General features: G+C 38.4%; 1 protein-coding gene and 1 pseudogene across 1 annotated transcript; one reads left to right on the forward strand and one right to left on the reverse strand.

The window, feature by feature from the left end:
- Positions 1-4,033: 4,033 nt before the first annotated feature.
- On the reverse strand, positions 4,034-46,441 carry LOC139724480 (uncharacterized; annotated as a pseudogene).
- A 5,949-nt stretch (positions 46,442-52,390) lies between these two features.
- Positions 52,391-107,757, forward strand: LOC139724482 (myotubularin-related protein 13-like). The gene is made up of 6 exons (XM_071635615.1): positions 52,391-52,534; positions 91,270-91,364; positions 104,816-105,073; positions 106,628-106,741; positions 107,419-107,524; positions 107,753-107,757. Exons 1-6 carry the CDS (start codon positions 52,474-52,476, stop codon positions 107,755-107,757), a joined length of 639 nt encoding a protein of 212 aa, XP_071491716.1. The 5' UTR covers positions 52,391-52,473.
- The last annotated feature ends 36,422 nt before the right edge of the window (positions 107,758-144,179 follow it).

Here is a 144,179-nt window from a genome sequence, read left to right on the forward strand (position 1 = left end):
CCATTCATACATTCATGCATTGAGTAATTTTCATGGTACCGGTATGGAGAAAAAGTGCAATTTCTGTACTGAATAGTAAATTGTTACCATGTTCATCTGGCCTTTGACCCTAAAATTCATAAGATAATCACTTTCAGGTAGAGCATGCATAAATATACAGTAAGTTTCACGATAAATTGAGACACTTCCAAGATATGGAGGAAAAAGTTAGTGCAGCACTTTCACTTGATCTTTGACCTTTTGACCTTTGAGGAAAAAAAAAGAAAAAGAAAAAAAACTCTCCAGAGAATTTCTATTAGGTTACACATGCATACACCAGGTGTAAAAAAAAATAATAATCCTGCTGGCATTGCATGAACATGAGGGAAATAGTAAAATTTTGAAGTGTTGCACTTGACCTTTGACCCCGGACCTTTGACCCCATGACCCTACATTCTCTAGATAATCATTGCCAGTCAGTACATGTATATATTATGTTCCATGAAGATACCTTGAACAATTTTCCAATTTACAGAGAAAAAAAAGAAGTTTGAATACTTTTACTCGACCTTTTGACCTTTGACCTTTGACCTCATGACCAAAACTTTCACCAGAGAGTCTAAATTGGGTAATACATGTATACACTAAGTTTCAAGAAAATATCTTCAGGCATTGCATAGATATGGTGGAAATAGTGAAATTTTGTGTATTTGACCTTGACCTTTTGACCTTTGACCTTGAGCACGTGCACCCAACAGTTGATAGGCACAACTTCACCCCCTAATACACATACATGCCAAGTTTCATTAGGATACCTCAACAGGTTTTGATAGTTACCTTGTCCACAAAATTCATTACGGACGGACGGAAAGACGGACGGACGGACGGACGGACAACCCGAAAACATAATGCCTCCGGCACCACTTCGTGGCGGAGGCATAACAAACAAACAAACAGAAGAATTTAAAGCATCTAAAATCTGCATTTTATAGAAACTCATTTACATGCCCTTTAAGTACATAATATTCATTGATTTGGCTCTGCAATTTTGAGTAGGTTCTACTTACTTGATTTCCACTTTCCACATATGGGTAGTATACAGTGATGTACTATCCCCAGTTGATTTACTCTGCTGACTGCACCATGCCTCGTTCTCTGCCAGCAGAGGTAATGTCTTGCAGAATTTATACAGTCGTCAGGACATCATCGTCACCCACTTTGGTGCCATCGGCATCCCTTTCCAAGACATCCTAATGGGCTTTACATTCAATTTTCACCACCTGTTGAGTTACGAAGAATTTACAGGGAATAAAACTGAATTTCACCCAAAATATAGTCACTAACCCATCGTCATTCACATGAAAGATACTTCATAACTTCGTAAAATTAACGATACAGTGAGTTTACCCGCTAGGCCGAGTTTACCCATAACTACGGTACCGGTAATCTGTAGTGTAGGAATATTGTAACGTTAGCAACACTAACACGTTACAGTTGGAGCGTTCCCCGTTCTAACGTTAGATTTAGAAATAGAAAACTAAAACAAACGAGCAAAATCTTTCAGGGCGTAGCCTATTTCTACACCTACCACAGTTTTACATTAAACGAGGGCAATTTTGCAATAAATCTTGTTATTCACCGACTTAGAAGACTTAGCAGACTTACCGCTTTCATGCAGGCCGGCCAGGCTAGAACTTTATCGCTTCGACGCCATCTTAGCTCGATCCGCTCCTTTAGCTTTATGCAGTACGACAGTACAGTGTACAGTCAGTGCAGTCGATCGAGTCATAAGGAAGTGTAGTGGACGATGTACCAACAAGCCGGCCTCGAACGAATGCGCACGTACTGTAGGCCGGCCTACGCACATCACGCTGCTAGGGCAGCGCCAGCCAGCCAATCAGACAGATCCATCCGTACAGGACGTACGCGCACATCTCCTTTCCCGCCAATTGTGCATTGATTATGGTCATAATTATGCACAGCACGAGTGTGCGCTAGAAGCGCACGCACAGGGCTCCACTGCGTGCATTGTGGCCGCGGCCGTCATGTCATGCGCTGCTGACTTGTAGAGTCCGAGTAGCACAGTGTTTATGTTAAACATGTGCGGTGTTTAGAACGTGTTTACGAGGCGTTCTAAATGTAAACGCGTCTGTTTACCCTGACAGTAGAAGTGTTTAGGCCTAACCAACAAACATTTGGGTAATGCCCTAAACCATGAACGAAATCATTAACAAAGGCAACTCCCATTTTTTTCTAGCAGTTAAGATATAGAACTGTACATGCGAAACCAAAATATAAATTTATTACACTTGTATTACATATTTTTAGGTTATTCTTTTTCCTTATTGATTAGGCATTTCCATGAAAGGCCTAAAAATGAATTATTTCATAGTGCATCTTGATGTCGTAACAGTTTCCACTTTCTCGTGATAAAAGGAAACTAGAAATTGCAATTTACACACCATTTCCAACACTTCTCCATATATATATGGACATAGCCAGAATAAACACTCCAACTAAACATTCCAAGCTAAACACTTTAACTCTCAATACTTTACACGCGCTAAACACACCGGGTGTTTAGATGTTAAACAAAGTGTTTAGATTTTTAACACTGTGTTTAGTTCATAAACATGTCGCATGTCGTATTTTTTACAGTGTATATTCTATCCATAATACGTTCATTCAATATCCATGACTCAAGTATTGCACAAGGAAATTCGAACAATTATAATATATACCAAGGACTACAATTATCAAAGATTGCATTCTTTGGAATACACGTATATCCACTGTTATACATGCCATACGGAAGAAAACACTACCAACTATCGTCTTAATATTGCATATTGAGCATAACAATACCCCTCAGTGCAATGCTCTCGCTGGCACAATATCCATTGTATTAAGGACCGTTCATTTCAATCGTGAAGGTCAATGAACCTGTACAGTCACTACGGTGATCGATGAATTTTAGGGTTCTCCACAGGGACATGATGAATTTGAAAATTGTTTTCGATGATTTCAAGCACACACCTACCACGGAAGCGATTGTTACATCCAATACCGAGTTGTAGAATGTGAAGAAAAGAGTAGGAAAATATTAACATACGATGTACTTCTGATATGAAAACTGGAATAATAATAGAAATATGGTACGTCCAAACATTACGTAATGATGTCAACAAAAGATACAATATCAAAAGTTACCGTTGAGGTGATTAAAATCGATGTATTAAAAAGATGATTGCATACTCGCGATATATCAAAATCAATGAATCGCAAACTATGGAGTTGAGTGGTAGCTGAACATGACAATGGCAATACAGTGTATTCGCAATTTTCCATCAGTAATCTGATTTGCTATGTACGTAAAAGTTTAGCATAAGATTTTCCAAAGCACACAGCGCACGTAACATGACGATTATCTGCCTTTGCGTCAAATAGATTTGACTGAGTTGATTTTTTTATGTCAAAATGTTGCCAATATGTACAAGCAATGTCTTGTATGACATTTTGTAACCTAATGGGGTGTAACCTCAAATACTTAACATACCGGTGGAAATACTTTCCAACACTATATTTACTGGCATACTATGTACTTTACTCTATATACATGTACTTCTGGAACGCATGTACTATACTAGACTCTACTGTGTATAAGGTGAGCTACTCTCCGTAAAAGACTGTCATATATATGTTTCATCAAGAAATATTTGGAAACGTTGGATATTACATTCATTCATATTTAGTGACTGTGAAGTAATGCAGGTGTACACTATATACTTCTGTAAGTAAAACTACATTGTACATGTATTTTTATGACAACATTCTGTTGTTATAACAAAGACGCTATAACAAGGACCTGAAAATCATGCCAATTACCTTGCTACATCAGGTTTTAAACCATATCAGAGCCATAAAAAAAAAGAAATATAACGAGTTGGGACATGCAAAATCACCTGGTTATTGGGGTGTTTGTTATACATGTATGCGACTTCATTATAACGAGGTTCCACTTTACCATTCGATCGTGTCTCAGGACCTTGGTGGGCTACACCCGAGGTGAAAGGTCATCGAGCTGCATAGCGCCGATGTTCAGCGCGGTGGTCGGCGACGTCGCTCCGAGCGAGACCAGTTCGACCTCGGGACTTGAGAAGACAGGACTCTGGTGGAGATCAACGACCTGGGGAAAGACGGCAAGAAATGAAAGGAATCCCTGAAGGGCACATACGGTATACAGGGAGCCTTCGTTATAACGAGGACCAACCATGACAATTAAAGTGTTGCATCAGGTATCTCACTATAATTATCAGGGTTAAAAAAAAAAAATAATGAAGAAATATCAAGAGTTGGGACCTGGGCCCCGTTTCATACAACTTGTTATCAGTGACAAGTTGTGATAGCTGTTACAAGCTACTGAAATCCCTGCATCTGATTGGCTGAGAGCGAATTTGTCATAGAAATGTGGCAGTTGTCACTGATATCAAGTTTTATGAAACAGGACCCTGCTCAATCACCTTGTTATAGCAGGGTTTGGCCACATCCTTCTTCTCCATAACAAGGACCCCAAAATGACAATTGCCTTATCAGGCTTCTCACTATATCGAGGTACAATAGTGAAAAATTATCAAGATTTGGGACACTGCAAAATCGCCTTGTTAAAGAGGGTTTCTGTTATATCCCACCTCTTTATAACGAGGTTCCGCTAAACTTGGTAAGATGCACTAAAACCAACATTGTATGCATCGGTCAACATTTTGTTGCAAATACAGTGGACTCCCGTGATAACGAAGTCCTCGGGACCAGCAGATTTCTTTCGTTATATCGAATTTTCGCTTTAACCCAAGAAATGAACAGTAAAAGAACATAGATTCGATAATTTTGCGACCCGGATTTTTATTTCGTTGTAAACGGAATTTCGTTGTAACCGTGTTCGTTATAACAGGAGTGCACTGTAGTTATGACACTGATGCAGATGGCGATGATTAGTCACTCCCCTCCCTCCCGGTCAATATACATGGAGAAGGCTCGTTGAATAAACACTCACACACACACACACACACACACACACACACACACACACACAGGAAGATAGTTTCAAAATGAAGCTATTCATGTTTACGTCATAGCGGAGCAGTCATCATTTAAGCCTCTCAGGTCCAGTACATTGAAATATCATTGGCCCATCATGTGACGTACAGTCGCCCGTGGTAGGAAGGGAGTACACAGACCTCGCTAACAAAAAGCACGAGGAACCTTAAACGTCAATGTACAGTGTTGTCATTGTTGTTGTAGAACCATCGCTATTTTAATGTCCAAAGTTTCCCTCTACCTATCGATATTATCTTCACGAAAGAGTCATTAAGAAAACAAACACGGTGCATGCATGTGGAGGCGAGGGTTTAAGGGTACTGTATTCGAGTTCAAATTTTAACGTTATCAATATCTGATTATTATGTACAAAACTTAGAAAATGAAATTCCCATTACCAAGGTTCGCTATTCATTGTCGGAGCTCTACAAATGTCCTCAAGCACGAATTCGTTCAGATCCGCACAATCTCTTCGCCACACAAGAGACCTTTAGCCATACAAAGAGGTTCACAGAAAGGTAGGTGATTGACTAGGTGAACCACAGAGTATAACCCCTCGAGAGAGAGTCTGCATTTCATTGGTACTTTACAGAAAGACGCCATCAGTTTAGATCATTTATCGTGTGGCCAGTAATCCCCCAAATCTCTTTTCCCTATCAGAGCAAACCCACGATTGTATGGAGCTCTAAACATTAACATCAGCTTTAAGATCTACGGGTTAAATGGGGAGGGAACCTTCCTCACCTTTCTACTGTAATTACTGCCCCCTCTTTGATAATCTAATCAACTGGTGATTCAAAACGCTTTCTGCGGATTTCGAAGTGAGCTGTTGGTGAAGAAAATGGCACCAGAAAATTATGAAAATACCGCCTCTCACTGGATTTATCAACAGCAATTTATCTTTCTTGCAGCAGGTCTTAAGCAGTTAAGGAAGAAATATTACCACACCACACGCTACGACTGATACGAATTGTATCTGAAGCGCTAAATCTCTTTACATCATCCAGTGGATTAACATTAAAGCTTTAGTAATCACGGGCGATGCATTTGCAAAGAGAAAGATCGATATCGAAACCGTTCCTGTAATTGCATACTTACAAATGGATTTCACTCACATTATTCATCCAGAAAGATCACGCCGTGTGAACGATTCTAAGCATAATACCAGTTACTCAAAACGCTTAAAAAAGTCTTCGGTCGAAAAGACAACGAACTCTGTCAAGGACAGACATACATGGCAAGTCAACAGAAAATTGTCACTGGTCTGTGTCCATGCCTTTAAATACAGATTAACTTTATCGCGACCACTGCCACTTAATCTATTTCCAAAATCATTTAAAGGACAAGTTCACCATCAAAGACATATGGGTTGAGTAAATGCAGCAATATTAGTGGAACACATCAGTGAGAGTTTGAGGAAAATCGGACAATCCGTTCAAAAGTTATGAATTTTTGAAGTTTCTGCTAAGTCATGGTTGGATGAGAAGACTACTATAGCTTGTGATGTCACATGTGTACACTGTACAACGATGTAAAGAAAGAATAAAGAAAATTCAACATATTTTCACTTTTCTCGCATAACAGAAGAACATTCGACTTCTCTCTTTCAGAAGGCAGGGGGAATAATATTACCCTTAACATACGTCAGTAACAAGTCGAAGAAATGTGCACTTTATTCAAAAACTAAAATCTTGTGAAATTCTCCTTTTATTTTCCTTATATCGTTGTACGTATGTGACATCATACACTGTAGTAGTCTTCTTATCCAGCAGTGACTGCGCAGATACTTTAAAAGTCCATAACTTTTGAACGGATTGTCGGATTTTCGCCAAACTCTCACTAATGTGTTCTACTAGTATTGATGCATTCACTCAACCCACATGTATATGAAAGATGGACTTGTCCTTTAATGATGTCAAGAAACTGAGAGGGTTAATAGCGAGTGTGCATCGGTTTCTCTCTTTCTGTGCTAGTGTGTCGAATAAGCACACATGCATATACTATGGACCATATAGGAAATAAACGTGGCACACTGATGACTAACAATATTAAAAACGTCAAGGGGAACAGAAAGTCAAGGACACCTACACAATGTTGTTCATTTAACAGGCGATAACTGATCGTTGAGGGCATCTGTTTTTTTGATGGAAATCATAACCCCGATATAGATCGTAATGATTTCGTGATTCCGCTCCCCCCCCCCCCCAAAAAAAGAGAAAAATAATAATAATAGTGACAGGACAAAATACAAAATAAACAGAAGTGGCTTGTCCACGACGGTGATTCTTAAAATTAAGTAAATGCCGAACTCTCCCTCCAGTTCAACAACACTCTCTTGTGAAAGGTTGAATCTGGGCCCTTCCCAAAATACGGGAGGTACGTGTATCGCCTGCAGGTCTCTAATGACTAACGCTATTCCGATCAAACGTTAAGCTTCCAGTCGGCTGGCTGTACTCTCTTTGTATTGCTCATATGCACACAATTAAATCTATTCATCAACAAAAATAAAATCTAGTTTTTTTGTTCATGAATATAAGATTCAAAGTTTGATAGAGCTTGTGCAAATACATAATGGGCAGTTCCGGCGTTGCGACCATTATTATTTCAGATATTTTTTTTTTCAACTTCAAAACCTCCTTATGATAACACAACTTCATCTTTTTTATTCTGATTTTATAAAATGGAATCACAAACAAATGACCCTAACCCACAGACTTTGAAAGTTTCAACACACTTCAGCGCATTATGTTGTAAATTACTGCATAATTTACTGCATACTTTAATTTACTAAATACTGAAAATATTATCAGGTAAGATGTTTTGTGATACAACAGACAAACACATATGCATCAATGTGATATCTTGATTTTTTTTTTTAAATCACTTCTCCCAAAGGTAAACAGGACCTTTAACTAAGCGAAAATCTAGTTACACTGTAAAAATATCGGTGTTAGATTTAACACCATGGGTGTTAAATCTAACACCGATCAAGTTTCAATAGAGTACCACACCCACAGGTGTAGAAAATGTATTGTGATGGTGTTAAAAAGTGTTCACCTGGCACTTCGTGGTGTTAATTTTACACTGTGGCTGGTGATATTTTTGACACTGCGCTAGAGTTATTTCAATAATGACACCGCATGGTGTTGATTTGATATTGGTGGTGTTAATTTCAACGGTATAACACCCGTCCAGCTTCAATAGGAGGCCACACCAACTGGTGTTACTGTGGTGTAAATGTGTTTACACATTTTTTTTTTCAAAAATCAAGTACTTTATCGGAAAATTCTTTATTGTCTTGTTGAAGTTCAAAAGAAGTGCAGTAACTAAGACACTATTCAAAAAACAATTTTATATTTTGAAATGACACCCGGAGGTGTAAATCTAACACCATAAATGAGCACCGGAAATTTTTCACCAGCTCGGTGTTTCATATTTAACACCGGACTTTTTGCAGTGTAGATGTTTAACCAATTAAACACTTTCCTTGTGAAAGTGTTGAAAGTTAAGTCTTCTACAAGTGTTGCAAAAAGGATTTTACAGAGCTCTATAAAAACATTTTTTTTTTAAAGAATAGGCCTGAAAAAAAAAAAAAAAGATAAGACGACGTTTGCAATGACTAGACACCACAAATTTCCTGCTTCGAAGAGCAGCTATTTACCACAGATTTGACTTATCCCGCCTAAAGTCTTAGCGCTATATAACGAAAGCGATGAAAACACCTGCGCTTTTGATTTATCCCCGGCAGCTTGTCATATTTTCATTCCATTACACAAAATAGTTCGGGGCTATTGCTATTTTACTGTGCGATTTGCCGCTATAAGAGAGAACAATATTTTGCATGCCCTCAATTTGTTTTTGTTTCTGTTGGGTGATATTTTCATTTACTTCGCCGTATCATTCCAGTGGATGCTACTGTAACTTGCAGAGTGTATAATGTGAAAGTTTTAGACCCATAGCTTGGTTTGTAACGTCATACTTTCGTGTAATTGTTCCAAACCTTCCCACCACACACACACACACACACACTGCTATTTCCCTTATGAAAAGATACTGAAAACGACAGGTTCTCCATACTTAATAATGGTACAACGCACAGAACAAATTGCGTTGGTTTCTATATACACGTCTTCCATCATGTCCATACTACAACACGCCACTGACTTGTGAAACACACACATACACACACACATACACACAAATCTTATGTTACATTAGCTTGTATATTCTGGTGTCACGTACAGTCCATAAGTTCATAATTATGAACTATTAAACAATATTTTCTTACAGCATATCAGAGAATACTTCTAATACGAATACTAATACTAATACTAATAGTACTAATATTAATAATTCTAATACTTTTAATACTTCGCATTAGTGTTCCTCTTTATGTATTCGTTGGCTTATCTGTTTATAATCTGTACGCAAGTTTGTTTTATTTTCTTTTATCAACTTGAGTGTCCGCCAATCCAACATGCAGTCCTCTATATCTCTCCTTCTTTCTCCCCCCCCCTCTCTCTCTACACACACACATACATACGCATCCAGACAAATAGATAGATAAATATATAGATACTGTAGATGGATATATAGATAGATAGATAGAGAGATGCTGTAGATATATAGATAGATAGATAGATAGATAGATAGATAGATAGATAGATATATAGATAGATACTGTACATATATATATATATATATATATAGAGTACATATATATATATATAGAGAGAGAGAGAGAGAGAGAGAGATACTGCAGATAGATAGATAGATAGATAAATAGATTGATTGATTGATAGATAGATAGATAGATAGATAGATAGATAGAAAGACAGATAGATAGAGAGAGAGAAAAACAAGAAAGATATATTACTGTTAAAACTTGGTTCTCTTTGCCTTGCGTTTCCCAACTAAGTTGCCCCCTTTCAGTCCCACCTTCCCTTCCCGTCCAACCTCACAGAGTTCGTACCCTCCTCGTATTTACAATAACATTAGGCAAACTTCCACCTGTTGAAAAGAATGCCATTACTTCGGCACACATTACTCAGGACTCTAGAGCTCTTTTCCACCAATGTATCAATTTCTTCCGACTTTTCTTTCCCATACATTCTGTCCCTTCCCCCTCCGCCCCCCCCCCCCCGGACGTTTTATTTGTGATCAATCTGCTGCTATTGACACAGAACCGACTGCGTTTTGTTGGGAAGTGATAACGCATATATTTGCCAGAACCCTTTCTCGAGGACTGAAGTCGGACAAGCAGTTTTACCGCACAACCGACACCCGATGGCAGAGACGCCCTGGGTCACCCGCAAAGTGCAGGTGACCCACTTCTCACCGCTGGCAATCTTCTTCTTGACCTTTGACCCCAAAGGAAGAGGACAGCTTAACCGATAGGGGGAGGAGGCTTCGGAGCCCCTTTTCTCCCGCTCGCATTGAGGAGCGCATGATGGCACAAAAGCGACATTAAATAGTAGCTGCATTCTTTTGCGAAGCTACTTGGGGTTCTGAAACAGCCATACGAACGTTTTACTTAAAGGGGATGACTAGTAACCGATCAGTGGGAATCAGTGGGAATGCTGAGGGATGATTGTTCCAATCCTTGTGGGATTCATTTAAGAGTACATTATATATCTACTGTTGTGTGAAAATTATTTGCTTCAGAACGGTCTCATATTCAAGTAATGTGCAGATTAATGCCCCGTCACTGACCAGGCACGCTAACCTGGAAACATTAAACTGCACATTACTTGAATATGAGACCATTCTGAAGCAAATAATTTTCACACAACAATAGATATATAATGTACTCTTAAATGAATCCCACAAGGATTGGAACAACCATCCTCCAGCATTCCCACTGATTCCCACTGATCGGTTACTAGCCATCCCCTTTAACCCTTCCGGGGCTGCATACATGACTACCACGTGCAACAGTGATACAATTTGAGACTTTCAGCCGCGAAAGGGTTAGCCGAGGTATTTAGCGGACACATGCTTAATTATAGGGTAGATGACCGAAGTTTCCTTCTTCTCCTCCTCCTTCTCCATAATGTTCTCCTTCTTTGTCTTTCTTTCGCTGAAAAAAAAAACAATTGCATCAAACGCTCAAGAAAAATAGAGAGAAAATCAAGAAACGATTTTTTTTCTCTCCCTCCGACAGACTACGACTTCGATGTGACATCGAAAAACATTCTTCAGTACACAAGTAGACTTTCGTCGGAAAGAAAACAGACTCTCCTCCGTAACAAAGTTACACTCTTGACACAAAAAGCGCATTTTGTGTTCTTGCATTGTTGCTGGGTGTGTTTGTTTGTTTGTTTGTTTGTTCGTTTGTTTGTTTTTCAAACTGTTAACTAGTGATTCCACTGGTCCCAAGGAATTTGTTATAAGGAGGGCCTATTGCAATAATTATTTTGCTATCAGCACATTTCTATTGATTTTGAAGGCTTGTCACATGGAAATAGTATTAGAAAGACCATTTTCATTATCATCCGCAATTTTGTGTCTTCACTGTGACAACTGTGAAAACTGTCGTCCAAATTTTCTCCGAAGAAATTGTCGCTATGGCGACTGGTATGCCTCCGCCATAAATCATGATTCTCCTAATAGATCTATAGTGTATCTTGACAATGTGTGATGATAGTTTCACATTATTGGCAAAATATGAGAATGACTTGTTTGTCACAAATGTGTTGAATGTTCACTTTCCTTGAACTAGGTTTAACTGGATGAATAGCTAGATTTCTAAGAGACCATGTATTTAGAGATTTGAGGACTTTCACTTGACTTTTGACCCTTTTATAAGTTTATGCATTAAGTAATTGTCGAGGTATGGAGAAAAAAGTGTAATTTCTGAATCTCTATTGGGTAATGCATGTATACACCAACTTTCAAAAAAAAAAATCCTGCGGGCATTGCATAAATATGAGGAAAAAGGTGAATCTTTGAAGAGTTGACCTCGATCTTTTACCCCTGACCTTTGACCCCTTGGCCCCGAAATTCCCTATATAATCACTGCCAGTCATTACATGCCTATGTAGTATGTTCCATGAAGATACCTTCGATTTCCGAGATATGGAGGAAAAAGAGAAATTTTAACATTTTCACTTGACCTTTGACCCCTTGACCCAAAACTCTAACAGAGAATCTTTATTTGGTACAACATGTACAGTATACACTAAGTTTCAAAAAATACCTTAAGTCATCACATAGATATGGGGGAATAGTGAAATTTTGAGCATTTGACCTTGACCTTTGACCTTGAGCATCTGCACCCAAAAGTTGATAGGCACAACTTCACCCCCTTATACATATACATGCCAAGTTTTATTAGGATACCTCAAACGGTTTATTAGTTACACTGTCCACAAAATTGATTACGGACGGACGGACGGAGGACGGACAACCCGAAAACACAATGCCTCCGGCACCACTTCGTGCCGGAGGAATAAAAAAGCATTAAAAGAGCCATTTAAAGCCTTACAATTGTGGCGAGTGGTTTGTGCGGCACGGAGACGAACGCAACACGCTGCCTCTCCCCATTCTGTATCAAATGTGACACCGAATGAGAACAGCGCTGGCTCAATGGGTCAGCGAACACACACTGGTCTAGTCTAAATATCACCTTACCCAAAATGGCTGTCCGAGCCACGCGAGCTTCCGAAGGGATCCGAATGGACGCACACTCACAGTGCGCATGCGCATGAAGAGAGGCCAAAAGAGTCAAGCGTCTTCTGGCCTCTCTCCTCCAATCACCGCAGCTCGCGGGCACAATGTTTGTGTATGATGCGTACACACACACACACACGTGTCTCAATGGCAGCATTGTCCCACACGTTTATGGATAGCACTGCAGATTTCGTTCGTTCGGAGGAGTTACGCAATAACATACCATAGGAGTGACGATCGTCCGACTCGCAAGAAATGACCAAGGTCGAAATTGGTGCGTAGCACTGTTTTGATATTTAAAAAAAGAAAAAGCGAGGATTTGAATAATTGTTATACAACAGTTTCGTCTATCATGATTGTGATAACTCAAGAAAAGCAATGTTTTTACGTTTTACCCTGGGAAATTCCAAACAATATTGTAGATTGAATTGACGGCATGAAGACTTATGTTTAACTCACAGCTTTAGTCTAGGACTTCTTCAAAAGTAGGACATGATGCTTAATCCACAGCTTAGTCTAGGACTTCATCAAGGCTAGTACATGTTAAATCCTGAACATGTCTATAGAACTTTTTAAAAAGTAGGACACGATGTTTAACTTACAGCTTAGTCTAGGACTTCTTCAAGACTAGGACATGTTTAATCCAGAACTTAGTCTAGAACTTCTTCAAAATTAGGACATGATGTTTAACTCACAGTTTAGTCTAGGACTTCTTCAAGACTAGGACATGTTTAATCCAGAACTTAGTCTAGAACTTCTTCAAAAGTTGGACATGATGTTTAAGTCACAGTTTAGTCTAGAACTTCTTCAAGACTAGGACATGTTTAATCCAGAATTTAGTCTAGAACTTCTTCAAAATTAGGACATGATGCTAACTCACAATTTAGTCTAGGACTTCTTCAAGACTAGGACATGTCGAATCCAGAACTTAGTCTGGAACTTCTTCAAAGGCAGGAGATAATGTTTAATCCACAGCTTAGTCTAGAACTTCTTCAAGACTTCTTTGAGACTTCTTTAAGAATCAATAAAAAGAGGGCCAACGAGATTTCACATTGCTCTTTTCTAAATCAGAAGTGACGATTTCTAATATTTCGTTTAGTCCGCTTTTGTTGTCAATGCAAATTCTTTTACCATTCACCACTCCAATAACATTTCCCATTTTATGTCGTCGTGGGGGGCGATATTGGTTCAACTTGTGTATTATGTATTACTATAGGCATTCTTTTTTTAACACATCATTGTGAGCAATTGGGTAATTTGCTAGTTATTGTTTTGATCAAGACTTTGAACTTTTGAGGAGGAATACTGAACAATATGAATTCGAGTCACTGACACCGTCAGTTGTAGTTTTATAAAAAACTAGATATATCGCTACGGCGACTGATATGCCTCCGCCATAATGCATGGTTCTCCTAAACTGATGATTTTTTACTTGACTTTTGACCCTTTTATAAGTTTATGCATTGAGTAATTTTCAAGGTATTGAGAAAAAGTATAATTTCAGTATCAAATGGGAAAATAGCATTATCTAAAAATGGCCTTTGACCTTTGACCTCACAGTTCCAAAGAGAATCACTGTTAGGTTGAACATGCATAAATATGTAAGTTTCATGATGATACCTTGAGTTACTTTTGAGATATGGAGGAAAAAGTGCAATTCAGCACTTTCATTTGACCTTTGACCTTTGACCTTTTGGCAAGAAACTTCCCACAGAATATATATTGGGTAATACATGTATACATCAAGTTAAAAAAAAAAAAAAAACCTTCAGGCATTGCATAAATATAAGGAAAGTAGTGATATTTTGAGGAGTTGACCTTGACCTTTGATCCCTGACCTTTGAACCATGACCCCCAACTTCCCTAGATAATCACTGCCCATTAGAACAAGCATATATACTAAGTTCCATGAAGATACCTTGAACCATTTGCGAGATATGGAGAAAAACATGAATTTTCAACCTTTTTCACAAAATAACCTGTGACCTTTGACCTTTGACCCCGTGACCCTAAAATCCAAACAAAGTATTTTCCCCCAGGATATACCCTCATACCAAGTTTGATGTAAAACCACCACACGGTTCTTGAGATATTGACAAAAACAAAACGGGACGGAAGTACGTACGGACGGACAGACGGACGGACGGACGGACGGACGGACGGACGGACGGACGTACGTACGGACGACCCGAAAACATAATGCCTCCGGCCACTTCGTTGGCGGAGGCATAAAAAATAATCAAAGAAAGTGTGAGCAACACGCGCGCGCGTGTGCGTTTGTACAAATTCAGTTGTGGGGATATGCAACTTCTTATCATTTACTTTGTGAAAGATAGAAACAGACGACAAAACAAACATTTTGTTTGTTTTGTCTTCATGATGGGAGTCTGCAGGTATATGACCAACTGTTGGAAGATGCAAGCACGGTAGCAGATGGAATAGAATGACTTTATTGTGGCTTTTTAAAATCTGAATACTACAAAAACTTATCATTATTCTTTTTCTTTTGCCATAAGAACCAAAAATATCTGCGTCTGCTTTTGTCCCTTTCCCACAGGAAAAAATATCCAACATTTAACAGGTGTCTCGATCGAACTAGTATACCACATTATCTTTTCCAAACGGAAGTGTGCTAGGAATCGAACTTTTCGTTTTAATTTGCCGTGTCATTTCCACAGGCAAGTGATCTCGGCAACACGTCAGCGGTTCTTAGAGACATTGGGACCGACAGAGTAACGTGTCGGAAAGCTGAAGATGCACTGAGGGCATCTTTTGTGTTTACTTTGGTAAGGTAATGTTACCACCAATATATGCTTGAAACATTCGCTGTGGTTATCATACCGCATGCCGCCTATAGATAATGATCAACGTGTATTCCAAGACGCAGCTCCTTTTGAAAAATATTGAGTGCAGTGGATTTTCGAAAACGGTCCCGCACTCTTGGCGAAAAAAAAAACTAAACAAAACAAAAACAAAACAAACAAGCACACACACACAAAAAAAAAAACACACATGCACACACACAAGTTCTCTCTCTCCATCTCTTTCTCTGTCTTTCTGCTCATGCGTAGATTGTTATTTTGAACCGGCTTCGATCAGCCGTGGGGCACTAACCATGCAGGAAATGAAGACCTCTTTCACTGCGTGGATCCCCTCCCCCCCCCCCCCCCATATTGCTTTGTGGCACAGCAAAGAGAGAAGGGCTAATGTAGGTATGGGGGCATGTGGCAACTTTTCGCCTCAACCTGCCGAAATCATGATAACATTATAGAGCGGATAATAGGATTAAATGAAATGAAAAAAGGATTTGCCATATTGCCAATTTCTCACTGCAAACACAGAAAAAGCCCACGAGGAGTTTCCCTTTTTTCCCCTTTTCACTTAACCCTTCCAAGTCTTACCGACACCACACTCACGCCAAAGTTCTAAAAGAAACGCTTTAGCAAAATTATATAGACTTCACAGACTTAACCAACGTGCAGGAGTTGTGGTTTAGTGACTTCCGACAGATTTGACGCGGCTTCAACTCAGATCTCTGCATCATATAGCAAGGCCTCAATTCGTGGCAGAGTTTTCTCCAAAAAGTTGAGAAAGGGCATCGCCGCTTGACGCAGATGATTAATAATTATTCAATAATTTGTACCTAACAATGATTTTAGGTTGTTTTCCGTTGTCTGTTTGTTTGTTTGTTTATCTGGTTGGTTGGTTGGCTGTTTTTGTTGTTTATTTTTGTTTTGTTTTGTTTTGTTTTGGGGTTTTTTTGGGGGGGAGGGGGCGGCACTGCAATAAGTTGTCACTTATAGACTTAAAGAGGATGGCTAGTAACTGATCAGTGGGAATCAGTGGGAATGCTGGGGGATGATTGTTCCAATCCTTGTGGGATTCATTTAAGAGTCCATTATCTATTGTTGTGTGAAAAATTATTTGCTTCAGAACGGCCTCATATTCAAATAAGTTCAATGCCCCGTCACTGTACAGGCATGCTAACCCGGAAACATTAAACTGCACATTACTTGAATATGAGACCATTCTGAAGCAAATAATATTCACACAACAATAGATATATAATGTACTCTTAAATGAATCCCACAAGGATTGGAACAATTATCCCCAGCATTCCCACTGATTCCCACTGATCAGTTACTAGCCATCCCCTTTAAACGACAGATGCGCTCGCTCGAATGGCGCGTATATGAAGTGCAATTCCACGTCGTGTTAAAGTTGGCCTTCAATTATAAAAAGAAAATAGCATAAAAACCGGAGACAGAGAGTTATAGAAGTTCTATCAAATCTACGCTAAAATAATGGAGAGTCACATTTTTTTTTTCAACGCAACAGTGATATCAATGGCAACTGCATAATATGCGAATTCGGTGAAGTGATGATGTAATCACCTCGCGTGTCTCCCTCTGACCTAGACGAAATCTTCGCGGGAGTTCAATTTCGCCAAAGCCGACCTCGCAAAAGTCGGTGAATTTGGTAAGTGGAAGAAAATTCTACCCCGCGATGAATGTAAACATGTGTTTATCCTATAGTGTATAAGTCCAAGTTTCACATTTTAAATCGAAAGTGTTAATCAGGTCCATTTGGATGCGACTTTAATAGACAAGGTTGACTCCATGAAACATGACGTCACTAAGAAAAACTTAGTGATAACCTTGTTATAATAAACTTGTAATAAAATAACGTTAATGTTTTTTGTTTTGTTTGTGTGTTTGTTATTTTTCTTTTGTTATTGTTGGGTTTATTTTTTTTTGATAGGGCTGTAACTTCTGTGTTATCAACTAAAACCACGACTTTTATGATATCGAGTGCGTAAAGCCTTCAGAGTTTTGCAAGTGGATGACATTATTACCTCATTAAGTCTGCAGACTTGGCCGCGACCAAGATTACTATTCGGTGGCATCATCTAAAATTGAATAAGTCTATAACTTTCTTATTTTTCAAATTGATAAAATCCTTTCATCGAGTTGTTTTTATTGCAACTGATTGACAAATTGTCCTACATTCATCGACGAAAATAAGTACTGAATTGATCAGTGTCGTATAGTAGTATTTATTTACGTCGATGTTATAGGGCAATTTGTCAATCGGTTGCAATAAAAGTACAAGCACTACATTGATCAGTGTTTTAGCAATGCTCGTTACGTCGATGTAGGGCAATTTATCAGTTTCTTATTTTCAGACCATTTTTGTACCCGATACAATCATGTATAATTTGCAAAATTACGCCAACTTATTTCGGGACAATAATAATAACACATTACATTTGTAATGCGCTTAATACAATGTTTCTAAGCGCAAGGGGAATTAATGAAATTTAGACATTTATCATGTTTATATTTCGATCTTGGTCTTTCATCTCCAAACTTGTAGAAATGTTTTTCCTATACATAATCTGAGACTTTCTTTTCATTCATAGTATTGTCTAAAGTTTGATAAAATTGAGATCACCACATCCTTGCGCCTTTTGAATAGTGACAGTTTTGCGCTTATGTACCACTACACAATACTTTTTGCACGAACACCAGAACTACAACAGTCAACCTCAGCTGTGGTCTTTGATCTTCGATGATCACTTTTCTTACAAATTCAACTAATTCATTAACAAGTCATTAATTTTGGTTCCCGTGTGGTACGTTTTATCAGATTGTCTATTTGATAGAAATCTTTAGGTTAATGGAATACACAGTGAAACCCGCAGACACGCGCATACAGACCGCCAAAACGATTTGCCAAAAATATAATTTCTAAAGTCATTACCATTCTGTTAATACAGCTACATACATGCCACCACTGATCAGGTAAGAGAGAGGGTGATATTGACCGAAACAGTCAAGTTCCTGTCTTTGACCTCAAGCTTTGAACATTGGTCTCCAATAGACTTTAAAAGAAAAATGAATTTATGCATTGAGTTGTTCCTGTTTATACTGATAAACTTCAAGGTAAGAAGAAATTACGCAGACAATTTCTGGAGACGGCCACAATTACATTAAAGCAAGTTAGCCGATTGCAAACGCAGTGTAACACTTTTATGTTAGAAACTGGGGCAAATCTTTCCTTATTTTTTTGACGGGAAGCAAACATTAAAAACTTTGGGCGATATGAGAGGAAAATTACACATGGCGGTATCAGGTGACCCTTTCTTAGCCAATCAGAATCTGATTAGGATACATGTCCCATTTCAAATAATCAACAAAGTGGGACAAGCATTTGTACCCTTGATATTCAATCCCTTCACGAACAGGACAAATAGGAAATAATTCTTGAAGGAAATGTTGAGAAACGGGATCCTTGCTTTCTATCCCTTGCGCAGATCAGTTACACCAAAAATGCCTAACACGATTATTCATGATATTCCCTCACTGTATACATTTCATGAAACTTTAAAGCGCAAATCCACTTCATTCAAGTTGGCGATCGCAACTAGAATAACATAAAATGAACGCAAATCCGGCAAATACTTGCATAAATCATTGGGAGAGGTTAAGTGATTTCAAAATTAACATGTCAAAGAACAATGCTAATGTGTCGCAGTCATGTAATAATTCCAATCGAGTGAGGCAATGGCATGATAATTTCAAAACAATCTAAAAGTGTTCAAACGTGAGCTTATGAAGACATACGCGTCAACAGATTTGCTCGACAATTCGGTAGCAACAACCCCTGCCATCTTCACTAGTTAACGTTGTACGGATTAAGTTATAGCGAAGGAAACAGAATATTCATATTAATTTAATTCTAAAAAGAGGAGATTACATGCCTTTTAAGTGAAGGTCAAAGGATGCAACAAATATTACTGTTTCCTTAAAAACAAAAAACATGTGCAACTTCAAATCTGATGGGACATCAAAATTCCGACGACTTTCTCATTTTATGTCTGACAGTAACGAAACTTCTTTAATTCTTTGTTTGACTTTAGTTAAAGGGATCGTACAGTTTTGGTTGAGACCTAATTTCAGGTTTCTAACATTTTTTTGGTGAGATAATCAGAAACCTCTTATGAAATATGAAAGAACATGTAATTCCATGAGGAATTCAACGTTTATTTGATGAAAATTGGTTTTGAAATGTCTGAGATATCAAAAAAGAGCAATTCTACTAAAGTGTGGGACCCACACTTTATCACGATTGCTTTGTTTTACTTTGTTTTTGGATGTTTCAGTCATTCCAAACCCGATTTTCATCAAATAAACTTTGAATTCCTCTTAAAATGGTATGCTCTGTACTATATAATAAGTGTTTTCTTGGTATCTCGCAAAAATTTAAAAGCCCAATTCTCATCTCCACCAATACTGTACTATCCCTTTAACTCTTATCTAAAATCAGCCGGAGCATGGCGTGACGTTGCTCTTCAAACCAGAGAACGAATTCTATCCTTTTTCCTTACCTCCTTAACAGTCTAAAACATGTCTGTCAAAATGCCTTGAAATAATCATAAATGTTCATAGCTATCTTCAGCTATAAATCTCTACTTATATCCGCACATTCTGAAGCAATTACGTCAAAAGTGATTTGCAAACGAAAAAACAAACAAACAAACAAACAAAACTCCGACATTTGATTGTTGGTGGTCCTATGTAAATTCCCAGAGATGTTCAAAATAAAGCTTTCTCCCCCTCCCCCCCCCCCCCCCAATTGGCTTAAGTTGTCAAAATAAAGTGCACTAAGTGTGGGATGTATATCCGCTGCATCATATCGATATCCTTAGCTATGAAACGCACATCGATTCAAGACTCTAAGATTTTCACTCCCACCACCTGGCGATTTTCACGGAGAAGGAGGGATATAACTTCCATCAACCGACTTACCTGTGATTTCCGCAGCGGGGTCGGCGTATGGAAGGACTTGAAAGAATGCTCGGCTCTCGCAGATCTACACGAGCGGGGAAAAGAAATAGAAAAGAAAACGATGCAACTTAAAGTTTGGCCCATTTGCACATTGAGGTGTTAACCTCATTGCAAGGCAGTAGACGGTGCCCCTTTCACACGAAAATCGATAACATACCACACAGAATGTGGACAACAACATACACAAAAAATGACGTGTATAAAGAATGAAAATTTGTTTAATTGCAGTCAAGCTTGCTCCTATCGATCGGAAATATACATTGACATGTAGGAAGACAAAAGATGATTCATTTATTGTTTACTCTTTCATCCCCCCCCCCCCCTTGTGCTTTTTGATGTGCTTACTGTTCCCAACATCGTTGGCTCGCACGTGCCATTAATTTCCGCTTATCGCATCCAATTACACTTGCCCCTCCCAACTTGTTTAACTCCATTGTATGCAATGCTCCCCCATCCCCCAAGTGGGATTTCCCCTTTTGTCCTTGGTTTCACCCCACCACTGGTCCCTTTAGAGATGCCGACATCCTTTTCCTAGAATGTTCTTCGGCGTATCACTCGGAAATGAACAAATTGCAGCTTAAAAGAGGCATCCCAATTCCCATACTATGTTAAAGACAGTGAGAGTTACAGATAGCAAAAGTTTTTAAAGTTCACGAAAGTCGGACAAAAGCAAGAAAGTTGTGGAGTTACATTGTATAAGGTTCACATGTTGTCATGAAGCGACTATGTTGGTCACAATTTCATAGGATGCAAATCAGAGCTGATACCACATCTTTTCTATTCACGTGTCAATTAAAATATAATATCAAAATGTTTGTAAACAATTGGGAAGGTTCAGCAACTTTTAGATTATCACAGCTCTAGAACAGATTGAAGCGCGGGGTATTTGTTTTCCTTTCAAGAGAAGGAAAATAAACAGCAAGCATTATGAGCATACACATGATGTCACAAAATTCCATGTTCTCATGTGTACATTCCTTCGACTTGCTACCAACATATGTTCAGAGTAATATTATTCCCCTATCTTCTTAAGAAGGAAAGTCAAGTGCTTTTTCATCACGCAAGAAAAATCAAACAAATGTGGAATTATCTTAAAGTTTTCTTCATATCATTATACTATAACATCACAAAGTATTGTCGTCCTATCCGGTGATGACGGCACATTAATTTAACAACTTTTATAACTGATATAACTTTTGAAAATATCGTCCGCTTTCTCCTAAACTTCAATAACGCGTGTCTTCTACTATTTCTGCATTCACTAAATCCATTCATACGTATATATAAAAGAATATCTGGGGAATATTTTTCTTCAAACAGGAATTCCAGTGACGTTTTGAGAGCATTCCAATGGGAGCCTTGCAACGCCATTATATCATCATCTCTTTCATGTACATATCCAGCGATTCTTTAACCATCACATCACCGTGATTTGCACGATATCGTGTGTTACTTTATTCCGATTTAATGAGCTTTCACTATTCACTTTATTACTGTATGAAACAGAAATAACAATAAACAAAATGATTGTCGTTCAATTTATGTGATAAACTTCGAACTTGGGCGACTTAAGGTAACGAGCAAGTGTTCATAAAGCGTTTCAACTACAGAAAGTCATGAAATCTTCTAATGGTATGCGTTGTTGAACACCTGTGACGAGGGCAAAATTCGTAGTATTCTGGCGTAGCTCACCATGCAGATGCCATGTGACATTATCCGTTATCGTTTCGAAGTAATCAGCTCTTAAAAGATCGAAGCAGTTAGCACCATTCAAATGACAAGATGAGTGATTGTCAAACTGAAGTGTGATCCGTTGTGACTTACGTTGTTGCTAACATTATCAAAGAAGTATGTGATGACGCAATAATGATGTAAGCAGAACGCAATGACACATCGATCGATCAGTTATGAGTATTCACGACATCAAGCTCTCAGAATTTCGTAGGCGATTTCACTCTTTTGGGAACAGCATCTAAAATTGCACTTGATATTACATGAAACCGGGCTACAAATGTAAAAAAACAAAAACAAAAACAAAACAGATCTGAATGCATTAACTTTCTCCCTCTCTCTTCCTTTCTCTCTCTGTCTATCTCTCTCTCTCCAATGCGATCTCTCCTAAAGTCAAAAGAACTGGATGACTGGCACGTTTCAAACTCTCTCAGGAAACTTCGGAACACACGCCAAAAATCGTAAATAATCAAATTTCTTGATAAAAGCTCTGGAAAATTTGACAGTGGATAATATGTTGCACACTGTACTCTCATGCCATCCGAAATCTTTTAGTGCACAGTCACACTATCACGACTATGTTCAATTAACTTCCGCGTATAAAAGTAAAATCAAGCACACAGTCTTATCTACATTTGACACGAGATGAAAAATTAATACATTGTAAAATGTTCCATTTGTTAATGTTGTGTGGGTTTCTTTTTTCGGGAGGGGGGTACTAAATAGTGAATTCATGTAGTTGTCTCATAGCACTGGTTCTAGTCTTATCATTTCACCTATTAAAAACTTCTCACGCCGTAGGAGTAGCTATGTCGCTAGATTGAACTCATCATTACTGATACCACTGTGTATATTGTGTATACCACTGGCAATAAACCGCATTCCCGCATGTGATCACAGATATAGAGTGACGTTGGTTTAAAGTCCATTTTCCTCAAACAAGTCAGACTTTCTTGACAAATTCTCGAACTCTCCCAAAATCCAACACTTGTGGAGATTGGAAGACGTAACTCAGAATCCTACTAGGAACACCATTGTAGATATTATACCGTCTACAACATTTTATACTTTGTCAACAGACCTTCAATTGAATAAATATTAAAAAAAAAAAAAAAAAAGAAGCGAAAGGTAAATCCGGCCTGTACAAATCCTCGGTGTGCATCGGGAGTTTTAAACAGCAAACTATCGCTTAAGACACTCTGAGAACATCGGAAGGGATCTAGCCCTTGACAACTTTGAATAATTCAAGATACATCGTGAATCGGTTTCCTCAATTTACAGAGAATTCCAGTCCTTGGTGAGCAATTGTAACTGTTGCAATCTTTCACGGAACCGTTTTTATTTCATTTTCCTTGTTATCTTTCTATCTCTTCTCTTTTATTAGGGTTAAACTAACATCAGCCTTGGTCTGTAGACCTCGTGAAAAGCCCACATGATTTTTCAGTGATTATCCAGTATGAATCTACAATAATGAAGACCTATTCAAGCTCTTCACTTCCCCTGGACCCCCCTCCGACAAGCTCTGTGTGTGTAGCCTGTTTTTGCGGGCGAGTTTTCTGTAGAGGGTCCCCGCCTCTGGGTATGAATTGGCACCCCGGGGTTCCTTTCCCCCCACAGTCTAAACCCTGACACCCTATTAATCTCCAGTGTACCCCAGCACAATGGCGACATAAAAGAAAAAGGGGCTGGGATTTTTTAAGATAACATTAGCATAGAAAAGAGCAACATGAGGTCTTGAAAACAGAACGAGAGAAAGACAGACAGACAGACAAACAGAGGTAGAAGAAAAGCAGAGGAAACTTCCTGGCTCCGTTTGCAACATGTGTAAGGGGTAGCAAGAGTGATGAAGCAGGACCAACAGTCCCAAATTACTGACTGGTGGGGAGGGTCAACTACAGGACGTTCAGGCCGATCCGGATGGTTTAAAAATACTATTTAAGAAGGTTATAAAGTCGCAAAGCGTAGCAGCCGGATCTCTATCTTCCCAACATAGCAATGCAATCCCTGAAGGTTATTTACTCCTCCCCCCCCCCCCCCCATTTGTCAACAACTATGGGTATTTCGAAGTACTGTATCACCATCGTTATTTTATTCGTAGTGCCTATACTTTAGCATAATATGATTATATAACAAATATGTGTGCACATTGTCAGCTTTTCTTGGAAACAATTTTCGCCAAGAAGACCAAAACGCAGCTTGTGCCACTCCTGCGTGCGATGCACAATGGTATTACCCGCTAATTCAATAAATCACAATTCTGTATACCAAGTACTGAGTATCCGTCGACAACTGGTCGCAAAGTTTTCTCGATTTTTCTCGGGTTTCGTTTTGTTGTTTGTTTGTTTTTTTAACCATTGCATACAATGCTAGTACAAAAATGCAATTGCGCTAAAACTAAGTATTATTTTTATTGTTTTGTATTGTTTGTCATTATTGACATGACAACTGTTCAATGAGACAACAATAAACAGAGTGAGACAATTCTTTCAATTTCGGTAAATCATCTAACAATGAGGGAAATGAGCAGTTCAGAATAATAATTTTTTTGACATAATTTGTGACGACAAGCGGAGAAAGTACTGGAATTTTAATCAGCATTCCAGAATGTTCTTCTCCTTCTGAGCCCTTCAACTGTGATGGAATCACGAAGGAGGTCAGTGAGTAGCGAGTCTTAGATCTGCGACGCGAACGCTTAAGACGACGCTATAAGGCTTAAAGTGGTATTATGCACATGCGCGATACAGCTGTTTCCATTGTCCAACCTTGGAGGCTGAGACGTCGTCTTTAATAGCGTTCGCGTCGCAGATCAAAAGCTCGCAACTGTGTAAATGAAACTGAACAAAGAAAAAAGAAACTGCATGTATCTAATATAACCATATTGAAGTCCCTTTATTCTTTGGTTATCTTCAGTGAGATTTTCAATGATCTTCATGTTGCTTTCATCCACACGAGTATTTTTTTATTGTTTTTTTTTTCACCTGCTGTATGTGTGGAGCGTTTATCCTTCAAACAAACTAACCCACAAACTTACCCAAGTCAGTACCAACACCATTATTTTCGTTTCATGAAATATAAATGCATTTATGATAATCATCAAAGTAGTAATATTATCGAATCACACCCAATATCCGTTCTTCTTACTTGATGAATTATCAATGGATCAGTGTAAGGGAATCTTCAAAGTAAATTGGAAAATACTCGTGCAGTAAATTAGCAGTGCCTTATGTATTAATCAAACAGTCCCTTGAAATATAACACAACATGGTTTAACGTATCTTGCATGAGCATATAATACATCTCGCTTATCCAGCCATATCACTTATCTGAATGGACGCCGGTCCCGACATGGCCGGATAAATGAGGACGGACAGTCTCAAAGCTTGCTATTAAAGGAAAATATCGTGCAGTTCAGACATAAGTGTTTGTTTGTGTATAAGAAAACCTTTGATTTCTGGTAAAAAAAGAAAAAGAAACTGGAGTTTCTTGAGTATATTGAAAGCATCTTCTATTAATCCATCTTCAGAAATGAGATGATCTATTTGTTTGCTTACTTCAAAGAGATTCGCATCACCTTTAGCCTCCGCTGTCAGGCTTCATGCATTCATCACGTATCCAAATGGCAGACCGAGTTGTCTTCCTTTTTTCTAGCTGTCTGTCTGTCTGTCGGTCTGTCTTTTTCATGCTGAGAAGTGGGGGCTGCTAAAGTGCATTTCTCCTTTTATTTGGCTTTGTAAACTGACACCAAAAGTTTGGTTTCCCAAGGTTCCATCAATTACAGACGTGTAAAGGTTCATTCACATTGTAGAGTGTCTACTGCACCAAAGCACTCTTGGGTAAATATTGCCTCAATGTTTGCACACACACACACACACACACACACACACACACACACATATATATATATATATATATATATGTATATATATATTTTTTATTTATTTTTTTAATATCTGAAACTTTAATCAATACTTCATATATATTTGTATACAAGTACTTGTATATGACAATATGAAGATAAGGAAATAATTCAAAATAAAACATGTTTGGGTCTTTTTAATGTCGAACTGTATTAATGACATAAAGTCACATCACTTAAGAGCCACTTCCACAGACAGGTTAATCACTTTTCAATGTGCCTACTATTCTGTTAAAATATGGATGCATCGCTTAACTAGATATATCGCTACGGCTACTCATATGCCTCCGCCATAATGCATGGTTCTCCTAATAGGTCTATAGTACAATGTCTTGACAATGTGTGATGACAGTTTCACACAAGTGGCAAAATATTAAAATGACAGGTTTGACACAAATGTGCTGAATGTTCACTTTCCTAGAACTTGGTTCAATTGGATGAATGATTAAAATGTCAGAGTGCAGGTATTTGGGGAACTGATGATTTTTACTTGACTTTTGACCCTTTTATAACTTTATGCATTGAGTAATTTTCAAGGTATTTAGAAAAAGTTAATTTCAGTATCAAATGGGAAAATAGCATTATCTAAACCTGGCCTTTGACCTTTGACCTCACAGTTCCAAAGAGAATCACTGTTAGGTTGAACATGCATAAATATGTAAGTTTCATGATGATACCTTGAGTTACTTTCGAGATATGGAGGAAAAAGTGCAATTTAGCACTTTCACTTGACCTTTTACCTTTTGACCTTTGACCTTTTGGCTTCCCCAAAAATATATATTGGGTAATACATGCCATACATCAAGTTAAAAAAAAAACCTTCAGGCATATTGCATTTTAAGGAAAGTAGTGATATTTTGAGGAGTTGACCTTGACCTTTGACCCCCCCCCCCCCCGACCTTTGACCCATGACCAACAACTTCCCTAGATAATCACTGCCCATCGGTACAAGCATATATACTAAGTTCCATGAAGATACCTTGAACCATTTGCGAGATATGGAGAAAAACATGAAATTTCAATTTTTTTTCACAAAATAACCTGTGACCTTTGACCCAGTGACCCTAAAATCCACACAAAGTATTATCCCCCAAGGATATACCCTCATACCAAGTTTGATGTAAAACCACCACACGGTTCTTGAGATATCGACAAAAACAAAACGGGACGGACGGACGGACGGACAGACGGACGGACGGACGGACGGACGACCCGAAAACATAATGCCTCCGGCCACTTCGTTGCGGAGGCATAAAAATAAGAAGAGAATAAAACTACACTTACTCATTTACACAATTGTCATACTCTAACTTCCTTGAACTACTCAGAATCAGATGCTGTCTGTTCTGTCTGCCTGTCTGTCTGTCTGTCTGTTTCTTTCTTTCCACCTTTCTCTGGTTACCTTTCAGATTTAACCAGCCCTTTCTATATACAGTGCACTCCCATTATAACGAACACAAGGTTATAATGAACTTCTCCCTACAACGAAGTAAAAATTTACGTCCCAAAATGATCATTTATGTATCTTTAAATACTTAATTGTTCAACTACAGTGTATGACAAAATGTTCTTCTCTCAATGTCTAAATATCCATCAGGTTTAGAACTTTTCAGTCGACCAAGGTCGACTTAGGCCAGAATGACAGTACATTGTGTCAATGTTCTTGCCTAGTTATGACGAATTTAATAAATTTCCAATTTCCTTTTGCAATCATCCACGTGTAACGCTTTCTACTTTCTCTCCAATAACCTTTCAGCCAACAAGATCTTTAGTGTAAGTATGGATTCTTTCCTGAAAGTCTGGCATCTCTCCGTAAATATTCCTGCAGCAAATGAAATGACTAATTTGTAAGTGACATTTCACTTCCTCTAAATGCTCCCCAAAACGGTTTCCAACCAACCACTTTTCTCCCTATCAAACCTGGCGGACAATTTTTCTCCTTTTCATAAATTTCTCTCATATGGCCACATACCACAAATTTGCTCCCATAATTTCACTCCACACACTTCCACTCCCATAACAGCCTTATGATTTTCAAATACAAGAAAAAGAGAGAGAAAGAAAGAAAGAGAGAAGAAGAGAGGCAAAAAAAAAAAGAACAGTCCCCAGTTTTGCCTAAGGGGGTAGAGTCCCCAAGAGTGTGCAACCAGTGCCCCGTACAATAACAAAGCGCCCTGCGAAGGGGAAGGCATATTCTTTGGAAGCAATGACCCTTTTAAGTGTGGGATTAGCGCCCACAAAAAGGCTACAGTGCGCCGCTAAGTGTGGGCTTTTCTGCCACAAAGCCACTGCTCTATTAACTCCGAGAGTATGCAAGTTTAATTCCTTGTTTCTCTCTCCCTCTATGAACCCCCTCTATGAGCCCCTGATTCCCCCTCCCCCCCCCCCCCCCCCCCCATCAAATTGACAATAGTCTGGTATTGGTGAACTAAAGGGAGGTCACGGTAAGGCTGTCACAATAGCAAACTCCGTCTTTCCACAATAGAGCTCGCCGAATAATTGGGGTTATGCTCAGACTACATTAATGAATACCACTGAAGGAAAAGGGGGGTTATAACCCCTGCGCAGCGAAAAAGAAACAGAAATATATTAACAATAACACATGACATAATATATATCTGGAACAACCTGTCAGAACTCCTCAAGATCAGCATGCATCATTTTGTAATTGATTTATGGAGTTTCTTGCACTCGCACTGTGTAAAGAATACAGCAGGAATATCAAAGCTGTTAAACGCTCAACATGGACACCCATAAAGGGAAGTACCATGCGATGTTGAGTAAAAGACTCTTCTCACATTCCGTTGCTTTCAGTGCCGGTTTCCCACTCGTCTGCAGTTGGAAAAATACCATTCCTTCAATCTGTTACAAGTTAAGAGGTGTATGAATGCAATGACATGGATTTTTACGTCTACAAAGCCATGATCAGGGTTGCCAACATCCAACCCATTTCTAATCATGGAGACTGCAAAGAGCAATCGGGAAGATACTCGATCGTTACCTCTGCCAATGGAGGAGGTTTGTTTTAATCGGCGTTGGTTGTTTGTTAGTTTGTTTGTCTGTGTGCAAAACAACTCATAAAAAGTTGTGAATGGATTTGGATGAAACTTAAAGGAAAAATCAATAATGACACAAGGAACAGATGATTAAATGTTGGTAGCGATCCAGGAATTCTTATGGATTTTTAAAGGATTTTTAAGCCTTTGGCAGATAGGATCAACGAACTTGGGAGTCCAATCTGTGCGTATTTGAGGCGTGCATGGGCACACTAAAGCGCGATCTCTGCTCAGGCGAGGCGATGCATAGCTGGAAGCGGACATAACAAAAGGCTTTTATATTGGGGAATTGGGCAATTTTCAGCATGCATGTATGAGTGGAAATCACTGATATCTATGGAAGAATAAGATCAAGTGGTGGAAATCAGCTGCTTGGAGGAGGTCTGCGCTCTTAGAGTGCTTTTCTAGTTAAATAAGCACCTCAAAGGACCAGATCAGGAAGGCAATAAAAAAGTAAAATTTTTGCATTTTCACTAGACCTTTGACAACATGGCCCAAAACTTTCCCTAGAGAATCTTCATCTGGTAATGCATGTATACACTCAGACTCAAGAAAATACCTTCATGCATTGCATAGCTATGGGGAGATAGTGAAATTTTAAGAATTTGACTTTGACCTTTGACCTACAGCAAGAGAACGGAACAGTTGAAAAGCACAACTTCCTCTCCTCACACATGTACATATATATGTCCAGTTTCATTGGGATACCTCCAAAGGCTTTTAACAAAATTGTCCACATAATTGACTACGGACGGAAAGACGGAAGGTACAGCTGTAGGACGGACAGACAGACAACAACCCCAAAGTATAATGCCTATGGCAACACTTCGTGGCGGAAGCATTGAAAAAAAAAAATGTTGCCTTGTCTAGTGTCAGAAGTTCAACTTGATGAAAAAAAAAAAACCTCCAGCATAAGAGTTTGAGAATTATGCAGTCACCACCGTCAAGATACCTGTGAAGAAATATTACCATTCTTGCCAACATTTGGAAATCAGAAATCGGAACAAAAGGATGCTAACAAACTATTTCAGAATTGTTACAAATTTACATCACTATTTAGGAGAAAACTCTGTTAATGGTGTCGACAGTCCCTTGAAACAGATATTTTACTTTCATGAAGCAAACATTACAGGTAATATTCAACAACAATTTCAGTTTCATGTTAACACAATACCAGAGATAACAGAAGTACAACTCTATGTGCTGAGGAAATTTAGACATCTTGCCTCCTCCTTCCTTTTCCCTTCATTATTTTCTATACCTTTACCCTTGATTTTAAATCTTTCTCAACACATTTAAGAAAGGATTATTTGTTAATTTTGTCTACTGTAGGTCGCACTTACCTACAGACCAGTTTCCTACTGGATGGGACATTGAGGGGATTCTGCCAGGACACGTGGGGGCGCCCTTCCGTTCTGGGTGTGCCGGGGAGGTTGAACCTGCCCGGGGTGCGTTCCCGGGGCCGGAGATTCATTGGGTGGTGGGAGGGTGTCTTGAAGATGATCTCTCCATTCTTCCCTCTCGGAGTCTTTGTTTGATGGAGATTCCCCTTCACACCAGACCTGGGAAAAAACAAGAAAGAAAACAGTATGTTTGGTTGGAAAATCAATTATTTGGTTTTTGGGGGTATTAACAATTCGGCATTGAATTGTATTACTACTATGCTTGTGAGATATGAAATTTATGTTTGTAAAAAATAAAGAATACGTGTAATACCTCGTTTTGATTTATGTAAAGATAGTATAAGGGAATATTATGATAAGGAAAAATTTATTGCAAGAAATAATCATAAGTTGCAAGTGTTTCAGAAGACACCTGTTCTCTTGATATGTATTATATGATGGTCTGAGTCACAATATTTTATTGGTTGTTTTTCATTTGAAATATTATGATGCATTATGTGTTCAGATGAATGTATGTTTGATGTAGAATAATAAATATACCAGTGGGGGGGGGGTATTTTTTTTTTTTGTTTCTTTGTTTGTTAGTTTGTTTGTTTTCAACAGACATGATCTGACACAATGTACTTTGCATTTTGGTGGGTGGATTACAAAGTACTCAGTAAGTTGATAGATTTATGGAGTCGTGGTTGAACTGTACACATCATCATCAATCATTGTTATTATCATATCATAACCATAATAAAAAGATATTAAAATTACCAGTAAGAGGTAATCATAATACAAAGATTTTGAAATAAGAAATATGTCTAATATATAAAACTTGTTTTGTCCTACAAAATATATTCAACTGTATGTCACAGACTTGTTTGTTTAAATTCAAATTCGTTATAATACTTTCATCATCACCATCACTGTCACTGGAAAAGTGACAGTTTATAAACAGAACATGCTTTTAAAGCTTGCTACATTTGTATGTACAGGTGTACACGTTGACTGTACTCTACCATTATCTTAAGTCACAGCAACGGGATGGAATTCATGACATCCAGAACTGAAATAGCCATTATTCTTCAACTGACGGTCTATTTCCTGTAACTTTCCCAAATTGATGTTATGTTAGGCATTCCTGTAACTCAAACAGATGGTACTGTCCACCTGCAGGACAGGTTCAACAATTTCCATAATATACTGACATGGTGTGCACTGACCGACTTCCTATTTGTAGCTTACCTCACTTCGCTGAGAGAAAGTGCTTGGTAGTCACCCAGAACCGACAGCACCCCGTCAGGTGTTGAGTTCAGACTTTCCATGGATGAAGCTTGGGATGATGCCGAACGCAAGATGGGCGGGGTACCTGAGGGGGACCCAAGCAGCTGACACCTGTTCTCTTTGTCAGGGGACAGCACTGGGTCTGGGCTGATGGCGTGGAAGATGTCTGGAGAGGGAGGGCAGGGTGACAGAGCAGCATCCCTGATTGCACTTCGCGGTGACCTGATGCGGTTGCCGTGACGACGAGATGGAGAGGCATTGTTGCTGTGGAGTTGTGGTGCTTTTGACTTTGCTTGCTGTGTTTGGACAAATTGCCGACAGTAAGGAGACAGCCATCCGCTCCTCCTTGCCACCATCACAGGTTTCACTGCTCCTTTCTTGGACGAACTCTGCCGGTTACGCGGACTGGACATCTTTGCCCCCGACAGACGCTTCTTGCGGACAGACCCACCAGAACTGCGCCTCCTTGGCGATGGCGTGGACTTTTCACCGACATCTTGGAGCGGATGGGAGATGGAGGTAGCTGGCATCACCTCCGCGCCAAAGATCTGGGAGTGGAGTTTTCCAAACATTTTGCTCTTTCCAGCAGATCTCGGTGTGTTTCTTCTCGAACTGTATCTCGGGTTGACAAAAGATGTTGGTCCCGCCTCATCATCACCAACTTGATGTTTTTCACCTTGGACTTTCTTCACTTTCTCTGCTTGAGTACTGGTGGTATTTTGACCAAGTACTCTGGTGTCAAACTGAAACTTTGGGCATGCAGTAGTTGCTGGCTGCTTGTGCCGCTGACTTCGTTTGTGGGTATTTCCACTCATCCCCTCTTCCAAGTTGCCAACGGACACCGCTCCCCGCTTATGCCCCTCCGTGTCCAGAGCGTTGGTGTGACATCGAGCGGGTCTTGCTGTCCCCGGTCCTCTGTTGTGGCCTGCCTGATGACGCTGTCTGGTCCTCGCTGGCCGGCCTGCACCCGGGGCAGGGCGCCCTCTGGAGGACTCTACGGAAAGAGGAGGAGGAGGATCTTCCAGACCTCGCTGGCTCCTGGGGGTGAACATGTTGACGACGCGCTGGAAGAAACCGCCATTGGCTGTCACTGTGCATTACACATGAAATTGAAAGATGTGACAGAGGAATGAAAGAATGCTATTAACTCAACTACATGTATCTCTATGACAATATGAATCACAAACATAATATTCTATGCAAGGAGGCTGCACAAATTTACTCTGGTTTAAGAATTATAAACACGATAACTGGCCCTATGAGCTCCTTTGAAGTGACATATTTGAGGACACACATCAGTGTTAATATTGTTCCTGGTTCATGAAGCATTGTTTTGAAAATATTACATTGATGGAAGCAACACAAGCACAAGAAATGTTTTCAACTTTTCAAGGTGTGTTCATAATCCACAATGAAAAAAATTTTGTTTATGGCATCATATTTATGAAATAACAATGGCATGACATAAAAAAGAAAAAGAGCCAAAAAAGAGCTGTTAAGTATACACTATTACACTAGCATTAAACAAACCTGGTTTGGGTTTCTCCTCGATTTTGATTCGTTTGTTCTGGGGGCTCATTTCTCCGAACAGCTTCTGTGCACGACGTCGTCTCTTCATACCTGAGATCCCGAAATAAGGACAGCAGTCATGAAATTTATACCTAGATAGCTTCAGCTATAATGTATGTTCTTTTTAGCAAAAAAAAAAAAAGATGTTTTCTTGATTCAAGAGCAGCAACAACAAAAAAAAGAAATAATAGTAATAACCATAAAAAGATCTTTTTTCTGTCATTGAGTTATGACAGTTCATTCATAGATCATTATTAACAATGTCGCTGTACGCATACATGTTACTCTGTCAAAGTGGGACATTTTGGGGGGAGGGGGAGGGAGGACAATGAATGGTAAACTGTAAAACTAAAAAAACATTTACATATTACAGTCAATATCAAATGCTCAAGAACTGAAATTGATAAAATTCTTGCATGAAGTTGTGCCATGCAACTGCTTGACAAATTATTTACATCGATGCGGGGAAATTTGTTCATCAATCAATTGCATTGTTTAAAATCCGTTGCACAAAAATTATGTGAATCTTGCACAAAATTCCATAACTTTCTTACCTTTACTCCAATTTTGATCAAATTTTCACTGTTTTGCTTGTCCTATTTTACTCTTTCTTTTCAGACAAACTTTTAACTGGTCTCAAATTCCCCGTCAACAAAGCCCTGTTGGTTCAGTTCAGATTGTCACCCAGCCTGTGGTCCAACTTCTGAAATCTAATGCACCAGTGACTCGTGAAATCGGTCCAGGGCAAAGATTGATATCGAGATCGGGCAATATCATCTAATAGAATATTTACCTGCTTTTTCAGGGTCCTCCTCCTCAGCGATAATAGCCTGGAGAGCCTCAATCTCCCATTTCTCCACTCCAGTCTTCCACACCACTGGCATGAGGACATCATGGTACACCCTGAGGGGGGCAACATTATACAGATATTGACGACAGTCAACCTTGCTTAAGTCGACCTGGCATAAGTCAAATTATTGCCCAAGTCAAAGGTCTTTTCAAGTGCTCTTCTCTTTATATTCTATTAATATTAACCCCTCATAAGTCAAATTTTCTCAAAGTTGAAGCTATTTCTTCAGTCCAAAGAGATTCCACTTAGGCAAAGTTGACTGCATTTAGAGGTATATGGTAACACTTGACATCCCACGTGAGTTATATTTTCCCCAAGAAATTATATTACATAACATGAAACAATTCTCTAAATATCTAAAATATTTTGTATTCAAGTAATCATACTAGATGTTAAAGATTTGTAAATACGTATAATCTTGTTGGAAACAGAAAAATATAAATTAAATTACATAAAAATGAAATATTTTCCCAAAGTATGCAGTACTGAGGGAAAAGATTGTCTCAAGGGAAAATAAATGTATGACTCCAAAGGGACTGTCAAGTGATATATTACAGCAGTTTACAAGGCAGTATAACATGTTACACTACAGTATAAGGTCTACAATAATGCATATCATTTCATTCTAGGTACAGTCTGCAGCAAGTCCAATTCTGGAATTATGTTACTTGACAGCTTGTCACTGCTCGCAACGTAAGGATTTCAATCCTTGTTGCATTTAGTCATGTGACTGCATTATGACCAATCACCATCCATCCATGTAAACCATGTGCAGTCATGTGCAGTCATCCATCCATGTAAACCATAATGCAGTCATGTGACTGCATTATGACCAATCACCATCCATCCATGTAAACCATAATGCAGTCATGTGACTGCATTATGACCAATCACCATCCATCCATGTAAACCATTTAATGCAAGTATTATAGATCATGACATCTACAGGGCTGCCAACACCTACAGTGAACAAATTAAGGGAGGTTCCAAAAAACAACCAAGGAGATGCAGATGTATGATTCACAGGCGGTGAAAAGCATTTTACACTCTGTTGTCAGGATGTGAAGAGGAGACTGCAATTTATTTTCAGGCAGGGTCTCCTGCAGAATCAGGGAGACTTGGTCAACTGCCAATCACCCTAAATTTGAAAAATTCGATTGCAGAAAGATTCAACTCCATTCTTGTTAATTTGAGATATGTGCGATTGATAAAACAAAACAAAAAAATAAAGAAAATGATGAAAAATTTGCAATATTTGTTATCATAACATCAAGAACATCCTAATATTATGTAAAAAGTGAGGTATCACGTGAAAGGTTTCGTTTTGCTTTATCTGATGATGGACTTCCGTAAAAGGTATAGAATTAAGAAATGGCGGTTAACCAGTTGTGCAACCAATTGCTGTAAATAACAATTTTCAGAAGCTCTTGCTATCAATTGAGCGTGCAAGTGGTATTAAGCAGTTTTTAGCAAAAGGTGACCAAATACTTTACACATACAATGCTCTTTATCAATCTCGCAGTTTCCCATTTGCCTTGACCCGTTGAGGACGGTTTGATTTTGCTCCAACATGCATTTTCCATAGACGCTTGCCCAAGTATACTCGGGGACTTGTCCTCAACGGGGTAAAAAAATAAAAATAAAAATAGCATCTTGTAAGCAACCCCCTCCTACAAAATCTTGCACCATGGCACAAATGACTAATCACTATTTGTATACTGTTTGCCAATCCTGATGGACTGAGGTGGAGGGTTGGTCAACTTACTTGTCTGCCTTGGGGTGCAGCAACGGGGGCAGAATCTTGGTCAGATCTGTGTTCACCAAGATGATGTCCCTGTGGACCTCAATCAGGGACAGCCCCACCCGGAAGATGGTGGTAACACCTGCCAAAAAGCAGAGACACCAAATTTAATATTTGTCGTACTTGCATAAGAAAAGGTGGATGGATGGCTGCCACTAAAGTGGACACAATGCGTTTGAAAGTGAAACATGTAAAACTAGAGAAGCACTCTGAGAGCGCAGACCTCCGCCAAGCATGCAAATCATTTTCACCACTGATCTTGTTCTTCCGTAGAGATATCAGTGATTTCCACCCATACGTACTTATATAGCATTGTGCGCTGAAAGTCACCCGATTTCCCAATAGAGAAGCCTTTGTTAAGTCATAAACCCTCAGCTGCACGGCGCACCTAACCCCAGCAGAAACTAGAGCACACACTTTAGTGCGCGCAGGCAAACCTCAAATATGCGCAGCCTGAACTCCCAAGTTCATTGACCCTACCTGCCAAAATATAAAAAATCCTTCATAAATTCCCCAAAAATTCTCGGATCAATATCAAAAGTTAATCGTTTGTTACTTGTGTCATTCTCAACCTTTCCTGCAAGTTTCATCTCAATCCGTTAACTAATTTTTGAGTTATTTTGCACACGGACAAACTAACTAACAAACTAACTAACTAACTAAAGAACGAACGTACGAACGAACACACAAACCAACGGTAACGAAAACATAACCTCCTCCCTTGGCGGAGGTAATAAAGTCATCTTGAGCATTTTGGATTCTGTATACATTGTACTTCCTTAACCAAATTCACACAGTATGTAAAAACATACACCTCAATCTTATTCAAACATTTACTAGTAATCAATTTGATAATTTTTATCAATAATTCAGAGAAAAGCGCTGATAGACATATGTTTATTATCATCATTAATTATCATTAGTATCCCAAGCTGTTTATTTCTGTAATAGGGAGATGCAAAAGCTTTCATCCTTCAATGCCTATTCAACAACTTGCAGCTGCCCCTCTCAAATATTAGGGAGCTTTAGATTTGTGGCGTGGATGTTTGAGACGACAAGTGCGTTGGACCATCTCCTCTCTCCCTGCGTCGTGATAAAAAGTAGCTTTAGATTACGCTGGGACGCAACGTATGAAAAATAAAATGACGCCCCCACATGATTGGTGCATGAAGTAGCTCTCTACTTCGTGAATTGAGCGAACATAAAAATAGCCAAGAACGCGTAGTGAAAAACTCAGGACGATGCAAGCTATAAATAGATTGACTTGACACGCGCTTCTGCGTATGCTCAGAACATGTTTTTTTCCTTTGAATATCCCCGTCGCAAAAATCCAAAGCTCCCTATTGACTGAATCGTCCACCGCAGCAACTGTGTGGCTGTATGTATACCTGTATTAGAAGCAGTGCGTCAGAATATGTGCACTTCTCTGCCTGGTTCATATCTCTCCTTCATCGCCCTACACTGTGATATAATCTCAAGGAATATATGAGATCAATTGCATAAACCCATGCACATTTTCTAAATATACCCACTCTTTCCAATGAGGTTAACAATACGAGACACCTCTAGGTGCTCTAGGTGCATGACTCACCGTCAAGTAGAATCAGGTCCCATACAGCAAGGACGGTGTCCCAGCATGGTAAGACTGTGTATAGACACATGAACCACGGGGTGACATACATCAGAGGCTGCACACCCAGCGAGTCCTGATCACATGACCAAACAAAGAAACACAGAAGTGTTAATCAAGTCATAACAATGTACAGTACTTGCACATTTACTATTGGACGAGGCTGTGCTCCCAGCAAGTCCTGGGTGGCATTTCGTAAAGCTTGTCAGTCACTGACAACCGTTTTAAGCTATTGAAATCCTTGCATCTGATTGGCAGAGAGCAAGTTTGTCAGTGAATATCAAACTTGATGAAATGCCTCACTGACTGGTCACAAGACCAGAGAAAGAAACACAGAAATGTTAATCAGGTCAAAATTATTCACTTGTAGATTCGCTATTGTCACTGAAATCCTAAAACTGTAAGCAATAGTTGAAATGTCAACACATATGGACAAGTCTAGTCCATTCTTGACAGCTATGAAATGCTTGTTTTTGTATTCAATTTTTGGTTCCACTTGAAACAGTATGAAAAATAAAAAAATATGATGTTATCATGATGAATACAGGGAATGGTCTCATCCATGGCTTTCTTTTACAGATTAACTTTGGATTTTGATCAAATGTCTTTGATTTTAAATCATCACAGCATTTTTTTTTCTCTCTCTCTCCGATGTCAGTGACATTCTGCTACATTTTTAAAGGCTGTAATTATAGTTACATAAAAAAAAAGAGTAAAATCCCGACTTACAAAATGACGAGCGACACGCGGGAATCGCTGATGCAGCAGTCTGTGAAAGAGCTGGGCGTGACTCTGTATCCTAGGGGAACAAAAGAAAAAGTTACGTACAGTAGATGAATGCTGCAACCTGGAACAAAAACTTTAGGTCCTAATTTATGGGCATATACATTTGTATTAACTCATTGAGGACGGTTTTAAGTTTGCTACAACACATATTTCCCATAGACGCTTGCCCAAGTACACTCAGGACTTGTCCTCAAAGTGTTAAAGTTAATTGCCCATTATAATCACAGGGTTGCCAACATTCATCCACAAATGGGATGGTATAGTTTTGGTTAAGATGGGGCTTCAGGTTTCCAACTTTATTATGGGATAATGAGAAACCTCTTATGAACAAGAGACCCGGGGGTCACGCGCTCACCTGAGTATTGCAAGTTCACCTTCCATGCATTCTTGCAGACTCTTACCTGAGAACATTGGAAACTTATGGTGGGGGTAGCTTTGAGAATGGGGGCATGGTGTCCATTTACATATTCCATCACACTGGTAAAAATACCTGCCAAGTACACTGTACTTTATAGAATGTTGGATTATGCAGCTTGGGAAAAAAAGACTTAAAGCCCTATCACTTTTGATTAGAACTACAAATTGTAGAGAAAAATATTATTTAATATTCATTAATTTAGGAAGTTTGGACCCCCTGGGGCCCCCAAGGAAAGCATGGTGCCCATTCAAACACTTTCAGATCTTATCCCTATGGGAATGCTACTTGACAAGTTTGGTGAAAATCCATTATGTTGTTTTCAGCAAGAAGATGAAAATTTAGGCCCGCATTTGGACACCCCCCCCCCCCCCATCCCATCCCGCTTCCTTGGGTCCCAAGGGGGTGGGGGCACCCCTGATTCTCCCATGAACAAACTTGAAACAACAGTCATCAATATACTGACTCATTGTATTAAATTAGCTCAATCACTTCCAGTTCTAGAGAAAATCTGTAAAGATTCCTTATGGGGGGGGGGGGGGGAGTGGGACCCCTTTGATGGAATTGAGATTCTATCCCCCTTGGGATGCTACCTGCCAAGTTTGGTGAAAATTAGTGATAGGGTTTTAAAGAAAAAGATGAAAATTTACAATTTCGGTCCAAATTTAGGCCCCCTGGGGCCCCCCAGGTGGGGCATGGTGCCCATTTGATGGGAATGAGATTCTTTTCCCCTAGGGATGCTACCTGCCAACTCTGGTGAAAATTCATAATGGCATTTTCAAGAAAAAGATGAAAATGTACAATTTGGGCCCCATTAGGAACCCTCCCCACCCCCCTCCCCTGGGTCCCAAGGGGGGCACCCCTGATTCCACCATGAACAAACTTGAAACTACAGTCATCAATGTACTAATTCATAGTATTAACTTAGCTCTATCACTTCTGGTTCTTGAGAAGAAGATTTTTTAAGATTCCTTCATGTTGGGGGGTTTGGGGCCCCTCTGGGGGCCCCCAGGTGGGGTATGGTGCCCACTTGAACAAATTGAGATCCTATCCCCCTAGGGATGCTACATACCTGCCAAGTTTGGTGAAAATCGGTCGAGGGGTTCTCAAGAAGAAGATGAAAATGTAAAGGTTTACGCAAGACGGACGACGCACGACGGACGCCGGACGAAGAGCGATCGCAATAGCTCACTTGAGCCTCCGCTCAGGTGAGCTAAATATGACAAAGTATACAATTCTACGAGGAATTCAAAGTTTATTTGATGAAAATTGGTTTTGAAATGGCTGAGATATCCAAAAACAAAGAGGTCTTAATAAAAGATGGTACCTATCTTTCATTAAGACCTCTTTGTTTTACTTTGCTGTTAGATATCTCAGTCATATCAACACTGATTTTCATCATATAAACTTTGAATTTGTCATAGAATTGTACACTCTTTAATATTTCAGAAGTGGTTTCTAATTATCTCACAAATAGTAAAAATCTGAATCCCCTATCCCAACCCAAACTATACCACCTCTTTGAACTTCAAAAAGTTATCCATACAAATAATGAAAATTAAAGTATGCCCATATGAAGTAGTAGTAGTAGTATTCCCACACTAGCAGATGTCTTTGAAGTTACATATATTGATGCAAGAGTTTACATGTTATTGCTTCAATTTCTGCCTTGGTTATATCCTCCTTCGTCAATCCAGCAGGATTTGAGCATGACGATACCATTACAATGCCCATACCACCTACGCTGCCCTTGCTGTATTCGATGAGAATTTCTCAGAACATTTACCTCTTTAGATTGTCATCAAAGTATCCTGCCAGGAATTTGGGCTTCTCGAAGAGCGCCACCATGGCCCAGAAGACGTCCTGCTCGTTCTTCATCACCATTAGAAGCATACCGACCAGGTAGGACATACCTGACAATGAGGGCAGGATAATGATAGTAAACAAATACTGTATACGCTGTTATTTTCGCGAGGGTTTTATTTTCGCGAATTTCGCGAGCTTTGGGCTGATTGCGAAATTAAAGACACGTACGCGAAAATATTATCCCGTCATACCTTATGTACAAATTGATGACAAAATCGAGTGCGTACGGTGCGACCGATTCTGGAAGTGCAGTACGATGATAAACATTCATAAAAATGTGCAATCTCCGTGCTACGTTACCCTACGCAAACGAACACTGGCTCGACATGGTTGTTGGGTGAGGCCTAGGGATGCATGTAAAACTTTCGCTAGCGCTATACACGCTCTAGCGCAGCTCTGAAACTTTGTAGTCTACATCTATTTGTTGCAACATTTGGTAGGTACTTGTGAATGCCGTGTGTGAGTGTCTCACTGCAAATTCCCGTAATTATTGTTTCATTTTATAAATCTTCTACTAACAGTTAGCTGTGTCTTTTCTATTGTCATGTTTGGGAAGTCACAATGCAAATGGAAAAACGTTACGAGTACGTTGGCAAGTCTTTGAAAGTGTTTCTCCGGCTTGGCAGTAGACCCTACTACTACTAGCATCAATCGCGAATTTAACAACACGCGAAAATGCCACTGATACCGTGATTCGCGAAAATATCTGTAAGCGAAAATATTGCCGTATACAGTATACCATGCACTGAGATGCTCCCATTGAACTTACAAATTCCGATTTTGAGGTGGCAGGAATACAACTTTTTTTTTTCATGGGCACGTGCAGCCCTGAAAGAAATACAAATTGTAAGAGCCATTTCTGCCACCCAGGAATATATAATTTCACTAGAAGTCAAAAAGAAAAAGTAAAATTATTAGAATAAAAATGTTTACAGTGTGCATATTGCAGACCAGATGATTAATATATATGGCAGTAGCTAACACAATTTACACAGTGATCTATGAGGCTGATGCAAATAGATGTGCCTTTCTAGTTACCTAGTATTATTTCTCATTACCTTGACAGTAACCCACTTCCGGGTTGTAAATCGCGTAGACACAGAGGAGTCTGAACAGAGACGCCCTTCCTTCCTTTGCCTCAGGCCGGGATCCCATGAAGAGACGGTGGGTGGGGAAGGTGCGTTCTGGTTGGATGGAACAATAAAACAACAGGAAATTATTTCCCTGGTCTTGCATAACAATTTGCTCTGTATTTTGAATGTGACTGCTACACAAAAACTCATCTGTGTAGCCATTTCGTTGTATACTATTTTGTTTTAAATACTTTTCCCTCGACTAAAATTGCTGTATGACCTGAAAAAGAGAAAGCACTCCCTGAACAATGCTTCTATATTAAAATGCCCAATATGTCATATCACTCTGACAGAATATCTGATATTCACTTAGTTTTTATCTTAACCCATATCAGGCTGGGGAAGGGGGGGCGGAATCCGCCCCCCTCGACGTTTCGCGCAATATCTTCGCAGCGCGATAAGCTCCCGCCGCGATGTTTCATGACTTTTTTCTTTCAAGTATCGCGCAACTTTTGAGACCAAAATTGTTGCGCCCGCGCGTACCGTTTTGAAGCGACGCCCGTTCGAAAAAAATTTGTCAACCCCAAAATTGCTCCAAAACGTGATTTTGTGTACAAATCCAATGCAAATTGTGTTTTTTCAATTAATTCACATAAAAATTCATATCTTGACTTAGAATGGACGAAATTAATTTATTTTAGCATAATAAAGCTTCGAAAAATGTCTGTGACAAATTTTGGCCAAAAAACAAACAAAAACAAAAGGTCAAAAAACAATGAAATACATAAGAAATTCAAAAAAACAATCAAATGCATAAGAAATTAATTTCGATACAGATTTTTTTTTATCCTATGTCTCAGGAGAATGATACAAGAAGCATTTTAAAAAAGAAATTAGCTTAATTAGAGCATTAATAAGTGATTTAGAGCCCAAAACTGATTTTATGCATGAATTACAATAATTAATTAATATAAAATATAAGAAAAATTTTTCAGAGAAAGCAACCATACATTTTGATAGTATACGTCGTGGGCGTTGCATGTGCTGATTTTCGCCGTGATCACGCGTTCCATAGGCGAGATCTGAAGGGGGGGGGCGTAATCCGCCCACCCCCCCCCCCCCCCCCAGATATAGCATAGCCAAAAAAGCCCAGCCTGATTAGGGTTAACCCTTTATAGCCTGGGCTTCATTAATTTTCCATGGTCATTTTCTCTAAATTATGCTAATCATGCTAATTTATGCATGACATTTTTTGTGCATCAAACTTTAGGCTCTAAATCCCTACATAAAACTTCAAATGAGCTAATTTTTTATTTGACTGTTTATTTAGCCCCCCCCCCCCAAAAAAAAAAAAAAAAAATCCAAGTTGCAAAGTACATATTCAATTACATTACATTTGTGGGGGATCAAAGACAATTGTAGAACTCAGATGGAACACTTTGGAAAAACTCACCCAAGTCCACGACGATCTGTCTCAGGATTTGGAGGGGAACGAGGTGCTTCATGCGGGTGGGGCCGGCTCTCCCCTTCCCCTCTCCCTTGGCCGATCCATCCTCGTCGTCGTCCCACACGTCAGCCTGGTTGGTTCTCAGGCAGTACTCACTGATGCCGAGTTCCACCAGCTGCGAACGCAGGGCACGTACACACTCCTACACAGATTTGACAATTTTTTTTTTGAAAATGACGAAATAGAAAGTGTACAGTCAGAACAATTTGAAACCTGGGAAATTATTTTCTTCACACATGCATTCACGAGGGAACAGGGAGAAATCAAATATAAAAGCTACTTTTCTGAAAGGAATATGTTTCCAGAGATCGTACAAAACATGTGTGTACATACATTGTAATGTTTAAACAAGAAACAAGGGTTTGAATTATTACTTTTATTCTTTACAGCAAAGGAAATATGACTCTCCTTGTGTCACATGTTAAAGGGAAAGCAAACCCAAAGAGCAATGTGGATTGAGTGAAAGCAGCAACATTAGTACAACATATCGGTGAACGTTTGAGGAAAATCGGACAATCGATGCAAAAGTTATTAATTTTTAAAATTTTGGTATTGGAACCGCTGGATGAGCAGACTACTAGAGGTTATGATGTATGAGTGGACGACAATACAAAGAAAATATAAAGAAAATTCCACAAAAATTCACTTTTCTAGCATTATGAAAGAGCACTTGACTAACCGCTTTCAGAAAACAGGGGGAATAATACTGCTTCCCAGAACATATGTCAGTATCAAGTTGATGGAATTTGTCATTTTTATGAAAAATGAATTTTTGTGGAATTTTCTTCATTATTGTTGTCCACTCATACGTCATAGCCTCTAGTAGTCTCCTCATCCAGCGGTTCCAACACCAAAAATTTAAAAATTCATAACTATTGCATCAATCGTCCGATTTTCCTCAAACTTTCACTGATGTGTTCTACTAATGTTGCTGCTTTCACTCAATCCACATTGCTCTTTGGGTTTGCATTCCCTTTAACATCACATAAAAGGACAGCCTTTTTTTTCAGCAAGCGTAACAATCTAAAGTCCTCAGAGACTCACAGAGTAGCTAAATGAAGAAGTCTCCTGCTGCTGCTCACAGCATAGCAGCTTGGCCCACAGTACTGGTCGAAGCTCACGGGGAACGCCCCTCCTCAGCAGGTAGCGCACCTTGTTGGGCGAACAAATGAAGGACTCCCCCCACGTCTCCAGATATGACTTCCACACGTCTGTTTGCTCAGGCAGAAATTTCTGAGTGCTGCATGGCAATTTTAAGGGGGAAAAAAAATGATAAAATGTCAGACATGTTTTCTTACAAGACAACAAACAAGTAACACCAACAATCCAATAATATCTGCGGTAAACTCATCTTCATTAAACCTTAGTTCTGGTGGTTTAGAGGGTCTACACTGTCATGCGATACCACAAAAAGGTGAATATTATGGAATCACCTACCTTTACAACAATAATAAATTTACTACTTTTTTACTAACGTTAATCATATTTTTGCTGCACTGCAGTCTACATGTGAAATTTGTTAATCTTGATGAGTTAATTTGACAATTTAGTTTTTCATGAGCATTAGAAATCTAGGTACAAAAAAAAAAAAAAAATGAGTTCAAGAAAAACTGTTATTAAGTGTACTGTATACTCAAATGGTTGCGGCACTGCACTGCCAGTGCCACCGGTAATCGACTCACTCACTCACTGAGAAAATTTTGCCAAACAAAATCATGTAAAATTACTAAGTCGTATAAAATTATAATTGACACGTATTTGTAGTTGTAGGTCTCTTACTTAGAATCTAGACCTCTCTAAAGGTTAGACTGCTAGAGTCAATTTAAATTTAAAGGGCAAGTTCACCTTCATAAACATAAGGATTGAGAGAATGCAACAATAATAGTAGAACACATCAGTGAAAGTTTGAGGAAAATCGGACAATCGATGCAAAAGTTATGAATTTTTAAAATTTTTGTGTTGGAACCGCCGGATGAGGAGACTACTACAGCTTGTGAGTCATATGCGTACAACAGTATAAAGAAAATGTAAAAGAAAATTCAACATATTTTCACTTTTTTCGCATAATAAAAGAGCACTTGACTTGCCTCTTTGTAAAGGCGGGGGGAATAATATTACCCATAACATTTGTCAGTAACGAGTCAGGGGAATGTGTACTTTTTTCAAAAGATGGAATTTTGTGAAATTCTCTTTATATTTTCCTTATATTGTTGTACGCATGTGACATCTAAGTTATACAAACACTGCAGTAGTCTTCTCATCCAGCGGTTACTGCACAAAAACTTCAAAAATTCATAACTTTTGAACGGATTGTCTGATTTTCCTCAAACTTTCACTGATGTGTTCTACTAATATTGCTACATTCTCTCAATCCTTATGTTTATGAAGGTGAACTTGTCCTTTAATTTAAGTTTCTAGACCTACTGTGAATTTAGAGACTTTTTTAGGCCTAAATTTTATAAATTCTACTTTTTGTCTGTCTGTCTTTGGATGATCAGCTGATGATCTAACGACAGTAACGTTAGATAGATCCTGCGTTAGAGAGTTCATGAACTAGGAAATACAATAGAAGTGAGTTTGCCACTTTCCCGAATAGAAATATCATTACAGGGATATTTTGTGAAATGTTTTAAACTTTACACATAACATAAGAAATACATATGTACATACATACATACATACATGTAACGTTACATTTACATCAATGCATCTAGCCTGACCAGACCGCTGTGCGAAGCTGCACGGGCCACAGCGGCTGCGTGTAGTTACAATGCATCATGTACATGCTACATGCACTACGCAAACTCCAATGCAAGCATGTGGGACTACAATCATTATATAACCACTCGCCTTGTGTAGCAGTGATTCCGTTCCACGTCCCCTTGATCATCAGCAAAGACGGCAAATCCAAACTCGTCGAATCGTAGAACTCCTTCTGGAGTTTTGCTCCTAATCACAAGCCGCTCATGATCCATTGTGAATAAACATTGATCAGACATCAACACAATCAAGAAATGAAAGATGAAAACATCGAATTCAAATCAACACAGTTAATACTTGTACAGTAATTTACGGCACTTCCGTAAATTCAAATAAACCGCACTTGTACTTATCTGCACGGACTGCTCTACGTTTTTATGCATGCATCACGCATGCGACCGTGCAATAGCAACGGAACAAAATGTGCAGGGACCTCCCCTTCTACACTGAGTCTAGTGCCTGCTCTAGTCTATCCCATTCAGACACATTGACATGCATGATGTTGAGACCTATAATACTTTGACATGGTTATAACATGCGTTTTGTTTTTGCTTGTGTTTTTGTGATCATTTTCTATTCTTCATCCACACAATCTAAACAGCAGAACCCGAAAGTGTGTCATTGTCAACATCGTTTGAATATCCTTAGTGCACAAGTGCGTTTTGACTCGCACTGATCATTATGAAATTGCTTTGTCTCAAAAGATGTTAATTTATTGGATGACGACTGAGTTGTCAATGATCAAGTATGGTATAAACATACGTTTCCATTCTATAAGAAAGATAGATTTTCTCACTTCAAATTACAGATGCATGTTTGCTTTAAAAATTAAAGGCAACGATAATTACTAGGGGTCTACACCCTATAATGCCAAATGTGAAAATCGTTTCCATGTGGGGTATATTTGCACTATACTGATCGGCTTGACTTTTCAGTTATAATTATGTAAAAAGTATTTGATAGATAACCTCATGAATCCCATGCATTTGATTGCCCACGGCATCCTCATTTGATTATGTAATCATTTAACTAACCAGGGTCAGTTACGCTATAGCTATTTTAGTTGATGAATTTCTCCCCATAAAGGGACTGATCTTTTAATGCGAACATGTTAGGTGGAGATCATCATTTTATCCTTTATGTTTGTTTATGTTTTGTTTGTTTGTTTGCTTTTGTTTTGTTTTGTTTTGTTTTGTTTCGTTTTGTTTTGTTTTTTGTTTTACTAATTGTGACCGATAGTGACCGATAGTTGACAGTTATGTTTTCTATTTTACCAATCTATTCCTTTTAAAATAAAAGAACATCATTCCCGAAGTAAACTAAATCTCATTTCAAGTCATAGTATAGCTTTGGTTGAGATTGGAAATTCAGATTTTAACTTTTTTTTTAAAAAAAATCAGAAACCACTTCCAGGATAACAGAGCATACAAATTATTCTAACAAGAATTCAAAGTTTATTTGATGAAAATTCAGACATTCAAAAACAAAGTAAAAACAAACTTGGTCCTAATAAAATGTGAGTCTCAAGTTTATTAGGACCTTTTGTTTTGGGGTATCTCAAAACCAATTCTTATCATGGGGTATTTCAAAACCAATTCTCATCAAATAAACTTTGAATTCTTCTTAGAATGCTCTTTCATCATTATATAAGAAGTTTTTTATTATCTCACAAAAATGAGTCGGGAACTTGAAGCCCCATCTCAAACAACACTATATTCCCTTTTATCAAAATTCATTGTAGGACAACGCGCAATTAATCCTCCATTACAGACCCGTTTCGATAATAAAATGTTTATCATGACTTTGTGACTCAAGTCTCTGTCCGTGTATACAGCCATTGTTTTAGAGTAGGCCTACATTCTTCTAGTGTTCTGTCTGCTCAAGTTAAGAGTGAAAGGCTAATGATTACACCAATTAAACAGAGAGAGAGAGAGAGAGAGAGAGAGAGAGAGCAATAAGATATATTTCATATGGCAGTATATTAATAGCCGTTAAGAAGAAAAACACCGCCAAACATGCCAAACAAGGAATAGGAAAGTGAGCACATTTCAGAAAATAACTGGAGGAAGAAAAGTAGGGAATACTAATTGCAAGCATTAATGACTAAAAGTAATGATTGATAATTACTGATAAGAACGATGAAATAAACGATGATGATGAAAAAGTAATTGTTAAGAAAAGAAGACAGAAAAAAGAAAAAAAAGGAAGGAAGAGGAGTGCGGAGGAGAGGAAGAAGAATTGGGGAAAGGAAGAAGGAAATGAAGAGAACAAGAGGAACATGTTTTTAAATTTAAAGAAAAAAAAAACAGGAGAGGGGTGGTCATGATAATGAACTGAGAGTTTAGCGTCCACCCCGGGAAAAACCACTTGTCGGCGAAAGATTTTCTGATGTGTGTCAATGCCAGAGTGCATGGTGTTACAGGAAAGATTTTGTCAATGAGTATGATGAGATCTTTGATGTAGGTGCGTTTTAAAGTTAATACCTTAATTTTCACTTTCTCCCCGTGAAAACGACAATATTTTTCATTCTTATGTACAAATAATTGAACAACACGGGGATAGAAAAACTATTAATAACCCGCCAAGTGTGGTAATGGTGTTCGCGACCTTGATGATAATTATTATTACATGTACTGTCATTATCAGTGTTATTGTTATCATCATCATCATCATCATCATCATCATCATCATCATTGATCATTGAATTGTCATTGTCAAACATTGTCTTGTGGTTCTATTTAGCGTCAACGGGATCTTCCCGACCATTATAGATGCGGGTATATATAGGATCCGTTTCATGAAAGTCTTTTTCGCTCATAAGACACACTCATGGGAAACTTCATGAAATGAATTTAAAAGCCTTTTATAGCTACACATTCATGAGCGACTTTGGCCGTTCTGAGATTTATGTAAAGACTTTTGTGATTATTTCATGAAACGGACCCAAGGTCCATCAGAATAAGAGTTTGTTTGCAAAAAACGATAAGTCCATTTCTGAAGATTTTGAAGTACGGTCTCTGTCATTAAGTACAAAATAATACCTTTTAAATAATATATTGGTTACTACATATAAAGGTATATTTTTGAAGTTATGGTCAAAAGAAGCAAAATTTTTCTTATTATTCTCTTTATTTTTCTTGACCTTTAATCGCAAATATCTCCATTTGGCAAACATGGACTTATCGGTTTTTGCGAACAAACTCATGTGGTGCCCAGTCCTGCACACATCATTAAGCGACGTACGGCTCTGGAGGGCTTCATTGAACAGCGCCATCTCTCGAGTGCATCGTTCCTCAACACAGCGGCAGCGCGACGTGTCCCGACGTCGGACTCCGCCGCCGCCGCTGTTATACAGGGCCGTGGACTTGTCGCATTGATATCGCATGCAGGAGAAAAATAGTCTTTTTTTTCCTTATTTCCTTTTTCTGACATCATCGTTATTGAATACTTTCCAACTCTCTGATAAATGTACAAGATTGAGTATGGCAGAACATTAATAATTTCTGATCATTATTCAAAGATCTCGCAGTTGGCATCTGCTTCAAGTCGACATCGACTAACAAGCAAATCATCATCAACAACAACAACAACAACAACAACAACAACAACAACAACAACAACAATAACAAGAACAACAAGAACAACAAGAACAACAACAATCTTCTTAACTGCATTTTATTTTATTTGCCACTTTTTAGCCCCCCCCCCCCCCCCCCCCCTCTCTCTCTCTTGCGCCGGGGCTGGCCCTGCTTTTAGAATGTCCTCCAGCCATTTTCAAGTTTCAAATTTTTAAATGAAACTAATTCACATATAAAGTCACTGATATACACTGTACAATATACTTTCATATACAGGAACACATCCACGCATATCACGTATTGCAACACGGGTTTCCATACGCATTAGGCTGTTGCATGTGAGGGACCTATATTATGTAAGGCACAGTACTCTCTAAATTCCGTGGATTGAATGTCAATCTAATAGATTGTAGTCAGGGACCAATCCCAAATCGAATTGAAAGTTTCAATCGAATGAGTTTGAATTTTAACTCTATTAGATTGAAAACTACAATCCAACGCTTGGATTGGTCCCTTACTACAATCTATTTCAATCTAACTATAAGGAATTTAGAGTGTATGTTGAACAAGGTCACAAAAGTATGATATAAGTAATTATGTCAGGATAACTAACTTTTCACAACGTTAGATTTCATTGTCATAATATTTGAAAAAAAAACTAACATAACAGTTTTGGTTTGTTTTGTTTTTTTCAAAGCACGGAGTTATAGACTCTTTTTTTTTTTTTTAACGGATAGTTATTGCGAAGTTGCACCGCTGCATTCTTCCCTTCCTTTCTCCTTTATCGCCACTCAGTATAGTAAGTAGTGCCTTATATGTTATATTCTTACAATGTTGTATTGTTTAGACAATCATTTCTGAGGCCAATGTCCTCGTCAAACGCTTGCTTATGATGATGGTCTCCTGAATTTCTGTACTTCAAGAATTGCCAAGTTAATTAATTTGTCTTTGAGCAAGATATATACTGTAATTTATGTTTGCATAAATGTATCTGACAAAATTATTTGTTTATTTTCATTTTGCATTGTGTCAGGTAAAAAGTTGAATATTTGAATTAATCATATATTTGTTTTAACTGTCAGATTCATAGTATACTGTGCTCAGCTTGTTTGTTTGTTCAATCGACTTTGTATTTCATTTATGTATGAAAAAGAAATTCAGAAATAAAATCAGAATCAGAATCAGAAATCAGAAGTTTATCTCAAGGCCTGACTGACAGAGACGTGTGGTGTTCCTGTGAAACAATCTTCTTTGTTTTCATAAAATGCGGTCTATTTTACAGCTACTCTCTAAAAAAATCGAGTGAAAATATTCACTCTTAAAAGAGTGAATACAAAAAAGAGTGAATTTAGAGTGAAATTGGAGTGAATTTTGAGTGAAAATGTTCATTTTCACTCATTTTGGAGTGACCTCAGGGATCACTCGAAGATTTTGGAGTGATCCCTGAGGTCACTCTAAAACGAGTGAAAATGAACGTTTTCACTCAAAGTTCACTCCAATTTCACTCTAAATTCACTCTTTTTTGTATTCACTCTTTTAGGAGTGAATATTTTCACTCGATTTTTTTTTAGAGAGTAGTTCTACTTTGATAAACGCATTTTATTTAAAACCACACTCTCAGTTGCAGGTCTCACCCCCTTCAATGGAATGTGCAGCAGCTATTATGTTTCCTTGAATGCCATGAATTTGTGTTAGCAAAGAGATTTTGAAAAAAAAGAAAGAAAAGATGATACCAGTGCATGCGTCTGGATTTTACCGTATTATTCATTGCATAGTAACATTTTCCACTGTGTTTTCAGAGGATTTGAAGTGTCAATCAATTCTTTACTGTTCATATAGTTATTGCATTATTCATGATTTGTATATATTTGAAATAAATCCATCCTTTATTTTTAATAGTAAAAATCTTTTTAAACCTACTAATTCAGCTTTGCTTCAATAATTATTGCAATGATACACCGCATTCGTCTGCAACTGGATATTCCTCGACCTTTGGAGAGGGAATCCTTTCTATGAAACCATCACTGAATGAAATGAAGAAATAGCAAGCTCTCGCAGCCCGACAGAGGTGGATGAATGGAAAGACTTTTTTTCATGTCACGTCATTTTATTTCATTTAGATACATAACTGAATGAATGTATTGAATATCTTAGTAGATATAAAATGAAGTGATATGTTTATTAGAAGGATAGCAGGATAGCACGGAAAATATTTATTTTAGGGAAAAAATAAAAAAGAGAGAAAAAAGAATATCAAAAGAAAGAAAGCGAGAATGACAATGGAAAAGGATGAATAATTGAGGGGGAAAAAAGTGAATCAGAATGAATCTCCAAATGAAAATGTTGAATGATTTCATTTGTGGGAATTTCGATGAACGAATAGATCATGGGAAGTACAGTGCAACAGAAAAAAAAAAAAAAAAAACAAAACTGTACAAGAAACACCCAAGTTCAGATCCAGCGTCTTGTCCTTGCAACTTTCGTATGATTCCATTATCACTCTTGCACAGCGCTCTCGATATTGCATTGGAAATGACCCTTCTCTGCGCAGTACGCTGCGCTCCATGCTGAAGTATGATCGGAATTTTCAATATGGCGGCTCACTGTGCTGAATGAATTGGGAAATATTATTTTGCCATGTAAGCTGGAATTTGGACCAATAATCACTGATGGACATGTCGCGACTGGCCGACTATTTTGTTGTGGTCGGCTATGACCATGATAAAGAACGTAAGTGTCCATGCTTCTTCATAACGAACGCCATTTTAACTGGGAAATGTTTTGGTTGCGAAATAAGGGTGTGTGTGTGTGTGTGTGATGTGCATACGCTCGGCGGAGCGCTGGTACGGTCGGTGCACGGATGGGCGTCAGTTACACTACAGTGTGGTAGGAAAGCCCATAATCTTTTATACGCCTGCGGCTTTTGTGGCGGTGCAAGTGTGCAGTATGTTTTCGGCCAGCTTCTTCCGCTAGGCCGAACCTGGGGCCACGCTTGTGCGCGTAACGCTATACGGTCTGGATGTCTTGATAGATGAGAGATGTAGGCCTAGTTATTGTTGTAAATGAGATGTAAAGGTCCACTCCCTGCCCTGTGGCTGTGCATTTCCACTGCACTGGTAACACCTTCCGTATCATATTTGTGCCTTTCAATGTTACTAGAACTTTGATTAATAGAACTTAGAAGTTAGACCCTGGCCATTATTACAAGGCCAAGGGCAAAGCCTCACAAGGACTGGGGATCAGTTCGGGAAACCCACTCACAAGGGGGGCCCCTCCTTATAAGTAACCTGTCCCCCTTATAAGTAACCCCGTCCCCCTTATAAGTAACCCCCGGGGCACCCCTTATAAGGAGTCTCCACGCTTTTTGCAATGCAACGCGAAAATGAAAGGACTGCGGCAATTCGCTTGATTATGTCCATAAAGCTTCACAAGTTTCCTAGTTACTCACGAAATTTGAGCAAAATCGGTTCGAGGCATCATTAAAATCATGGATTTAAATGCGATGTCAAACGACCCATGCGAATGCTGAAATGCGAGCGATTACTGGCGTGAGTGTCGCCAGGCGCGGGGGCGCGGCAATGCTTGAGTGCAGACGTGGCGACTGAGCATACTCAGTCGGGTTACTTATAAGGAGGGGCCCCCCTTGTGAGTGGGTTTCCCGAACTGGGATAGAAACCTGCAGAGCTCTCTGCAGGTTTCATACCCTACTGAATAATATCCTTTAGGCTGCCTATCCTTTAACAAACCACTACCTAAAGTTGCCAGACATTCACATCGCATGTAACACGCGCCGCGATCGGAGATCAGCTGGGATGATTTTCATTGCTCTCAAAAGACATTCCAAATTCAACTTTTTCCTCCATAAAAACACAAATAATTGTAATCCAAATGTATTTTACCATATCGCATATATGTAAGGCCAAGTAAAAAAAGAAAGTAGTTTCTCGTCCGGGTTTTTTGAGCAAGGCGATGAGGGAGGTCCTTATTATTTGATATCTTACTATTTTTTCGAGGATTGTCAAAATGAAAGTAATATGTGTTTCTCGTTCGATAATTCTGAGAAAGGTAACGGGAGAGGGCTTTACTATATTCCATATCCAATTTATGAAATGAAATATCACTCTGGTAGCTGTGTTATGAGAGACCAGGTCCCAATTAGTGTTATGTCTTGCTTGCACTCTGTGCATTTTCAAACAATTAGATATATGTACCATAGGCCTACATGAAATGAAACTTCATGCATGCAGAAATACATTTGCTTTTTCTTTCCACTACAGATGTCAAGGGAAAATGACCATCTTAATACTGGTATTTAGTGTTGTAATGGCATTTCTGATACCAGTGTACTTGCAATTCTGATGAATTGTGCTATTAATTGAAGCAGGTATAAAATATGTCTTTCAACAAATGTACGACTGAAATAGATTCCATGATATTCAAAACACTGCTTTATTTATTATTGGTGTTTGTGACTTTTTGTGTCCACACAGCTGGTATGTACATATGCATTTCTTCACAGTACAGTTGTAGCACATTCAACTGGAAACTGGCTTGTACAATTGCAGATGGATGTCAAAATGATACTGATTTATGGCATTATAGCATTAAACATTTAAAGATGTTTCTTCATGTTCTAAAAAGACATTTGACAATCTCTCATCATTTGGATGATGAATGATTGTACAGTGAGAACTCGATGTCGAACGATCATGGTCGAGACGGAATCGTTTTCCTCGTTATAGCCGATATCTCGTTATATCAGTAGGCATAAAAGAAGGCATAACATAAAGACATTAATTTGCACACGTGGGACTACCCATCATCTTTCAATCAATACTGATAACTTGGTAATGTGTGTGAGGTAATTACTCACCTTTATGGGTAAGAAGATGTTTTTTCGCCAATGAAATCCGATATCAAAAATGTTTTTCTTATATATTAATTGTAGAATAGATGTTTGAATTTGTAAATCTATACTGTATAGCTTGCGATTGTGTGAAGATCGTCTGTGGATTGGTATGTGGTTATGGTTTGGGTGTTGTGTGTGGGAAGCTTGACTAATGGTCTGCACAATGCTGTGTGTGTGTGTGACACATTCTGTATGTACATAATGACTGCATTTGTGTGTGTAGATGGGGAATTCCCTACGTAGAAAGCCAATCACAGCATCAGATTGCCTCACACTTGCTAAACGTCATGATGATGTCATGATTGTATACGGCCGTCCCACCACATTTTCTGCATGTATCAGTGCGCACACACACACACGTACAACGTACAGGCGGTGCTAGCTGTAGAGTGAACTGAAGAAAATGTGTGTGTACAAGACAGTTTTTGGCGCGTCGAGCTTTACAATCTCGGACCGTGATAGCACAGGCGAAGTAAAGCTTTACCCGAAGACATTTTGCTTTACCTCGCTATATCAGGTTTGATTGATGGCTATGTTTTTCTTTGTTTGGAAATCACAAAATTTATCTCGTTATAGCAATTATTTCGTTATAGCCGATCTCGCTATAGGAGTAGCATTTTACATAGACTTGTGTGGAAGGAAATTTGGGACCGGGAAAATTTCCCGAAAATAACCGATATCTCGTTATAGCAGTGTTCGTTTCCCCTGTATAGCACACGTGAATTTACGTTGTAAAGAAAAGTATCCCGCAGAAATACGAGACAAACTAGAATCCGTGGAAAAGTTATTTATTTTGTAGATACACCCATTTAATAATTCTACATTTGCTGGAAAAGCGCATTCATTTTCTCTTCAAAATAGAACAATACATCGCCGTCAGATACAACGTTACAAAGCAGAGTGTACGGGCCTCTACACATTCGAATGTGTTCATGCGATGCTTGCGTGCAGACAGCTGACAGACCATCATGGGCCCGTTGCATAAAACTCCAACCGGATTTTTTTCCGGTTGAAATCACAAAATTCCGGTTGGAAGCTCCCAACCAGAGTTTTTATGCAAAGGATTTTACATTCTTAGGTTAGCAACCTTAAAAAATTCAGGTTGGGCAAATCTCAACCTGAATTTTTTAAGGTTGCTAAAAAAGTTTTATGCAACGGGACCCAGGGGATGGGGACCCTGGACAGCTAGCTACAGGCAGGTACACTCACACTTTGCCAATATACGGTGCGGCACGTACACGGCCACTGCGCTGGCACCGTACCTTCCGACACTGCATACACGTACACCTGCACATAGTAACAATGACATGAACATGTATACAAACTCGATACAATCCTCACAAGCATTTGTACAGTACAATTCATCCGCTTAAAATATGAGAAACGCGGAAAAATACGAACTATGCGCGAATTATGCGTGGAATATCAGCGATTGTTTGCAAAAAAATGTTGCCGCTATAGCATTCATTAAATGACGTACCGAGTGCGCTGTACATCACAGCCCAGGCCCGCCCGCGCATACAACTACAGTTCGACTGCATGCTTTGTGGGTCATCATTCCTTCTTGCCGAGCTCGCAGTGTGAAATGCATGCGTTATTTATACGCACTACAGAAGCTACAGCTGTACTACAGCTAAGTATTTTTAGAGGACGCAAGGCGTAATTTATCAGAAATGAGACATCACGATTGGAAGGTGAATTGTCGATTTTTTTTCGGCGGCCGAAAAAAATAGTAAATATCAAAAAAGTCAATGCGGCAACTTAAAATCGATGCGGGCGGGGAGCGGGCTGGGACGAGAATTATGAATTTCTTGGTATTTTTAGCGCCATTTTGAAAATAGTAAATAGTAAAAAAATCGATGCGGCGGCCAAAATCGATGCGCGCGAGGACGAGAAACTGGTTTCTTTTTTTACTTGGCCTAATAGGTGACAAAACCATTTTTAATGCGAGAATGTTTTTGATTTCGAATGGATTTCAGGTGGCAGATTAACAAAGTTTTTGAAACGCGATGATGCACAATGCATCCTACATTGAAGTGTGTGTATGTGTATGTGGGGCGCTGTAGGCGAACTAACACAGTGCCTATTGTTACTTCGCCAACCTGGGAGTGCATAGGAAATTTATACACGAAGTGGCAACTAAAGCGGTAATTGACGTTAGAACTTCTAGAGTAGAACATAGATCTAATGTTAGGTCTATTATTAACGTCTATAGTAGGCCGCTATGTCTACTGACTATATGTTATTAAAGTCAAGACTTTGTGTCCCCACATACCCTACCACTTGCCTAAAAATGTGAGTGTGTGCATGTGTTTGCATCCATGTATCATGTGCATGCATGTGTGTGCATCCGTGCATAAAGCTAACAAGGCATACGCCATTGTAAAGTGGTGTGGCAACATAATTAATAGTGATGTTGCCTTGTAATGAAGGTGATGAAAATCTCTGGTGTGCTACTCCTGGTAGCCTCTTCAGTGTATGTTTATTCAGTGAACCCTAATACTAAGCCTTGCATTACCAGTGCCAATACAAATGCAGTGTATGATAATAAGAATATGAAATAGTGCTTTATGTACAACATGCTTCAGAGCACTTTACAATTGTCAAAACAAACAAACATAAAATCAGCTTTTGAATACAAATAATCAACTATACATAATCATCAGTTCTGTTCTAGAAATAAATGGGTTTTGAGTTTCTTTTTGAAAATGGAGGTGGATGACTGAATATGAATAGGGACGTTGTTCCAAAGAAGGGGGGCATGAACGGAGAAAGTTCGGTCACCATAACGGTTGTGGGTGTGAGGGTCAAGTGTGAGCTGAGCTGTAGGTGATGATCTGACCAGGTCAAGAAAGACATGTACAACAGTGAAGACTGTTCCAGTATTGGTGGAGTTGGGATACACACACTTTACTAGGCGGAATTCATACTCACTCTGGACTAGTGCAGTCCAGAGTCTGACACTCCTACACCTACTGTGTGCGGTGCAGTGCTATACATGAAGTCTATTACACTGGCAGAGAATGGCGAATGAAGAAGGCGAGGTGAACTTGAGGATCATTCACTCTGGCAGTGAAAGATGATGACATTAGCAAAAATTTAGACAGTTGCTAGGCAATACTGAAAAAAGAAAGTTCAGAAGAAAAAAGTAGGCATAAATCTTACCCAGAAAAAAAAAAATGCAGACCAAAGTTTGAATTGTTTCTAACTTTCTGTGTAACTTTGGTGTCATGATTTGCAGTGGAGAAGCTGACTGCACAGAGAAATTTTATTATTTTATCAAAATCACATTTATTCATCCCTCAATATCTTGATTCCTCTCTGCGGCCAAGGCTACACATGAAACATTGAAGTAGTCACTTGGTTCCAACTGCTATGTCATAGCGGTAGTTCAAATCAAGCAATCTACTGTAAAAGAGGATATTTTTGCTCAAGTAATTTCTTACTGTCACAGTACAATGTATTTCCCATAGTTGTAAAAAGTGGCCTCTTACTCATCTGAGTGGAAGCCCTTACTCGACAAGATAGACTACATTCTTTCAGTGGTACACCATACTTTTGGGAGGTTTATAGACACATACATGATGTACATTGTACATTGTACGAGGCATTTCTCATGGAGACATTTAAATTATGAATGTCGATCATTTGCGGGCAAAGAATAACAATTATGACAGGCATTTTAAAAGCCTTTGTACAATGTAGCATTGATTTTGGATTGTACGTGTTGGATAAGATCACTGAACATGCAGATCTTACAGTTATATGATTATATAATGTTCTGTTGCGTGATTACTTTTCATCAAAACTGACAAATACAACTGTATACATGTACAGCTACAGTTCCAGGGCTGCCAACTCTCACGCATTGAGCGTGAGACTCACGCAATTCAACCAATTTTGACAGTCTCACTCTGATAAACGAAATCTCCGGCTAAACCCCCAAAATGGAATGTACATGACTACAAAAATAAATATATCTCTAAATTCTCTGATATTCCAAATATATCGATATGCCCATGCCCAAAATTTCGAGATTTTCCCGCGTGGGTGTAAAGCTTAACCAATAATAATCGTTTTTGGTTCGCGCGCAAAGACGAGCTATTGGATTACGATTGGTTTCTACCTATACCACGTGAGCGTAGCTTGTACTTTTGGCAAATTACAGTACATTGAGTGTATGGCTATGACGTGTGCTTTACATCGCTTTGCATACACTGACTGTGTACGTAATACGTACGAACATACGTACGTACGGCCGCACAGCAGGCCGCCAGGCGCTAGCCAGAAGGTCGCTCCGCTCCCTCGCAGTGTCTCACGCCAAACTCTCACTCAAGGTTGGCAGCCCTGCAGTTCTGTGGATAGAGTACATAGTGTATATATGCCATCAATGTCCAGTTACTGTAGTCCCACCCATAGCAAGATAGTGACCAGTCTCTTTAATGTCAAATGTAAATGTATCTGTATGACTGAAGGACAGATTTCTGCAGTAAAATAGATATGCAGGTACCTCAAGTCTGCATAGGATGACTGCACTCTGGGTCCCATTGACATCATAGCCTGACTGATGAATCCTCTTGAGTATTGGAGGCCAAAAAACAACAACAAAAAACAAAACAAACAAACAAATTTAAAAAAAAGCCACAAAAGGAGAGCGACAGAGAGACAAAAAAGGAGCAGTTGTGTATTCCATAACATAGCATTTTTGCTGATACTGTTACTGGGACATTGTCCATTTGTCCTGTGTTGAAATGAGAAATTCTTCTAAAAATTTTCTGAGAGCATCGCATGGCATTATATTCCTCCCACTTGCCCAAATTGTATTCAGACAGGGTCATTCTACTTTCAACTAACAGACAGGTGCCCCTCTGTGAGTTTTAGTCACCCGTCATTGTGGCAAATAGATGAATTGTAGGTAAATACAAAGGTGGGTTTGTACTTTGTACTACACTGTTATAGCACCCTATTTTTCTCTTGACAATTGAATGCTACAATAGGATGAGATTCCTCAGCTATTATCAGCATACAATATGCAACTGATACACAGTATACACATGAACACTTTATGTGTGAAATGTACAATGTGCTAGCTCAAAAACCAGGGTTATACCAAGGAGCCTTGGTTATACTGGATGTACACTGTATATAATAGTGATATTGTCAGTCCTGAATGTGCTAAACATGGGTACGGTAGTCTGAGGCTGTATGCACAAAAAAAAAAAGGAAAAAAAAAAAAGTATCATGCCAGAGAACCTCTCTAAGCTTTTTTTTTTTTTTTTTTCATACATTGATAACTGTGACAAAGGTGAACCTGCGCATGCAATGTTATATATTGTAAGTGTTTAAGTTTGAGTGAAAATTGGGTAGGTTGATCAGTTCAACACCCTTGTGCAGGGTGACAGTGCACATTACAAATGTCTTTCCATTGAACCAAGCAGCAGGGTGTAATTACTTCCCAATTGCAGGGGCGACGTTTCTGGGTTTCAGTTTCCTCTCCCGTTGGAGAGGCAAACCGAGAGAATGTGACAGGGATGACAAATAATTTGATTGCTGCTCTGAACCGTGTCATGTGACCTCTGTGTCATGTGACCTCCGTGTCAGTGACATTTCCTTCAAAATGCTCTCTCTATCATGGGACCTGTGTCAATGACATGACGAGCCACCATAAACGTCGCTCAAGAGCACTACAAGTGATGAGTAGACCACTGACAGGATGAAATAAATGCCTCTACAGACATTTAGTCGAATGAAAAATGGGAGTTTTATGGCACATTGTGATAACAAAAAGCCAATTTTTGAGTGTACTAGAATAGTCATTATGTACAGCGTCCAGGAATGATCAAATCGGGAAGCATTTAAAGTTGGGATTGCTCACTGAGGGTCAATAGTACATGTACACTTTATGTTCCTTTAAACTTGTATGATAAAATCAGCCATAGTTTTTTGATTTGTTTGCAAACATTTCTTCAACAGCATGCATCTGAAAAATACCACATCAATACATTGCACATAAATACATTTGCTGTGGCTATGACATAAATTCCGAATTCCCCCACCTGGGCTATTAAAACTGATGTCATTTAAACATTCCTGCACTTGCTACCGAATTGATTTTAATCATGAAGTGGGAAGCATGTGTGTGTGTGGGGGGGGGGGGGGGGGTGGAGTTCCATCTCTTGCCATAAATGGCAATGTTTTACAGGCTATGGCTGCTGTTTCTTGTATTGGGACTGGCATGATTTTCTTGGGATCAATCATGAAGCTGGAAGAATTTTGAGGGGTTCTTTTTTCCTGAGCCCCCACCCCCCAACTGGGGATCTGAGACCCCGACTGCAATCGATCTAGCTGTCAGTTAAGTAATTACAGCCTGCGGGAGAAATGTATAACGATATCTCAACGAGCGACAACTCTGTAGGGGTTAAAGGGGAATCCAACCTTCCAAAGTGTGCTCTACATGCATTTATTTCAAGTATAACAAGTTACTGAAACAAAGCAGTTGAAAGTCACTGAAAGTCTGAGGTTGTTGAGACTTCACTAATTTTCCAAAGTTTTTTTCTGTCACTTCATTTTCATCCAGTCAGTGCTTGAATCAAAGAAGCCTCTCCCAAAGGTTTCTTTCTCTCTCTTTTAAAGCAGGTTGATCATACCAATGAAGAGACTTTTCATAATATTGTACAAAGATGTTGAATTTTGTGCTGTGATTTTTCTCAGTAGTCTCTCTGTCTCTGTACAAATGGATAGAGTTGTATAAAGGTTGCAACTGCTGGTCTACATTTTAACAAAATAACACTTGTGATCTTACAATACATTTGTACAGAGGGAGACAATTGATACTGATGATTGAGCAGAGTACGTTATCATTCCTCTGCTTTGATAATCTCTTGTTTTCATGTTGAATTTTGCCCGTACATTTTACTGCTGTGAAAAATTAAATAAAAAAAGAACTGATATTTTGATGTAACTGATGTAACTGACTTTTTTTAATGTGAAGTGAACAGCAGAAGCTTTTATACTTTGTCTGGAGTTGAAAGATTCTATGTTTAGACAAAAGCGTTAGGTATGGGTGACCATGAAAGTATCTATTTGCAGATATGTGGTTAGTTTGCAGAAAAGGACTTTGGTGTTCTGTTGTTATCGAGAGGGTCCAATGGATATTGAGAGGTAGCACAAAGCCCCTGTTTACTATGCCAAGTACAAGCAGTACATTAGTTGCCAGTGGCAGCAGCAGCTGTAGAGTATGCGCGACTCAGATATGATTAGTTAATCAAGGACATGCTCTGGTGATGGCTCTATTTGAATGCGGTTCGGGAGTGCTCCCCCCCCCCCTCCCCCCCCCCCTCCTCCCGCTTATCAGCTACACTATATAGTGCACACATCAGATGAATGTCTATAATAGAGCTCTCCAAAAAGACATTTACGAACAAGACAATGTAGCTCTGCATGTGAGGATGAATTGTCCACCAAAGAAGGATATAGCATACTGTAACATATATGTAGGGTCCTACCAGTATGAAAATTAAATGATCGCGTGTTTATTGTCGCTCTCTCATGTGACCCAGAGCTTTTCTTGAGTTTTGGGAAGCAATACAGTGTATAGGTACATTGTACATTGTATTTCCATATCAACCAGTTATTTTTCTCTCTGTTGTGTAATACAATACTTCTGCCCAAATGGCTTCCAAATCATTGATATATATTAGTTTGCTTGGTTCCCCTTTTCCTTTGTGTTTTTAATAAATGATTTGCAATGTGTAGATCACCTATCGAGTAGCCATTTCAGTTGTAGACTCACTTTGCATCAAAAGCTCAAAGGCATATCTTACGAGAGATTTTGATATTAGTAATGATATTTGGATTTCCCTGGACAGACCCATTTACTCTGTCATCGATGTCAGACATTTAGCCCTAATGAGTAACCATGTACAAAATGTACCAAACTGCGTTTTTGTTACCTTCAACATCTATAATCTGGCTGGAATAGACAGGTCTCTGTATCAAAGCTGAGTGCATAAAAAAGTATTAATCACTGGTAACCATTTGAAAAGTATAATGAAAGAACCATGTCTTTTCTCTCTGATAATTCTATTAAATGGTTGTGCACCTGTCTAAACAGTTTCCTCTACTTTAGTTGTTTGTCCATGTACAAAGTGTACAGTAGGTCAGGCCAATCTCAGACTGAGATAAGAAGCTCTGGTGTTACCCTGGATAATCCTTGTATTTTAAAGGCATTGTTTTATACCATTTGCAGATGAATAAAAAACTGAGCTTTAGTGATTCAAAATACAGAACTGTAGTTCTATGTTAGTTAGGGATAGCAACAACCAGTGTAAAAAAGTTAATCAGCCACAGTATAATCAATGTTATATATTATCAAATATCAAATATACAAAATATGAACAATAGTTATAATAAAATTGTTTCTAGACTAAACCATTTACAGTTATGGTTTAGTAAGAAAAATGGTGATATCTCCTTTATTTCAGGCTTTATTGAAAAATTGTTATATGGTAGGGTGTTTTGTGATACAATTGACCTACACATATGTACATCAGGTGTGATTACTCGAATATTTCTAAATCACTGCTCCTAATGGTAAACAGTACCTGTAAAGGGGCACAGAATATTGGTTCAAGCATGTACAACATTGGTCTATTTGGGACTGTTGGGCAACTCATTAGGCCTACACCATACAAAGTGTAAGTTGGCAGGAACTTCAAAGTCCCAGGAGGGAGAGAAAGGGCACAGGATTTGATGCATTAAAAAGTGATGATTTCTCAGGAAAACACAAGATCATGTACTTCTAATAAACAAACAGATACCACTCTTTCTGCTGAAGAGCTACAATGTTGTACAAGGCAAAAGCAATCAAGTTCCACTGGAGGTCCACAGCATTTGGTTGAGGGATGACACTCAAGTTTAACCCGTTGAGGATGGACTGATTTTGCTACAACACGCATTTCCCATAGACACCAGCCTGAGTATACTCGGGACTCGTCCTCAACGGGTTAAAGGCATTGCTGCTTGTAGCAACTATTAAATCCCATCCTGCATTGTGCAACTGCACACTTTGAAATCTGATCTATAATAAAGCTACTGGCTAGGATGTTGAAGGAAGTTGGTAGATGAATACATTCACAACAATGCCATTAGTCACTGGAGCACTTCAAAAGCCCCAGTAATAGATTACCCAGTGGTGAAGACAGTGGGTTTCATTACACCCTGTGAGCTGCTAATTGCATTAATCCCCCTTGCATTGATATACTGGCGTGGTGCTTAACACCTTTTGTGTGGGGGAGGCCCTAAGCTCTATGTTGTAATTAACTGCTCCATTGAAAGTGATCCCTGTATGAAGTGGTAATCTAGCCATGTCTGTATCAGGGACATTTGTTCCAAATAGTGTGTGCAAGTAGTGCTATTTTATGAGGGTTTTTTGTGCCATTTGGCACTCAAGCACGCAAACAGTTTATATCCTGGTGGTAAAATATTTTTCCTGGGAAGCAGAACCCACTATTCAAAAATAAGGAAGCTGATGATGTGCCTTGCCATCACACACATGTAGGCACGGCAGCGGCAATGTAGTTTGCACTGTTATGTGCGTGGTGCGCAGGACTCCATTAGCAGTGCAGTGTTTGCTTGACTGGAGAAGCTTATGTAAATCAAACTGTCAAGGCCGCAATTAAAGGCACCATCATTAGATTGGGAAATTGTATTATTACACTGCATTAAAGGAATTCATTAAACTCACTGAAACACTGTTCGATTCCAATATAAGCCAGGCATTTCAAATCCATTGATTATTTTCTAGTTCCAAACCCTGTGAGAAGCCAATGATAACATTGCATATATATTTGAAAACCATCTCTCGTGTACACTGTAGTCTTGAAAAGTCAAGAGATTGTTTAGCCTGCAGTGTTGTTGCTAGGCAACACCACCCTTTGTGCAGGAGGCATTATATCATAGTTACAGTATATACTGCTGAAAGCTGGTCAGTGAGGGGTAATCAGGATTTTGATGTGTGAAAATCTAACATGATTGACTTCGGGAGAAAAATGAGATGGTGGTTCTCTACTGGCAGGCTGATGTGCTTTATAGCTTGAAATGAATACATCTAGAGCTGTGGACTGTCACTCTTATTGCTCAGTCTGATGATCGAGAGTGTCTATGAATCTAGATACAGTGGCATACTAAAAGCAATTTGGGGGCAAATTGGGGGTTAATATAATACAGTGTACAAGCTTGCAATAATGCAGAGAGATATTTATGGGGATATTTGAACTTACATTGTAGTGTGTGATTTAAACTTCTGTGGTGGTTTCATACTTCTTGTGTACACACAATGTAGACCAGATTGCCTTGTCCGTTTTAGGCCGATTGAATGAGGAAAATACAATTTACATGTCTAGAAATGAAACTACAAATGTTGTAATGCTAGAAGGTGGCTGAACGGAGTCAAGACTGGTGCAGAGATGATTTTCGTTTTGGCCACTTGAATTGGATTGGTGAACTAGGCTTGTGCTGACTGGCTGGCTGGCTGTATCAGTGACAAGATACTCCACACACAGCTGTGGAGAAGCCTAATCAGTGTAATGGCGGACATGCTATCCCTGTGCCTCGTCCTTGTCTGCTTTTAAAGGGATGGTACAGTATTGGTAAAGATGAGAATTGGGCTTTTAACTTTTTGCAAGATACCAAAAAAAAAACACTAGTACAGAGCATACCATTCTAAGAGGAATTCAAAGTTTATTTGATAAAAATCGGGTTTGGAATGACTGAAACATCCAAAAACAAAGTAAAACAAAGCGATCGTAAAAAAGTGTGGGTCCTACACTATATATTAGAATCGCTCTGTTTTGGATATCTCAGCCGTTTCAAAACCAATTTTCATCAAATAAACGTTGAATTCCTCATGGAATTACTTGCTCTTCCATATTTCATAAGAGTTTTCTCATTATCTCCCCCCAAAATGTTAGAAACCTGAAATTAGGTCTCAACCAAAACTATACGATCCCTTTAAGGGATAGTGATACAACTCAATGTCATTTACAGTCTTTGGATCATTTTCAGAGGTGTGTTGCCATTCCAGTGGTGGTTGCTGGTGTGTGTGTGTCTGTGTCCACTGTATTATTTACAGTGTATCATCATTGAAAGACAGAGTCTTTTGTAAAGAATTTGAAACGTACGATGTAAAAAAATTGAAGTGTTGGTAGTGGTATCGTGTTTTGCTTACTACGCTGGACATTCAACCTACATGTACATTGTACAATTGGTTTACAACATACTTTCAAATAGATTAGTGATATCTGATGCTCTGGAACGCAATGTTGTACTTTCCCAATTGAGATGATTTGCCATTTTTTTATTTTTTTTTTAATTTCCTTGTAATTTTATTCAAGCAATTATTTTGGTGTGAGATCATACATTTGTATATTGCCCCCCCCCCCCCCCCCCGCACTCGCCCTGAAAAGAAATGACTTCTTCAGTGTGTGCGCGATTCTGTTGAGTTTCACATCAAAGCGCTTCTTGCAGAGCTGCGATATCATGCAAAGTGTGTCCATAACCTTTATGTTGTACACACAGCCAGTGGCTGTCAATGTACCATAGCTTGGTGCTAGTTGAATGTAATGAGAAGAATGCTGCCCTCAATACATGCTCCCCTGTCATCCGCATGCCATTGGGTGACGTTGTGAAGGCAGCGGAAAGTTCTATGCGGCCCCAGTGACCTCCAAGCAATTAATCATGTCACGGCACAGGGCCCTAATGAGCATTATTTGACATTTACTGAAATACAAAGGTTCTTTCTCGTTACAATGCCCACCGAACGATAACATGTGAGCCGAGAAGCATTTCCACCGCATGTCATCATCAAACCAGGTGAAAGGTGATAATCTTTGTGTCATGGGAGAGCTTTGTGCCTGGCATTTTTGGACAATAATACTGTAATTTGTCCGTGGGGGATGTTTATGTACACAGCCATACGCTTGTTAGCAATGTTACCAGCCACAAGTCCGGCGACAGTTTTAGTCGTTCATGGATCTGGTCCAATATCATGCGATACCATTACCCTTTCCAATTTCCTTGTTAAATATCCATGAATCTGATCCAATATCATGACCCCCTCCCCCCCCCCCCCCCCCCCAGTGTACGGTTTGTACGCTTGTGAAAATGTTGATAATTGTGAACAGCCCCTAAAGATGAGCTATAAAACTGAGGATGACAATTAGTCCAGTCAAAATACGACAAAAAGTGGGTTAACCCACAACTAATTGCAACAGAAACGACTCCACTTGCATTTGACCCGGAAGAGCTATTAAAATAACGTATTAAAAGTTCCCTAAAATTCGAGTGGTGGATCAGTGTCTAATTTGCATAAATTCAAAATGGCCGCCATACAACCTGTTTATGCCTACGTAGTATATCTCGGGATACGTAACCAATAGAAAGTAAATTCCGGTTTCTAAACCTATGTTTTTTAGGTCAAGGAATACAATTATGTTATCTGTAGCAACTTTCAAGCATCCCTTTATATAGTTTTTGCATATATTTGCATATAATTATATGCAAAATGGCCGCCATATTGCCTGTGCAAGCCCGTATCTTCGTATAACATTAATGAAGTACACTCAGGAATAAGTCGCTATATATCTGGACATAAAACCCACAAAAAATATCCGATTCTGGTGTCTAAACCTATGTTTTTTTTAGGTCAAGGAATACAATATAGCAGTAACTTTCAAGCTTCCCTTTATACATTTCTTGCCTATATTTGCATTTAGTAAATGCAAAATTGCCGCCATAATTCCTCTACAGGCTTATATCTCTATCTGTAAAAGGTACCCAGTGGTGGTGTCTATGGTCTTGATTTTACTGCTGAAAGTCACTGTTGTAGAAAACGTTCCAATCAGGAATAATTACCTATATTTCACTAAAAATTTGCATATATTTATACATAAATCTATTCAAATTAAGAGTAGCTTATATATATATATATATATATATATATATATATATATATATATATACAATGTGTAATATTTCGAAAACAAGTTAAACTGCGAAAGTAAACTTAAATCTATATGCAATCTCCAAGATATTCAACTTTGTACATTATACCTAGCTCTGTTACACTTGGTTCTACTTTTGTGTGTGTGTGTGTGCGTGTGTGTGTGTGAGGGTGTATGTGTGTGAGGGGAGTTTTTTTTATAATAGATTCCTTAATTTCGGGGTTCTGGGACCTTTTGGACATGGTGTCTATTTGAACACCTTGAAAGTCTATCATCCTTAGGATGCTACTTGCCTAGTTTATTGAAAATCTGTCATTACATGGGTTTTTTAAAGAGAACCTGGAAATGGTTTTTGAAAATGTATGCATGACCGACGACCGGACAGTAGAATATAAATGATGGCTATTTTCAATATTAGCTTGAACCTTTTTTGCTGTCTTGAACCTTTGGCTAAGATGAGTTTAAAATCTAATGAATCAAAGTCACTTGATTTCAAGAAAGCTTTCGTTTCCTGTACATTATTTTCATTTTCTAGCTTGTGATAATACAGATACTAAGGTATGTAATGTGATATCTCAAAATAGAGATCAATGATAACAGTGAAAAACGAGTATAGCTTACACTCACAGTGTTTTATGTGTTTACCACAAATTCTGGACTAGGATGGTGTGAAATTGCAGTTGATTAATTTAAAGCAAACAGGATCTCGGCTCCATTTCATACTGAAGCGTGGTAAGTCTCACGTTTGTTGCAAACTGTGTCGATGTCTTTCGAGAATGCTTCTTATTCCTATACAATTTAGTCACCAATTAGAACAGCATAATCTCACTCCTCACATATTTTAGAAATACAACATTACAAGTGTCTGATATATAACGGCCCGCATCTGACACTGGTATGGGTTGTGTGCAGTCAAATCTGCTTGCCCTGCAACTATACACTGCCAGTTGCTAACATCCTGTCTTGCAGTTGCATCAGACTTTCTTCAGGAGTTCCTTGATAGCTGTAGCTTTGTCTGTAGTAATCAGAACATATTTGATTTTTTGATTAAACATCTTCCTCAAATCGTCCCAATTCGAATGATTGTATGTCATTTCCCTTCCACTGTTTAACATGAAGAAAAGCTGCTACCGAGGTGGAGGGAAGGGACCTTTTGGAAGGGTTAGGAACAGAAAATGATGTTATGTATTTTCTTTTTTATCTGACTTAAGACTGCTTTTTCGCCAGCAAAATTGAATTCAGCCTTCATGCTGCTCGCATTTCTAAAAAAACAACAACTGTGTGTTGGTGAAAATGTTATTAGTGCGAAGCCTCAATGCAATAGGAAACATTTCTTTTAATAAAGCTGCAGATACAACACGAAAAATGGTAAAAATAAGACTTATAAGAATTTATATGTGTTGTATGAGCTTGAAGCCAATGAGAAGGATGCTGTTTGTATTGATCGACTGATGAATCCAGAGTACTAGTAATAGAAATGTTAAGCCATTTCCTTTTTTTCTTTTTCTTTGTATCTGGCTGTAAATCACAATGTTTTACATTTTCAGTGAGTCACTGGGTGAAACCGTGCAAGAATATGACAAAATCCACTTCCATACAAATTATCACGGTCATGTGTTGCTCATTGATAAACATGCCTTTACCAAAAGTTTTGCAACAAAGGACACAAGTATCAACTAAACATGGGTGTAAATCATCGCAGGTAAGAAAAAAGATGTTTGAAAAAAAAAAAAACCCTGCTGAATGATTTAAGACCAATTTTTGTGTACCGTAAGCACACTTTGAAAGCTATATGAGATATGTCCAAACTCATGAAACTTTTGTAGAGTAGCTTATGGATAATCATGAACTTGATGATATGCCCCCCCCCCCAACCTTTGGCAAAAAACAAAGAGAGAAGAAATAAAGAATTGCAACATAGACACAAGTAATAAGCAGTAAACATGAGGGCAAATTACAAAACATAATACATTAAATATCATGCAATCATGAAATATTTTAACGATTCCTACTACATAATTTCAGATTTAATATTTGTGTATACCTATTGAGCACACTTTGGAAGATAAGTTAAATTTACAGTTAAATAAAGGTATGTTCTATTCGATGCTACTTACAGTTGTTTTCTGTTTTGAGGCTGTATCTCAAGAAAATGTGAGTACAATGTAATACAATACTTTTGATAAATGCAAGAATATACACACTAGGAGTAGGATAATCATTAAGGTTTTAAATGGTATTATAACAATTTTCCCTTGATATCTTGGATGAGACATTACAGTACAATTAACGTTATGCAGCTTGTATTCGTATATCTGAAATCATATTCACGGTAGTAATTTGAATAGATTTATGTATAAATATATGCAAATTTTTAGTGAAATATAGGTAATTATTCCTGAGTGGAACGTATTCTACATCAGTGATTCTCAGCAGTAAAATTAAGACCACAGACACCATTACTAGGTACCTTTTACAGATAGAAATATAAGCCTGTAGTGGCACTACGGCGGTCATTTTGCATTTAATTGAATGCAAATATATGCAAAAACTGTATAAAGGGAAGTTTGAAAGTTACTGCTTATATCATAATTGTATTCCCTGACCTAAAAACAGCTTTAGGTTTAGACACCAGAATCTATTTTCTGCGGGTTTTATGTCCAGATATATAGCGACTTATTCCTGAGTGTACATTAAAGGGAAGGTAAACCCAAAGAGCAATGTGGATTGAGTGAAAGCAGCAACATTAGTAGAACACATCAGTGAAAGTTTGAGGAAAATCGGACAATAGATGCAAAAGTTATGAATTTTTAAAGTTTTGGTGTTGGAACCGCTGGATGAGGAGACTACTAGAGGATATGACGTATGAGTGGACAACAATACAAAGAAAATATAAAGGAAATTCAACAAAAATTCGCTTTTCTAGAATTATGAAAGAGCAATGGACCAACCGCTTTCAGAAAACAGGGGAAATAATTGCTACCCTTAACATAATGTCAATATCAAGTTGATGGAATTTGTAATTTTCATGAAAAATGGATTTTTGTAGTATTTTCTTTATATTTTCTCGGTATTGTTGTCCACTCATACGTCATAACCTCTAGTAGTCTCCTCATCCAGCTGTTCCAACACCAAAACTTTAAAAATTCATAACTTTTGCATCGATTGTCCGATTTTCTTCAAACTTTCACTGATGTGTTCTACTAATGTTGCTGCTTTCACTCAATCCACATTGCTCTTGGGGTTTATCTTCCCTTTGATGATATACGAAGATACGGGCTTGCGCAGGCAATATGGCGGCCATTTTGCATGTAATTATATGCAAATATTTGCTAAAACTATATAAAGGATGTTTGAAAGTTGTTATACATACCATAATTGTATTCCTTGACCAAAAAACATAGAATTAGACACCGGAATTTACTTTCTGTTGGGTTATATATCCCCAGATATAGGCATAAATAGGTTGTATGGCGGCCATTTTGAATTTATGCAAATTAGACACTGATCCACCACTCGAATTTTAAGGAACTTTTAATATGTTATTTTGATAGCTCTTCCGGGTCAAATGCAAGTGGAATCGTTTCTGTTGCAATTAGTTGTGGGTCATTTCATATTTTGACTGGACTAAATACACTTGTACTTTAAAAGCCAGTACAGTGTCATGCTTGACTCTTGGTGATTGATAATGTTACATTTGTTATGTGGTGCATAAAAGTATATGTACATCAAAAATGATTGATGCATAATTGAAAGAGATCTTGCATAGATACCAATTTATTAAAAGCTACACTTCATTATGATGGCTTCAAGACTTTGATCTCCCAAATAAAGTATGAAATTACATGTTGTATGAAAATAAAACAATCTGAGAAGTGGATCAGTGAATGACTGAGAAAAATTGACACAATGTACATAAATACATGTACAACTTGTGATGTAAGAGTTACAGTTGTATAACACATGTATGTGATGATTATAAAAGTTTTAAAAGAATAAGGCAAATTGGCAACTCTGGATGACATTGCTTTTGAGTGGCTCTTAATTTGTTTTGCACTCACATTTGATTAATTCCTATTTCTCTCAAATATGTGGGCTTGGTCAGATATCCACTGGGAGGAGGACAGTATTGGCAAATTTCAGTGCGCAAACCAAAAATCACAAAGATCACAGAGTTGCCAATTTGCCTGCTCTCAACTTTTACAAGCCTTGAATTTATAAAATGAATCCTGTTTTTTTTTCTTTTTCAAATGGTCACTTGTCTTCATCTCTGATATTTCTGTTCAATATCACTTATCATCCAAATCAACATGTATACATGTACAATGTACATTGTGTACAAACTAGATACAATTTTGTATCATGATCGATTTTCCCTTTAACGGCTCTCGAAGTTCTCTTCGCTCAGCTTGGCGTGGCAGCGTGCCCCTGGCTGTGGGGTTCAGTGTGGCTGGTTCCAGTCAGCTCGAGTAGAGTCAAAGCCAATCAGGCGTGACTGATATCACATGTTATTACATACATGTACTCTACATTCGGTCCCAGCCAATGCATATATTGACAATGGAGTGCCAAGACACACATGGAGGCAGACATGTACTGTACTTTAGCGGCACTATGGGGGAAGCCCTGTCTGTGCACACAAGCTATGTTTCATACTACGGCATACTTTATGTGGTGGCATAGTGGGAATTGAACTTTGTTCCCTGCACAATGTATTACGGTTTGGAAAATGACGTGAATGCCGCTATATGAATTTCTCAATGCTTTGTTGTACACTCCAACATGTGATATGCGTACATTAAATACATTGTATAGACCAATGCTTTTAACTGCTTCCTACAAACATTGTATGATTTGATGTCTTCTGACAAGACAAAAGTTTTATGTTTCTTTTTTTCCCCCCTCTCTTTTAATGGGAATTTTTAAAGGGTATTTTTGGTTGTATTTTTATTGTGAATATTCATTTTATTTTATTTTTTTAACAAAAGATTTTTACTGAGGAAAGACATTGACATTGTCATAAATAATTTGGAAATAGTTCCCCAACTTATATAGAAAAGAAAATCTGTTATTAAAGAACATTTGTAGGCCTATACTGTAATGTACAATCTGTCTTTCTCTGTGTAATATACACTGTACCATACAATGAGTAACATAAACTCCATGTAAAATTACATGTAGTGTGATAATAGCATGTACCTGCATACTACAGAATATTTCTTTAGATGCCCTTTATAGTGTACATGTATTGTGTACCCTGTTTCTGTATAGTAGTGTTCCTGCGGTACAATTTATGGGTGTGATTTCCAGTGACTGGGGGAATACCATGTTGTCAAGCCAGCCAATGTGTGTTGTGCAATACAAACTGGAAAAGTGCCAAACAAATTAACATTATACACATTATCAATATTATTATCATAATCTTGGTAATAATTTTATCATTGCATAAACCATATTTGCAGGTATGAACTGCACATGCAAAATTATATACTGAACACATTCTCTTCAAAAATAAAAAAAAAGAAACAAACTAAACAGAAGTTCATCTGTTGTCTTTTAGTGTTGCTATGGTGATGAAATAGTTTGTTGCCTTCTTCCGGGATAGATTGCATTCTTCCAACAAGGAGCTTCCTCTGTGCGTTAAAACTTGTGTAGTCCGCATAATACAATATACGCTGTATGCCATCATACACTGTATGTACACATGTGTGGTGATTATGCAATTTTGCCTCTTGATTTCTCTGAATGGTTTTCTCAAAATATTCTTGGGCTGGTGTATACTGTAAATGTAATGTGATGCATTTTGTAGTTTTGTTTAATTACGCACTTCAAAGATGCCAGCTGTTACAGCTGTACTTTTTTGCAGTATCTTGTACTTGATTATTTTTTGCTACAAATAATGCAGGTCTCACGGAAATTACTATTTTCACCCAAATTGTAATGCTAGACACATGTCTACACTACAGGAAAGGTGTAAATATTGTCTTTCCACACACACACACACACACACACACACACACGAAACAGCCCTCAGAACAATGTGAAGTACAAAGTATGATATCTTTGCCGGCTCCCGGTTTTTTTTTGAATAGGAGCCAACATTTTTTTTTTTTTTTTGCATGAAATTTTCACGAATTGCCTGTGACATTCAATGCACAAAGCATCAACAAGAACTTTTCTGTGCATGTTCAGTTTGCGAATGTTGGCTGTTGCAAAATTCGCGAAATTTTAAATGCACACAAGCATAAATATTATTTTCATTACAGTAAAGGCAGTGCTGTTTTTACACAAGGTTGGCTTCCCTGGCACTAGCCTTTTCGGATTGCTACAGCGTTCGTATTACAGCATTGGGCTATAGTCCAATCTGCATGAAAATGCAGACGATAAAGGATGTTTAAGGTCAGCATTTCTCTATCAGGCCTCGAATTAACCGACGGCCACCGACGGCCATGGCCGTCGGTGCCCCTCTCGTTGGCCGCAATGCCTTTTGTTTTTTGATCAAAGTTACGGCCAAAAAAAAATGTGCCCTTTTTCTTGGGGCCGTGGTGCCCTTTTAGAATGAAAGTTATTATTTATGACGTATGATATGCCCTTTCTCAAAGTCTCTTTAATAAGCTTGAACAACTTTCCTGATCTCAAATATCATACCTTCAGTTCACTCGCGTCCCGATATATCTGATTCAAACTCAAAGTATCTTTCCGAAGTACGAGACGGCGACGTGTACGTACATGTACGCCCGACCGGCTTTTACCGTCCCGACTGCCTCCGCCCGCAGCGCAGCGGCCGCGAGTATGTACTAGTATAGCTAGCTAGGCAGCGCATATTCAGATAGAGTAGTAAAGAATGAACACCAAGTTCACCAAGAAAAAAGAAAAATCCCACGATGCCAAGGTGTGCCAGACTGGGGAATGGGGAGGGGTGGAGAGAGAGACCAATCAACAGAAGAAACCGCGCGTACTGGCGCATTCTTGGAGGTCATGAACTGTCTAATCATTGCAATCTACACGCGCACGCAAATTCCTTTGCCTTGTGGTTTTGCCAGCCAGCTGTCGGAATGTGCTTTGAAGTTTCATGGCAGCCTGGCCTGGCTGGCCTGAAAGGGTGTCGAGTTTCAATCAATACCTACTGTTTTATTCCTGTTTTAAAAAATGTCGTTTCACCTGATAGAAACGCGGAGATCGGGAGTGTGTTACAGCTGTAGGAAAGAGGTTTTTGTTGTGTGTTGCACTTTGTGTGTGTGTGTGTGTGTGTGTGTGTGTGTGTGTGTGTTTGTTTGTTTTTCTCGGTTTGTTTTTCTTCTTTCTTTTTTCATAAACACCAAACATGCCCTTTCCAATGTGGCCTTGGTGCCCCTCTGACTGACTTAAGTGCCCTGGCCTCTTGGAAAAAGTGCCCTTTTCTAAATGGCCTTGCCCCTCCAAAATCCTATTTCGAGGCCTGCTCTATGCTGTTGTGACTACCCTTGGCAAATAATTCATGTTGTCCATTAAAAGGAGGCAAGAGTGAGTGAGAGAGAGAGAGTAACTACATTGTAGGGGCAATTTACATATTTCAGCAGGGTGCTGTAAAATACGATGTATTCGCGGCATGAAAATTTTGCGAATTGGAGCTGACGGCCTCTCTTGCAGCATGAAATTTTCGCGACTTGCCACTGGCATCCAATGCATATTGTGTAGGCAAGAACTTTCATGTGCATTTTAATTTCGCGAAATTCACAAAATTAAAATGCACACGAACATTCCTCGTTTTACAGTACATACAGTTCTATTGATACATTGGCCGACGACACTGGGATGAACCATGCGCTACTGTAAAACAAGGAATGTTTACATGCATTTTCTGTCACAAATTTCGCAAGAGCCGAGTTTCGCAAAATTAAAATGCAAGCTAAAGATCTTGTCTACACTATACGCATTGAATGTTAGAGGCAACTCGCGAAAATTTCATGCTGCGAATAGGGCAGTCGGCTCCCCTTCGTGAAGATTTCATGCCGCGAAAATATCGTGTTTCACAGTAAATTTACACCTCGTATGTATCTTAACTCTTGTATCCGTGCACTAGGAACACACAATGTTGTGCAATTGTACACTGCATGATCATGTTCTGCTGTTTTATGCTAATACATAATGTACAATGTACAACGTATCGACGCTGGGGCGACAAGACCTCGTATCTTGAAAATGTCAAATGTTCAGGAGGGTCAAAAAACATGGCAGCCAAAGCACTATAGCGAATGGGATAGTCGTTCCTTCGACATGCCGTGGTGGCTTCAATTTTGGGGTAAGACAGTTAGGATTTGGATGGGATATCACTTTACCGATTATTTGAAAAAAAAAAGTAATTTTCACCAAAATGTGAGATACAAGATCTTGTCACCCCAGCGACGGTATGTCACAATATTGATGAGCTAGATGACATGACCTATATGACATACAATAAAGTTATCAATCAAACAAGCAAAACAAAAACACACACGTACACACACACACCCACAAAACAAACCATCAGGACAAAGGCTTCTCAGACTAGCAACAATTCTAGTGAAATGATAGATTTTGAAAATGTTTTGCTGTGTAATTTGAACAGGGGAAAAGGGAAGAGGAGTGGGTGTGATGACAAGGAAACAGTATCATGCACTGCATGTTATGATATCATCACGGAATGCTCCAATATCACTGTAATTTCGAAGGTTGCCAATATGTCACATGGTACCAGCCATGACCTTTTACAAGGCTACCCACCTCCCCCTCCTTTGAAATACAAAGTGCAGACACAATTTATGAAAGTTGCTGGTTGCGATTGATACTTACATTGTAGGCCTATAACATTAATAGTGGATACAATGAGCTTGTGTATATATTGCAATATGATGTGAAAATAGAATTTAAATGTCAGTATTAGAATTTAAATGTCAATATTTCTTGCTGCATAGTATGTATGCTAAAAAAAAAAGAAGAAAAGTGACATGGAAGGTTCATTGGGTGGAGGGTTGTACATTGGCAAAAGCCCAACTGAAAAACACTTACAATGGTTTTTGGCCCACTACTTGAATACACTAGCGGAAAGCCTTCTTTAACAAGCTGGCATGTACAATATGATTGTAGCTGCTATGTCAAAAAACTGCTTTGTAACAGCATGTAAAATTTTAAAATGTCACAATTTTATCATTAGAAGGAGATTGCACAGTATGATAGAGTAACATGTACATTGACTCCCAGTAACAATTATCCCCAATGATACACATGTGCAGAGCTACTACTGTTTATAGCGAGCGTAATTTTGTGAATCGGGACTTCCTGAAAAATTCGCGAGTGCTAAAATTTGTTATTGCAGGATACAGTAATAAACGGAGAATATGTGCATGCCACATTCATATCGGGATCAGAGTCAATATTTTGGCATGTAATAGCAAATTGTACTTGACTCACGAAATTCATGAAAATAAAAAAAAAATTGCAAAATATTCGACATATTATACATGTGTACAGTATTAAGTCTTCCTGATTCTGTTAGGAACTCCCTGATTATGTTGTTGAGCCTGCATGTCCTGACAAAAAAATGAAAATAAAAATAAAAAATTAAAAGCCTCCCTGCTTTTGAGTGACAGCACATAATTTTTCTCTTCTACTAGCTGCATTTTACCAGAATGCATTGATATTCACACAAGATCGCTTGTTTGGAATCTCCATAATTTTGATATGATTGTGGGTAACCCTCAGTTGTTGTGCTGAAAATTGTCATATTAAGTAGGGTCCTCATAAAGACCCTTTTGTTTCACTGAATGGGGGACTCCCTACATCATGGAGAAATTAGAGAGAAACTTGATTCAATGGTAGAATGAACGAGAAAGTGAATGCATGAGTAATGAATGAATGAATGAATAATGGAGAAACATCCATGAAGTTGTACATTGTGCATTTCAGTTCATGATGGAACGGTCTTTGATTGGTTCAGACGTCTCCTCCTCTCCAGGTCCCTTGTGTGCAGCAGGGGCCTTCGGAATGATCTCCCCAGCTAGCGATGAGGGGATGAGACCGGCCGCGGCTTGGAGTGCAAATGGTGCATGCAATGCTAGCAAGCCATCCTTGGGAAATGACCAGAATTGTCAAAATACCGCACATAGTGCGGATAGCTGCGCATTTGCCCCAAGGTGGAGAAGCTAGCAGTAGAAGGGGGTTCATGTAGGCAGAGCACAATGCACATTGTACAGTGCATCGCATCATGGCCAATGTGTTCATGTGCTGTTTCTCGTTTGAAATGATGCCCCATGTTCAGCCATTCACCATGTGCCTTACTGGCAGTGGAATGGAAAAATGCACTACACTCTTTGTATGACCTCTCACAGTCCCCCCTTGGCAATTAAGCCACATAGGATGTCAATGGCATTTTAAGGGGATGGTACTTGTGTAGGGTACGGAATATGGGGGTAATGAAATACCAAAAAACTAATTGCCAGAGAGGTAAATTGTTGCATATCACCATTTGGCCACATGAATACAAATGTATGTAAACCTCTGGAGGGGGGGGGGGGGGGGGGGGGGGGGGGGGGTTGAAGCAAGCAAACAAGGAGCTGACAGTTTTTATATTTCTTTCATATGATAAAATCAATTTCCTATTCCCCATCAGGATTGCAAGAATTGAAACTATTGAAAGTGCAGTTGAACGCATGACAGTACAAGAAGTATAGGTAGTGAAGATTTAACGAACCTATTAACAAATCAATCAATCAATCATTCGATCAATCAGTCAGTCTGTCAACCAATCATTTTAATAGATCGCCTGTTATGTCATGTTGAGTTCCTTTTTTTCTTTATTTGTATTGAAAGTGCATGCATATATTCAAAGATGAAGTGAATGAATCTCAAGAAGGATCGTATATAAATAAACAGTAGAACTTTTCACACAGAAAAATCACAAGCCAGAGTGTGCCTTTTCACCCTTTGGGTGAAGATTCCAGACATGACTTGCAGCATGATTACTCGCTACCTTAAACTCACAAGTTTTTACATTTTGATCAAATAGGCCCTATTTATTAAAGGGATAGTACAGTATTGGTGGAGGTGAGAATTGGGCTTTCAACTTTTTGTGAGATAGGTTCCTACCAAGAAAACACTTATGATATAGTATAGAGCATACCATTTTAAGAGGAATTCAAAGTTTATTTGATGAAAATTGGGTTTGGAATGACTGAAACATCCAAAATCAAAGTAAAACAAAGCAATCGTAATAAAGTGTGGGTCCCACACTTTATTAGAATTGCTCTTTTTTTGGATATATCAGCCATTTCAAAACCAATTTTCATCAAATAAACATTGAATTCCTCATAGAATTACATGCTCTTTCATATTTTATAAGAGTTTTTTCATTATCTCACCAAAAAATGTTAGAAAAATGAAATTAGGTCATAACCAAAACTGTACGATCCCTTTAACTACTTTTTTTTTTTTGGGGGGGGGGGGGGGGGGGGAGGGGATGGGTAACTTCCACTCAATTTTTACTTGTAGATTATATTCCCACTGGCCATACACTGTATATTATCCTACATTGCAATACAGCAAGTGTATGTTGATGTAGGCCCTACAACGTGCACATGCATGTACGTACAGTACTGTAGGCGGCAAGGTTTTTGTTACATCATGGAGTTTCTACTGTTTATAGTAGCTCCATGGTTACACCAGTCACCGAGTAGATTGCTGAGGAAACCGTTCACTGACTCACATAATGTTTTGGTGACAAAGTGTCCTGTTTGGTTTTTTTTTTCACTTAATACCATAAGCATTAGGCTTTCTTTCTCTTTCAGTATGAATGAAATTGTCAAACATTGTGGTATGTTGATGTGGTCATATTTTCCAATGAGAATAGCCCGATGTGGTTCGTCATGCAATCCGATAACTGCGTCTTCATTTCCATATTAATCAGAATGGCCATAATACAGAGGCCCTGTAGTGTACATAGCAATGACATAATATCTTAAAATCATTGTGGAGGATAACCTAAAAAAAGAAGAAGAGATTAAACAAACCTTGTAGCAAGAAGTTTCACCATCATACCGTATGATAAAAACTTGAAACCACTCCCCCTTCCAATGATGTGCTGGTTATATAATGCACATAAATTTATCTATACACCCAGCGTGGCTTCCAAGAAATGCAACCAACTATGAAAGAAGAATGCAGAGCCAGAGTTGGCTTTGACATTAAAGTACATAAGGGAGGACTCCCCACCCCCTCTCTTTCATTCAGAAATTTATGGCACCCATGTGACCCACGGGGTAACAATCAAACCGCAGATTTAGGGTTTGCTGCATACCAGTTTTGATACCATCCAGCAGTAATGACTATGATGGCTTTTTAAACATTGCTGAGAATGCCATACATATGCCGTCCCTCAATATGACATGGAAATTGGAACGTATACTGTAGGAAAGAGATACGCCTATGTTTTGTTTTGATGCCAGATGTACTGTGATGTTTCTTTCTTCTTTTTTTTTCTTTTTTTTTGGGGGGGGGGGCAGTTGAATGCTAGCATACATTTTTTTTTTTTTTTTTATGTAGGCCTACATTGTAGTTCCTAGATTGTATTTATATAGATACTGTACTTTTCTTTTTACTCTGCGTGGGTATCATATTTAGAATTAACTAAATGGAAATAACACTGATATGTTTTCTTAATTTCTGGGCCTCAGTGGGCAAAGGCATTAGACCTGTGTAATCCTTACAAAAATCCTTGAAAACTTATCTTTTTTTTTCCTGAAGTACAAGTATGAGAGGGAGGTTATGTAAAGCTCATAGAAAATCTTCTAGATTATGTGCAATATTTAAAGGCAAATTATCATCAATATTATGATTTTCAGCTGTCATCCAAGAGATCAAGAAGTAGGGTGTAATGGGGTCTGAAGATTAAGACTAGGCTGTCCACCATTCCCCTGGGCTGTGTGTTTATTAATAAATAGCGCTGTTGGATGTCTTTGACTATGGTTGGTTGATGAAACTAGTCAGCTGTGAGGACACACTGCACCTCATTCCCCTAGACCTCCATGCTACAGAGGCTAGTCATTTCCATCCTATCTAAAGGTGATCATGTACACTGTACATCCCTACTACAGTATCATGTGTCTACTGTGGGATACATTGTGCTAAGTGTGTCCATGTGTACACACTGCACTTTGGTGGTAGCATTGCTGTTCAATGCATACAGAGTGTGTACAGACTGTACTGTGTGTATAAATCTACAACATGAGGCCTGTGTAACTAGCAGAGGGCCTCTACAGCAACATTGAATGCATTTGACATCTTAATGCACTTAAACTTGCCACTGGTAAGGAAAGGGTTAATTGAAACTGAGAGCTGTTGAGACATGTATGAATTCGGTGTGCACTGATGAACGCTTATCTCCTTTAACACATCAAGTACTGGAGGAATACTGATGCAGAAATTATCTTTTCTACCATCATTAAATTGGCCCTTCGAAATTCCACTGCTTATCATATTTTAGATGGAACAGAATAATTCATGATAATTGTACCTGCACAAAACAGAATTTTACAAGAAGACAGATACATTGCATTTACAACATAAGTTACAGAATTTATATACTTTTAAGTTTCTCATAAATGTTCTCGCAAAACAATGATTGATTTGTACACGCATTAGAAGTCACCATTCACACAAAGTGGTAAAGGCAATAATATTGTCACTTTACACCTGTATACATGTGAATTTCACTTTTATAATTTCCATTCTGTAAAGGAAAGATTTTTGTATATAAAAAGAATTGGGAGAGTTATCAGGTGATAATGACATTGCCTTTTGTATTTTACATTCATTTTTTTTCCTTTGTTTTTTGCTCTTCTGATATTGATATTGATACTAACAAGATAAGTATGTCAAAAATCCCTGTGGTAATGCATGAATTTTGCCATCTTCTTGTGTTTGTCTAAACATGAACTTCCACTGTTTTTCTTTGCATTAGTAATTAATACATTACTCTTAAAGTTCACAGTTATAGAGTTGATGCAAACGCACTGGATATTATACAAATTAGATGTCATATGAGCAAGGGCATCATACTTTACAGTTACATGTAAGTGTTCATTCATTTTTACTAGCCCCATAGTCACTCTTTCCTGCCCTGGGCAAGTTGCATGTTACTGGTTTGTGACAGTGAATGTTGAGTTTTCCCTTCAAAAAGTTGGTCCATCCTTGACACTAGATATTTGATGCCCCAAGCAGGTGAGCGAACATGGCTCTGTGTTTCCCTGTTGTAATCTCGTCATTCACTGAAGAGCAAATAGGTGAAGATGGGGGAGGGGGGCATTATTCTAGAGAAAGGTCCGTTAAGCCACCATTAAAATCGCACCTAGCACTCGATTTGACATTGACACTGACAAGCACAGGTTCGGGCAACTTGCGAGTCCGTGATAAGTCGGCGATAATTTCCTAGGAAGTAGTTAATCAGCGCCACTTAGGACAGAGCCCAGTGCTGGGGGAGCGGTAGGAAGTGGCCTGCATGTAGGGACATTTCCCCTCGGAGGAAAAAGGTCCTCCGCTGGGAGCCCTGTCTTATTTCGGTGCTAGAAGGGGGCTTGTGCAAACACTGTTTGTTTGAACGTGCTGAGAATATAAAAGGGCCGTGAACAGTTACATGCAGATTACCCACCATTTGGTTTTTTTTTCTCACAAAGGTTGACTTGCATTTACATCAGCAATTTGGTATTACGAAAAAAAATTTATGAAGTAATGGTCTGAAGGCATCAGAGGTTTCACATTTTTTGTTTTCTTCAAACTGTTTACTAGAAAAGTGATTGCATTCTTCATTTCAGTGAATGTTCCCGTTTCAAACAAAAATGTGAACAGCCTTTGATTTTACCCTATTTTCACCTTTCCTTGTGTATCTCATGTTCTCATCTACATGTACAACTTGGCAGATAGGCCTGTATGTTTACATTATTTTTAGACTCTTAAATAGCAAGACGTTGGTAGCTTTGAGGTCTTTTTAGCAGTCTGTTAATACTAACAAAAATTTCAGGGACTCTGTGTCAATACAGTTGTGTGGCCTACATTTTAATAATGCGAAAAGACAACACTTGTTCAATAATATTATGTACATTGCGTAAACATTATGCTGCCATAAAGTGGTATTTTGCCTGTTGAGAAACGGGGGTAGATTGGTAGTTTTACTGAGTTTGATAGAATTTATTAAGATATCAGCTGTCTGCCAAACTCTGGTAGCAGAATGTACATGTAGCATTTCTATCAAATGTGTTTTAATAGACACAAAACTTTGGATGTGTCTCGAAAGGGTCCTTGTGCAGGTTGGTGGCTTGATTTCATCTTGTGTTAATATCCTAAAAAGCTGCACGCTCTCTTCTCTAAATAGGATAGTGTATACTGGTATTATACTGCAGCGAGACTTCCTTTGTAAACTGAAACTTGTGGAATGTCGGGCTTTGAGATGAAAGGAAGATGACGATGCATCAAGTGTGCAAGACATGTCAAATTTGTCTTGTCAAGTGAGTGTAATTGTACACGTACATGTATCTCTAGACCATTCATTATTCTTCTAATACCAGTACCAAGCAACCCTGCTTCCAAGATAGCACACAGCATGTAGTGTACTAGTGATGAAGAACTTAAGCAGTCTGCTTGTGATCTATCATCGTGGTTGGATTCAAAAGAGTGTCAATGCAAAATTAATGTGGAATAATGCCACTCAAAATGATCATTCATGATCTAGAAGTATAAATTTGCCCATCTTTCATAATTAGAGTCTGAAAAGTAAAGACTAACATTGTACAAATGTACTTCACTATAGACTTGCTACCTACACCGTATACTGTCCACTGTAGGGTAGGGTGTCAAGTGCAGCCATCAAGTGTGTTAAGTGCTCAGGAAGTGTTATGACTGCAGTGTCGTAACTTGATAATTGGCTGTCAGTTTGCCTCACCCATAGTCTGTCATTACAGGCCTATTAAAAGATTTGATATCCTCTGTCTGTGGTTGATACCGTACTTGTAACCATCAATGCTATCAAAGAATGGACTGGAATTTAGTGTGTAATTTATCAAAATTTCCATATATTCATAGAATATAATAATGAGGTCTGGCACTCAACAATAATTTACAGCATACAATGTACATGTAGTCAAGGGGAACTGGCAGACCAAAATTTGGAAAATATGTATTTTTTCAGGCCTTACACATAATTTTCAAAAAAGTGACAGCACTTGAACATCATCGAATGACATTAACAAGTTCAACTGTATTTGTGTGCTGGCTTTGCTCTTTGGAAAGGTTTTTGACATCACATTCGTTACTTTTAGAACCAAGCTTGACAATAAACATTTGAATATTTTACCCACTGCATTTATAAGAATGTTTTGCCTGCACATTATGCATTTTGATAGTCCATTCATTCCATGAAATGTTGTCACATTCCTGTGTAATAGAAAAATATTCAAGTCATTTGATAGTCTTGAGAAGTTTATGTGTGTAATTATGAATCTTCAATCTTGTGGTAGTCAACTGTCCACAAAAACCTTTGCAGTGATGAGACTTTGAAAATAGGATTGAACCATCTTTCCCCTAGATAAAAGACTAACGATAAAGTACAGAAACTTGCTTGATTCAAAAGTGAAAGTTAAAAGTAGCAATATACATGTGTAGCTCTGTGTATCAGATGGCTTGGAATAAGTTCTAAGATTTATCAGTGGTAGTGCAGAATCAAAGCAGTATGGAAAATATGATTGATAGTTTTCCTCTGTAAATTACATGAAATTTGATAATGCACCACAATTTTTTTTCCAGTAAAGTTGAATAACCTACAACATGTGATTTAGTGTGATATTTCATGCGCTTTGTACAGTGACATCAAGAAAATATGTGACATTACTGGTTACGACACTCTGAAGCTAAAAAAAATATAAAAAAAAAGATTTTACAATTTTAATTGTAATGTTAATATTTTGATATTTCAATTTTACAATCAAAATATCATATCAGTTGTGACAACCTGATTTTATGCAATGTGGAAAGTCACTTACATGTATTTCCTCCCATATTTCCTTCTTATTCATGAGAAGAAAGATTATGACACTAAGTTTGAAATGATTAAAAGAAATTGAACAATTTCATTCATTTCCACACTTAATAATCTTTATGGAAAAATGGTTGTGACATAAAAAAAAATCCTCACAAATATATTTTCTGTTTCCATACCAATATACCTGATTGAAAAATACATTGTATTTGATGTATATTCAATTCACTTTAATCTTTATTTTTACCTTGTCAACAGAATGTACGAAGAAATATGACATTACTGATTTGACAGTCTGGACTTGATATTGCTATCATGTAGTTGTTTAATATTAAAAGTGGAAAAGCTATTACAGAATAGTACTGTGTAGTACATTTTTCATTTGAAAAAAAAAAATGCCTGCCATTCATATCCATTTTTGTTTTTTGTGGGGAGGGGGATTTTGTAAAAGATTGTTATCTGCTTTGTTCTTGTTTCTCATCATCTTCTTTTCTCTCCTTTCTTCTCCTTTTTTTCCTTTTCTTTCTTCTTTTCTGTCATCTTCTTTCCCATTCCTTCTGTCGTATGCAACATCCCCATATTATTGCTGTAGCGTATTACCATATTCAGAGACTCCAACCCAAAGCACCTTCTGATCTGGAGATTCTCCCGCCTGAAACCCCTAGCAAACGGGAGACTCCAAGTTGATGTGTGCGAAGCGCGAAATTCCCAGGGTTCTAGATGCTCTCTGGTGCTATCTAAGGCTTATTTTTTCAACAAACGATAGAAATAGGTAAGAAATCCTTTCCAACGGGAGACAAAGAGCCAGGGCGGGAGAAATTAAATCTCAAGCGGGAGAACGGGAGATTTTGCAAAAATGGGTTTTCGGCAGGAGATCTCCCGTCGAAAACGGGAGAGTTGGAGTCTCTGCATATTTTTGCTCTGGTGTGCTTCCCAGCATACTACACACTGAATAATACATAGCCTTGATGCTGTGAGTCACATTAAAGGAACACTCCTCCTCCCGATGAAACGTTCTGGGTTCAAGTTGGACTGACCAAATGTTGTGTTTTGTAGTATGAGCAAAGTTGGGCAAAAATAGAATTGTGAAAGGTCACACAGGGATGCGGAGGTTATGAAGTCATGCTCTCACATTTGTTTAAATATTTTGAAAAAAGAATATATAATATATTTTAATTTGTGAAATTTAATTCATTTTATTAAGATTTAATACATTTGTATATTAATTTTAATTTGTTTTATTTTCACAGGGTAACCCTTTCAGTGAGGGATCTCATTTACAAAGAGTCCCTGTATGACATGCATACAGTGAAATACAAAACTAGTACATTTATGATACAGAAATACAGTAAAGTAGTATTGCAATATACTGTAGTTACAAAATGAATAAAAATTAGAATTGATTTCGGGAGAAAAATGATTCAAACCATCAAAACTATTATTATTATTTTCTTTGTATTACAATACATTGTACAAACATATTGCTACAACTTCCCACTTATTTTCATCATTGCAATAATCATAATTATCAGATGCACAGGATATGACTTGCTCTGTTCATAATCTTGCTTTCATACTATTTCAGTAGTTTGAGCGTATAAAATGTGTAGGCACGTGAGCTAGTATTATATACCTCATAAGTGAGATTCTTATCACTGATTGGTCAAAAGTGTATCATGTGACAAGGTGTAGTTCCAGACATCTTGCCTTAGGGTTTCAGGTAAAGTGATAGAAAGCCAAAACCCTCGTGATAGTAAGGCAAAACCCTCGTGATAGAATTCATAAACCCTCCGCGACATTTGCACACATAACAAGTACACGTAGACTTCGCGCGCAGTGTCCGCACCCCCTCCAAGGACGTTCACTGTAATACGCGCATCAACATTATGCATAATCATCACACTGATAGCTAATCTAGTTAGCGCACAGCAGTCATGTTTCAACATGGCATGGCGAGTGCTTCTCCGAGCTCCGTGATTTGAAGTGAATTGAATGCGCGGAGCCAGAGGATTTGAAGCAGTTACTAGTAGACAGTCTACTTGTCTTTAGGATTCATAGGATCCCGAAGCAGAGACAACATATCATGTTGGAAATATCGAATTAAAACACGAGCGACGGGAAGCTGGATAAAACATACTGTAATCTTCTGTCAAGACTTTATGCAGGAGCTCGCAGAAGGCCGCGTGAGTACTGGGTAGTCTACGAAATGCACGAAAGCCATGCAAGCGAGCGCTGTGGCCTGTAACTAGGGCTAGGTCTAGACTCGACTACTGTACCTCGTAAAGTATTTGACTAGCCCCAGATCTTGACATAGCTAGTTACTAGTTAGACCTAGTCTTGAATGATGAGGTATATAAAACAAATATTAACTGCTCTGTATTCGGATGGTGGTGGAAATTATCACTCCCTCAGTGCTTTTCATAGTGATAGAAGGGCCAGTATGAAAATCACCTTGGGAATGATAATTTCCACCATCATCCTCATGAGCAGTCAATATTTGTATACTATCATACAATATTCTGTGGTGTGCAATGAGAAAGATTGGCAACTCTATCAGAGTACGTGTAGAACTATAAAAAGGAAGGCTGTTGGCCCTGAAAAATGTTAATATTGGATTCCTCTGCTAATATTAACCACTGTACACTTACAAGTGTATTTTTACTTGTTTTTTGTTTTGTTTTTGTTTTTGCAGGTTGTGTGTAGAGCTCACATGATATCACTGTCGTTTGGTTTCAATTACAATAAAATGCACCATTTATAGCTCAGTCTCCAGCGAGTGGATCCAATTTGTAGTTTATCATCCCTACATGCGTTTTGCATCAGAAATTCAATTTATTGGGAATGCTAGCTGTTCACGCACCAGGCAACACGTCAGAAGTGGCAGACAGTTGGCGTTGTGATTTGCGAGTCTAGCGTGACGCGGAGAATAGCAAACAACAACAACTAAAAACACTAAGCCGTTCATCCATCCGAATTTCTTTTGTATTGATGGGAAGATGAGTGACAGATAACTGCAGTAGCACAGGATCTGCTCTGTTGTACTTGAAAGCATGATTTATTGCTCTTTATATTGTATTCGATCTGTGTAGTTCCACAAGCCAGGAATGTGTTAGACTACATAATGTGATAGGTTGTAGGCCCTACGTATAACATACACAATGTGATATGAAAAACGTACAATGTATAGCCCCCCCCCCCCCCCCCCGTCAATGTTAATTGTGCATACACCATGTATTTATCTTAATATACAAGTAGAGTTAATACTGTTTTGTACTCTCGACCATGCATACTACTGTGTCCAATATACAGTCGTACACGTATGATAATGATGTACCATGCATCGTAAAATATACATGGAAAGGCATAGTACAGGTGTGAATTATTTTTGCCCCCCCCCCCCCCAAACAAACAAACAAACAAACAAAATATGAGTCTGACAACAGAAACTAAAGATGTACATCTTGTATATTCAAAAGATATCAAACTGTTTTAACTGGTCATTGTCATTTATTTCATTACTGTATCATAGTATGTATTATTATCATTTTTACAGTTATTATTATTATTATAAGTAACAACAGCATTCAGAGCATCTGAATATCTACAGTTTGTATACTATAGTACACTTGTAATGACCTATTGTTTGTGTGACCCATTGGCACACAGGTAGTTATTCTTGCCTGGTCTCATGACATTTTTATGGAACCCATCAGTCAAATATGGTGGTAATTTATCAATTGTGCTGGCATGCATACACACCCTTATTACAGCGTACTGTTTAAAGCACCAGTTAATCTTGATGGTGCAGTATATACCTTTGAGAATGAGATGCATACACGGTGTAGGATATTTTCCTCCTGAAGTGCAGAGACTCCAACTCTCCCATTTTCGACGGGAGATCTCCCGCCGAAAACCCATTTTTGCAAAATCTCCCGTTCTCCCGCTTGAGATTTAATTTCTCCCGCCCTGGCTCTGTGTCTCCCGTTGGAAAGGATTTCTTACTTATTGCTATTGTATGTTGAAAAAAATAAGCCAGAGAGCATCTAGAACCCTAGGAACTTCGCACTTCGCACACATCAACTTGGAGTCTCCCGTTTGCTAGGGGTTTCAGGTGGGAGAATCTCCAGATTGAGTTGGAGTCTCTGGAAGTGCACAGTACAAAGTGTACCAACAATCATCATGAAAAGTTATTCTAAATGATAATGTAACTGCTTACCTCAATGCTTTGACCCAGTAGTGTATTTTGATCATAAACTAAATCTTTTTAAATACTCAAAAGATTCTACGGTACGCACTTTTACCATCAACACTGTCACTCTTGTCTTGCAACTGTAGTCACAGGTCATGAATTTCAAGGGTGTATGAATTGTGAGAATAGAAACAATTATCCTCCTGTTTGATGATACTATTCTCTTATGCTGCAGCCATCTTTGGAGTGGAACTACATACAAACAGTACTAGTGCAAGGTTAATGCATCATTTAAACCAGGCAAGATTAGCAGCCTATTACACATGACCTCCGAATTTAATAGAAAACTAACATCAATTGAATCAAACTTCCAAAGGCAAAAACCCGTCAGTCTAGCTTGTATCCTCCTTTGAATCATTGACCACAGCAGAAATGATAATATGGCTACAGTTTGTAATACATACAATGTACATGTATGTACACATGTATAGCATACACTATGTTAAAAGGGGGTGCTGTTCGTTATTCCAAAGGTTCGATATTCCAAAGGATCGTTATTCCGAAGGTTCGTTAATCTGAAACACACAAATTCCCTGTACCTAGAAGTTCATTAATCCGAAAATGAAAAAGGGTTTGTTACTCCGAACATTTGTGGCGTTATTCCGAAAATTCGTTATTCCGAAGATTTGTTCATCCGAAAATGAAATTCGGAAAAACGAACCTTCGGACTGAAGAGCCTTCGGAATAACAAACCTTCGGAATAACGAGCTGTAACCATTAAAAGATGTGTGTGTGTGTGTGTGGGGGGGGGGGGGGGGTACGGTTTGTGCGTTTACAAAATGTACATTGTTATCTATCTATAACATGTACTAAAAGCCACACTTTGTAACGATGATGATGGTGTGTGGCCATAATGTATTTGAGCTCAGCTTTAATAGATTTATTAGGAAGCTCCGGTTTCAAATTGATGAAACAGAATTCCCCAATAAGGACAGACGACGGTAACACTAAAAAGCAATTGAACCCACCCATTACGATATCATGTACCAGCTAGTACCATCTTTGCATAGGAATACACTTTCAACTGCATGACATGAGGTACTACAACTGTATGTACATGACTATGTATTTGTGAGCCAAAGTTTTACTGTAATTTCCCTCATTATAGTGTGTTTACAGCTGTGCAAATTCCCCAATGCAGTTGTGGGACATTTCCAGAGAGTATTGAAAATGCTTGCTCTCTTTTTTTGAACTCGGTTGCAAATGAAAGTCTAGTGTGGTGAAGGAAATGGCATTGAAAAAAAAGATCGTAGTTTTAGTAATAGATAAACTAAAACAAGTACATAGTTATAGTGGAAATTCCTTTCTTGAAATCTGTTGCAAGAATTACTGCACAGTTTCCCTTATTTAGTTTTGAACCAGGCAGGTTTGTGAAATTTAGCACATGCCTTTCAGGCACATTTGTGAAACAGAGACTTTGTTTTAAATGTGTTTGCAAGGTGAGATTGTACTGAAAGGTACTTCTTTGAGGCAAAATTGCAAAACAGAATTTTTGATGTACTACAATTGTATCTCTCTGTTAATAGCAAAACACCCCCCCCCCCCCCAAACAACAACTTTTATAGGACACTCTGGCACACTCGTTAAAGTAGTGCAGTCTTTTGTGTTGGCCCATTTTGTAGCTTTTGTTATGACTCTGCAATTGGCTTTGTCCACACAGTCAAGGATGCTTGAAGGTTTCCTCAATTAAAGCATTAAGTGGAAAAATGGATTGGGTTTGCCGAGTACAAAAAAGAATAATTCGTATTCATTTGTGGTCAGTTTTCTTCAGTTTGCGGTTGTTACAATAAAGAATGACAGTTTACAATTTTTTCTCCCATGCTCTTCATCAAAACCTAGTTAACAAGAGGTGGAAGAATTGAATCTACAAGTGCTACTATAATAAGAAAAGCTGCTGGAATACTGTCATTTAATACTCATGTATTTCAGAATTTTGTTGAATCTGCATACATTGCTTTCAGTCTGAACTATTTCTCCGTCTTTCTCTCTTCTTGTCCCCTCCTCTTCCACTTTTAAAGGTATAACATTTACAGTTCCTTCTCTTGTTCATTTTTCCTCCTCCTGTTCCTCCTCCTTCATCACAACCTTCTCCTCCTGCTGTGATTTTTTTCCCCTCCCGTTTAAGCTCTTCACCATCTTTCCCCTCCTATTGTTCTACTTTTATTGTCTGTATTTAACCCCCTTTTATCCCTAAGAGTTCATGTTTATTGTTTGATATGCATACAGAGAATGATAGCAATTTCACTCTTATTTTTCTTCTCTGTGCAGCTACAAGAGGAGGTCAGGGAGGTACAGGCAAGATTCTACAGAGATTCCCAGAGAAAGACTGGGATGATGTCCCTTTCCACCAGGGATTGGAGCTGGTGAGTAGCAGAAGGCCGTAACACCACTCTGGCAACCGTTACCCCTCCCCTGTCCCAGCCCAATCCCCAACCCCCTATCCTATTCCCTGGAACAAAAAATAAATAGATAAAAAATGATGAAATGAAAATAACCTCCCTACTTTGGAAACATTAAAAAACATTCCTCCTTCACTCCACCTCACCCTGAAAAAAAAATAGAAAAGAAGTGTGAAAAAAACAACAACAACAAACTGCTACTAACAGAAGAACAAGGGGAAGGGAGGGGCAACATTGGCGTTGGATGTTTTTGATACCATAAAAGTAAAATGTTCTAAACTATTGTTTTGCATATAGTATGTACAAAAAATGCAGAGTTCTATTTTTAAGGGAATTTTTTGTTGTTTTTTATTTTATTGTAGATCCCCAAATTGCAACCCAAGTGCAAGCACAGTATTCTAAAAATGAAATGAATGGCAGAGACAGGGTTAAAATCTGATGTACCACTGGAAATTCTTGTCATGTCATAGGCTGCGTTTATCATCTTTCCCCTGTTTAAACGGCTTTCAAAAGCCCTCTCCAAAGCCGTTTCCAAAGCCCTTTGGAAACGGCTTCCAAAATAGTTTCGTTTATCAACTCTTCGCGAACACGATAACTGGCCTGTCACTGCACAGCTGCATTGCACAATTCGACCCCGAGGAGAAGAGGTCATAAGGCATGCATGGTTCGTAACTGCAGTACAAAGCCGTTTCAAAACACCTCGCTTCAAAAGGCTTCTAGAAACAGGTTTCTGGAAACCTGTTTAGGAAACTTGTTTCGGAAAGCACAAATTTGTGGCTTTCGAAAAGGCTTTCCGAAAAGGCTTTCAAAACAGCTTTGCTTTTATCATCTTGTAAAAATTCCCTGAAAGCCGTTTGGAAAACCTGTTTCTGCCGAGAAAAAGAGTTGTTAAACGCACCCCAAATTGTGTGAAACATTTTTATATGACTGAACACCAGATACACAATTGTACATCAGACTGCAAAGGCAGAAATATTCATGGCATGAAATTTTCGCGTATTGGAGCCGATGGCCTTTTTCACGTCATGAAAATTTCGCGAAGTGCCACTGGCTTTCAATGCATACAATACAAACTCTTTCATGTGCATTTTGATTTCACAAATCTTTGCTCTCATGAAATTTGCAAAAATTTTCATGCTCCAAAAATTTTGCTATACAGTAGAATCATGTTGGTTGCTTCTGTAGAGTTTACAGCATCGATTTATACTGGGCCAACATACATTGTAACAGCTTGTACTGCATTTCCTGGTGATTATGTACCCTATTACAGTAGCTGCATACATAACAGATAATATCTCCCTAGCTTGATGTTCTTGGACTCAGTTCTTCTTTCGTACAAGTTTTCTTTCTTTCTTTTTTTTTTTTCTTGGCCCCATCTATCATCAAATCACTTTCATTTTCATTAATCTCCACGCCATCATGTCATACATGTACCATGATGCACATGTGGAGAATAGGTGGGGTGGGGTGGGGGGGGGGGGGGAGAATGGGGAGGCCAATCACATGATTGTATTGTGCTAACCTTCATGTGTACACACAAACTTTGCTGTACACCAAGTACAGTGTAGGTATTGAGGTGTTTCGTTTTGTTCGTTCATAAGTAAAAGTCCGGTGCCAACAAAATTCAGCCAAAGGCCGTTTTTCATTATGTCCATGCATGGATGAAAACATAAAGAAATACAATTCAATACAAAAAAGTAAAAAGTCTGTCACACCCACATCAATATACAGTGTAATGCATACACACGCCAAAGCTGTTTAGTCTCCCTTGTACTGCAGAGGTTCCCTGAAACTACACATACTTTTTATACTTCATTTCTTATTAAAATGTCCTGACAGGAATAATTTGTGCCTATTGATCAACATCAATCGATACTACAGGTACAATGGTCACGCAACACACAAATATCTGTTATTTTGGTTTCCGAAATTCTGTAAAACGTGCCCCTTAGAGTTTCATACATTATTTTAGTATCTTATGAATTTATTAATAGTGACACATAATTTTTATGTGTTTTTTTTTGCATTTGTTGTTTTCTTCAATGAAACTTCAACATGTGTTCCTTTTTATATTAGCAAATTGAAAAGTAAGCACTTGATCTTCTGCCTCATTCAGAAGGCAGGACAAATAACATTAATACCCATAGCATACAGGTACATGCATGGGATAACACAAGTCAAAGGAGAGTGTATACTTTCTATTGAATATAATTTAATTGAAACCTTGAAAAATTCTCTTACTTTTTGTATAAATGTCATTGCCTTTAATTACTGTGTCATGAAGTGCATCCGTCCTATCTGGCGATGATGACACATGGATTTGACCAAAATTATAAAATTCATACCTTTTGAACGGATTGTCTGATTTTCCTGAAACCTTGAGTGTGTTCTATAAATATTTCTACAGTCAGTGAATCCACAGTCGCCGTCCGGGGACGACAAAACCTTGTGTCTAAAAAATGTCAACATCATGTTAAAGGTGAGCGAAAAAAAAAAGAGCTCAGCACTGTGGCAGCCAAAGCACAATAACAAATGGGATTGCCTTTCCTTTGACATGCCATGGCCTTTCCTTTGACATGCCATGGTGGCTTCATTTTTGGGATGAGACAGGTATGATTTGGACGGGACATAACTTCCAATTTTGCAACTGATTACGATATATCTGATAGTTAATCCATATGAGTGATTTTCACCAAAATTTGAGATATGGGTACAAGGTTTTGTCACCTCAGTGACATAAAGATACAGTGCATTTCTTTGGTGAATTCCCCTTTAATTGTGATTTCTCTGTGGGACACCTTTGAGCATTCTTCTGGTTGTACATTGACATGCTGTTGGGGAAACTGGGAAGTTACATGTAACAGCAGGAAATGGTTTTACGACTTTTATTGTCTACAGAGCCATTGAGGGAACTCTCATATGTTGTACGTACACAGATGCAACTTCTGCGAGACACTTGCCACTATTGCACTATACAAAGACCAAAGTCATTTTAGTACATACTACAATGTATGTTCGTGGACAACAAACTATTAAAAACAAACTGGTACACCTCTGGTCCCTATGGCACAGGCTTTTGAGAATGTTAATGTGCAAGTGTAATCATCTTTAGCTTGAAAATTTTATTGTCATTTTTTTTTTTTCATTTATGACCCTCCACCACAAAACTAACAGAAATCACACCTTCACAAAAAACACATTGTACTTACGACATTATGCAAGGCTGACTTCCTAGTAAGTCTTAAAATATTTTCTGTGTCAGCTTCGGTGATTTGGAGTTTGGGGTTTTTTCTGCCAGTTTCCCCTTTTTATCCATTTTTAAAAATATTTCGAAGCATCTTGTGTACAATATCAAAAGTAGGTTTTTAAGCAGTGTTTGCAAAGGAGTTTTTTTAGACCCTTTTTTGTCTAAAGTTGGCATTTTGTGTTTGTGTATGAGGTACTTTGTATGTTATGATAAAATTTTGTGGTTATGAAAACCGTACCAAAATAGAGCTAAAGAATGTAGGAGCAGTGTGCAAATAAAGACACTTTTTCCAGATCAAAAGATATTTTTTTGAAGGTATAGGATAATCAGAATTTGAGTCCCACCTCCATAGAAACTTTTTTCTGTTCTAACCCCTCACATACAATAATTGCCTTCCCACACAATGTTTGCGTACAATGAGATTTGATGAATGTTGTGGGCGCATCACATGATTGTATTATGTACACGACGCATTGTAATGCACACAAAAGGAAAACTAAAATATTATTGAACAATACAATTTGTATGCCACACATTGTTGTATATGTGCAATGAATGCCATTGCTGCGAAGAGGCTAAGTGCTGTATGGAGTTCAATTGCACTTTGAAATTCCATTTTCTCAATACCACACAAAAAAGGCCTAGTATACATCAGGGTAGTGAATGGAAATTTTTTGTAGGCAGGTTGGGATATCTTCTTTGATCCTTGTGTTGCTTGCAAGTTGTCATATATATGGTGTACAGTGTAATTTTCCCTTTAGAACAAGATCACAAAACATCTGTTAGAAAAAAAAAAACAGGAAAGAAAGGCTTCGAGAGTATATATAATTTTAAGGCTATTTGAATGCCCTTAATGTGCCAAGATGTGCATAGTGATACCAAGGCAGTTTTGCTCTGCTTTGGAAACTAGTTGTTTTATCATATTACAGGTTTCAAATAGAATGTTTTAATGTGCACATGTATCAGTCGAATGAATTGAATAGGGGAGAGAAGCTTTAGATACAATGTACATTTGTACATCTAGATTATGATACATGTACATGGCATATATTTTGCATTGGTTTTACTTTCTTTACAAGTGTGAATAGTCATTTGACATTATTGTGAAATTGACATTGGCACAAAAGCACTGCCTGTTGTGATACAAATGCTATGTATTGGATGCCTCAAAGGTGGGGGGTGGGGGGTTAAAAACATTGCCAACATGTGAGTATTGCCCCGTCACAGTGTCTGTCGCCAAAATTCCTGATCGATACACTTGTAACACTGGCAGAATTGACTTGCAATGCCCGATCCGTGAAATATTATACGTGCAAAATATGAGGGGTACAGTACGTCAGAAGTGATCAAGGAGGGAATTATAGAATGAACAGAAAGACGGGTTTGGCTGCATGATATTGGAAGCCTGATGATGAAAATATTGGTGCACAATTGATCACACTGATCATGTTCTACCAATCATTTTGAGTGCAGGTTGTTTGATACTATCTATTGCACTTGACTTGCATTGACAGAATAAAAATTGTAAAATGAAGGGTGAAAGGGAGAACACAGGCAGACTGCAAGGTGCTGTTTGGTATCAAATTACAGTAAAAATGACATTCATTTAAAACTGACGGCAGATGCTGCTTTTAAACGTGCAGTTGATGGCTCAGCCTCGTGAAGTTCTCTTGCAGAGACCTGTCTAGTGACATTTGCATTTCACTATTTTGAATCATTTGATGATCACTTTTAATGGCAGTTTTGTCATACATTGTGTATCAAGCAGCTTCATTAAATTACTTGACAATAAGAGACACTGAGTTGTCCCTTTAAACAAGCCAAATCTCTTTCAAACAGTTAACACTTAACATAAACAGTGCATTTCCTGTTTCATAGAAAGAGAGATCCATTCAAATCTGGATGGTACTTGTAGGTTGTGGTTTTTATGTGAAGCTCTCAGGGGTTGGAATACAAACTGTTTTATAATATCAGAAAGCAATCATTATTTTAATAGCAGTATTGAAGCCACTTTGATGTACAAAAGTCTGAGGTCTACAGACTACTGGCAGACCGTATCTAAACAGAGTGCAGGTTGTTACGATGTTGCTGCCAAAACCCCGACATCTGTCGCTAAGTCTGCTGAGGCAGCGGCTGGTTCGATGGAGGGATCGTGCTTCCTGCCCTGTGCCCACTGATAACACCTACTCAAATGAGGCTCTGATACAGAAACTACATTGTACATGATGCTTTTAGTAGGTCTGAAGCTCAGATACTGTGCAGTGCACGTATAATCCACAGGGCATACAAGAAATACAGAGGTGCCAACTGTTCCATACTTTTTTGTACAATATTTTTTACGTTTTTTTTTTCCAAAAATACTGCAGGTTTCATGGGAAATAATATTTGGGTCCACCAAAAATATGGATTTTCAGACCATGTTTTACCGTGGCTGGTATTTCTCCTGAAGATATCATTGCATGAAACTGTGTGAAAGGGTTTAAAATCATTATACTCATCCCCTATCTATTATAACCCATAGATATTGATATGGCAGTTCCAGGTATGATTACTGCCAGCCAATTTCAGATTAATGTTGACAGCACTTAAGATTGCTAATACATAACAGTTCTACCTACATGTACTACCGAGGTAAACTATTGACTATTAAAGTAATACTGAAATCTTCCACTGGTGTTGATACTATACATACATTGTATATGTAATATAATGACTAAAACATGCACTGTTCGTGAAGTAATTTATCAGACACTACAGTTTAAAGTGCTAATAACATCTTGGCCATGCAAGTAAAATGTTTGCACTTTAGAATAACATGTGTGTCCATGTACTGTGTACACTTTGCAGCAGTGTTTTAGAAAGAGAAGACCTCTTGCAGCATATTATTATCAAATAATGTACTTGTTTGTTTGCTTTTTCATCAAAAATGTACAACCAACAAAGTCACAACGGATATTCTACAATATATACAATATACCAGCTATGTCGGATAGTGCTGCACTTTGAGAAATAGCGGGGTATACATGATGTTACAATGTTTAGAAAGTAACATTGAATTGAAATTATTTCTATTTCAAGATTTCAAGCATAATATAATCTCTGGTAATAAAATTTCCACAGTATTGACAAAAACATCTAGTGTATACAGATACAAAATCATGCATTCTCAAAACAAAGCAAAATGTTGTAAAAATGTTACATGTTATGAATGTTGGTATCAAAATTCTTTGAAAGCAGGGGTTTGTAAAAAAACAAAAACGAATTATATAGACCATTTAAATGGGGAAAAATACCTGAAAATAGATTCTGGCTGAATCAGTCACATCAAGATTTGTATGACGATCAATGAAATATATTATGCTCTGATGTGTCTATCATACTGTTTACAATTGAATTGTATTAGGTTATCTAAATAGGAGTTGATGGACAACCCAGTACCAATACCAGAGGTCATAAATCAGTAGAAGTTGATTAAAATCTGGGGGTCACTGAATGCATGGCTAGCTCCTGAATTGACTCACATGTCCAAGGTGACAGCAGTGCTTGTCACAGTATTGGGTTTCAGCTCTTGGAATGACCTGGCCCCTATGAAGTGGGAAGTTGTATATGATTAGTATTAAGAGAGGACATTCACAGCCTGTAATAGACCAGTGCATTGTGTATAGCAAAATCCTTCTTTCAAGCGTTAGGTGATGGAAAGATTTAAATACATGAAACATAAACCTCTCCTTTTTCTTAATGTTCCATCATACCTGTGCGCTTTATGTATATCCACCAATCACCATATTATTTACAATTTGACTGAACATTTATAAAAACTTTTCAACTTGAACCATAATGTCCATATGGGCACTGATATTCATTGTACTTTGCATTTTGTAGATTTCTTTTGCTTTAAGTGCTTAAAGAATGGGAAAATACATGTATCATGTTTCTTGCATCGTATCTTTTTTTCTTAATGATGGCAACTGCCTTATTATTTAATTGTGAATTTTCTAAATAATTTTTTGTTGGCAAGAAGAAGAAGAAATGGAGTATCAAGCGATTTCCATAAATGTGTACAGTAGTTAGTCTTTTGTCAAGGAGCTCTTTGTTGTGCATAATGCCATTATGTATGTTTAATGATATGAATTCCCAATTTCTATGGATGATACTGAACATCTGTTGTGCTCGGGATGACTCCGTTTGATTCGCGGTGGGTTAGCTCGGAGACCGGAGTTCGAGTCATCCCCATTGAGATGCTTTTGATGCAGTGCGGCTGCGTACTGTGCGTGTACGACCGACTGGGGCTATGGATGAATCGTAATGTTGCCTCGCCTTGAATGCAACGCATCATGGATGATGGATTTGGGATCCCTTCTCTTTCAGCGTCTCTCTCCCTTTCATTCGTGCATTCTCTCTCCCTCCTCTCTTCCTCTCTTTCTTGTTATATTTCTGTCTGTCTCTATTCTCTCTCTTGTAATATATCTCTGCCTGTCTCTCCGTCTTGTATTATATTCCTGTTTCTCTTCCTCTCTATTATCTCTTTTCTTTTCTCTCCCTCTTTTTATATCTCTGTTTCTTTCTATCTTGTTATATCTCTGCCTCTCTTTCTCTCCTTTTCTCGTTATATCTCTGTGTCTCCTTTTCTCTCTTGTATTATATCTCTTTCTCTCTTTTTAGTGTGTTATATCTCTCTGTCTCTCTTGTGATATATTTCTTTCTCTTGCAATATATCTCTTTCTCTCTCTTGTAGTCTATGTCTGTCTGTCTTCTCTTCCCTGTCTCTATGTTTGTATGTCTCTCATCATCTCTTTGTCTCTTCTTCTATTCCTACAAGTTGTATAGGAATAAGAAATATGGAGAAATATTCCTGTATTTTACCTATAAAACTTGTTTGGTTTTATTAAATATTCTAATAATTTGTATAATATTCTTATTATTGATTTGATATTATTGTGAATTTCACACTCTCCTCTTTGTCTCCCTGTTGCTTTTTCCCCTCCATTCTCTTGTGTTTCTACAATATATCTCCCTTGCACTTTCCCTAAAGTTTCCTTGCCTTCTTTCCTCCATCTCTTTCTCCTCCTTTATGTCTTCTTCCCTCTCTCTTTCTGTTTTTCTCTCTTTCCATCTCTTTTACTCTCTCTGCGGTATCTGCCTTTCTTGTCTCTCTATTATGTTCTCTCATCTTTTTCTGAGCTCTTACCCTTTCTCCCTCTCCCCCACCCCACCTCCTCTGTCAGTCAGTATGTCTTCCTACCTATGTCTGCCTTCCCGTCTCTAAAATCTCCCGCAATCTTTCCATCTCAAATTCTCTCACTCTCTTCCTCTTCCCCCTCTCTCTTTCTCACTCTCATTGTTTTATACCATTACTTCTCTCTCATCATCTTCCTGCATCCTCCCGTCTCCCACGGTAACAAGCTCCCATATGATCCTGTCCTCTTTGAGTACACTGTACAAGTAGTCTGCACTCCTGAAGCTCCAAGCAGTTTTCTTTCAACTGCTAGCCTCAATGATACCAGCTTTGAGGTTTTACATTAATTAGCTTTCATCCTTGTGGCCATGATCTTGGTGCTCTGCTGAATCTTCAGCAGCGCATCAAGGTTTTGAGTCGGTAAAATCAGGTACATGTAGATTTGTTTGCTTATATTGTCAGCAAGGTTTTGACAACTATGTGCAAAAGTGTGGTACAATATGTATGTCGTTACACAAGATTGCGTCAATGCAAGTGGTAAATCTCAGTAGAATAACAAGCGCATGAATTACCAGATGCTTCACGTGTGTAGTTGACGTTGACAAATATGTCTTTACATTTGCTCGGTTGGTTTGCCAGCTTGCTGGAAAGATGTTGATAACAAAAGAAATTTGCAAGGGGTCTGATGTTTGGAACTAATAGTCCTCCGGTGTCTCAAGCTGGACATGACTCAGCAGATAGGGAACCAATTACACCCACCCCAATCCTCTCTCCTCCTTAAAGGTGCTGCTGTCATTTGAGAGCAAATAAGAAAGATACAGTGTAGATGCATCTTCATTAGGTCGGGATGGGTGTGGAGCGGCCCCGCAACGCTCCGGGAGCGAGGAAATATTAAGCCTGAAGTCGGCAATTGAGTTCCAAATAGACCGAGCCACGTATATTGGCTAGAGCGCCTTTGAGATGACTGTTAGGTGTTATGTAAGCACACAGGCTTATATTGCACTTGTAATGAAGGTATACCATGTACCAGATGTTGTAGGCTACTGTGTTGCAAGGTGTGAATTTGCAAAGGACCCCAATATCTGGGGGGGGGGGGGGGTATGTAAATTAGCTTACTAAACTGACATAGAATTTGTTAGTGTGCTATGTACACTGTAGGGTAGGAGTTCATGTAAAATTTTTATGGTAATTAAAGTGTGTGAGATGAATATTCATTGTAAGTGACATGCAAGTCTAAGTGGAATCAGATGAGTGGTATATTTCATCACTTCACAACCCTCTTGTAGACAACTGTTTCACATTTTGACAAGACATGCAATTTTAAACTCAAAAGATACTGTGGCAGCATCAAGCTGTATGCATTGTCGTCGTCTTTCTGTTTTACTTTCTGCAATCAACCCTAGAATTGGAATAAATTTGCAGCCTGAAAAAAAAAACCCAAAAATATAGAAATTCTAGTGAACAAGTTGGAATGAATTGCACCTGCAATAAGGATGGAAATTTTGTTAAAATAACTGTATTTAGGGTGCCATAAAGATTACCAAAGATTTGCTTTGATATAATCAGGGAGAAACACAAAAAATGCAGTGAAAATATTTTGAATATGCAAACACTTTCCTTTCATTATCGTGCTATGCAGGCCTATTCCGCAGGCCTTGTTCATGGCTACTGTGTAACACTTTTTAATATTGAAACTTGCATCATCTCAAATGGAATGCTATTCCTTCATTTTATCAACCGTGATAAAGTAATCTCCAAATGTGAAGTCCTATGTTTAAACCAGTATAAAACTGCGTCCCACCAAGTAGTCAAGTACATGTACAATTGTATACACTGTACACTGCCAGACTGTACACTGCCCGGCCATCACAGTGAATTTTTCTTTCACAAGGGTGAGCAGGCACTAAGAGTCTGTGCACACAGAGAACATTGCTTTGCAATGATACAATTTTATGAAAGGACACCCACTTGGAATAAAGAGGTCTACTGTAAAAGTGGATATTTTCTCGCGAGTAATTTGTAGCACTTGGTCTGGTAAGATGAATTTTGCATGTTTTTAATTCTGTGGAATCAGGACTTTAACTACTGAAACAGTAGCTACTGGCATGCAGAAATATTTGCATGCTTTTATTTTCGCGCGAGCTTGTGGTTGCGCGAAATACGTGAAAATTTCCACACAGTGAAAATTTCCACGTTTACAGTATTCTGCCTTTAAACCCACTTGCTGGTTGGACAGACAGGAGACCGCCCGGCGCTCTTCTACCGGGATGATATTGATGAGAGTGTCCCATGAATAGTAAATGATGTTAAGGAATCCTCTCCTCGTTAGGACGAGGCAGGGATCTCCCGGGGAATGTAAAAGATTGAATAGCGGGTCATGGAATGTGATGAACACTGTTGCTGCACATTATGTCTGTATGGCAGGGAAGTCAGTGTCTGTCATCGGGATGGGGTTAGACTACACGGAGGTGTAGGTATTTGATGAAAATGAACGTACCATATTACATATTGAAAATTTCTGTCTACATAATTTATGCTATCTGTCAAGTCAAGCATTGCAATGGGAATGAATTGTAATACAAGGGATAGTTTCACAACCATCGAAACAGCAAACATACTCAAATGAAGAAGATTGCAACACCCAGTTTTGATACCTGTATGATGATGGACACAAGATTTATATTCATAACGATGAGATGACAGATGAACATTCTTGAGCATGCATGGGTATGCTTTCATTTTCTTCGACATGAGATAGTTTGCTTGAACCAGAAGCAGTTTGATCTAGGAATGACCAAATTATATCACTCTCTAAAGAGATATAATATCTCTATGAATTTTGTATTAAAGGAATGGTAAGATTTTGTATGACACATAAAAGGAGTGTTATACAGTATACCCATTCACATCAAGAATAAAGCCTACCCGATCTTACACTCTTTCTTTTTTTGGCAATACCATTTTAATCAGAGATATGGGATTCAATAGAAATTGTGAAGAGTAATTATGAATCTATACAGGCTAAATTATTATAACTTTACCAGAACTTTATCAGTGGTACATTGCATAATTCTTACATGAACAACAAGTTTGTATATCATGCGTGTGATCCAGAAAATGATAGTATACCTGTGCCCTGGTACATGCATATTGATGAAAAGCATTTAGAATGATTAAAATCAGATCCACAATTTTTTTTTGCATCCCTCATATCCACTGTAAAATTAATTTATTAAAGACATTCACAAAATGTGGTGGTCGACATGATGATTTACATTGTAGACTCACCTAGTTTTCCTATCATACAGATTGTATCTTCAAAGTGCTTGCATTTGTTTACAATGTATATCTTACAACCCTTGCATTGTACTGTTTTTGTTGTTGTTGTTGTTTCACCTCTTACCCTACCCTCCCAACTTAACAAGATCTATAGAAAACACTGAGCATATTTCAGAGTAGGTGGGATTTGGTCCAAGTCATCTCCAAGCTCTGATCATTCTGAGCCGAGGGGATTTGAGTCCTCGTCGTGTCTCTTGCACCCAAATTAGATTCCGGGTTTGGCATTGATGGGCGGAACATCTGGACGACTTGGCCAAAAATGCATTTATGTGAGCGGTGCGGCGCGACTTGGCTTCTACTAGTAGCCGAGCTTTCTTATTATTGATCCTCGGCAGCTTGTGCCCCATGTTTTACGTCAGACCCCGTTACACACGCCACCCAGCCTTGGACCTAGGCTCATCACATGAGTCATTTTCTGTTTATTACGTTCTTACGCGAGGAAAGACTTCCCGCTGTTTTGTATGTTCTCTTCCCTTTCGCCAATGTGAAATGTTGAGTGAATCATGAATGGAAATACCTCGTAGGGCAATGCGACCGTGAATGTCAAACACCGTGAGCGTTTGGTATAAATATTACCTGGTTGTGCTCACTATTGTTGAGGAGTCTGGATGGTAGACTAAAGAGTCTTGGATGGTAGACTAAAGAGTCTGCTTATTGGGACATCAATGTAAAGACTGAAATGCATCTCATGTGGCTCTTATCAGCTTAAGATATGAACATATTGGATGAGGGCCCTGCTCCATTCAACATGAAAATCATCCACCGGGGACTATGGGACTATGTAAACCCATTTGTGAAAAGGGCTTTGATGATTTTGAATGCCCCAGTAGTTGTGTTTTGTGTAGCCTTAAATCAAAACATTATTAATTCTTGTTTGATCACTGTATCTGTACACGTGTACATGCCAGTCATTAGGTTTGAAGTGTGCCCTACTATACAGGAATGTTGATGACCCCACTGAATGGCATTATGTTTAACCTGTAGGGATAAGTGCACATACAACTGACATACCGTGGACATAGTGGTCATTACAACGGCCATGTCTGCTACTAATGCTACAACTGCCACACATAACCGTTGTACATGTAATTACACAATTAGGCGAGTATGGAGGTTTCAGGCGAATGGAGTAGGCTTGTTTTGTGTACAATGTAGGATTGAAATACTTCGTTCCTATTGATCTATACATGTACTGTATGTTCATATAGAAATTTAAAAATTTATACAGCACATGTTAGCCTTGTATGTATCTCATCAAGCATTGAGGAGGGCTTGCAATGATGTATGGTATGGCTCTTATCGTTTGCCAAGAATAGGTCTGAAGAAATATTTGGTATTATTTGGTATATTTTCTTTTGCAGTAGATAATGAAAATCAAGACTAAATCAAGAGCCACTCAACACTTAGATTATGCCACCATTGCCAATTTGCCACACTCTCTAAAATTTTACCATACAAAAGTTATTGTGGGTGTCTGAGCTTTTACCCCCAGATTTTCACTGATCTACTTCCCCAATTTTTCTATGTTTTGTCTATATGAAATTTCCCTTTAATTCACTACAGACACATCAGTCATAACAGATATGATTTCATATGGACTCGTAGTATTAATCATATTCTTGTCTCCAATTTTTTTCATTTTTGTGCCACCAGTTCTGCCAGCCAGCCGGGTGGAATCTCTCCTCCAAGTCCCAGCCGCCCACCTTCCACGTCTCCGTGCTGACGGACATCGAGGCGCGGCGGCACTACTGCGCGGTCCTCACCTTCAGCGAGCCCGTCAAGATGAACCCGTCGCGGCCCGACGACCTCGAGAGCGATGAGGTCGAGGGGTCGCTCGTCCGCCACACGCTCATGTTTGCGCCCAAATGTCTGTCGCTCATCTCCAGGCTGGAGTACTTTGAGACGCTAAGGGTGAGGATGATTCTTGACGCCTCTGCTCCTAATATTATCCTGGAGGGGTTACAATTTTTGCAGTTGGGTGTCTGTGCGGTGACCCCAAATGTCAATCCTACCCCCTTTTTCCCTATTAACTTGCAACTATCTAGGATGATTTCAAAGTTACAATTCCAGAAATTCAGAAATCCATACATGTTTGTTATCTGCAGTATATGTGAAGAGTTTCATCGCAAAATGGGTTTAAGTTCCATTTTCAATCATTTTGAATTAAGCCCCTCATCAGAAAGCGCAAAATAAAACCTTTCCAGTGATACCTCACTTATAACTTAATAATGAATATTCATGAAGTTATGAATAAAGATACCCATATTTTCTCATCATTTTCTGTGTTTTTCAGCAGCTTTAATCACAAATATCTCAACAGGATTGGAGTTAGCTCATTTTGGAATATATAAGTCTTCATATGTTTCCTGTTTGAGACACGGGACTAGTAATCTTTAATCGTCAGCTCTTTTGTGCTCTACCTTGACTTACATGAAATCACTGCTACTGGAGCTGTATTCTGATGCAATCAATTACTGTTCTTTTATATGGCACTTGACATATTGAGTTGTGATGCCTCATATTCTAGAAAATTGAGCTTTTTTTGTTCTTGTTTTGTTTTGTTTGTTTGCTTTCTCGTTGTCTAGCTCTGTCACTGAATTATATCTTCCTGGCAAGCCAAGTATTGAACAAATGTGCACTCAGCTTCAACACTCTTCATTTAGTAGCGGGACTTGCCTTCACACTTATTGGAAGACATTTTGATAGTGAGAGTTGCAATGAGAGGAATTCTTTGCCTTACTCTGCTCAGTGTGTAGATCCGTTTAAACTCTGGACAAACCTCAACGATGTGAAAGTGTGACAAGTTATTTATTTCACTGCGATCTTCAGTAGAAAGATGTGCTTTTTGTTTCAGTATGTCTCTCTCTCTCTCTCTCTCTCTCTCTCTCTGTCTTTATTTCACTGCTTTGGGGGTATTCTGTGAGGAAAGTACAGCAGTTGAATCAAGGAAGTATGTAGTGTTAACAAATAGATGAAACATCATGAATAACTTTAGTTTCTACTGAGAGAATAAAAAAAAGACCCACAAAAACAGATGAGTGTTTTGATGCCCATTGTGAGAGGAAGAGAGAAAAAGAGTAAATGAACACTTTCACTTTCAAAGGACATTTATTAGCCAGTTAAAATTTAGTCTGAGAAGAAGTAGTTTCAGGTAACAAGCAAAACAGGGAGAAAAGTTGATCAAAATTGGATAGAAATTAGAGAAGCTATAAAATTGTGAAGTCTAATCAATTTTCACAAAACAGCTCTCTCATTGGCATACTTAAATATCAACTGTTCAGTAACTTTTTTTTTGTTGCGAAAATTATTAAACTTATCATCAATGTTTAGTGACTTCTTTATCTTTGTTCCAATTGTTGTGTTTACAAACTTTTTGTCTGTCTTTTGAAATCAAGATATTTGTGGTCCAGAATTATTCAATATTTGTTGCCTTTTCTCTCTGTTCCCCGACCACACTAACAACAGAATTGCCTGGGGCTGCTGTACACGGTCTACGTCGACTCCCTGGAGGTTGAGATGGAGACGTTGGTGGGAAACATCCTGGGCCACGTTCAGGTCCCGCCTCCTGGTGGGCCACAGGTATGAAGCACCCTTTCTTTCTAAACTATTTACCAAAAGAAAGTTTCCGTGAATTGATGTGAACGTTTCACCTTAAATGTTTAAAAGAAATGCCATATACACCGCCGGTGGAACGTTTTCAAAAGGGGGGGGGGGGGCCCACTTCTGGGTTTCATGAGCTAACAAGCAAAAAAAGAAAAAGGCCTTCAGCTCAACTTCTGGTGCCACTTCCGGGTTTCTTCAGCTACCAAGCAAAAAAAAAAAAAGAAGGTCATCAGCTCATCTTTCTCTCAATCCACTTCCAGGTTTCATGAGCTAACAAGCAAAAAAAAAAAAAAAGGCCTTCAGCGCAACTTCTGACGCCACTTCCGTGTTTCTTCAGCTAACCAGCAAAAAAAAAAAAAAAAAAAAGGTCTTCAGCGCAAAAAAACAAAGCCTTATCACGCTCATACAACGTACTTAAGGTTTCTATTTATTTCTTTCGAGTGCCACTTACGCACTTTCCGGGTTAAAAAAGTGGGGGGGGGGGGGGCAAAGTGGTAACACCTTATGTATTCCTTTGTATGGTGCAAAAAAAGTATATTATGCTGTTGTCAAATATTGTCATCATCATCAATATCATCATGATTATTACAAATGTATGTTTCTCTCTCTCATATCTCCACCCCTGTTCTTCCCTCTAAACTCCAAACACTCAGGTGCGTTTCTCCATCGGTGCGGGAGACCGTCAGGCCCTCCAACCTCCCCTCAGCGACTCCTTACCAGTCACAAGGTCCTCTGTGGCCCTCCTCGTCCAGCAGCTTGGTGAGTTTCAGGAGAATTATCACTATACAGTATAATGTTCACCAAAAAAATTACAACGGATTTCCGCATTGATAAATTTTAATGTGATTAAACTTTATGAATGCTATTGCAGGGTCTAAAAGTATAACATCTTACGTATATTTTGAAGAAAACCCCTTCAATTTGGTTAATTGGTCACAAAGAAATGTTGATCGTTGTGAAACCTGTCTTGGGTCTGTTTCTCCCAAGTTTAGCGCTTGGATGCTCCTGGAACTGCACATTAATGTGTGAACACAATAGACAGAACTTGGACGGAAGGGATTCCCGACATGCTCTACAAAGATCCTCATTTCTCTTTGACAACTGAAGCAAGTCGAATGTGGTTTTCTGTAAGATTTGGGCAACGAGTTATAATTTCATAACCTGAAATTGTATTTCGATTGATTCACTTTTTTTGAAGTTATCGTTGCAGAGGGCACCGTTGTAAATTATTTTGGGGACATATGGTAAGTGTATTAAGTTTTCCACTGGTATGCGTATTTATGTATAACTGGAAAAATGGCTGTTACAAACAGCTGTCAAAAAAAAAAAGTCTGGAAAAAAGGGCTGTAAGAAAAAGCTGTAAAAAAAGAAGAGAAAAAAGCATGTAATTTTGTAGAGCTTTTCTGTACATTAGCTTTTTTGTTTTTCAGTTTTATTCCCCATCCATTTAAAAGGAAATCATTCAAAAGTATACTCACACCCTTGTTGCATCTTAGCAGTGATTGGGTAGTATGTATTAAAGGGAAAAAGCGTGTTCTTTGAACTTATGGACTGTCTATCAGGCGGGGGATTTCTTTTCTATTCATACATATTTCTCATCCGTGTGTTAAAGGGATGGTATGGTTTTGGTTGAGATGGGGATTCAGGTTTTAACTTTTTTTTGCAAGATGAAATATTAAAGAGCATACAGTTCTAATAGGAATTCAATGTTTATTTGATGAAAATTGGTTTTGAAATAGCTGAAATATCAAAAAACAAAGTAAACAAAATGGTCCTTATAAAAGGTGGTTCCTACCCTTTATTACGACCTCTGTGACCTTAGGCACCACAGAAAAACCTGATAGAGAGATATCTTCGTCGCGACGATGTCGCATTGTGCATGTTTGATGATTTGCATATGAACAGGCGTCACGTGCATATGAATAAGCAACCGTGCATATGAATACACGTACTTTCTATTCATACCTTTGTTTAATCGTCCCGACGATAAGCGACGATAGAGAAAGGATTCCCTTTCACTAATCGTCGCTCTTCGTCCCGACTTACTAGCTATTTTCAAAGTTCGGCTTCTATTGTGCCTTGCGTTTCTTTTGTTAAAAACGTCGCATATCGTTCCCGACGAATCATTGTTCAACCGTCGGGAGACGTTCTGACTACATGGCTTCGTTTCGATGCCGTTCGTGTTCAAGTTTATGTTTTGTTCAGCTTTACTTGTCACAGCATAAAGCCTGTTATCCGTGTGATCTAAAACGTCGCATATCGTCCCGACGAATTACCATTACTGTACCACCGAAATTCCGTCTCTGTTCCATCGTCGAGCAACGTCCAAAACGCGTGGCTACAGCTAATCCGCTGGGTGATATGATTCGCAATGCCGAGTACGATAATGAATGGGAAGTTTTGTGTTTTCACGAGAAAAAAAAGTATTCTCGCTGCTATAGATAATTGTGAATAACAGGCTGACTTTCTGTCTTTTGTGCAAATGGTAATTACGGCGATGTGAAAGGAGACTTGACCGCAGTCGATAGACATTGAATTTGTATTATCTTGTCTTTACGCGTAGGAAACACGGCGGAGAGATTTTGTCCGGTTTACAAACGAAAACTTGACCATCGTTGCAAAACTTATTTGATGGTCGCCGTTCGTTGTCAAACTCCGACAACTTCTGTCATATTTTTTTTTGCTGTAGAATACATTGATTTTTTTTTCTAATTTCACACAACATTGATTCAAATATTTGTATTTTAACAACGTGTTTACCTATTTATTCTGTTGCGGCATTTACTTCAACTGGTCGTCGGCCTTCGCGTGGTTGTAATCATTGTTAACATTTATGTCATCTTGTAAAATTTTAGAGCGGGCGGAGAGATTCTGTTCAGCGTTCAAACGGGAATTCGACTGCAGAACTTGTTTAAGCTGTCAATCCCTGCTGACTGTTCTCATTGTTTGTTATGCTAAAAAAAGGGATATTGATTTCATGTTGTCAACATACCAAAAATGTCAGCTGCATTCGCCTTTTAACCTTACTGTAAAGGCGGATTTTTTTTTTCACCCACTTTGCGCAACCAGAAACTAGCGCAAAAAGAAAATTATGCGAATGTTTTCACCTGCCATTATGTTTCAGGAGATGATGTCTTGGTTTCGGTAAAATACGAAATTCTCTTTCACGGCCAAGTGCGAAGAATTGGTCACTAAGATGGTTGATGGTAGCTACGACGACTTGTAAAGGAAACTTGACTGTTATCGAATTAATTGTTAAGCTTCAGGTGGAGAGATTTTGTCCGACTTCCAAACGGGAACTAGACTAACATTCTTATACTTATTTCAGCTGGTTGTCTTTCTTTGTTAAACTCCGTTGACTTCTGTCATTTTTGTAGCTGCATAGAATACATTGATTTCTGTGTTCTTTGACACATTGAATCAAATCTGTGTATTTTAATACCAGGTTTACCTTTTTACTTTGTTGCGGCATTTACTTCAACTGGTCGTCGGCCTTCGTCATGGTTGCAATATAATTGTTAAAATTTATGTCGTCCTGTAAAATTTTAGAGCGGGAGGAGAGATTCCGTCCAGTTTTCGAACGGGAATTCGACTGAAGAACTTGTTTCAGCTGTCCATCCCGCTTTTGTCGATCCCTGTTAACTGTTCTTATTGTTTTTTATTCTTAGAAAAAGAAACAAAACAAAGAAAAAATTGATTTCATGTTGTCAACATATACCATAGAATGTCATCTGCGTTCGCCTTTTAACTTTACTGTAAAGGCGGATTTTTTTTTGCCCACTTTCCGCAACCAGAAACTAGCACCAAAGGAAAATTATGCAAATGTTTTCACTTGCCATTATGTTTCGGGAGATGATGTCTTCGGGAACACACACACACACATACAAAATAAACCACACACACACACACACACACACACGGAACTCTTTTTTTCACGGCCGAGTGCGAAGAATTGGTCGCTATAAGCCCCTTTTACACTTTCACGGATTGCATCACGGATGACCATGGATCGTCGGTCTGGGATCATCCGTACTATTTCCGGCATGACCGTGTTGACTTCGTGAAGTCATCCGACATTATCCTTGATCATCCGGCATGTCCGCCGAAAAAAAAAAATGAGCTTGCTTAATTTTTCATCCCGGACATCACGGATGGAAATCAATAGAAACTCTTCCTTGTCGGCACCGTCTACTCCGTGTTGCATCCGTATTCCTTCCTTGTAGGCACCGGCTACTCCGTGTTGCCTCCGTGAAGACATCGGAACGTCCGTATTAGCATCGGCTCCATCCGGGATGAGAAATTCGTGTATATTTTGCCAATACAAGCTCAGAAAGTCAATGAAATTTGCTCACATCTTCACCCATCAGTACAGCCAATCGACTCCTCTAGTAGGTTTATATCGCATGAGAATCTTCAAGTGACCCACACACATCTTCTTGCTGTTTTTTTTTTTTTTTTTTTTGGGGGGGGGGTTGATTTGTCTTAGTTTGTTTTGCTTTGTTTATGTTGAATATGTTCCCGCAAAATGAGATTTTGCAACAAAGAGATATGCCTTTATGATGTCGACAAGCAGATGCGTATGTAATCTGCTGTAGATTTTCTGGTGTGCTTGTTACATATTACTTAGCTCTGGAAACATGTCGCCCAAGAATGATAAAGTATCAAAAGAAAAAGCAAATGTAATGTGTCAACTTTTTGGGGATATCCGCGTAAACACCGCGAAGGGACCCAGTTGCATCCGTGCTCTTCCTTGATATCCGTGTTAGCTCCGTATCGTTTCCGCTGTGGTCCGCGTTCATTCCTTGTCTGTCCGTGTAGGCACCGTACTTGTCCTTGTAGCTTCCGTACTTGTCCATGTAGACAACCAGTTGGGACTGTATTCACACCGGCATTGAAAGGAAAATCGATATTTTGCATGCCGGAACACCACGGATGACGATCCGTGGTCATCCGTGAAGCAATCCGTGAAAGTGTAAAAAGGGGCTGGTAGCTACGAGTTGTAAGGAAACTTGACTGTTAGTGATATAATATTGTTTGGCATCAGGTGGTGAGATTTTGTCCGACTTCCAAACGGGAACTAGACTAACATTCTAATACTTATTTCAGCTGGTCGTCGTTCTTTGTCAAACTCCGTTAACTTCTGTCATTTTTGTTGCTGTAGAATACATTGATATTTGTGTTCTTTGACACACCATTGAATCAGATCTTTGTATTTTAACACCGGGTTTGCCTTTTTATTCTGTTGCGGCATTTACTTCAACTGGTCGTCGGCCTTCGTGATGGTTGTAATATAATTGCTAAAATCTATGTCGTCCTGTAATACCTACATGTAAGAGCTGGAGGAGAGATTCTGTCCAGCTTTCAAACGGGAATTCGACTGCAGAACTTGTTTCAGCTGTCCTTTTCCGGCTGAGTGCGAAGAAATGGTCGCCAAGAAGGTTGATGGTAGCTACGACGAGTTGTAAAGAAACTTGACTGTTATTGATATAACAATATATTGTTAAGCTTCAGGTGGAGAGATTTCTCCGATTTCCAATGGTTTGTTTCATTTAACATATTAAAGATATTTTCTTTCAGTTACATGCATTCTTTCAAACGTTGGGGTAAGTTTAGAATGAGTATCTCATGCTTTGAATTGCACCATGTGCCCATTTCTATGCAAGAGCCAAATTTTCCTTTTCTTGAACTTGTTGGACACCTCAGTGTCTATATAGAATAGTTATTTCAGGCTAGAGAGGCGCATCAATTTTGAACTTTGTGTTTGAAAGGCTATTGTCATCTTAAAGACGACTTATAATGTCGCTCAAATCGACTGAATGGAGCAAGCCCTCTTACGATGCATGCTCGGATCTACAAAGACTTTATGGTCTAGTGCTCCGACATACCCAACAAAGAGACGGGACGAAAAGCATCGGTGTCTGTTTTCTCTGTTCTGTCCTCACCCTTTCCTCTATTCTTCTATCATCCCTCCTCTTCCATGATATCCCCGCCTATCATATAGGCTAACACTAGAGGCGCCTGCCCCCGGGAAAGGCCGAGACTTCACCGGCGTCGGCGGGCAGGTCCTCTACCTGCTTGCCGACGGGAACGGCGTAACCCTGCATGTCGGTGCAGGAGTATAGGCAGGCGATATCTTTTCTTAAAACGTATCCCCTTTCTTTCTCTGTAAATATCTCGATTGTAATATATATATATATATATATATATATATATATATATATATATATATATTGTTATTATTATTATTATTATCATTATTATTATTATTATTATTATTATTATTATTATTATTATTATTATTATTATTAGATTTTGTGAATAATTAGTAGTATAGTGTAGGTTTTTATAATTGAATTTAAGTGTATATTTAAATTGAATATATTTTTTGGAGTAAATTGCCCACCCGGCACACCCGGCACACCCGGCAGAGAGCTCCACAAAGCTAAAAGAACAACATCAGCATCGGTGGTACACAGGATGTGGTTGCTTAGGCGACGCTTTCTATTGTCGGGATGGGGATGATGATGTAGGCGACGCTTTCTATTGTCCGGATGGGGATGAAGAAGGTTCTTTTATAACGTGAAACGTTCAGCGTAGCAAACTTAATCTCCTGAAAGTAGATAGCGGGAGTCCATTCAAAAAGAAACTGCCGCGTACCGTTGACGTGCTTGTACATTATACGAAAAAGCTATTCTTGCTTGTTGTGATGACTACACGCTGGCACAGCGGTATTCACACTGTTGCTGATCACTTGATCTGACAATCAACCTACATGTTGCATAATATTTTAAATGGGCCATTGGAAGTTTGACGGAAATTTGTATACATTGCTAACCATTCTCCTTTCGTCCGTGTATATGAATTCGTCAACATAGAATGAAATTTGAAGATTTGGCGCCTAATATATTTGAACCGAATTTTGGAATATGCTTCAGGTTCTCTTCCTGCAGATGTTAATCCCACAATGTCGATCAAATTATAAGACAGTTAATCTTTCTGAAGCGGTGGACACACAAAATTGTCATGTCAGTGATCATCCTAAGAATGATGTGTAAAGAAGACGAAGTTTAACCTTGCCTTTGGTTTTGTATTGTTTTACCGCTTAAGTTGCAACATGCGAACACAAGGTTTTACTGTAAAACGAGGAATAATTGCGTGCATAATAATTTTGTAAATTTCCCGAGAACCAAGAGATTAGCATGCAAGTGGAAGTTCTTGCCTACACTATATGCATTGAATGCCAGCGACAATAAGCATAGTTATTATTTATGCCATGGATACTTTAATGATATTAAGAATCGCAAATCTTCAGTATTGCAGGGATGAACCATAAAAATCAAGCATAATCATGACTGTTTTATGCCAAATAACATTGTTTTTTTTCTTTCTTTTTTGTTTGGGTGTTTTTTGGTTTTCCTCTTTTTTTTGGAGGGGGGGGGGGGCGAGGGCGCCGTGGCACGGTGGATATTTAAGCTTCACGACTCCCAGTCGAAGGACCCGAGTTCAATTCCCTCCCCGCAGCGATTACGTCCTATTCCGTCCTATAGCAACTCTATATACGATTATAATGTCAGGCGGGCCCTCTTATAGCTAGAGCACTGATAGCATTGAAGAGGCTACTCTAAATAGAGAAGAGTTTTTTGCAATTATCATCATTGTTATCGTTATTGTTATTATTATGATTATTGCGGGTTTTTTTTTTTCTTGGGGGGGGAGGGTACTATTGCTACAATATCATTAGTCTTGCATGAATGCGGTTAGGATATGTTCTACCTCCTATCTCTTTGTAACATTCATCTATCATCTTCACAACAAATTTCAAGACATCATTATGTTTGTGTCATGTACTAGTATTTCATGCTTAACACCTTGAATATGCTTCTCTGCCCCTCGAAAAAAAAAAATGCGGACAGTTTATCAGCATGTAGCACATTGATTTGATGAAACTGCAAAACTGAGGCTGTACTTTTTTACATGTTTAGATTAGTTTCTTTTTGATAGCAGCGGAATAGTGTGCAATGAAAGCCGACTTATGGATGTTATCATAATAAGTTATCGAGTCTTGTACGATACACTGTTACCTGTAATCTTTAATTATAATTTTGCGATTTTCGTCTTTTACGTTAACTTTCAGTATATATATTATGTATCAAAATGGACATGCGCCATTTTAGATATTGAATAGAGTTATTCTTGACTTTAGATATCAAATAGAGTTATTCTTGACAACGGTTTGTTACATTAAACATATTCAAAGTGCTTTTTTTCAGTACCATGCATTCTATCAAATGTCTAGTAAGTTTACAACTAAGAATTAGTATGCTTAGAATTGCACCATTGGCCCATTTTTATGCAAGAGCCAAATTTCCCTCTTTTTTGTACGCGGTGGACACCTCAGTGTCTATATAGAATATGAGAATGATAGTTATTTCAGGCTAGAGGGGCGCATCAATTTTGAACTTTGTGTTTGAAAGGCTATTGTCATCTTAAAGACGACTAATGATGTCGCTCAAATCGACTGGAGCAAGCCCTCTTATGATTCATGCTCGGATCTATAAAGACTTTATGGTCTAGACATTCCCAGTAGTATACGCCAAAGAGACGGGACGAAAAGCATCGGTGGTACACAGGATGTGGTTGCTTAGGCGACGCTTTCTATTGTCGGGATGGGGAAGAAGAAGGTTCTTTTATTATGTGAAACGTTAAGCGCGTGGTCATCTTAATCTCCTGAAAGTAGCTAGTACAATATAGGAGTCCATTCAAAAAGAAACTGCCGGGTACCATTGAATTGTATATCAGAGAGGCTTACAACCTGTTTCTTTTCTCGGACGAAACGCTAAAGCAGTCCTGCTTAGCGACGGCGTTCACGCTCCATCTCACGCACTACCATGAGAAGGAATAGCGATACCACGCATGATGCATGAAAACATGTTTAAAAGGCGAGAAAACTAATGAAGTTTAAAGTTGACTTCTCCTTCTTCTTTCAATGTAAACAGAATAATTGAATAGATCTATTGAAGCGGATTGTCACTGCTGCGAACGATCGCCATAGCATCGTTAGTCTTGCGAGCAAATCGAAATCCTAATACTTTTATTTTTGCCTGATAATATGAGTAGTAACCCTTTAAAGGACTCGTAAATTCGACGTTTCAAACAGTATAGTAAAACAATGAAATGTATTTCAAAAACATTTGGATGCGTTGGGTATTAGCATTTAATAGCATCCATCTGCATTTTATTTTCCGTCCGTATTGCACACAGAAACGCAAGCAAACATTATACTGTGAATACGCTGTAGAGCATCGTATCATTATTAAAAGTGTATTCATTTCTTCTTTTATTTTCAGCCTGCTTGAAGTAGTAGTCAAACCATGTGATCAGTTAGGCAGCCTATGTATAAAGATAGTCGTTACTCAATATTCGTTTGATTTGTTACTGTGTGGTTACGATTACGAACGATGGTTATGAGTCCGAAACACTCGTTCATATTGAACTACATGTATAAAGGTCAAAGCTGTTTCGATAGTATAGCTCGGTACGAGTTCAAAACGCAATCGAAATCATCAGAATGCTATCATAGGCGGAAATTATAGCTGTGGAAAACTTGTATTAAACGTAGGTCAATAAAGATTGCCATATCCAATCTCCGTAAAAAGTTTTGATTCATGCCATCCTCTGAGCATTTTGAGATATTTTGCTTGTGTTTTGATTATGTTACGATTTAGGTTTGAACTATGAAAATTGAAAGGTGTGGTTACCTCAACGATGTCGCAGTTCCATTAACCATGATGGGTAAAGGGAATTCATGACTTTATAAGACTAATCCTTGCTAAATTGAAGATCAATTCTTTAAACCATCACTTATGTCTTGTAAATAGATACGTCTGTAATCATAACCAAAATGCCTTAGGAGACAAAAATCATCAAACGTTTATAAGCGTCATCCGACAAATTTACAATTGACAATGCAAATGTATGATTGCCCCATTTCAATGTAATAGCTGTAAGCTATCTTTACGTTGAAGTTAACTTCCCTCCTTGAGAAAAAGAAAAAAAGTCGGGTTTTCGCTAGAGGTACTTATTAGGAAACGATAAAAACAATTATCAAGAGATAACCTATACAAACATGAAACAAACGTATATTCTGTTCGTTATATGCATGGATCTGTTTATTTGTTTGTTTGGTCATTATTTTAATGGCATTGATCTTGTTTTTTTAATGGCATCGGTCTTGGTCGGGGGAAAGATAACAAAAAAAAAAATGTATCACTCTGTTATCAGATCAGGATGATTGCGAGAAGGGTGTACATGTATTCCCGCCTTTTTTATACAGGCAAACAATAAGAGCTTTGTATGCTATTATAAAAGCCTGGAGGCAAAAGGCAGTTTCAACGTTCAACTCATAGTAACCATAGTTTATCCAGGGCTCGACACTAACGGTGGCCCGGTGGCCCGCGGCCATCAAAAACGCACATCGGGCCACCAAAATTTCAGAAATGAAGACTTTGGTGGCCTGATCGGGCCACCAAAAAAGGACGGATGTTTACCTTTGGGCCACCAAAAATAAAAGTTAGTGTGGAGCCCTGGTTTATAGGACATAAAGTAAGTTAGCGTCTCACTGACTGTGGTTCTTTTGTTTTGGCAAAACATGAACACAAAGGGGGTCTGATTTTTTTTTTTTGTACATAGTACTTGTAGCAGACATTTATGCAGATTCTCCAACAGCATCGCTCCATTACGTCACTTCCTGCTATCAATGGCGAAGAAAGGATGATGGCTGCTTGATTATCCATTCCTTGAGATTGCAGGAAGCTCACCTTTCTTGTGTGTGTGTTTCGTTGTGTGTGGTTCTGTGGTACTCAGTTACAAGGCGTGAAGGTCCGAGTCTTTTCATTCTGATTACACATTTCAATACAGGCAACTGATTCGAGTTTCGCAAAGCTGTTGAGGCAAATTCTTTGCACACTAGACCTCTGAACTGTCAGGTACACGTACTACACGAAAAACATTCTTATTTAACAAACACATTTTGTGTAGCGACAAAGCTTTCTGTCATTTTCTCAAATAGGCCCTACTTCTAAAAGCGCTCAGATGAAGAGATTTCACAAAGAGAACACGAGTTAAAAATGGGCATCAGTTATTGTTCCGATTTCTCTCCCTGCCGGCAATAACTTATTCAATAAGTCTTTGGACTGGGAAAAGTACACATATATTCATTTGGCGAATTAGCGAATGAATTATTACACGAATTGTCTTTGCGAAAAGGAAATTAACCTTGTATATCTCCAAAGATAAACTTTGAACAGCCTGTCACATAGTAGGGAACAGCTGATTATTATCATTATTTGAATGAATTATCTATTGATGAAGCCAATAACATTTGTAAATGTACACACAGAGAGCTGTCGTAAGTTCGCTATTTTGTGTTTTAGCTGTTATAAAATATCTCACATTATATATATATATATATATATATATATATATACACATATCGTACTTTGTGTCTACACTTTTCAAACGCCATTGTGCGTCATGCCAATCACCACTTCATGAAATGTGGTGCGTGTATATCGCCGATCAGAGTCTTGCTCAGCTCATCAGTATTGCGCAATTCTAAAGCCCTCGCCGCCGCACGCTCTATGCCTTTTGTCTTCAATGGGGTCAAGAGCAATGCTCATTAGCATCTTATGCTCTACAACGGAAGCGGAGTCTCGATCGGGCCAGCCTTTTGTCAAGGCCCTCTTGCTGTATGGTGAAGAAAGCCCAAATGTAGCTGAGTGGGGTTGCGCGCTGGCGTGGTCGGCTGGGCTCGCTTCGCTCGCCCATTACAGCGAGAGGGCCTTGACAAAAGGCTACGATCGGGCAAGAACAATAGGTGCAAAGCGCACCGTAAAGTCGATGGTTGGAAAAAAAAATGTAACGGAAAAAAAATGTCTCAAAGCAACCGTGATTTGGGACACTTTTACTAATTTTTCACACTGAAATTTTCTGAACAGATAAATAAAACACCAAGGAATCATTATCCGTCATTAAATAACTTCCCTATTTGACCCGAGTAGTGCATCCCCTTCATCTCTGGCTCAATACTGGAAAACTCCACGTGCGACATAGTACTCATTGTGAGAGAGCGCCACACCGAATAGACGTCACCTAATAGGTTGCAGCGTGAAAAGCTTAAACTTCTTTAGACGAGCATGGGATCATTTTCTTTCTTTGTTTCTTCCTTTCTTTCTTTCTTTCTTTCTTTCTTTCTTTCTGTCTGTCTGTCTGTCTTTCTTCCTTTCTTCCTTTCTTTCTTTCTTTCTTTCTTTCTTTCTTTCTTTCTCTACATATGTAAAATAAAGAGAATATGTGCGGAATCAAACACAAAATCCTTACGTTTTGTTTTCCCGTTACCCGACTATTGCAATAATGTCGAAAGATAACTTTACAACGAGAAATGACAGTGTTTGAGACAGAAAAAACAACAACAAAAACGGGAAATAAAGATTTGTTGGATTTTTTTTTCATCACTGGGTAATACTGTTCCGTAGAATCTTTGGTTAGAGGGATTTAGCATTGCGTGCTGGCCAACGCGGCTCTATAGCTGAAAGTCAGGGGATCGCCGCGGCGGCGGTGATCGAACAGCAATTACTCGTTTACCTTCCTGTATATCAAAACATCCTTTGAACTACTGCGTATTGAAAGTAACGTGTAAAGGATGGAGAAAAAGACAGTTTGTTTTGAACAAAACAAGCACAAGTGTGATGATGGCACAATACCAATATACACACTGTCTCGAATAAAGAGAATCAGGCGCTAGCGTAGGGCCTATTTTCATACCCATGGGGACTTATCAAATTAAACAAGTACCAACTTGCACCAAAATGACGAGAACGCTAAATATAGAATTTCCGATCACCTTCGTAAATTTGAACCGAACCCGTTATCGCGAATTACGGCAAATTGCATGACATCGATCAAAACAACTCGTGACTATATCTGTTCGATCTGAAATTGAAATTAGCCTCCTACACTCTTAAAAAGAAAAGGGTAAATCAACATTTAAAAGGGCTGAGGAGTGACAACGTTTTTAAGGTAATGTTGCATTCACCCTATCTATCCAGCTGAATCCAATGTTAGATGTGCTAGATACAGCTAGAAAAAGGGTGAATACAACATTTTGAAAACGCTGTCGCTCCTCGCCCCTTTTAAAACGCTGTTTTACCCTTTTCTTTTTAAGAGTGTAATGCTACGGGTTTTGGTTGAGCAACCGCCTCGACAGACCAACGGACATTATGCGCAATATGTAATCATACAGCCAACTTCACTTTCAGATTGTGTACGTGGCGGTCATCGCAAAGCGAATAAAAACCTCGCGAAAATATTCGGCGTATACAGTAAATGAAAGAGAAATGTACACATTATTAGTAATAAGAAGTATGAAGTGAAAAGGCTGTCTAACGTGCAGGAAATAAAGCATTCCAACACAGTGAATCAATTCAAGACAACATACAGTGTGTAGTAATATTCTTTATGAAAACCAGCAATCTCCTTATTTCAAAACATGTTCAGACTTCTAAATTACTTCATGTTACACATAAAAAAAATTACGCGGTGCGTAATATATGTCCCCGCCGGAAGTAGCATTTAGTAGCAAAATGTACAATATAGGTAAAAAGATGAAGGTCAAAGGTCAAAGAAGTCAAAGGTCAAAATTCTATGTAGAAGTTTTGAAGCCCTCACCTAGTGCCATCACATAAAGCAAACGGAATCGAAATCGGGTTAGAAATGGCGAAGGAGTAGCATTTTGTAGCCAATGTACAATATAGGTAAAAAAATCAAGGTCAAAGGTCAAAGAAGTCAAAGGTCAAAATTCTGTGTAGAAGTTTTGAAGCCCTCACCTAGTGCCATCACTTAAAGCAAACGGAATTGAAATCGGGTTACAAATGGCAAAGGAGTAGCATTTTGTAACAAAATGTACAATATAGGTCAAAAATCAAGGTCAAAGGTCAAAGAAGTCAAAGGTCAAAATTCTGTGTAGAAGTTTTGAAGCCCTCACCTAGTGCCATCACATAAAGCAAACGGAATCAAAATCGGGTTAGAAATGGCGAAGGAGTAGCATTTTGTAGGCAATGTACAATATAGGTCAAAAATCAAGGTCAAAGGTCAAAGAAGTCAAAGGTCAAAATTCTGTGTAGAAGTTTTGAAGCCCTCACCTAGTGCCATCACTTAAAGCAAACGGAATTGAAATCGGGTTACAAATGGCGAAGGAGTAGCATTTTGTAGCAAAATGTACAATATAGGTCAAAAATCAAGGTCAAAGGTCAAAGAAGTCAAAGGTCAAAATTCTGTGTAGAAGTTTTGAAGCCCTCACCTAGTGCCATCATATAAAGCAAACGGAATCAAAATCGGGTTAGAAATGGCGAAGGAGTAGCATTTTGAAGCAAAATGTATAATATAGGTCAAAGGTCAAGGTCAAAGGTCACAATTGAAATTCTGTATAGAAATTTCAAAGCTCCCATGTAGTGCTATCATATAAAGCAAACAGAATCAAAATCGGGTTAGAAATGGCGAAGGAGTAGCATTTTGAACATTTTGATCACACACGGACGCACACACGGACGGACACACGGACGGACGGACGGACACACGGACGGACACACACACGTACGGAGCCCGTTTCATAGTCCCCTGCTCGAACTCGTTCGGCGGGGACAATAAATTTGGAGCTGTATTTCTTTATTTATTTATCTATCTTTCTATGGCATTCAGTTACATATATATACCATCCATTCAATCCTAGATTGGAACTACTTTCTCGATGTTTTCCTCTCTATCTGTCTTTCGGTATATGCAATGCTGAATTTCGTGTAGGATATTTTCTGCTATTACTTTTCGAACAAGAATCCGCCTTAGGGCTGGGTTCCACTGCCGATCAAATCTGCATGTTATGATCTATAGTCCGACAGAGTGTTAAAAAATATCGTGGAAGCCAAAACCAATGTCGATCAAGGTAGATCGATCACATCCAGATCGATTCCGATCGCGTCCTTGTCGAGAGAGATTTGATTGGCAGTGGGAATCCATCGTTTCCATACTTGACTTCATGTATAGTTGCTATTACAGGGCCTACAGTTCGGGACATAGAGTCAAACTTTCGTTTTATAGGCCTATACTGATGGTATTACGCGTGCATTGATACATAATAAAAGCATTTCCTTCCTTTGTACGTTAGCGTGGGGACGATTAGTGAAGTTCACCACGATAATAATGAAAGGCTTGACCGTCAAAAGAAAGATGACCCTTTCCCAGGAACAATGAAAGCAGTGTCCAGCTGTCTTGAAAGACACCATCCTGGTGGAACAATACAAGAAGAATCGAATAAGACACGCTGATTCAACAACACACACAACGAGACTCGTTTTAGACACAGCTCGCAGAGGGTGCGCTCGCTTGTGAGTTGGGGTATCCCTCTTGCCAACTAGCTTCATAAGAAATCATGTAAGCCATTTTAATAGTGTAAAATTTGTATGAATTTTACATACTAATTTTGGTGCAAACACCACACATCACGAACAGCTTCTTAGTGTAACTGATTAGGCCTATGATAACACAAGCAGTTGTATGGGCATAGTATTCGCGCTGTTACGTCACTGATAGGCAATCACGGGACGGATACACTGATTTGGTCTATCAACAAACATCAATTAGAAAAGCTATCTTTTTCGATTCTCTGATTAGATAGAATGATGTGGAATCGGGTTCTTTAGTGTGATCACTGTACAGGTAAGATTATATGCCTAACTAAGACTTGACTCATTTCAAAAGAGCGCGTACCCTATTATGTGATCCCCAAAATTCATAAAGAAAGGGGGAATGGAGTAGGGGATATAATAGGCTTTACCAAACATGCCAAATGGAGCAGCATCGCGCTGTCGACGATGCTTTTAACACATGTCCGAAATCATTAATTTTCCTTCAAAATATATGCAGCTGAGAGTGATCAATTTCACTAACATAAAAGTCTTAATCTCATTTCGTTCTGTCCCTTCTTTTTCATTAATAGAAACCATAATGATGAACGAGGATTCAAATCCTTAGGTTGTGGCATTTCTATTGCGTTTGACGGTTAAATTGCGGTATTGTGAAGGTTTCCAATTGACAGGACACATAATTCGCTGTAATTTAGATCAGCTGTAGAACGCGGGCATCCAATATTGATCATTATTTTAAGAAATATTTGTGAAAGATCGTGAAGATATCTTACGATACTCAAATTTACATAATCATACTACCAAATACCCAACGTCGAAGAGCTCTGCAAACTTCATAGTTGTGTTGATGATATTAAGCGATGGTCTCGCGATAATCATTTGAAATTGAATTCTGATAAATCAGAATTGTCAGGCGGGCTAGTTTTCTCACAAAAATTTATCTCCCAGTCCGTCAGAGATCTAGGAGTTATGGTAGATAAGCATCTGAACTTTAAAAAACAACAACAAACGAACAAATGAAATAACACACACATTAAGAACTCATGTCGTTCTGCTGCTTCAGGGGTATTTGTAAAAATACATTATTAATATCCGTAAGTTATCGGAGCAGTCTTCCACCGAACGTCTAATTCACGCATTTGTTACTTCTCATCTTGACTACTGCCATTTCCTTTTTGTTGGTCTCCCTGCTTCGAGTATTGCACCAAATTCAAAATTCAAAATACAGCTGCAAGGCTTGTAACCCTGACAAAAACATCTGACCAAATTACTCCTGTTATCCAATCCCTCCACTGGCTCCCCATACATCAACGTATCACCTTTAAAATCATCCTTATTGTTTACAAGATAAATATTATGGATTAATCTTACCTCCCTTCCGCTCCTCCACTACAGCCTGTTCTCTCTCTTCTCTCCAATTATCACGTGGTCCCGCACATACCCGCTATGGTGATATATGACCTTTTCTGTATTTCCCCACCCCTTTGGAATAAACTCCCTCTCTATATTCGTATAGCTGAAAGTGTTAATATGTTCAAATCATTGTTGAAAACTTGTCTGCTTACTCAATCCTAATCTTGTTGTTGTTGTTGTTGTTGCTGTTATGTACATAATGGTGTATCTTAATTATACCTCAATATTTTTAATGTATATATCGGGCATCCTTTCTCTTTATAAGATTATTGGTGCTGTTCGTTATTCCCAGGTTCGCTATTCCGAAGGGTCATTAATCTGAAACGCACAAATTTCCTATACCGAGGTTCGTTAATCCGAAAATGAAAAAGGGTTCGTTAATCCGAACATTGCGTTATTCCGACGGGTCGTTATTCCGGAGATTCGTTAGATTGAAAATGATATTCGGAATAACGAAGCTTCGGAAAACGAATCTTCGGACTAAAGAGTCTTGTGAATAACGAACCTTCGGAATAATGAGCTGTTACCAAGATCATTGGGCAATGGCAGGTTGATGTGCGATGCGTTGTAATGTGCTGGATTGTAAGCAAAAGTAAATATGTTATTTTTTCTTAATTGATCAACTTCATGTACATTAAAGTGTAGAGAGTTATATACGCCTACGCATGATCATCTTGATCTCAGTGGCCTCAAAATATAATTTAGAAGACATCCCAGTGCAGCTGTAACAAATCTGTTAATCCAAAAATTACACGAAGGTTCGTCATTCAAAAAGGCGAATTATCTATCTATGCCGAAAAATAAACGTATGGCTCATCCTGCATGATTTAGAAAATGAAATAAAGTCTCATCCACAGTTACAAAATAAGGAGATGCAGTTGAAAATAAAACAAAATGACCGGATTTCACAGCACACTCACAAAAAGGCGAATTATCTATCTATGCCGAAAAATAAACGTATGGCTCATCCTGCATGATTTAGAAAATGAAATAAAGTCTCATCCACAGTTACAAAATAAGGAGATGCAGTTGAAAATAAAACAAAATGACCGGATTTCACAGCACACTCACCCGAAAGAGGAATACGTATCACACACGAAACCGCTTTCATCAATATTGGAGCATTGTACTATACATGGTGAATGTATGCTTTGCGTAAATCCAGTTTCCGAACACAAAAGCTATACTCTTGATAGCTTAGTCAGGGGAGCACAATTGACTGAAAAAAAAAATTATAATATTATCAATGAGATACTTCAACAGACTAATCACAGGCCTGCTTCTTAACTCTTTATGTGCCATGGTGGAAACACCCTGTGTGCCACGTTATTCTGAGACACGAAGGTAGTCATGCTTTGAGAAAGAATTCTGTTTTTCCAATTTGTATAACTTCTACAAATTTCTGTTAAGATGGGCGTAATAGTAGGCAAAGTTAAAGAGGAATGCCAAGCTTTGTTTCGATATAAATTGTATGCCGACTCTATTTTCAATTTTTTTTTAATGACCAGTTGCTACATTACTATAAAGGCATGACTTTTGCACATTAAACCGTGACAGAAACATAGAATGTACGAGTAAATCTAGTTGGGAACATCGCTTGATAGTCGTTCACCACATTGAATGCAAGTATGTTAGTATGAGAGGAACAAAAGCACGAGAAACGCTTTCATTGTGCCGCGGGATTAGCAGTAATTAGCGGTTTATTGATCCGTCTTGGCGGCTTTGTTTGTTGAGCAGAATATGCGAAGTTGGCACGCCGTCGACTGAGTCGGAGGTGCGAACGTGGCACATTAAGAGCGAGTTTCTATGAGAGCACCTCACATCCCTGGCATCGCCACGAATTTTGTCCAACGCAGCACCTCGTATTTTATGACACTCGAGCTGTTTCTACTGAGCGATAAAATACGAGGTGATGCAAAGGTGACGTGCAAATGCGGCGATTCCGGAAGTCAGGTATTTTTAAAGTCACAGATTTGAGTCACGCGCGCACGAACCCTGCCTGCTTTGCTACAACTGCGTCGGCTATTTTTTGATTAGCCATTTCTCTTCGTCTTCCCATCCAATATACCCCGAACTAACATACTGGTATCCTGCCACTGACTGATGAGAAATCTTTGGAGATCGAGGGTCCAGTTGAGATTTTCTCAAGGCTGCGACATACTAATGTGGTACTCTCGCGATTCGAGACAATATAAAATGAAATAACGCGGTGTAAAATCAAGTAAGTGATGAGGGCTTAGTAATGCAATAAGTTAGGCTGTTAATCACGCGAACAATAGGCGATGAATGCCACAATTCACATGTAACGTAACGTATAGGGCCTATAACACAACACAAGCGAGTTGGTACCAACAAAGCATGATGCGAACACGGTCGCTGTGTGTACACACGTATTTTGTACACATGTGTGCGATGAACCGATTGAAAAGCGCGGGGAGAAATTCTAGACGTCCGATACACCACGAATTTCGCTACCCGGTGTGTTTCTACTGAGAATCGTCCTTCGCGTCACCACGCATCGACCACCTCAATAGATGGACGACGGAGCACCTCGCATCAGCCGGCATCGGCCACTACCAGATCTGTTTCTACTGAGGAAAAATTCGAGTTGTCACCACGCATCGGTCGGTATCGGCCGGCATCGGCCGGTATCACCACACATCGGCTGGCATCACCTCGAATTTTCGTCGCTCAGTAGAAACACGCTAGTGCTCCACTGTGAATCGAGCGTAAAAATACAGTTTTGGTTATTGCTGAAAGCAAAACAGAAGAACACTTCGAATCGCAGCGTTTATGATTATATCATTATGCTTTACTTTAATGTAGCTTGTAGATACATGCATAGTACTTCCCGTGTCCGAGGCACTCGGATAGAGGTCATGAACTTCATGTCCAGTTTTATCATTTTTAGTATGTCAGTGTAGTTCATTCTTTTAATGCTAGATTTCATCAGCCCCCCCCCCCCCCCCATGCTGAGTCTGATATATCAATACCCGCCTTCACGATGTGCAAAATAGCGCGTTACTGAACATGCTCCAATACTCGAGGTTTTTTTTTTTTTTTTTCCAACTTCTCAGACAAAAGAGCGTGCACGCGAGGATTGTACACTTTTTGGTTCAGACGCTCCAGCCACCCTCGGAAAGTTGAGGGGGTTTTTTTGCAACCGTTCACACGTACAGAAAATAACCCGCTAATTGCCAATCGATGAAACTATTGTTCTTGTGCCTCACAGTGGTGTGGAGAGCACGCTGTTGTTAATGATGAGAATAAAAGAACTCAATCAAGTTTCTAAACCCGACCGTTCAAGTACTGCCGGGGCAAATACCGCGCTCATTCAGAAATATCAGCAAGATTTCTGAGGTTATGTATCGCGCTACTGGTTCGCACTAATTTTCTGTTGTGTGTGTGTGTGTGTGTGTGTGTGTGTCCACATGTGCAAAAGACTGGAGTTTGCTAAAGGGTAACAAAAACTGAGTTCTGTAACATGCTAATTTGTGTACGTGTGAACCCCCGATTACAGGTATGTTGTAAGACTTTTGTTGGACTTTCCTACAAAAGGAGGTTTGATTCTAGCCTGCTCGCTTGCTGTGTTCTATCATTTATTTTGCAGTAACGTGTCTGTTTGTATTGCTGGTATGCCATACGGAATATTGTACCATGATTCCACCATCCTGGGGACCGTTTCATGAAACTTTTTGTCAGTGATTTACACCTGATTTACAACTGTTAAAAGCTACTGAAATCCTTGCGTCTGATTGGCTGATGGCAAATTTGTCGGTGAAAACCTCCGACGAACTCGTTGATGAAACCCCCCCCCCCCCCCCCCCCCCCCCCCCCCCCCCCGTTGATCTACTTTGCGATTCGTTTGCTTTGTATATACGCCCTTGAACGGGTGGCGGTTTTTTCTCTCTCTCTCTCTCTCTCTCTCTCTCTCTCTCATGTCATGATGATGATAGTCGTGTATTGAATGTTATAGGATATGACTATAAAACTGATCTGAATAGCAATGGTGATGACAATTACTACTGCTGGCATAAGTGACAGCTAAATGAACAGATGTTTCCTTGTTCTGATTTCACCTCTCCCTCATTTCTCACTCTTGTTTGCCCCCTCCCTTGAATGATAAAAAACAACAACAACAACAACAACAGACTTAACCGCACAACAAGTCAGATAAATGCGTGCTGGCAACCAATAGACCTACGTGACACGTATCTTTTAGGTTGAAACTAACTTAATGGCCACGACAAATCATATCAGAGGAAATAATGGCAGAAGAAAAAAACTGACAACCCTTCTAGTATAAATTTCTGCGAAAACAGGTGCCCCCCCCCCAAAAAAAAAAAAAAAAAAAATGCGCGCACTGCAACTATTTCAGGTTATAAGTAGTCTGTAAACCGACCGAACGGCATAATTCCATCAAAATGTCGCCTTATCTTGGCTTCTTTAACAGTAAAAAAACCACACGTTGAACAGTATTGGTGTATTACACATTAATGTTAACACTAAAACAAAACAAAGGGGTTATTCGTCGCTTCATACTTACAATCAAATCACGTGTCAAAAAAATAATGATGATATAAAAAAAGGTCCCGAATGCCGAAGAAAATATCGCTTTCCTAGATGCCGCTGCAACAAGCTGAAGTTTATAGTGTAAGAGCTATACCTACCCAATTACACAACAGTAGGCCTACATAATATCATGGCAACATATATTGAAACTTCATTCGATCTCACACTCATAAAATCTGCGTACCACTGCGTGTGAAAATTAGAATGAACATCACGGACATATCAACTGAGAAGTTCCTCTAGATACTTCTTCCCGACTTGGCGATCATCAAACAGTAAAAGACGTGACTATTAATTTATTTGTATCGAATGTAAACTGTTTACTGTAAACGAAAAAAAAAACTATACGGAGTGCCTCCTCCGTTTATTGTCTTTGCCGTAACCATGGAGCTACTACGAAACCAAACAAGAAGCACGCATGGACGGCACGTTTCATTGAACTTGATAACCACGTGTTTCGCACTTCGGCACATATTGCACTGCGCGAAACGTAGCGATTACCGTACTTGTGGCGGACATACTGACTTTGGTCAAGGAATGAAAATGGAATACATTAAGAAAAATATTATGATATTGAAATACCGACATCATGAAAATGTTTGGAAACAACGAATGATTATGGAGTATAGAAATGAAAATGCCAAACAAAGATTTTCATTCGCTCATAGGGAAGCTCTCTAGAAGAGATGAAAGCATCTCCCCTCGTATGGCAGTATAAGTTTCCCCAACAAGCTGAGGTTAGTGAGGTGTACACCAGGGCTCGACACTAACGGTGGCTCGGTGGACCGGGGCCACCAAAAACGCACGTCGGGCCCCCCCCCAAAAAAAGTCGGATGTTTGCCTTTACTTTTGGAAATGGACAGCGGTAACAGTCGACTCCGTATAAGATGCTAAAATAAATGTCAGATGTTGTTTTTATTTTTGGAAATGAATAACGGTAATATTCGACTCCGTACGGTACTAAAATAAATGTCGGATGTTTGCTTATAATTATATACCAAGGATGCTTATACTTTTCGATTTGAATAACGGTAAGATTCAGCTCCGTACGGTGCTAAAATTAATGTCAGAAATTCGATTTTGCGTTCGGAAATGAATAACAGTAATGATAGCGACTCCGTACGGTGATTAAATAAATATCGCATGTTTGCTTTGACGTTCGGAAATGACTACTAGTGATATACAACTCCGTACGATGATAAAATAAATGCCGGGTATTTGCTTGTGCGTTCGAAAGTAAATAGCAATAACATTCAGCTCTTAAAGATGTTAATATAAGTGTCGGAAATTTGCTTTGACGTTCGGAAATGAATAACAATGATATTGAACTCCGTACGTTGATAAAATAAATGCCGGATGTTTTCTTTCAAGCTCTGGATTTGTGGAAAGATAATAATGTACGTTCATCACTTTTTTTTTCATGATTCATTCAAGAATTTCGGGAGTCTGACAGCCATCGGATCTCCTTACGATGTTTTTGTATTGTTTACAGACAAGTATGGCAAACATGAGAGCAAGGCTTCATAGAAGATGAATTACCCTGGTGGCAATCATTGAACGACAATTTCAATTCAATGGGCAATCGTCGGGACCACTCGCGATGTTAGAAAAAATAAACACCTCAGCATCGAGCAATTTCTATTATTGAATGAGCAATCGTCGGGACGATGTGCGACGTTTCAAACTCATACCAAACGGTGATTTAAGTTCAATGGGCAAGCCTAGGGACGATGCGCGACGCTTTAACAATTACTAAGCGCGTCTCTGACCAGTGATTCAAGTTGAATGGACAATCGTCGGGACGATAAGTGCGACGTTTGAACAATTATGGATTAACAAACTCGCCACGGAACGGTGATTTAAATTCAATGGTCAATCGTCGGGACGATGAGCGACGCGAAACCATCACCAAAACCTTTACAAAACGGTTAGTCAAGTTGAATACGCAGTCGTCGGGGACGATGTGCGACGTTTGAACAATCACTGAAACGCTTCGCCGATCGACAAAAGACCTCCTTAATTGATTAGTCGCGACGAAAAGAGACGACTTCGTTCCGACTCGTCGGAACCATCTTTTGTTGATATTTATAATGAGCCAAAAAGAGCGCAGTAATGAGCACATGAGGCCCAAAATTTGGATCGTCGGGGACGATTGGCGACGATCTTTTGTCTCATATCGTCGCGACGAAGATATCTCCCTAACACAGTTTTTCTGTTGTGCCTAAAAAATCACGATTTTTATATTTTTATCGAAATAAGTAATGGTTGATAAGTAACTTTCAAACTAGAAATGTGTTATCTTCCATTTCAAGTTTAAAACCTGACTAATATACATTTGAATGTAGAATATTACACGCACATATATGGCGCAATGAAACATAAAACCGTGATTTACTCAAAATTGTACTTTGTAAAATCTACCAATATTTCAAAGTTTTTTAAGCTACCTAAATCAATCTATTCAAAAGTTTTTATTTTCTCGAAATATAATATATGTCCTGATATCTTATGCAGCAAAGAAATTATAAGATAAGGCGAAAGATAACTCGTTTTATGTTTTCCTAAATGGGACGATGTATTTTTACTGGACGCGCATTTTGAATGAAAAATCGAATGTATAGCGTAGGCCCATATATATTGTACATGCTATAGTGAGTGTAGGTATTTATCTTACATAATCGGCGAAGTCAATGGACAGGTTGGATAGCTGACTGCAAAAACCCTTTGTGGCACCTTGATATGACTTAAATGCGCTTATTTGCCCCCCCCCCCCCCCCCAAAAAAAAAAAAAAAATACAAAGAGGGGTGGTCAGTAGTGTTGTTACCATGGCAACTGATCATTATTAGGTCACTCCCTGAAAATTTCAAATATTCATGATTTTAAAACGTGCAAGTGTTAAAACATGTTTTGTGTATGTGTGTGTGTGTGAAAAATGTATCCATCTAACTAATCTATGTTTAACAATGAAACCTAAGAGTTATATACAAATTGTTTACTGTGTTTGCAAATGGTTGTCATGGAAACCGTGATAACAAATCACGTTTTACTGGGAGAAATTACGATATCAAATCTCCCATCCTGCATACTCACCCCTTCCCCCGAGAATGCTTGGGAATTCATGGTTATCAATACAATGCTATAGTTTGCATTCTCAGGCCCTGAAACGCAGCCCTGCAAGGGATAGGCACGAAATCACTTTTACTTTTATAATGTTCTAAGGCGAGGTGTTTGCATTTTATTTTGATCTATCCTCCCGCAGAAGACTTACTAAATGTTTCTTTTATGATGGTTGATTGTTTACATGAACGTTGTTTGGAACGCACACTTATTCGGCGACATCAGAATATTATGTATCCCAGATATTTGTGTGAAAAAGTAAGGCAAATATCACCCTCAAAAAAGAAAACAAGAAGTAAAAAGGAAGTAGAATTGAAATGCGTACAATGCAAACAGCCTCATTTCCCCTTCCCATCATTAAGTCGGTTAAATCATTGATTCTATAAAGTGCAGATATTTATCCTTGGCCAAGTTCTATGTCCTTAGAGCAGACATGTTAGTACAACAAATTGTTTGTTTGCAATTCGATTCTTTTTTTTTTGCTATATTATCACATCTTTGTGAGAAAAAAAAAATCATTTTAGTTATCACCAACACTCTAAATTCCCAGTCAACCAACAAAACGTACTACACAATGTGCACACGCCCGCAACCACCGTCTCAAACAGCGTTCACGGACTATATCAACACACAATGAAATACAGTAAACAGTAAACGAGGCAATTTCTCTTTTTTAAAATGATGATTTGCCATTAGCGTACATTTGCTAGAATAGCAGATCTTGACATCTATGTTGCTGGTTACCAAAATGCTGATTAAAATAATATACACAGTAAGAACATGCTTGAATCCTGCAAAATATAAATAATTATTTGTCTTCAACAGTATTTCGTTTTGAAAGGTAAAGAACCTCAGTATCGATTTGTGGATATCTAAAAACAAAAACAAAAATTCCATCTGACAGCAATCTTCTAAAATGATTAAAAAATTTAAAAAAGAATGAGTCCTCAGTGAAAAGGTTTACCATGAACAAGTCTCTGTGACATATATACATCAAAAGACCTTGAAAATCAACAATACAAATTGCGCTGACTACATTAACTGCATTAATAAACTCAATTTTTTTTAAATGTGACATATACTATGTGTCCACCATCACAAACGTTACACCAGCTGGAAAAACATTTTTTTTTCTTTAGGCAATATTTCAATATCTCTATCTTTTCACAGTTTGTGGTTACATATCTTAGCTAATTATGACTGTATGCTGTTGCATTGAACTTTCGTCACTGTACAACTGAATTAGAATGATGACTGCCACATTTTTAAAATTCTACTTTTAGTCTGATATTATTTTTGTGTTCTGCAGACCAGTGTGATAAGATATCTGTACCGAGTATTCGTCTCTCAGTGAAGAAAAAAAGAAATCACCTCTCCAACACGCGTGGGTAATGCTTCCTTCTAATACTTTCCCTTATTCCAAGTACCATAATACATTGCTGGGGCCCTGAATAGCTAACATATATTACAGTATTACCAACATCATGACAATTATGGCACTTGTGAAAAAAAAAACTGGCTAAACATACATCTTGACCAGATCATATTCTTTTCACTACTTCTTGTACTTGGTGTTTGGATTGAAACCTATTACTTATGTCTTTTATATCTTAAACTAGAAAAAACATGCTCTGTGCTATTTACCTTCAGATTCACCAACTGTTCCTTTGTGAAGTTTTCTCTTTTTAAGCACTTCAACGTGCAGTTTTTTCTTTTTTTCTGACCAACATGTCTTATATTTTCCTCCATCTGATGAAGAAAGGCAAAGTTCACTTCCCTTTTGTTGACCCCCCCCCCCCATAAAAACAAAAACAAAAGACATTCCAATCTGACAGGATTAAAATGTTGGCGTTTGGGCTCCAAAGGAAATAACAGATCAATTTTCATGAACTACTAGTATGCGGCTTGTAACTGTTAGTCTCGAAGGCATGGTATAGTTTTGGTTGAGATGGAGATTCAGACTTTAACTTTTTGCAAGCAAATTAAAAACAACTTATGAAATATGAAAAAACATCAAATTCTTAGAGTAATTTGAAGTTTGTTTGATTAAAGTTGTTGGTTTTGAAACGGCCGAGAAATTTTTAAATAAGTGACACAGAATGATAATAATTAAAAGTGGGTGCCACCTTTTATTAGGACCTCTTTGTTTTTGTACATCTCAGCCTTTTCAAAACCAATTTTTAGCAAATAAATTTGTAATTCCTCTTGGTATTGTTTACTCTTTAATATTTCATAACAGGGTTCTCATTATTTCACAAAATCTCCATCTCAGCCCCCATCTCAACCAAAAGTAGACCATCCCTCATCCCTATAATGCTGCAATCAAAATTGGAAGAAGATCTATATCAAATCATATTGTAAATTCTGTTTGCCAAGTAGTGTTGTGCACATTTTGATATAAGGCCTTGTTTTACTTCATCACTAAAGAAAAAAAGAACACAAAAGATTAGAAAAGAAGCATTTAATCTGGATTTGTAGAAATTCCTAATATATACACAAGTCTTTAATATGTACAGCTGTATTCAACTTCTATAATAGTCCTGAAAGCACATTGTGATTACATTTGAGAACTTTAGATGGATGCATTCCACATGTAAGTTCAGGTTCTAATGACATCCTTCATACGGAATCTGGATGCCGACCGGATAGCCTGGCAGGGTTGTTTCTGGAGAGAGAGAGAGAGAGAGAGAGAGAGAGATGCTCTACAGTCAATAGAAATCAGGGTTTCCATGTAATTTACAATCAGCAGCAAAGTCACAACAGAAACTAAAATGCTAAAAGGCCCAGGTAATTATCTCTTCTGTATAAAACCAAATTTGAAGATGATCTGCTGAGTACATGTTAAGTTATTGCAAGATGAGAATAGGACAGATGTGCCACGGTGGGAATGGATGACTGCAACAACATAAAGACTCCTGCAACCCCCTTTTGACAGAGGCTCAAAAACAAAAAAAAAAAATCAGCGTTAATTCATGTGAATCTTGGTTGTTGGAGTGATTGACTACATGCATATGCAGTACTGCATTCATTTAGCAAAACATGCATTAATTTTCTGCCCAATGAACGATCGACAGTCAAAAAGTTGGTGAAGATGTCAAAGGGTTGACAAAATATTCCAACCTATTTGGGGTTTACATTTTACATGCATTATCGCTTACCTCCCGTATTTTTTTTTCGAAATAGAGTACAGAATGCACAGATTAGAAGTTGGTAGTCAGGACATTTGTCTCTTTCTTTTTCTCTCTTGTTCGTAGTTGGCTGTGGTTTGCAGGGTCCATTTTGTCCACTTTGTGCTAATTCTGGTCGAAAATATAATTAATGAAAACTTAAATGAATTATCATCTTTATGAGTGAAACAGGATACATGTACTTATACTGCAACCAAAAACAAACACATTCATCATGAAAGAGAATTAATCATCATGATCTCATGAATCCCTTAGTATGAGATTTTGGATCTTCAGGTCACTGTCAACATTAATTTGTATTACATGTAATACATTAATCATGTCATTGTTATCATCATCTTTGATGCTCTAAAGCCATATCTTACTGAAAATGAAATATATATAGGATGGAAGTCATCTTGACACCTGTAATTCCTGTACACAAATATTTGATTGTATCATGCTCTCATTTGTATGTGGATTAGGATATGATTTCCTTGCATAAATCGGTTTGAATTCATGGGACAATATTCCTAATTTCAAATCGTTGACACTTACTTGTGAGCTGGAAAGGGCATTTACATCGCAGTCAAGACATCTTTCTATCTCCCCCTCACTCTAGTAGATGTGATCTCAAACTCAGCATGTCCATTTATTGCTGACACCTTGATAAAAATAAAGAACAATAGATCACAGCATATATTACCCTTACGTCATACTTAACGCAACAGAATAATAATGGAAAGTAAATTGATTTGAGACTACAGACGTATTTTCATCTGTGCACACATTAAACACTTGTGCCACCGCCATTTCCAATTGACATGGTTGAGAAATATTCCATTACATATAATATCTTACTTGATTACATTTATGTTTATATCATCTCCTCTTCAGTGGATAGAATACTGTTCTTTCATATGATCCTCTGCAATAGAACATGCAATGAATTTACAAGAAAACAAGAATACACATTTGATCATAGATTTGCTCCCCTTTGTATATAAATGGAGATATAAAATTCTTCTCCTCTCTTTGTTTGCAAAGTACTTGTACATTGTATTGCAATGCAACTGTCAAAGTGAAAACATGCTTGTTGCAATTTGTTCAAATGGAATAGGAATATTTAATACTCAATGTATTTAGATTTGACATTATTTTCAACTGGGCACTTAACTGATACATTTGATAATCAAACACTTAGTAACTTAGTATTTAAAAGATATTTCACACATTTACCATTTCTTACCTTCTGGTTGTTCTGCACTTTGTTGCAGGTAGAAAGAGCTTAGATTTTGGCAAGTCAGGATATGTCTCTCTCTGGCGAAGTTTGAAGACAAGACTCAGTCTGTCCACTTGTTGGTACATCTAGCTGAAAACAGAAATCAACATGACTCAAACAATTTTTTTTTCCATCTTTAAAGCAGAGCATTATAAGCTAACAGTGAACAAAAAAAAATTAATCTGAAATTTGATTGTTTTGAAAAGGCATCTTGGCATTGACATAATTTTCTTTATTCCCCATGCAAATCAATTATAACTATAGATATATCTCTTTCATTGAGATGTGATTTTTTTTTTAGCTTTCTGAAAATTTAAAAAAGAAGAAGAAAGATATTCAGGTTTCAGTGAGTCAGTATAAACGATCCATTAAAAATGTAATATACATTTTTTTTTTTCAAATGAACCTTTATTCTATGAGACATTAACATGAGAAGTTGGTACTTATGAGTATTAAAGACATTTCTAAATAGTTCCTTTTTGACTAGATCTATTTGTAAACTATTATACACAGCCCACACAGCCCAGTCGCTGTACGTAGGTACGTCGCGACAGCGTACTTACAGCGTCTGGTCGGGCTATTTATAAACTAGAAGAGTACATGTGAAATGATTCACAGATTAGGAGAGGTTGGCAGTCAGGACTGAACACTTTCTCTTTCTCTCTCTTTCGGGCATATTCAAATGGCAAGATCACTTATTTGTTGTAGACTAGCTTTTATATATAAAACACCTAGGCCTAACTCCCAGACTCTTTTTCTAAACCCATGTAGGTCTACAGTACCATAACACTTGTTAAAGAGTGGAGTCAACCTTAAACCTCTGCTCTAGAGACTAGTATTAGTGCTAATGTTAGAGCTAATGTTAGGATATTCTAATGTTAGATCAAGATAGAACTGTTAGATCTAACGTGAACTTTTACTTAGATCAAAAGTTAGCCTAACGTTAGATATATAAAATATATGCATAGATTTTAGAACCTCTAGATGTCTAAACTTAGGTCTAGCTAGGCCTTGTTAGCTGGGTCTTTATAACAAAACTGCCTAGATATCTAGTAGGTTACTAGACACCTCTAACGTTAGGTAGAATCAGAGGCCCAGATCTTGACTAAGGTTAGATCCTAACACTAGAAGACGCCAGCTATTTATACTTCAGACCCGCTAGATTTTATACAGGTCTAGTATTTGATTAGACTCTAAACGTTCGCAGATCTAGTCTACATATACATGTACACCTTCTGTATAGACTACAGTCCCTTGCCCTGGACCTGGCTCTAGCCCTACAAATACATCTAACGTTAGTAGTAGTGGGCCTGTACTGTCTATACAACAGCTAGTTCTAGTGCTATTGTGATTTAATAGGGCCTAGCCCGATTGAATAATTGTATTGGGTTTGGCATAACAGGCGTAGCCGTAGGCCTACGTGTACATCTAAACACTGAACAGTAACCCCTAACGATAGCAAATGTCGACAGTTAGAGAGAGTGTAACCGTTAGATAGATTAGACCTAACGTTAGACGAGGATTCAGTCTAACTGCATGTGATGAGGCCATAGATTAGAAACCTAGATCGAACGAACAAGACACCTAAATCTAGACGTAGACCGATAAATGTAGGCCTCTTTTCGCACCGTGTCAAGACGTGCCTTACGGAATACTAGTAATCGGTGTTCCACTAACAAGCACCGCCGGCACGGTCGGGCGGCGGCCCGGGGGTTGGTAGGCATGCCCACGGGATCGCTGCGATACAGTCATAAGACATCGGCCTAACGTTAGATTCTACTAGAGTAAAATATCCCGTTTGCGGCAGTTTAAGCATTGTTAAGGGTTTTTCCAACTTGTAAACAAACCAGGCAAATTATTTTCAACCATTTCATATATCATAGACAAGATTATTCATTAACGCAATTGTTTTCATGAAAGAAATTTACCATTGACCAACGCAGTTTTCATGATTTACCAGGGCAAAACCCGGCACAATTTTCGCCGATAAGGGCGATATGCGACGTAGTATTTCTGCTTGCGGCACGATGTACAATCCCTATGCAATACGCGCGTGCTCCGCAATCTTTAGCTGAACGCCTTCACATGTCTCGCGAACGTTGCGTAAGCGCCAATTTCCATTGCGAAAGCACGTGAAAATAGCGTGCGCACATGCATTGGCCGCAAACAAGATCGCAATTCTGGCGGTGTTGTTGATGTCTTTCTCGTGTTTTTCTCATTTTTTTTCGATGGTAACATCCACTTTCCGAAAAAAATGGCGGCCCACATCGGCTCGCGAAAATTCTATTTTACGTGAGGATATGTTTTCAAAATCCATGAACATCGAGAAAACGACAAAAAATCCAGTTTCTTGGACCATTGTTTCTTAACTGTTATGTTAAGAAGTACCGAAAATTTCATTTTGGATGCGATATGTTGTCATTTAGGTGAGAAAATTTCACTTCCGTCAGAGATCGTGCCCATTTTATCGGTTGGTTTTTGTTGATTGCTAGTGTGTTAGTATATGTGTAGTGTGCATGTAACAGTGCAATGCTGTGTTAAGCTGTATATTACCGTGTATGTTGTACCTGCCGCGAACGGCTGCACGGCCGCTTACTGACGCAGTTACTCTAGTGCTTGAACCTTGATTTTTACCAAGTCTCAGATCAAAGGTGTATATCTAACTGTTAGATCAAAACAGATTTTAAAGTTCCCTTATACAGTGCAATAAAGAACTATGTATCTATTTACTAATTTATACTTACATTCGAAGGAAATTGTCCCTTTTTCATTCACCACGTTTCCAGCTCAACGACCGAAACATGCAGCTCTAAACTCTCGCGCGAGAGATTTTACAAATATGTACCTGTAGCTAATAGACGTACGCACACGTATTAAGTATTTGCGCGCACACAAGCCGCGCGGGGCTACTGGAAAATGCTCGAAAATACATTTTCTGAGTTCCAACATGTTCAGAGTTTTTATTAAAAGTAAAAATTTCTTCAAGAAAACTAGAAATGATATTGACACATTCAATTAAAGAAGCATTTGTAGTTTTATAAACCATTAAATTACTTTTGGAAGATCATCTAATTAGCTTGGAAAAACAAACTTTACAGAACGTTAATTAATCTGTGAATATTATTTCGAGAAAACAACACCCAAACATTTGAGAGCCCCATATATGGCTGTACAAAATAGCCTTTTAAAATGCTGAAGAAACACATTTAAACTGCAATTTCATTAAAAGGGACAATTGAAACTCATGATCTTTCAAATATGAATTGAATGCAAGCAAAAAATCAAAATCGTGATTTTTGACATGCTTCTGAATTTTGGGGTAAAAATGACATTTTTCGGCAAAAGTACGCTTGACATCCGGCCGTACGCTATTCCTTAGTATTTTTGCAAGACTTTCAGTGTGAGAACGGAGCATTAACAAAAAATGCCGTCGAATCCTTATCTAGAGCCTTTTTTGAGGTTTGGCTGGTCTACTATGACCCTTCTCGATCCGGCGAAAGTATTTTACTGGACTCTTTTTTCTCGGGTATCGCAGTTCTCGGCGTATCGCAATCCTCGGGTGTCACGCCCTCATACGACTTGTCGCGTACACTGAATCCCCGCTACGAGTAAAAAGAGTCCAGAAGCTAGACTAGGTAGTGCTCGGTTGTCTCTCTTAGCTCTTCCGTCGTAGCTATCACACACTCAGAGGGCCTTGACAAAAGGTTAACTTGAACCCCAGATCATGTTGGGGGGAGGGGGAGGGAGGGGTATCATAGAGGAGATTGGGAACGGATAGAGGGAGTGGATTAAGAGAGAGAGAGAGGGAGGGAGAGAGCCTACCAAAAGCGGCCCATTTTATTCCAACGTGTTAATATATACGCAAACACACACACACACAATATATATATATATATATATATATATATATATATATATATGTATATATATATATATATGTATATATATATATATATATATATATATATATGTATATATATATATGTATATATATATATATATATATGTGACAGTGCACCTCAAAACGAACATAAAGTCGCACACACTGATTTTGCGTGAGGACTGAAAATAAGTGATATGGGTCAACCTAGCCGAACTTGACTTTTTCATATTTTCTGAAAGAGCGGGTCTTCTTTTACATTATGCTAAAATTTGGTATCATAAAACGGGCAGGAAAGTGTTTTTTTTTAGCAGTTTATCTCGAACATTTTTGGTGGAATAGTGTGATTAGGTGTGTCTTTAGAATCCCTTTTTCATCTCTGAAAAACCTTGTCCATACTCTTCACTTTCAACTCTAATAACTTTTGAAAGGATAGTGCTACTGCTTTGAAAGTTGGCACTAATTATGGACAGAATGTGTTAATGAGGCATGCTTAATTTCATTTTAATCTGATAATCCCTTGATTGTTGTTTCTCTGGTGGTTTACTTCCTGTTTTTTGTCCCATTCATCGCACAGCCAGCACGGTTTGGTAAAGATTAAGCGCTTGAATAGACACTGTACTTCAGAGCCTCTTTTCTCAGTTCACACTTTTCCTGAGTTTGTGCTTTCTTTCCAATATTTAGATAGGTTAGGAGAGTCCATTTGGTTTGAGTTACACATCATTTTAAAGCTTAAAGTCTGCTCTTTCAGAATATGGTCTTAACTAAAAATTCATGTCTGGCGACTTTTTGTTTGTTTTGAGGTGCAGGGTCACATATATATTGTGTGTGTGTGTGTGTGTGTTTGCGTGCGTGTCTGCGTGGAGTAGTCCATGACTGATCAGTAGTGACCATAGTGCTTGTGCTTAGAAATAGGGACTATTTACCTATCTAACTTTGTTACAGCATCCTGTTGATCCTATTATTTCAGACTTTGGTGTGCATCGAAACTAAACAGCATAAAGGCATTATTATAATGTTGCACCAGAAAGGGGCTACATGCACTCCACTAATGTCTATGTTTAATAGCGCAAAGCATTTAAAGGATTTCGTAAAATTCACACGACGCTTCCTTTAAAAGGGATGGTACAGTAAATGTTAAGATAGAATTCGACGTTAACAAGGTGTGTGTTTTTGTTTGTTTGTTTGTTTTTTTTTTTTTTTTTGGGGGGGGGGTAATGATTTTGTTTTTTTTAGATAATGAAACTCATAATGGAAAACCTATTACTTTGTTTTTGGATATGTCAGCCACTTCAAAACCAATTTTCATCAAATAAACTTTGAATTCCTCTTAAAACGGGAGGCTTCTTAACATTTTATAAATTGGTTTCTAAATATTTCTTTAAAAAACATGACAGCTGATTTTTCACCTCAACCAATACTACACCATTCCTTCAGTGACAGAAGTATTATCATTTCAACGAGTAATGATATCATAATATCATAATTACAACTACTTCTTGTAGGTGATAGCAGGCCCATGATATCATTATTTATTCGTGGATCCCTGCCGAATTGCTTTCAGTAACACAATATAAGATTTGTTGCAGAATCATACGTAAAATGACAGATATGCCAAGCATGATATAAGAATATTGATTTGATTTGAAGATTTGGTTTGACTGATTTATTTTTTCTTCATCATAATTTCATACATGAATCATAATTCTTTTCGCAATATTTTAGACAACAACAATACATCGTACATAATTTCGAGTGTATTGGAAAAAAAAATACATTCATTCATTCAATTTCTATATATTGTAATACCAGATTGGCAAACAATAACCTACGAAATTATGCATGCAGAGAAGAAGGACTGTCACAAAAAGCGAATGCTTGAAAACGTGACAGTCAATGAAACCTATTTAGATTTACTTATTTAAGCGAACAGAATGAAGAAAAAATATATCAACATCCTATAATGCATTCGGTTGTCATATTCTAGTACTGAGAATGGAAGCATTTCCTTGCCTGTTAATATCACCACCACGACGACCGTCTTCAACAGATCAAGGAAACACGAAAAATGCTGCGGTTTGGACTGTGAAAATAAAGATATTCAGAATATAATATATGCCTTGTCAACTATATTCACCAGGACCACTTTCATCATGAAACAGCACGATATTATGTGATTTGTCAATCAAAGTTCAAAGTTTAAAGTTCAGAATGAATATAATGTCATATAAAAATGTACCCAAAAAAATGTTTCCGGACATTTGTGCAGAGTGCATGAATGTTACAAACAGTCGGTAATCACTCAGTATGCAGGACCACATGCAAAATAAACACAATGACATTCATTACATGATACATACAACAGTAACAGAAATAAGACTTATGTTAAAATTGAACAAAACATTTCATAGAAAAAGAAAAAAAAAAGAAAAGATCAACGGTAAAGCTAAAGAAATTGGGGGAATAGTACAAAAAATGATTCGTCAACTTCTTAAAACCTTTTAAAAATCTTAGTTCCATCCGGACATCTCACGCCAGAGCACCTTTCCATCAAACTTATTAACAACATGAACCACACGCACACACACAAACACACACACACTCACGCACACACACACACACACACATACACATACTCCCTCACACAATTTACGGTGTTATTCGAAAAGTGTTCTAATTAGCATAGTCATGCCCGGATTAGATGTTGAGAAAGTACGGCTAAATTGTCTTCAAAAACTTCGGGCAAATAATAACAAGTGCAAATAAGAGATTCAGGAGACATACAAAGCATGCTGTATGTCAAAGTAGGCCTATGATATCATATCATTTGCACATATCGGCACTTCTACTTCAAAAATCAGAAATATAATGTACCAGGATTCAGATCAATAAACGTGTGAATTACATAAAACATGATAGAGTTAGAATGTCAGGAAAATAGGAAAAAGAATTCACTGGCCTTTTAACCCTCGCCCTGTCACACTTACCTGCAGAGAATGTGATTTGGTAGTCATAACCAAAAACTGGGGGAATTATTGGGATTACACAAGGATTCTGTAGGAATAATTCTTTTCCAACAAAATTAGGTTCCACTCATAAAATTTAATCATCCGCATATAATATACTCTTTTCAGTTTACAGTGTAAATTTCATAATCATAGCTATACATTGTGGCAAATAATTACAAAATACACCATAGACTTATTAGCCGTGAAAATAAAAACACTTTACCGGCATCCTTGTATAATCTGCGCAAATCTTTTGAAATTGCGAAAAAGTAACCGAGAGCATAACATGACAATACCCTAAACTTGCCTCATGAGGCAAAGTTCACTGACCCTTTGATCCTTCACCATGTCAAATCTAATCAATATACAATGTCCCAAATTCAATATTCAGATTTAATAGGCATCTTTAAATGAGATACCTATGGTGAGATTTTTACGATCACAATCTGACACTTGGAAAATCATTAACAGTACAACATGCGAGGTGGTATGAGTGCAGTGTTCATCAGGCATAGAACATTGGCTTTATAATACAGAACCATTTTGGGCATTATCAATCTTTGATATCAACCGGCACCATACTTAGAACCTCATGACTCGAATTGTTAAAAATGACTACAAATACAGAACATCATTGTGACTGTGGTGATTTAGCCCAGTCGGTAGCGCGTCTGCTTTCGACCCAAGCGACCCGGGTTGGGTTCGATACCAGAGTCTCACTGAACAATGTTATGCATACCCATACCGTCCCCTCTAGCAAGAGGCAAAACACTCTGTCCCTCGGAAAGGACATAAAATGGAGGTCCTGTGTGTGAGCAAGTCACAACTTATGCACATAAAAGATCCCGCTTCATTACAAAGAGCAGGGTGTTTAACCCGGTGAAGTAGTCCCGCCTCACATCTAACTTGACCCGAGCTGAATGCACAATTTATTCTAAGTGTCTCGTTGGCATGTCAGTAATCTTGCTGGTTTGTGATAAAACCTTTTTTTCTCTCTCTTTTAGATTTTACGAATCTTTTGCCGTCAAACCATTAAACCACACTACTAAAGAAAAGATATGACTGACTGCATGAATCTTTGATATAAAGAGCAAGTGTTTGACTTCTACCATCAAGAAGAAAATAGAGTTCTGAGAAGGTACATCCGTTGGTTTCCTTTGACATAATTTTCCTGGTGTTAATTATACCAAAGTTTTATATTCTGACACCAGGGGCCCGTTTCATAAAACTTGTCATCAGTGACAACTGCCCTTTTCCATGACAAATTTGCTCTCAGCCAATCAGATGCAAGGATTTCAGCAGCTTGTCACATCTATGACAACTTGTCACTGATGACAAGTTTTATGAAACAGGCCCCAGGATTATTACATCGTTTCCAATAAATCAACAAAAAAATGTGGTGCTCCCTTTTTCCTACTTTGGGAAAATAAAAGATAATCTCTTTTGCTTTCCTTAGTTCACAATCAGAGATAAATGTTGACACCATTTTACCTAATTT

Source organism: Diadema antillarum, unplaced genomic scaffold, assembly GCF_040938485.1.
Source record: "Diadema antillarum isolate AM-2024a unplaced genomic scaffold, OU_Dant_1.0 scf00000216, whole genome shotgun sequence".
NCBI lineage: Eukaryota > Metazoa > Echinodermata > Echinoidea > Diadematoida > Diadematidae > Diadema > Diadema antillarum.

What these genes read in the sequence shown, in the direction of transcription:
- LOC139724482 (XM_071635615.1), top strand. Translation starts at nt 52,474, where the DNA reads ATGGACATGTCGCGACTGGCCGACTATTTTGTTGTGGTCGGCTATGAC. An exon ending in CTATGACCATGATAAAGAAC is followed by an intron (nt 52,535 to 91,269) that starts GTAAGTGTCCAT and finishes TTCTCTGTGCAG; the next exon opens with CTACAAGAGGAGGTCAGGGA. An exon ending in AGTACTTTGAGACGCTAAGG is followed by an intron (nt 105,074 to 106,627) that starts GTGAGGATGATT and finishes CACTAACAACAG; the next exon opens with AATTGCCTGGGGCTGCTGTA.